Here is a 144,179-nt window from a genome sequence, read left to right as displayed (position 1 = left end):
TGATGTTGGGGGATGGTTTTTTAGGGGTTATTAGGATAGGGGCTTATGGTAAGGTTTACGTTTTTTTTCTCCATCAACTTCTATGGGAATGTGAAGATGCGAGGTCATTTGCTAGAGTAGGGTGTTAGGGTTTTCCCACTTTTTTGTTTCCATTGATTTTTATGGGGCAACATATGCACACAAAAACTCTGCTTGGTATTTTTGCACTTTTCGGGTTACCGCTAGCAGACTTTTTTTAAACTTGTAATACCAACAGAACCCAAGAAGCACAAAAAGCCTAATATATATTTTTCACTATCCATGGGCTTTGCTGTTAATTGATTCACACATACGGCACCTCTTTCCTGGTCTTGTTTTAAATACAAACTTGCCTGTAAAATAAAAATAAAACCTAAGCTAGCTACAATGTAACTATTATTTATATTGTAGCTATCTTAGGGTTTATTTTATAGGTAAGTATTTATTTTTAAATAGGAATAATTTAGTTAATGATAGGAATTTTATTTAGATTTATTTAAATTATATTTTTAGGGGGTGTTAGGGTTAGACTTAGATTTAGGGGTTAATACATTTAATATAGTGGCGGCGACGTTGGGGACAGCAGATTAGGGGTTAATAAATATAGGTAGGTTGCGGCGACATTGGGGGAGGGAGATTAGGGGTTAAAAAATATAATGTAGGTGTCGGCGACGTTGGGGACAGCAGATTAGGGGTTAATAAGTATAATGTAGGTGACGGCGATGTTGGGAGCGGCAGATTAGGGGTTAATAAATATACTGTAGGTGGCGCGATGTTGGGGGTGGCAGATTAAGGGTTAATAAGTGTAAGATAAGGGGTGTTTAGACTCGGGGTTCATGTTAGGGTGGTAGGTGTAAACATAAAATGTTTTTCCCCATAGGAATCAATGGGGCTGCGTTGCTGAGCTTTACGCTGCTTTTTGGCAGGTGTTAGACTTTTTCTCAGCCAGCTCCCCATTGATGTCTATGGGGAAATCGTGCACGAGCACGTAGGACCAGCTTACCGCTGACTTAAGCAGCGCTGGTATGGAGCACAATTTTGCTCTACGCTCACTTCTTGCCTTTGAAAGCCGGGTTTGTAAAAACCTGTAATACCAGCGCTGCAGGTAAGTGAGCGGTGAGAAAAAACTGCACTGTAGCACCGCACAGCTCATAACGCAAAACTCGTAAACTAGGCGTAAGATAGCTACAATATAACTAATAGTTACATTGTAGCTATCTTAGGTTTTATTTTTATTTCACAGGCAAGTTTGCATTTATTTTAACTAGGTAGAATAGTTACTAAATAGTTATAAACTATTTACTAACTACCGAGCTAAAATAAATACAAATTTACCTGTGAAATAAAACCTAACCTGTCTTACACTAACACTTAACCTTACACTACAATTAAATAAATTACATTAGTTAAATACAATTAACCAAATTACAAAAAAAAAACACCCCACTAAATTACACAAAATAAAAAAAGAAATTATCAGATATTTAAATTAATTACACCTAATCTAATGGCCCTATCAAAATAAAAAAGCCCCCCCAAAATAAAAAAAAAACCATATCCTAAACTAAACTACCAATAGCCTTTAAAAGGGCCTTTGCTGGGCATTGCCCCAAAGAAATCAGCTCTTTTACCTGTAAAAGTAAATACAAACAACCCCACAACAGTAAAACCCACCACCCACACAACCAACCCCCCAAATAAAATCCTATCTAAAAAACCTAAGCTCCCCATTGCCCTGAAAACAGCCAATAGAATGCAAGCTCAATCCTATTGACTGATTGGATCAGCCAATAGGAATGAAGCTCAATCCTATTGGCTGATTGCATCAGCCAATAGGATTTTTTCACCTTTAATTCCGATTGACTGATTCTATCAGCCAATCGGAATTCAAGGGACGCCATCTTGGATGACGTCATTTAAAGGAGAATTCATTGTTCAAGAAGACGTCAATTGAAGAGGATGCTCCATGCCGGATGTCTTGAAGATGGACCCACGCCGGATGGATGAAGATAGAAGAGGCCGTCTGGATGAAGACTTCTGCCCGGTTGAATGAAGACTTCTGCCCGGTTGGATGAAGACTTCTGCCGCTTCATTGAGGACTTCTGCCGGCTTCGTTGAGGATGAATGTCGGGTCTTCAAAAACTGTTAATGGATCTTCAGGGGTTAGTGTTATGCTTTTTAAGTGTTTATTGGGTGGGTTTATTTTTTTTATTAGGGCTTGGGCACTTGAAAAAGAGCTAAATGCCCTTTTAAGAGCAATGCCCATCCAAATGCCCAAATGCATCCAAATGTCCGGAGCGGCAGATTAGGGGTTAATAATTTTATTATAGTGTTTGCAATGCGGGAAGGGCCTCGGTTTAGGGGTTAATAGGTAGTTTATGGGTGTTAGTGTACTTTTTAGCACTTTAGTTATGAGTTTTATGTTACAGCTTTGTAGCGTAAAACTCATAACTACTGACTTTCAGTTTACGTTATGGATCTGGAAGTTTTAGGGTGTACCGCTCACTTTTTGGCCTCCCAGGCAGACTCGTAATACCAGCGCAAAGGAAGTCCCATTGAAAAAGGACTTTTTGAAAGCTGCAGTAGTTATGTTGCGCTACGGCCAAAAAGTGTGCGGTGCCCCTAAACTTGCAAGACTCATAATACCAGCGGTAGTGAAAAAGAGCCTTAACGCTGCTTTTTCACTCATACCGCAAAACTCGTAATCTAGCCGAATGTATTTGTTATTTATTCATTACAATCTTTGTCTTACAATACTAGGGAAGGGAAAGCCTGCAAACAAGCTATCCATTCTGGACCCTCTTAGTTCCTTGAACTAAAAACCACCAGTCACTGCTACACCTGAGCTCCTTACACCAGAGATAGTTTATCCAAGCATGACAGGTGATAACCATAATCACAATAATAACCTGCAAATAAGAAGAGAGTGATTTCCTCTTTCATATAAGGGAGTCTCATGCCCTTCTAATTAAATAGAGATATGTGTTTTAAAAAATTCCCTGTTCCCAAACACTAGAAATTACCTGTTTCTATTGAGGCATCATAGAGGAACAAGTGCCCTCTCATTTGAAGTTCAAAAATTCCCTCTTTCAAATTTGAATTAGGGGAGGAAATAGGGGCTTTATAAGAACACTTCTCCCTCAGGTAAACAGAACACTTTAAGCTCTCCTGCAGATTGTTTTGCCATTTTTACAGTGATCATCTGCATCTTGGGGTCTGGGGCTTTTAAAGCCTTCTTCCCCTACATGAACCAAAAAAGAACTTTCTGCGCTAAGATCCCCTGACAAATGTGATAAACAGAAAATATAAAATAGACAATATACATATACATAGGAAAAATGCAAATGTTATAAACAAATAAACCAGTGAATGGTAACTCATAAATGTAACAATAACAAAGAACTCCTAATGAAGTCCGGTGTGTTGTTCACCACAAAAGTTCAATGGTGGTGTAAGGAAGGTAAATAGAATAAAACAGCGTCTCTCACAATAAGATGGAGCCTGAATCGGCTTTAGGATTGTCCCAACCTGCAAATGAATAATTGATTCCAACAGTGAATCCGTTCTCTGCGTGAACCTCCAGGTCTCTAAGTTAAGACACAGGGCCACAGACTCACTAACAAGGAAATCTCTGAGTTGTTTTCATCCTTTGCACCCACAAAGCATTGCAGAGGACAAGAATGTGTCATCCTACCTACTGTACCAGTTAGTAAATCACTTTGCATCACAGTACAGACAATTTTAAACACAGTTACTTAAAAAAAGAAGAGAAAAGAGAAAACAACAATGCCCTCTTCAAAGTTACTAAAGATCATAATAGTTTTGTTAGTCTGAACAAGCAGTATATTAAGTGTTCTCTAAAGAAATTATAGATACCAAAAAAACAGAAACGGAAGCATTATCCTGTCAAGTATCGTACATATTTGGACTTAATCAATCAAAGCAAGCTATAATCAACAGCTTGAATCTTAGATCTTTGCAGAATTTCTAAGCAGCTCCAAACTGTAGATCACAATAAACATATGCACTTCTTCTTTTGTTAAAATCCCTGTTAACTCTGCCAATCTAGACATTGCTATTCTTTTATTCTTTGCATACAAGTTACGCTAACACATTCAAACAAGTATTGAGTCCAAGCTGACAGGTAATATGATTTAAATCTAAATAAAACTATTATGCAGTGAGCAATTATTTCTCTGTTTGAACTTTCCAAGTATAACTTTTTCAAAAATTATTCAATCTTAATGGGTTTTTTTTTAAATATATTTTAAGGGCCATAAATTATGTCTTAATCCTTTTATGTAGATTTAGGATTATATTCATATAAAATGTATAAATGATGGTGCCATGCTGGTGAATAATAGAAATAAAACAACAGAACTTGCCATATTAAGTACCCCAGATGCTTTGGAAATAAAAGTTAGATGTCTCGTTGGATACAGTTCAATAAAATACACTGAAAATTCAATCTTGCGATGTATAAATAATGTTGCTATTTCATTAAAAAGGAAGCCAGAATTAACAGGTATTAGGCAGAATTTTGAGAGTGTAGCAGCAGGAATATTTGATTCACACCGAGTCATCACAAAGACTATGTCAAAATAATGAGGCTGATGTCCCTACGGCCTCTTTATATTGTTTCTGTCATGACAGGTATAAAAAGAAAATGCCTTCTGTGAATTAAATTCATAATCTTTTTAAAATTACTTCTGGTTTGCTCTATTTGTAGTCTCCACAGGAGTAATTTATTTCCTTTTAGCCAGAGTTAATAAAGAGACCTACAAGTGAAAATTATTGTTCTAAAAAGCCACAGAGGTTGCAAACTGATAATCTCCTTTAACATTTTTTTTTTAATTTTCTTGACTTTACTGTAGTTCACTGTATTTGCAGGGGAAACTGACAGGTTGTAAACAAAGCTGACCCATACTTTTTTGAGTTGTTTTATAAGAAATCTCAAGTAAGATTATATACTGATGCTTATATTATGTTCCATACAGAGAGAATGACAGAATAATGTAAGATGTCTCAAATTGATCACCCCCATTCCAATATGCCATGTGAAAAAGTAATTTTCAACACATATAATATCTGCTATTGATTGGAAATGTGACCATTTCAATTGTTTAAACTCCCCAAATAATAAAAACAATAATTCCAAGTCATCTGCATATCCTCTCATCTTACTGAGTAAATGCACTAATGTGTGCACGCTAATGCCGATATTATCATAGGCTTTTCAATGATCTTTTCAGAGTTTTTATGAGCATTTTGTGCATTGTTAAATGCATACAAATCCCAAGGGAATGTACATTATTATCAAAAATTTATACAATGTGGTATCCTTTATAAGAACTGATTTTTATTTTTATAATTTTAAATAATACACACTACGGGTAAAGTTTTTATCAGATACACATACACATATATTTATAGACAGATATATAGAAATTCATCCAATCTAACATATAAACAGAAGACAAGTCCACTTATGTTTTTTAGCCAGTTTTAAAGGGATATGAAACCCAAATTACATATGTGGCGTCGGCGCAAAACCCGTTGTCGCCAATTTTCAGACTAATTGATCGATCACATATACGGCGCAGCATACAAGTTGAGCGTGTTTATTTTACCCGTCACCCACAGTTTTTTCTCCTATTAACTAACATAGAACCGGTGTCGCAAGTCGGTATCACATATTCAGCGCAAGGTCTTACGCTCGCAGAATGGAGACATTTTGATCTAATTCCACCTCACCACACATAAGCAGGCTCAGCAAGTCTTGCGCTGACTATGAAAGTATTGTAATTCCCAGGAAGCCTTAACAAACACCTAACGCATGCGCAATATCCACCTCTAAACCACCATCCCCTCACATCGCAATAACTAATAAAAGTATTAACCCCCACATCGCAAAGTACCTAATTACACTATTAACTTCTAATCTGTCAACCCCCCACAATGCAAAGTACCTAATAAACATATTAACCCCTAAACCATGATCCCCTACATTGCAAACAACTAATTACCTATTAACCCCTAAACCTCCAACCCCCCACATCACAAACAACTAATTAACCTTTTAAACCTTAACCTGCCAACCCCCACATCACAAACAACTAATTAACCTATTAACCCTAAAACTGCCAACCCCCACATTGCAAACAACTAATTAACTTATTAACTCCTAAACCGCCAACCCCCCACATCGCAAACAACTAATTAACATATTAACACCTAAACCGCAAACCCCCAACGTCGCCAACAACTAATTAACCTATTAATACCTAAACCGCCAACCACCCACATTGCAAAGTATTAATGTAATAACTAAGCCCCCTAACCTAACACCCCCTAAGTTAACCCCAATTAAAATACACTAACATAAAATAACAAAATACTATCTACCTTAAAATATAAATAAAAATTACCAAAAATAAAAAAATCCTAACTTTACATTAAAAAATAAAATCCTAACATTACAGTAAAATTAAAAATTAAAACATTACATTAACCCTTTAAGAACCGGGCATTTCAGACAAAAAGTTCCCCAAAAGACCAGAGCTTTTTTAGCATTTTTGCCATCACTACCTTTAAACAGAAATAGAGCTTTTTTTTTGTAAATTTACCTATCAAAATTATATACATATATATTTTTAGAAGACAACCTAAAGTTTTGATCTAGGCCGATTTTGATATATTTCACGCCACCATTTCACCGCCAAATGCGATCAAATAAAAATAAATTGTTAACATTTTCACAATTTTAGGTTTCTCATTAAAATTATTTGCAAACAGCTTGTGCAATCATGTCACAAATGGTTGTAATTGCTTCTCTGGGATCCCCTTTGTTAAGAAATAGCAGACATATGGCTTTGGCATTGCTTTTTGTTAATTAGAAGGCCGCTAAATGCCGCTGCGCACCACACTAGTATTATACCCAGCAGTGAAGGGTTTAAGGTAGCTTGTAGGCTTAATTTTAGCTTCAGTGTATAAATTACCCTCCCACCTGACATATCCCACCACCTAATCCCTCCCTAATCCCTGTCAAACAGCTCTCTTCCCTCCCCCACCCCACAATGGCCACCCCCATCTTAAGTACTGGCAGAAAGTCTGCCAGTACTAAAATAAAAGGCTTTTTTTAAATATAATTTTTATATTTTCTGCAGTGTAGGATCCCCCCTCAACTTCCCTGATCCCCCAAACAGCTCTCTAAACCTCCCCCCTCTACCTGTTTGCCACCATCTTAGGTACTGACAGCTGTCTGCCAGTACCCAGTTTGTAAATAAGGCTCATTTAAAAAAAAAAATATATATATATATATATCAATTATTTCTGTATTTTAGTTTCCCCCCTCAATACCCTCTCCTCTCCCCCTCCCGGATTGATTTCCCACCCTCTTATCCCATCCCTCAGTATTATAACCAGATTCCCCCTCTCCCTCCTCCCCACTCCCTCCTTCCACTTTCCTGCCACCCTCAGTGGTTTTTTTGTAGCCTAACAATTTTGGGGAGTTGGGTGGGTTGTAATATTAGGGGGTACTATGTATTTTTTTGGAAAAAGAGATGGTATTTTTAGGGCAATGCCCTACAAAAGGCTCTTTTAAGGGCTATCGTTAGTTCATTGTTAGATTAGGGTTTTTTTTTTATTTTGGGGTGGCTTTTTTTTTAAGGGAGTATTAGGGGCGCGATCCGATGTAGGTCGTAGTTTTCAGCGCAAGCAAGAGAACACGTGCTTCCCGTAATTTCACCTCGCAACTCGACCTATCCAATATACTGCGCCATCAGATGCTAAACTGGCGTAAGTAGGAAAAAACGGCGATCAACTAAAATGTGCGCAAATACACATTTTAGTCGTCACAATTACTTACACCAGTATTTGGTTCACGTAAAGTCTCAATAAAGTGAAGTTTTATGCAAATTAGGCTATGAATCGTAAAATACAATGGCCAGTTCTAAAAGATGTGACACGTAATTACGCCATTCAAAATTCATACATAAACCCATGCGCAGCGGCCATTTTCTTTAGTGTGTTTGGTTGGTTCTTGGAGCTACAGCACACTACAGTGAGTAGAGATTAGTGGTAAGAGTAGTGAGAGAGGAGCATTTCATTAAGTTAGTTAGGTCGGATTGTTGGATTGTTAAGCCTGTACATTTACTTACACTTTTTTTAACATATTGCACACATTTTGCATACACACATATACAAAATACACAACACTTTTTTTTTTCTAACACCTCACACATTTTATTTATCTTTTACAGTGTGATAGGCTGAGTGTTTGGTTGTGATTGTGTGTGATTGAAGTGGGAGTGAGTGTGAGTGTGTGAGTGTGTGTAGTTTGAGGATGACAGGGAGAGATAGGACGGGGGGGAGGAGGGAAGGTGAGTTGCAGGGAGAGGATTATGGACAGGAGGAGCAGCAGGGTCCCCGTCAGGGAGTGAGTGGAGTGGGGAGAGGGAGACTTAGAAGGGAGGATGGGAGTGGGGTTGCCCCAAGGCCAGGCACACTCAGAAGAGGGACAGAGGGTGCACATGGGGATAGAAGGGGGGAGGAGGGAGAGGATAGGGAGGAACCCACACCAGGGACATCCCAGGGAGGGAGCCAGGTGGCCCAGGATGAGGAGCGCATGAGGTGCCCCAACTTCTCTTTTGCCGAAAACCTTGCGCTAGTCCAGGCCATCATGGAGAACCACACTGTCCTCTTTGGCCAAGAGAAGGGCAAAGGAGTTGCCCGAAGGCGTAAAGATGCATGGCTGAGGGTCGAGGAGGCAGTCAACAGCGTGGCCCAGCAGAGGAGGAATGTGGATGGGCTCAAGAAAAGGTGGAATGACTGCAAGAGGCGGGTGAAGGAGAAAATGGGCCAAGAAGCCATGCACCAGAGGGGAACAGGCGGTGGTCCTCCCCAGGAGGCGGAATATAATGAGTGGCAAGAGATCATTTGCAGGTCCCGGAGCGTCACAGCAGTCCGTGGACTTCCAGGGGCTCGTGACTCAGGGACTGCAACATCAGCACAGCATGCTGGTGAGTAACATCCCACACACCAGTATTATATGTATTTGAGATATTACATCCTTTAATGTCACACATTCATGTACACAATGCGGAGCATGGTATTTGGCCTACTAACAAAAACATCTACAATTAGATTTCACATTAAAGGGACATTAAACCAAAGCTTTTTATGTCATTATTCCGATAGATAATACAGTTTTAAACAACATCCCAATTTACTTCTATTATCTAATTTGCTTCATTATTTTGTTATTCTTTGTTTATTAAATATCAATGCACATGGGTGAGCCAATCACATGAGGCATTGATGTGCAGCCACCAATCAGCAGCTTCTGAGCCTATCTAGATATGCTTTTCAGCTAAGAATATCAAGAGAATGAAGCAAATTAGGTAATGGAAGTAAATTACAAAGTTGTTTAAAATTGTTTGCTCTAGCTGAATCATGAAAGAATAAAAATGGGTTTAATGTCCATTTAATGCTACTTAACACATTTAAATTCCTGATATGAGGTGGAATAGTTAAATACTAACATGTCTCGTAGTAATACAGGCCACAAGCCATAAGTAGAGTTTTCAGTAAATGGACACTATAGCCATCACAATACTTTTAGCTCAAGAAAGCACGTTATGTGCCTACATCAGGCTAAAGGAAATTGTGTGACCATAGTGTCACTTAAAGAACACATTTTCTCCATCACTGACATGTACACTGAACTATTGTATGAAACACATACATGTATACTTTGCATATTAAAATCCCTCATTTCACAAATCACAATGTGAACATGCATGTTATAGAGTTTGACATGAGAATGAGTATAGGCCCTAGCATGTATCAATGTACATTGTATGCCCACATGGATATATATATATATATGATTGTACTAATACCCCTCATCATTTGACTCCTCCACAGCACCTCCTGTCACCAGGGTGCAAACGGGCATGCATCCACCGCAACCACTAGGCCAGAGAATGGCTCCAGCACAACCACCAGGCGAGAGAATGGCTCCAGCACAACCACCAGGCCAGAGAATGCCTCCACCACAACCACCAGGCCAGAGAATCCCTCAACAGTATGCTGCCAGGCATGAGGTGGGTTGGATTGCCTCTGTTGAGGACCCATACGTCATGCCACCAAGTTTTGAAGAGGAGCCCTGGCCGGAGGACTATTCTTTTGGTTATGATGGGCAGCCAAGGCATCCCCAAAGGGTAGATGTCTTTACCCCCCCTCCCAATATCAGGCCAGTCAGGACTTTTACCACCAGGACATACAAACTGGTCAGGCTGAGTGGTCGCACACAAGTCGTCAATGGGACTACCAGTCCACCCGGAGAGCTCCACCATCCACTTCCCTTGGAAGAGCTCCAGCATATGAAGAGGAGCATATAGCTGTGGTAGTTCCTCCTGAGGCACCAGCTTTTGTAGTTCCTCCTGAGGCACCAGCTGTCATTGTTCATCCTGAGGTACCAGCTGTCGTTGTTCACCCTGAGGCACCAGCTGTGGTTGTTCACCCTGAGGCACCAGCTGTGGTTGTTCATCCTAAGTCACCAGCTGTCATTGTTCATCCTGAGGCATCAGCTGTCATTGTCCATCCTGAGGCACCAGCTGTCATTGTTCATCCTGAGGCACCAGCTGTCATTGTTCCTCCTGAAGAAACAGCTGTCATTGTTCCAGATGCAACAGCAGCTAGAGGTGAACCTGCACCTATAATCCCTGCTGGTGAACAGCCTTTAGATCCTCTGACTTCTGCCCTGGGCATTGAATACATTGCCCTCCAGAAGAGGCTCACATCAACTTGCGAGAGAATGCAGAGAGACCAACGCATGTTTTACAGGAGCCAACAGACTTTACTCCAGCATTCCATTGAACTGCAATGGGACATGGCAGCATCTTTAAGTGGTATAGGCCAGAACCAATCTCAGATGATGAGAGTTATTTCGGACATGCAGATGCAGACTGACAACAGATGGCGGGAACAAAACCAACTGTTGGGTGTGTTGGTGGAGCATTTCACACACCAGCAGGACACTGCCTCTAGCCTCTCATCTGTGGCCAGCACTCCTGCAGAATCCTCTGAATCCACACAATCCAGGAGAGGCAGGAGAGCCACTCCAGGCACCTCAGCCCCCTCATCTAAGAAGCCTAAAAAAAAAAAATATTGTTATATTTCATCCTAAATCTTGTCCTCTGTTATTTACCATATAATTGTCATCCACATCCATGTGAGGGGTGTTTTAGTACACTAATATTGCTGAAAAATATAATAAGGCCTGTGTAGAAATGGCCCACAAAAAGGTAATATCCACATGTTTATGACATATTCATGTTCTCTAAACCACATCACATAGTTGTGTATGAAGGGTACATATAGGGATATTCACTTTTAAGATGTAAATCAAGGTTTCTCACATCCAATAGAAATTGACCCATGTGCAGGGATAGGCATGAGTCAAGGCTGTGGCGGACATTTTCTAAGGTAAAGACTTTTAGTGAAGGACACCTTGCCTATCTCTGCACATGGGTATATATATCTAAATAATAATGTTTTTACAGAAGGTGTGAACATAAGGTATAAACATCCATTTTCATTCCTCAAAATGATATTCAATAAATCATAGTGACCAAAACATGAATTGAACTAATGATATATGTTCAGTAATTAGGGTGGTTAAGGGAATGGTGGTGGCATGTAGTAGTTTCACTTACATGAAGTGGAAATCCGCAGTATGTAATTCGATAACCAGCTGCAGCAGGGGCAGCACCATCACCATGGACCTCAGCAGCAACTATAGAATCAGCATGTGTAGACGGAACAACAGGGGATTGTAGGGCTTCCAGCACCCCTTGTGCCCCATGATGACCCCTTGTGCCCCTTGATGCACCCCTTTGTGATTGGTTTGACAAACTTGCAGGGGCAGGAATAATAAATGCTTTGAAGAGGTTAACTATTTGTGATCAAGCTGCTGATATGTATGTTGTTAAGCATGCACTTGTTAGGCCTTCAGAGAGTTACGTTGGTTTCTAAGTCAGTGCAAGGGTTGCTGCGCCTTCAATTTGTGGCGAGATCAGAATGGAGTAGATTTTCTGAAATCTGCACGCGTAAGTCCTTACGCCGTATATTGGATACCAAACTGCCCGTGTTTTGTATGTCAGTCTATGGGCCAAAAAACGACGGGCGAAGGCAAAAATATACGCGCGTAACTTCTAAGTTACGCCGTATATAGGATACAAAACCCGCGCAAATTTTGGCGTCGCCGACTTCTGCGAGTGACGCTGTACATCGGATCGAGGCCTAGATTAGGAATAACTTTTTTATTTTGGATAATTTAGTTTGTTATTTCCTGTAATGTTATCTTTTTTATTTTTTGTGATCTTATGTTTTTCTATTTTAATGTAATCTTATGTTTTTTATTTTACTGTAATCTTAGTTTTTTTTATTTTACTGTAATGTTAGGATTTTTTATTTTCATGTAATGTAAGAATTTTTATTTTGAGTAATGTTAGTTTTTTTAAGTAATTTATGTTTTTATTTTTGGTCATTTATAACACATTTTTAAGATAGATAGTATTTTGTTATTTTATGTTACTGTATTTTAATTGGGTTTAAGTTAGGGGGTGTTAGGTTAGGGGGCTTTCGTAATTAGTTTAATACATTGCATTGTGGGGGGTGGCAGTTTTTGGGTTAATAGGTTAATTAGTTGTTTGTGTTGTGGGGGTTGGCAGATTAGGGGTTAATAGTGTAATTATGTAGATTGTGATATAGGGTGATGGCGGATTAAGAGTTAATAGTGTAATTATGTAGATTGCGATGTGGGGGGTTGGCAAATTAGATATTAATAGGTTCATTAGGTAGTTTGCATGGTGGGGGGGTTTGCGGATTAGGGGTTAATAACTTTTAATAGTAGTTGCGATGTGGGGGGTGGCTGATATAGGGGTTTTGACATTCCGGTTTAATTATTTTTAGACAAGTTAGATTTTATGTGGAATTTCAAATTTTATTTTTGTAAAATTATGTCCTGGCAGATCATATGTCCCGGGAGTTCATATACTGCCCTTACCCCTCAACCTCCCTGATCCCCCAAAACAGCTCTCTAAACCTCCCCCCTCTACCTATTTGCCGCCATCTTAGGTACTAGCAGCTGTCTGCCAGCACCCAATTTGTAAATAAGGCTCATTTAAACAAACAAAAATACAATTTTTTTCTGTATTTTAGTTTCTCCCCTCAATACCCTACCCCCTCCCCCTCCTGGATCGATTTCCCACCCTCTTATCCCATCCCTCAGTATTATAACCAGATTCCCCCTCTCCCTCCACCCTACTCCCTCCTTCCCCTTTCCTGCCGCTCTCAGTGTTTTTGTTTTTTTGCAGCCTAACAATTTTGGGGGGGGGGGGGGTTGGGTGGGTTGGGGGTTGTAATTTTAGGGGTTACTTTGTATTTTTTTGGAAAAAAAGATGATATTTTTAGGGCAATGTCCTACAAAAGGCCCTTTTAAGGGATATCAGTAGTTTATTGTTAGATTAGTTTTTTTTTTATTTTGGGGGGGGGGGGGGGTTTAAGGGAGTATTAGATTAGGAATAACTTTTTTATTTTGGATAATTTACGGCTAGATTACGAGTCTTGCGCTGTGAGTAAAAAAGCCACGTTGAGGCTCATAATGCTGCTTTTTTTTTTACTACTGCTGCTATTACGAGTCTTGCAGATTTAGGGGCACCTCACACTTTTTTGGCCATACCGCAAATCAATTTACGCAAATTGCATATAGTCTTTGTTCTATGGGACTTCCATAGCACTGGTATTACAAGCTTGTGCTGGAAGGCCAAAAAGTGAGCGGTACACCCTATCCCATCAAGATTCGTAACGCATTCTAAAGTCAGTAGTTATGAGTTATACACTACAAAGCTGTAGCATAAAACTCATAACATAAGTGCTAAAAAGTACACTAACACCCATAAACTACCGATTAACCCCTAAACCGAGGCCATCCCGCATCACAAACTATAATAAAATGATTAACCCTTAATCTGCCGCTCCCGACATCGCCGCCACAATAATAAACATATTAACCCCTAAACCGCGTACTCCGCAAACATTAGTTAAATATTATTAACCCCTAATATGCTGTCCCTAACATCGCCGCCACCTATCTACATTTATTAACCCCTAATCTGCTGTCCCAACGTTGCCGCCACTATGCTAAATTTGTTCAGCCCTAAACCTAAATCTGACCCTAACACCCCCTAACTTAAATATAATTAAAATAAATCTAAATCAAACCTACTACTAATAACTAAATAATTCCTATTTAAAAATAAATACTTACCTGTAAAATAAACCCTAAGCTAGCTACAATATAACTAATAGTTACATTGTAGCTAGTTTAGGGTTTATTTTTATTTTACAGGCAAGTTTGTATTTATTTTAACTCGGTAGAATAGTTACTAAATAGTTAACTAGCTAAAATAAATACAAATTTACCTGTAAAATAAAACCTAACCTAAGTTACACTAACACCTAACACTACACTACAATTAAATAACTTACCTAAATTAAATACAATTAAATACATTAAATACAATTACCTAAATTACAAAAAGCAAACAAACACTAAATTACAGAAAATAATAAACAAATTACAAGATATTTAAACTAATTACACCTAATCTAATAGCCCTTTCAAAATAAAAAAAGCCCAGGGGGCGGAGCTAGCCTTCTTTGAGAAAAGACGGGTTTTATAATAGCTCCTGCATATAGCCATATTATACTTTTTTCCCACTGAGATTTCTACCAAAATATATACTGCAGTGTTGGTCACAGACTGCAGGGCTTGAACATAGGGATTGAACTTTTGAGTAATCTTGATGAGCAGGAACCTCGATATAGCACTCCTTCATGAAGCGGGCCTGGCCAGCTACGGCATCAAATGACCATTGCAGACATAATCCTCTTATTCAGCTGAACGCTTGCATACAAACTTCATTATGAAGTAGACTAACCAGATAGAATTGCTTATCATGAAGCTGGAACAGCAGATGCACAGACATTTTGTAGATCTTATACATACAATCAGAAACCCATGTTGGAATGGAGATCTCAGCACGCCCAAAATGGTGGAGAGAGCGATCGCCACTTTACATGTTACGCTGTCACAGACTGATGCAGGTATCCTTTCTCCCACAGAGTTTTTTATTGCAAAACGGAGAGATAGAAATCGAGCTGCAAACTACGCCATCTAAGAGAAAACTTGGAAAGCTATGTCTTACAGCTGAATCTGACACAGTGACACAGTGGTGCAGGCCTCACACTGACTCTTTTTTGGCCGACATTAAGGATAGTGCACTTGACCTCCTGATATATCGTAGCAACATAACTAAAGCAAGGAAGGTTGATAGTCAGATCATCACAGCACAGAGAAAGCAAGAGGATTCCCAACATCATTTTCGAAGCCACAAAAGACAAAGGGTGATTGAACGGATGAAGCGATACCATCACCCTAAACTCAACTCTTATTTCCACAGCTACGTGTTCAGTGCCATAAGAGCAGGGATCGGGTAGTGTTACTTTTGTTATGGATTTTACCTACAAACATAAATGCCAGGATGACATATATATATTTCCATAGGCAGGCATGCATTGATGATGACTTTTAAGTCTGATGCAAGAATATATGTATATACTGCTTAATAACTGGACTGCAGCCTCATTGAAATCTGTTTTGTTTATTTATGTTTTGTATGCTGGTAGTCTCTTCCCACTTAATTTTGCAATCCCTCTGTCTTACTTGTACAGATACTAGCACGTTTACATGTCTATCCCTAACTACCATATAGCTCAATAGGTATCTACTAGAGAAGCCCAACAGGTTATAATCCATGCACCTAGGCCTGCGGATAATCTAGAATGCCTGCGGATAATCTAGAATGCCATTTACCCTACTGTTTTGTATATTTGATGTGCTACTGTATATTTCACCATATAGCTTTATTTGTATCTACTAGAGGAATCTAACGGCTAGATTTAGAGTTAGGCGGCCAAAGGGGTGCGTTAGCTACGCGTGCTTTTTTTCCCCCGCACCTTTTAAATACCGCTGGTATTTAGAGTTCACAGAATGGCTGGGTTTTCAGTGCGTTAGGCTCCAAAAAGGGAGTGTAGAGCATAATTTAACGCCACTGCAACTCTAAATTCCAGCGGTGCTTACAGACGCGGCCAGCTTCAAAAACGTGCTCGTGCACGATTCCCCCATAGAAAACAATGTGGCCATTTGAGCTGAAAAAAAACCTAACACTTGCAAAAAAGCAGCGTTCAGCGCCTAACGCAGCCCCATTGTTTTCTATGGGGAAACACTTCCTAAGTCTGCACCTAACACCCTAACATGAACCCCGAGTCTAAACACCCCTAACCTTACACTTATTAACCACTAATCTGCCGCCCCCGCTATCGCTGACACCTGCATATTTTTTTTAACCCCTAATCTGCCGCTCCGTAAACCGCCGCTACCTACATTATCCCTGTGTACCCCTAATCTGCTGCCCCTAACACCGCCAACCCCTATATTATATTTATTAACCCCTAATCTGCCCCCCAAAACGTCGCCTCCACCTGCCTACACTTATTAACCCCTAATCTGCCGAGCGGACCGCACCGCTACTATAATAAAGTTATTAACCCCTAATCCGCCTCACTCCCGCCTCAATAACCCTATAATAAATAGTATTAACCCCTAATCTGCCCTCCCTAACATCGCCGACACCTAACTTCAATTATTAACCCCTAATCTGCCGACCGAATCTCGCCGCTACTGTAATAAATGGATTAACCCCTAAAGCTAAGTCTAACCCTAACACTAACACCCCCCTAAGTTAAATATAATTTTTATCTAACTAAATAAATTAACTCTTATTAAATAAATTATTCCTATTTAAAGCTAAATACTTACCTGTAAAATAAACCCTAATATAGCTACAATATAAATTATAATTATATTATAGCTATTTTAGGATTAATATTTATTTTACAGGCAACTTTGTATTTATTTTAACCAGGTACAATAGCTATTAAATAGTTAATAACTATTTAATAGCTACCTAGTTAAAATAATTACAAAATTACCTGTAAAATAAATCCTAACCTAAGTTACAATTAAACCTAACACTACACTATCAATAAATTAATTAAATAAAATACCTACAAATAAATACAATTAAATAAACTAACTAAAGTACAAAAAATAAAAAAAGAACTAAGTTACAAAAAATAAAAAATATTTACAAACATTAGAAAAATATTACAATTTTAAACTAATTACACCTACTCTAAGCCCCCTAATAAAATAACAAAACCCCCCCAAAATAAAAAAATGCCCTACCCTATTCTAAATTAAAAAAGTTCAAAGCTCTTTTACCTTACCAGCCCTGAAAAGGGCCCTTTGCGGGGCATGCCCCAAAGAATTCAGCTCTTTTGCATGGAAAAAAAAACACATACAATACCCCCCCCAACATTACAACCCACCACCCACATACCCCTAATCTAACCCAAACCCCCCTTAAATAAACCTAACACTAAGATCTCCCTACCTTGTCTCCCTACCTTGTCTTCACCTCACCGGGTCCCGATCTGTCCAGAAGAGGGTCCGAAGTCTTGATCCAAGCCCAAGCGGGGGGCTGAAGAGTGACGTCCATCCTCGGGCTGAAGTCTGGATCCAAGCGGCGGCTGAAGAAATCCATCATCGGGCTGAAGTCGGAAGTCCATCATCGGGATGAAGTCTTCTATTAAGCTGCATCTTCAATCTTCTTTGTTCCAGAGCGGAGCGGAGCCATCTTCTTCCAAGCCGACGCGGAGCATCCTCTTCAACCGACGCCTACTCGCCGAATGACGGTTCCTTTAAATGACGTCATCCAATATGGCGTCCCTCAAATTCCGATTGGCTGATAGGATTCTATCAGCCAATCGGAATTAAGGTAGGAATATTCTGATTGGCTGATGGAATCCAATCAGCCAATCAGATTGAGCTCGCATTCTATTGGCTGATCAGAACAGCCAATAGAATGCGAGCTCAATCTGATTGGCTGATCCAATCAGCCAATCGGATCGAACTTGAATCTGATTGGCTGAGTCCATCAGCCAATCAGAATATTCCTACCTTAATTCCGATTGGCTGATAGAATCCTATCAGCCAATCGGAATTCAAGGGACGCCATCTTGGATGACGTCATTTAAAGGAACCGTCATTCGGCGAGTAGGCGTCGGTTGAAGAGGATGTTCCGCGTCAACTTGGAAGAAGATGGCTCCGCTCCGGAACAAAGAAGATTGAAGATGAGGCTTGATAGAAGACTTCATCCCGATGATGGACTTCCGACTTCAGCCCGATGATGGAGTTCTTCAGCCGCCGCTTGGATCAAGTCTTCGGACCCTCTTCTGGACCGATCGCTGAACCCGGTGAGGTGAAGACAAGGTAGAGAGATCTTCAGGGGCTTAGTGTTAGGTTTATTTAAGGGGGTTTGGGTTAGATTAGGGGTATGTGGGTGGTGGTTTGTAATGTTGGGGGGTGGTATTGTATAGGTTTTTTTTTACAGGCAAAAGAGCTTTGAACTTTTTTAATTTAGAATAGGGTAGGGCATTTTTTTATTTTGGGGGCTTTGTTATTTTATTAGGGGGCTTAGAGTAGGTGTAATTAGTTTAAAATTGTTGTAATATTTTTCTAATGTTTGTAAATATTTTTTTATTTTTTGTAACTTAGTTCTTTTTTACTTTTTTGTACTTTAGTTAGTTTATTTAATTGTATTTATTTGTAGGTATTTTATTTAATTAATTTATTGATAGTGTAGTGTTAGGTTTAATTGTAGATAATTGTAGGTATTGTATTTAATTAATTTATTGATTGTGTAGTGTTAGGTTTAATTGTAACTTAGGTTAGGATTTATTTTACAGGTATTTTTGTAATTATTTTAACTAGGTAACTATTAAATAGTTCTTAACTATTTAATAGCTATTGTACCTGGTTAAAATAAATACAAATTTGCCTGTAAAATAAATATTAATCCTAAAATAGCTACAATATAATTATAATTTATATTGTAGCTATATTAGAGTTTATTTTACAGGTAAGTATTTAGCTTTAAATAGGAATAATTTATTTAATAAGAGTTAATTTATTTCGTTAGAATAAAATTATATTTAACTTTAGGGGGGTGTTAGGGTTAGGGTTAGAATTAGCTTTAGGGGTTAAAAAATTTATTAGAGTAGCGATGAGCTCCGATCGGCAGATTAGGGGTTAATAAGTGTAGGCAGGTGGAGGCGACGGTGAGGGGGGCAGATTAGGGGTTAATAAATATAATATAGGGGTCGGCGGTGTTAGGGGCAGCAGATTAGGGGTTCATAGGGATAACGTAGGTGGCAGCGGCATGCGGTCGGCAGATTAGGGGTTAAAAAAATTTAATAGAGTGGCGGCGATGTGGGGGGACCTCGGTTTAGGGGTACATTGGTAGTTTATGAGTGTTAGTGTACTTTAGAGCACAGTAGTTAAGAGCTTTATGAACCGGCGTTAGCTCATAAAGCTCTTAACTCCTGACTTTTTTCTGCGGCTGGAGTTTTGTCGTTAGATTTCTAATGCTCACTTCAGCCAAAACTCTAAATACCGATTCTATCAGCCAATCGGAATTAAGGTAGAAATATTCTGATTGGCTGATGGAATCCAATCAGCCAATCAGATTGAGCTCGCATTCTATTGGCTGATCGGAACAGCCAATAGAATGCGAGCTCAATCTGATTGGCTGATCCAATCAGCCAATCGGATCGAACTTGAATCTGATTGGCTGAGTCCATCAGCCAATCAGAATATTCCTACCTTAATTCCGATTGGCTGATAGAATCCTATCAGCCAATCGGAATTCAAGGGACGCCATCTTGGATGACGTCATTTAAAGGAACCGTCATTCGGCGAGTAGGCGTCGGTTGAAGAGGATGTTCCACGTCAACTTGGAAGAAGATGGCTCCGCTCCGCTCCGGAACAAAGAAGATTGAAGATGAGGCTTGATAGAAGACTTCATCCCGATGATGGACTTCCGACTTCAGCCCGATGATGGAGTTCTTCAGCCGCCGCTTGGATCAAGTCTTCGGACCCTCTTCTGGACCGATCGCTGAACCCGGTGAGGTGAAGACAAGGTAGAGAGATCTTCAGGGGCTTAGTGTTAGGTTTATTTAAGGGGGTTTGGGTTAGATTAGGGGTATGTGGGTGGTGGGTTGTAATGTTGGGGGGTGGTATTGTATAGGTTTTTTTTTTACAGGCAAAAGAGCTTTGAACTTTTTTAATTTAGAATAGGGTAGGGCATTTTTTTATTTTGGGGGCTTTGTTATTTTATTAGGGGGCTTAGAGTAGGTGTAATTAGTTTAAAATTGTTGTAATATTTTTCTAATGTTTGTAAATATTTTTTTATTTTTTGTAACTTAGTTCTTTTTTACTTTTTTGTACTTTAGTTAGTTTATTTAATTGTATTTATTTGTAGGTATTTTATTTAATTAATTTATTGATAGTGTAGTGTTAGGTTTAATTGTAGATAATTGTAGGTATTGTATTTAATTAATTTATTGATTGTGTAGTGTTAGGTTTAATTGTAACTTAGGTTAGGATTTATTTTACAGGTATTTTTGTAATTATTTTAACTAGGTAACTATTAAATAGTTCTTAACTATTTAATAGCTATTGTACCTGGTTAAAATAAATACAAATTTGCCTGTAAAATAAATATTAATCCTAAAATAGCTACAATATAATTATAATTTATATTGTAGCTATATTAGAGTTTATTTTACAGGTAAGTATTTAGCTTTAAATAGGAATAATTTATTTAATAAGAGTTAATTTATTTCGTTAGAATAAAATTATATTTAACTTTAGGGGGGTGTTAGGGTTAGGGTTAGAATTAGCTTTAGGGGTTAAAAAATTTATTAGAGTAGCGATGAGCTCCGATCGGCAGATTAGGGGTTAATAAGTGTAGGCAGGTGGAGGCGACGGTGAGGGGGGCAGATTAGGGGTTAATAAATATAATATAGGGGTCGGCGGTGTTAGGGGCAGCAGATTAGGGGTTCATAGGGATAACGTAGGTGGCAGCGGCGTGCGGTCGGCAGATTAGGGGTTAAAAAAATTTAATAGAGTGGCGGCGATGTGGGGGGACCTCGGTTTAGGGGTACATTGGTAGTTTATGGGTGTTAGTGTACTTTAGAGCACAGTAGTTAAGAGCTTTATGAACCGGCGTTAGCTCATAAAGCTCTTAACTCCTGACTTTTTTCTGCGGCTGGAGTTTTGTCGTTAGATTTCTAATGCTCACTTCAGCCAAAACTCTAAATACCGGCATTAGAAAGATCCCATTGAAAAGATAGGATACGCAATTGACGTAAGGGGATCTGCGGTATGGAAAAGTCGCGGCTGGAAAGTGAGCGTTAGACCCTTTAATGACTGGCTACAAATACCAGAGGGCGGTAAAAACCAGCGTTAGGAGCCTCTAACGCTGGTTTTGACGGCTACCGCCCAACTCTAAATCTAGGCCTAACAGTTTATAACCCATGCACCTAGGTCTGCCGATAATCTAGAAAGCCACCTACCATTTGGATTTGTGTATTTGATGCTGTGTTGCTATATATTTTATCCATTAGATGTTATATTATTTTATAATTTGAAAACATCCATTTGTATTTCTGAGGTGTGTTTCTTATGACGTTATTGAAGGTTCTAACCTCCTTTTGAAATATTTTTTGTGATATGTTTGTTTTTATTCCATCAGACTTTACATTCTAACCCTATTATCAACCACTGCATTACCGTTGCTCTCTAATACATATGTCACAGTAGCTGACTACACATATAGTATATATATCTGAGAGACGCTTTAGTTAACGTTACATGTCACATATAAACAGGGGTTCTTTGATCACCTCATCAATCTTAATCACCTTCATGAGTATCCACATAAGGTGAGTGTTTATCTCTATTTAATCTACTACCCCATATAGATTTCGGGGGAGATGCTGCCAGTGGCCGTGGCAGCATAACCTGTAGCATGTGCTGAATATGTTATATCTATAACACAATGATGGGGTACGTTTTACATCTACCTGTAGCGAGGTCTTGATGATGCCCTGATAATAGTTAGAATCCTCTGTTCTGAACTCCTTTTAAGCTTATCTTATATAAGGAGCCACCCTTTGCTACTGCATCATTTTCTAAGTTTATATGTATGTTTATAGCTATCTCGGATTAATTACTTCATCTCCCCTCAAGTATTGCTGTAGTCTAGGACCTATATTACTACCTTACAAATATTGTATACATGCTCCCACCTCGCAATTACAATAACATGTTTGGTGTTGTGAAATTGGCTTCTGTTATATGCTGCACTATATATATATATTACTATTTTTCTATATCACTCAGATTATGGGCCACTCATCTTTTTAGCAAGTATCACTATATACAGGTGCGCGTTAAATACTACAGGTACTATACATATGTTATGCCTAATTCAAACCATTATCATTAGCCAAATTTATGTTATATATACTACAATCACCAGGTTTGACCATTTATTGATCCATACCCGAGACTTCTTCACTAGATATATAGGTTAATATTTCTGTTTCATCAGTGAGACCCTTGCCCCCCCTGGGCTAGTTCAACGTTGTTAAAGTGATATTTTATACTGGTAGCTAGCCTAGTGGTTCATTTTCCAGCTTTCGAAGAGTTACTGATTACAGCACTGTTGCTACTCACTCTCCATGTTAGAGTTCTTTACACTACTAAGTTTAGTGGCCCTGTAGTTTTTGCAAATCCAGCATCCTAACTAGCTCCGCCCTCCCCTATTTTCTCCCTTTTAACTAGGAACAGCTCTTTGCCCGCTGAATTCCCCCCCCCTTATATATATATTTTGAACTCTCAATTCATCATAAGGTCCTTAAGGGCCCTTCCTTGTGACTACCATATATGCTCTAATTCCATAACCATATGATCCATGAGTGGTCAGCTTAGTAGTCACCCCAATAAGCTATGATTATTATAAAATGGAGGATTCAGAAGCTCATGTCACCCACTATTCTAATCTATAACTTTAATATACCTTGTTAAAGCATTTTTTTTGTTTCTGTGACTAAAAGTTGTAGTACCAATGACTGTCTGTTGTACTTTTTGAAAATCCTCAATAAAAAAAAAAATTTAAAAAAATAAAAAAAGACATCCAAAAAAAAAACCTAGCCCCTTAAAGGGGCCTTTTGCGGGGCATTGCCCCAAAGAAATCAGCTCTTTTACCTGTAAAAAAAATACAAACAACCCCCCAACAGTAAAACCCATCACCCACGCAACCAACCCCCCAAATAAAACCCTAACTAAAACAACCTAAGCTCCCCATTGCCCTGAAAAGGGCATTTGGATGGGCATTGCCCTTAAAAGGGCATTTAGCTCGATTGCGGCCCAAAGCCCTAACCTGAAAATAAAACCCACCCAATAAACACAACTAACAAACCAACTGCGCTAACCGACAATTACAATAATAGGCTTCAATCAAATTAAATGTTTAAGACACTCTTGCTGTTATGTTGCAAGATATTATACATACAAATTCTGTTAAACAATCATTGTCTTAATACCACATAAAAGATTTAGTAGCCTTGAGATAAAAAATAATTATTATATTCACAATTCTGTCAGGTAGATATATATGTTATTAAGGGAGGATTATCCCAATAATATTATACTGACCATAAATCACCTTTGTGACTCAAAGAGTATGGTAGATCTATTTAATGAAAGAAACCCTTTGCTTCTACTGGATACGAAATCTCTCCTGTGTTCACACGATCGTGGTGCTGCTTCACAATTCACTAAACACTAAGAAATGTTCAGCCAACAATGACACTGGAAACAGAAGAACAGAAAAAGCTCAACCACGACTCAAGGTAAAATGTTTAATATCTTCACTCTGAGCATGTAATAAGTTGCACTTACAAAAATTTTAAAATAATGACGCCTTTGTAACAACACACAGTCTGTGGTTTCCGGTTTTCAAACAGCTGATCCTGCTTCCATCTCTGTGTACCTATAAGGGTGCCAGACCTAATTTTCCCATTAGGCTGTGTATCTCGCGAAGTAAACAGAACAGCACATACGTCAGACCCCAATCGGTAAGTCTTTAAAGTGTCTTTAAATCCAAAAGAGTAGCCCCAGATTGCAAATCAGATCACAAACAGCAGAATTGACGCTTTTAGTAAATATAAAGTGTATTTAAAACCAGATCCACCATGCACTTTATATCCCAAACAGTGGCCTTGATGTTTTCAGCAGCATAAAAAGACTATACATCCAAAGATAGTAAAGATTCACACTATGGAGGTATTACAACTTTCAAGATAGGTTGGAAATATTAGTAAAGGTCCTTTTGTTATGAAAATCTGTTAGCAGACTCAGGTGCAGTTGGTTTTCATGCAGATTTCTTACAACACCAGGCAGCAAACACAATTAATTAATTAACACAGCACCACCCGGTGACCCAATAAACCTTTAAAAAAAAACTAACAATAACCCCCTGAAGATCCGACATCCATCCTCAACGAAGCCGGGAGAAGTCCTCATCGAAGCAGCAAGAAGTCCTCAATGAAGCCGGGAGAAGTCTTCATCCAAGCCGGGAGAAGTGGTCCCCCAGATGGACAGAAGTCTTCATCCAGACAGCATCTTCTATCTTCATCCATCCGGCGCGGAGCGGCTCCATCTTCAAGACATCCAGCATGGAGCATCCTCTTCCAACAAAGTTTTCTTCCAGAATGAATATCTCTTTAAGTGATGTCATCTAAGATGGCTTCCCTTAGATTCCGATTGGCTGATAGAATTCCATCAGCCAATCGGAATTAAGGTTGAAAAAATCCTATTGGCTGATGCAATCAGCCAATAGGATTGAGCTTCAATCCTATTGGCTGATCCAATCAGCCAATAGGATTGAGCTGACATTCTATTGGCTGATTGGAACAGCCAATAGAATGCCAGCTCAATCCTATTGTCTGATTGCAATAGAATTCTATCAGCCAATCGGAATCTAAGGGACGCCATCTTGGATGATGTCACCTAAAGAGATATTCATTCTGGAAGAAGACTTCATTGGAAGAGGATGCTCCGCACCGGATGTCTTGAAGATGGAGCTGCTCCGAGCCGGATGGATGAAGATAGAAGATGCCGTCTGGATGAAGACTTCTGCCTGTCTGGAGGACCACTTCTCCCGGCTTGGATGAAGACTTCTCCCGGCTTTGTTGAGGACTTCTTGTCGCTTCGATGAGGACTTCTTCCGGCTTCGTTGAGAATGGATGTCGGATCTTCAAAACTGTAAGTGGATCTTCAGGGGTTAGTGTTAGGTTTTTTTAAGGGTTTATTGGGTGGGTTTAATTTTTAGGTTAGGGCTTTGGGCCACAATAGATCTAAATGCCCTTTTAAGGGCAATGCCCATCCAAATGCCCTTTTCAGGACAATGGGGAGCTTAGGTTTTTTTTTGTGAGGATTTTATTTGGGGGGTTGGTTGTGTGGGTGGTGGGTTTTACTGTTGGGTGGGTTGTTTGTATTTTTTTCCGGTAAAAGAGATGATTTATTTGGGGCAAAGCCCCGCAAAAGGCCCTTTTAAGACTATTGGTAGTTTAGTTTAAGCTAGAGTTTTTTTTATTTTTTTTGGGGGGGGGTTTATTTTGATAGGGCTATTAGATTAGGTGTAATTAGTTTAAATATCTGGTAATTTGTTTTTTATTTTGTGTAATTTAGTGGGTATTTTTTGTAATTTAGGTAATTGTATTTAATTTATTTAATTGTATTTAATTTAGGTAAGTTATTTAATTGTAGTTTAGTGTTAGGTGTTAGTGTAACTTAGGTTAGGTTTTATTTTACAGGTAAATTGGTATTTTAGCTAGGTAGTAAGTAAAAAGTTAATAACTATTTAGTAACTATTCTACCTAGTTAAAATAAATACAAACTTGCCTATAAAAAATAAATAAACTCTAAGCTAGCTACAATGTAAGTATTAGTTGTATTGAAGCTAGCTTAGGGTTTATTTTACAGGTAAGTATTTATTTTTAAAAAGGAATTATTTAGTTATTAATAGTAGGTTTGATTTAGATTTATTTTAATTATATTTAAGTTAGGGGGTGTTAGGGTTAGGGTTAGACTTAGATTTAGGGGTTAATAAATTTAGTATAGTGGCGACGACGTTGGGGGCGGCAGATTAGGGGTTAATACTATTTAACTAGCGCTTGTGAGGCGGGAGTGCGGCGGTTAAGGGGTTAATATGTTTATTATAGTGGTGGTGATGACCGGAGTGGCAGATTAGGGGTTAATAAATCTAATTTCGGTGTCTGCGATGTCGGGGGCGACAGATTAAGGCTTAATAAGTGTAAGATTAGGGGTGTTTAGACTCGGGTTCATGTTAGGGTTTTAGGTGTAAACATACATTTTCTTTCCCCATAGGAATCAATGGGGCTGCGTTACTGAGTTTTCCGCTGCTTTTTTGCAGTTGTTAGACTTTTTCTCAGCCGGCACTCCCCATTGATGTTTATGGGGAAATCGTGCACGAGCACGTATAACCAGCTCTCCGCTCACTTAAGCAGCGCTGGTAATGGAGTGCAGTGTGGAGCGCAATTTTGCTCTACGCTCACTTCTTGCCTGTTAACACTGGGTTGATAAACATCTGTAATACCAGCGCTGTAGGAAAGTGAGCGGTGAGAATAAACTGCAAGTTAGAACCGCACCCCTGTTACCGCACAACTCGTAATCTAGGCTTTAGTGTTTGTTATTTTTTGTAACTTAGTTGTTAGTTTTTTGTAACTTTGTAATTTTTAATTGTAGATTTAAATTATTTGAGTAGGGTTAGTTAGTTTAATGTAATTTAGCATAACAGTTAGGGTAGATTAATTATTAGTTGAAAATAGTTTAATGTCATTTTAGTATAATAGTTACGGTGGATTAATTAATAGTTTAATATAGTTGAATATAGTTTAATATAATTTTAGTATAATAGTTAGGGTAGGTTAATTAATAGTTTAATATAGTTTAATTTAATTGTACAGGTAATTTTAAATTTATTATAAGATAGGGATGAGTTAATATTTAATATAAAGTTAGCAGGTTGTTAGGTTTAGGGGTAAATAGGTTTAGTAAGTGCGAGTGATGTGGGAGGCCAGGAGTTTAGGGGTTGATCACTATATTTAGTTGCGGTGGGCTCTGGGAGCGACGGGATAGGGGTTAATAACATTATGTAGGTGGCGGCGGTGTCGTGGCAGCAGATTAGGGGTTAATAAGTATAATGTAGGTGGCGGAGGTGGCGGGCAGCAGATTAGGGGTTAATAACATTAAGTATGGCGCGGCAGATTAAGGGTTGTTTAGACTCGGGGCTTATGTTAGGGTGTTAGGTGTAAACATAACTTTTATTCTCCCATAGGAATCAATGGGATATCGGGCAGCAGCGAACATAAGCTTTCGCTACTTTCAGACTCCCATTGATTCCTATGACATCCACCGCCTCCTGGGCGGTGGATTGAAAAGCAGGTATGCTGGGCGTACCTGGTAGCTATTTGTTAACCAGCAAAAGTAGTCAGATAGTGCCGAATTTGTATTCGGAACATCTGTAGTGACATAAGCATCGATCTGTGTCGGACTGAGACCGGCGGATCGTATGTTACATCACAGATTTCTACTTTTGCCAATCTGTAGGGTTTGATAACTAAGGGGAATCAGGCTCTCCACAATTACGCTGCCGAATTTCAGCGTATTTGCGGTTGACGGCTTGATAAGTAGGCCTCAAAGTGTTGGGTTTTTTCAGCTAGCTCCCAGTAGTGCATTGCTGCTCCTGCTCTTGATATATGGATAGGAACTTGAAGCTTAAAATGCTTGATGATGAAATGTGAGTATCTTTATCTAATATTCCATCAAATATTCAGAAACTGTGTTCATCCTATAAACCTCATACATCCCATTAAAATAGTAAGTAGTTATTGGTGTTATAAACATTTTTTTAATTCTTGCACATACAGTACATACTGTTACTTGTAAATACATTTCGTTATTATATCATTTATGTATGCATCTGGTTAGTTAAAAACCTCCTGTTTTCTAGTACAACGGAATTACTGTGTCACAAAGTGATGTACTGTAGGTCTAAAACTGTGTCACCAACATGAAAAGTTTGGAAAGCTCTGATCTAAATCATGAAATATATATATTTTTTTTTAATTTCCCTTTACTCTCAGTACCAGTGATGCCCATTTTTAGCCTGAACACAGTAAAAAGGATCATTCAAAGTTCACAGTAGTCTGTGTCTGGTTTGGTTTCTGGCATTTTCATAATCAAGAGATTAACCAATCAGAAGTGTCTAAAGGGCACAGTTTTGACATTGATCCCACGTCAATCATCTTTAGTTAATTATTTATCAAATTAAGATGTGTTAAAAAAGAAATATGAAGGGTGAGGGCAAGGGGGATAGGGATTTTTTTGTTTAGCTTCTGGAATTTTTACCCTGTACATCATGTTATTGCATGCTTTCTAGGGGAACTTTCAGAAGTGCCATACAACGCTCAGCCAAGCATAAGGGATGTTTTTATCTGTGGTCGTCTGGCATCTAATTTATTCATGCTTACTGAACATTGCTTTATAAAGAAAAACCATCACTGTCATCTGTATAATAGGGTTATTAAAATAAACATTCTAATATGACCAAATGAAAGGTAAAATTAGCCACAAATGTCAAATTGACAGGTGCAGTGTCAGGAATAAATTAACATAATACTTCATGATACAGAGACAAATTTATCAATGCTTTTTCACAATACACACAATGTTTCAATGTTCAGGCAGATGGTAAAAAGCCCATCATTATGTCTCAAGACTGACATAAAGAAAATCATAATGTTAAGGGATACTAATATGTACAAAAGGGTTTTTATGTGGATTTTGATTTTTTTCCCCTACGTTATTGATATTAGTCAATGGAAGGCAGGAGTTACAATAAATGGACAGCAATACATTTAGTAAGAACAAAAATTACATATTAGATAAGATTCCTTTAAACTGCCATTGATAAGGTAAGTATATAGAGCTCCCATTTAGAGATACATTTAATAGTTCTTTTGATTGGATCTTCAAAGTTATCCCATTGTTCCCTAGTTGCTTTATAGTTAATTGTATAATTATGGAGAAAATCGGGTTCTGTCTAGAGACCCAGTACTTTTGAGAAATTAAATAAAATGACCCAGTACTTTTGAGAAATTAAATAAAATGATCCTGTTAGGCTCCAGCTGTATACACTATCCAACAACATTTTGTAACCAGTTCTCTAACATACCCCATAATTTAGGTAGATAAGAACATTTCCATAATACATGCACAATATCTGGGTCATATTGTCTACATTCTACACATAATGTAAGTGTTGTGCAATCATTTTGTTTGAGCCTCTTTCAAGTCTATATCTAATGTGGCCTCTCTAGTCTAACGAATACTACTCCTAATCAACTGTGCTTTGATAGATGTGCCAAGTATCTTAGACCAAGCTACAGTAGGTTCCTCCAAGAGTGGCCCATAAAAAAGATTGTATAAGAGTTGTGTATAAAGGTGAAATGGACCGTATACTATTTTTAAATAATGTGACCTAGCTATATATATGCAAAACCTACTGATCTCAATATAATTCTTATGGGTCTGTTGTTTAAGAAGCTGTTGAACATAGTGTCTAGCCTGCAAATAGGCAAAATGATGTGTGTTCAGAATCAAATATATTTCCAGTAAATGTTGAAAGTATGAATTCCTGTCTTATGCTCTATTAGTATTGGACATACTGTGCACAATCCTTTCTTCTTCCAAATAATAAAGGCGGGGGGGGTAGTGAAACCATCCATGAACACAGGATTTACCTGTAAAGGCCAAAAGTTTTGTGTATGAGTTGTTAATCAGTAGTCATTTACAGATCAATCTCCATACTCTCATGGGTTGACTAATGGAAAGCAATGCAGATATTAAATTCTAAATTTTATGCAGAGGCAAATGAGGAAGCATGCCTAATGACAAGGGTCTAACAATCTCTCCTTCCAAATCTATGTTAGAAAAATAACTTCCAGGGGAGAACCCATCTAAAATTATCTCCCCATAGTTAACCCAGCTATATGATTCAAGATTAGGCAGACCTAGCCCTCGACCAGTTACTGGAAAAACAAATTTGTTTAGTCTATATTTTTATTTTTTTCTATATAAAGCTCAATATAGTTGTATTAAGGAGTTTCAAGTCACAATTTTTTTAACAGAAGGGGTAACATTTGAAAAACATAAAGGAGCTTGGAGAACAAGACTATTTTAAAGAGATTAACCCTACCCATGATAGACAATGGCAACAATGATCAATTTTAAAGGGTGTCTGATACAATTTTAATAGTCGGTATGATGTTTAGATCATACCATAGATTAGGGTTTCTAGAGTGTAATGCCTCAATATTCAAAATGATCTGAAATTACTTTAAATTTTAGGTCAGGGCATAAAACAGGCAGTGTTTTTGTAAACCACAAGATTTCTAACTTTATAATGGTATTTTATCAAGACTTGTTAAGGTGGGTTATTGTGTCAAGCTCTCTGGTTTCCCTCCTAATCTGTGAAGCCATTTAGTCAAATGTGGGCAGCCAGAATTTGGAAGATCAAGCAGCCTGGAAAAGTTTTTTTCAGCAAACTCCTGCAGAGCAGAATTGAGGATTGAGTCTGGCCGGCCCAAAACTATAAGATTATTTCTGTGTGACCTGTTCTAAAGGTCATCAATCTTGGAAACAGGAATAGAGTTTTGTTTCTGCATTTTTTCTTACAGTGGAGGAAGTTTCTCTTTGTCCATCCTCTACATCTGAGACACGTTGTTTCACATGGGACAGCCTCACTGAGAATTGCGTGAACTCGGAAGTGAGTCAACTTCAGTCTGTATTTGTTCAATGTTTGGAAGAAATTAAGCAGACAACTGGTAAACAATGAGATGGACCTCTAAGGAGAGACCTTGCAGGGCTTCCCCCTGCTCAGTTGGAGCAGCATTTACATATTAACATAGAAGATGAGCCCCCAAGTTCAACCTATACAAATCTTAATTTACATAGTAGATGAGGCCTTCAAGTTCAACCTATACAAATCTTAGTTTATTCACAATAAAAGCTCCTGTTTCATCTTAAATTAATCTCATTAAAAGGTGACCAATTTAACACCAGCAATCATATCCCTGAATTCTGTTTCTAGCCAGAAATGCATCTAAATCATTTAAATGTATAAAAGGTACTTCCTTGTAGACCTCAGTCTTAGGGCTGTCACTAAATGAGTGTTTAGCAACAGATGTACAGTATATGTATGATTCTCGCAAAAGAGGATAGAAAAGAGATGCTGTAAGAATTATTTTTAATATGACTTCATATGCCTTGGTTAGACAAAAAAAAAACCCTAACTATAGACAAATATTCAATCAGATTAAATTAATACTCATATTTGTCAAATATTAGTTGACCTAAATCATTTATTAATCACAACAAGATTAATACATACCTTGAGATCTGAAGGCAGAAGATAACAATAGCCTCATACAAATGTAAAGCTTATATACAAATTTTAAGCCAATGAAATTAAAGCATACCATAAATGAAAAGGCTATCTTTGTATATTTTAACTTCCTTAAAATACTTTATAATGTTGGCTGACATATAGAAAAAACTATTTTAACTTGTTCATACTCAGTGCATTAGAGTGTTAATAATAATATGTGTCTAGCTAGCAGTATAGGTGTTTTGATTGACAACAGCAACTGAATGTACATGTCACAGTTCTAAATACATTGTCCTTAAAACAGCATTTAACCCATTACTAACTAAGCTCTGACTAATCCTATCTAAGTTAATTTCATTTATAACTCTTTATTCTATATTCTATATTGTATTTTATATCTAATTTTTTTATCTATGAAGAACATATTTAATGTGTAATTCTTCTTTGAAATTGTATATTTATTCTAATCATGATTTTATAATTTACTCTAACCATGATTTTATAACTCCACAAAGAGTTCCACAGTTTAATTGCTTTACAGTGAAATTTTTTTTTACATTGCTGGCAATTAAATCTCCTTCCCTCCAGCCTTAAATTGTGACCTCTTGTCATAAACAAGTAAAAAACACACAAATAAGGGGAGTCCCTTATAAATAAGGGTAAATGGTATATTGTGTTAGATAAGAAAGGTTTATTATGTGTTCAATACATGGACATTCACATAAAACACATATAAAATACAAGGAAATGATCTTGGGTACCTTTTCCATACCAGGAAATTAAATAGTATTGTGCCGGCACTATAAGTTCAAAGAATAGTCCTAGTAACACAGGAAAAATTTCATGGAGAAAAGTTGATATCCCAAAAATCCATAGACGATAAAATTCAGTGGAGATAGGTCCAAAAAATATTCTCTCTAAATAGGTACCTAAATGGAAAAAAGCAAAAAAACACAAAATGGTGCAACACTGTAGATATAAACATATAATACTGGGGATAAAAGTACTCACCAGATGAATCAAACAGCCTACACGTTTTTACCTATATTGGTCTTTCTCAAGGCTTGATGTATGGGCTTTGAATATATCTATATAAAGTAATCATGTAACCTCTCAAGCACCTTTATTTCTAGATAGAAATGACCTAGTTTGACTAACCTCTTCTCATAGCTTAAATTCTCAATTCCTTTTATTAGTTTTGTGGCCCTTCTATGAACTTTTTCAAAGTCTACAATGTCATTTTTAGAGATTGGTCCCCAGAACTGCACTCCATACTCAAGGTTAGGTCTTACCAGGGATTTATATAGTGACAGAATTATGCTTTCCTCCCTTGCATTAATGCCTCTTTTAATACATGCTAGTATCTTATTAGCCTTAGAAGCCACTGCCCCTGCATTCTGCTCCCATTTTTATCTTATTATCTATAAGTATTCCCAAATCCATTTCCTCCCCTGTTTTGCTAAGTCTAGTCCCATTTAAATAATAGGTTTGCCTGTTTATTTTTACTTTCAAAATGTATAACCTTACATTTTCCAGTACTAAATCTAATTTTTCCATTTATCTGCCTGTTCTTCTTATTTTTGTAAATCCCCTTGTAAATCAATTTCATTCTGCACTGACCTAATGACCTTACACAACTTTGTATCATCTACAAAAACAAAGGAGTTGCTATTTAATCCTTGCTTGAAGTCAACAATAAAAATATTAAAAAGAACAGGGCCCAGTACTGATCCCTGAAGACTCCACTGATTAACTTTGTCCATTCTGAATATGACCTGTTTATCACTACTTATTTCTCCCTGTCTTTTATGCAGTTATTTATACATGAGCTAAAATGTCCAGCTATTTCTAGTCCCTAATCTTGCTTGTTCACTACCGCTGCTATTACGAGTCTAGTAGGTTTAGCTGTACCGCACACTTTTTTGGCTGTCACGCAACGTAACTACCGCACCTTTCAAAAAGTCCTTTATTCAATGGGACTTCCATAGCGCCATTATTAAGAGTTTGCCTGTCTGGCCAAAAAGTGAGCGGTACAGCCCATACCTAAAAGATCTGTACCATCAACTGAAAGTCAGTAGTTATGGGTTTTGAGCTTCAATCCTATTGGCTGATCCAATCAGCCAATAGGATTGAGCTCACATTCTATTGGCTGATTGGAACAGCCAATAGAATGCAAGCTCAATCCCATTGGCTGATTGGCAAAACTGCATGCCTCCATTTGCTTGATGAGTGGTATGGGAGGGAGCATAAACCAGGATGGGTTAAACTTTTCATAGTTTCAGGGGGAAAAAAAGAGAAAAAAGTTCTCCAGTGGTATTCACAGGGTCACTAGTCAGCATTAGAGATCATGCAGCATGGTTAATAATCCACTTTTGCAAAAAAAGTATTATCATGAAGGGTTTACACTGTCCACAGCAACCACAATACAGTAAGAAAAATCACAAAGTGTGCTTGTAAGTTACTAAAAAAGATAGGACGCCATAAATATTGACTTATACACACTAGGAGCTGAGTTTTCTTTGCATGTTTTGCATTGTTCTCCTGGAGCTTACAAACTATCCCTTGCTCTGAGAAGTATGGTATCCAGTTGACTTTGCAGCATTCAAATAAAAAAAAAATATATAATATGTAATGCAGCTAAAAAGCATGAAGGAAATGCACCTTCCGCCACCACTTGCGAAACTGTACTCACAGTACTAGCAGGCTAGCAAGTGGATGTAATTCACTTTTCTTGGACTCTGGTGTAGACTGGAGATGGATCTGTGCTCTTTATCCTCACCATTTACCTTTTGGTGGGGAAGTGGATGGCAAAGCTCCCACCCCGAGTTATGCTGGAGATCCCATGTCAAGGCAGTTTTATATGGGTTCGGTTCTGGTGATAGCCTAAGCCGAGATAAGTACTCCACAGGAATGCAGCTCCTCTGTTCTGCAGCTTCCCTGCCAACCCGCCAAACCCAAATTTCGTGGATTTTTATTTTTAATACATGCTGAGGATAGTATCACCCGACGTTCCTGCATATTAAGCTGACAAAAGAAGGCAAGTAATGCTAGTTTCCATGAAAAAAAACATTATTTATTATAAAATAATGTGTGGTATAGTGCACCTCCTTGCACTATTTTCAATCTTACACTTTCTGACTTGGGACATGCTCTCCACCCCTTACACCTAATGCCGACGCATAACTGATATCGGCCAGGAAACAGGGGGGTGGAATTGCATGTTATATTTAGTCTGTACATTGGGTTGTAATGATGTTTATTACAGAGGATTTTCCTCTTACCTTATTTTATTGTAACTAGTGATTAAACACAATTACATAATCACAAAGTGTACATTGTTTATTCAATTACTGTATACCTTATACATTATAGGGAAGAGTGCTATCTTTAAACCCCTACTTGGGCCTTCTTACCCAATCCTTGTTTGCTATTAATATAAAATACATCACATAATGGGAAAGATTACAAGTGGCGCGTTATGATTTTTCTGAGAGCGATGTGGTCTTTTCGCAAACAATTCCCTTTGTGCAGGTATTACAAGTCTTGAAAAATCGTGATTGCGCGCGCATTCGCCTTTTACGCAACATTGCTTTCCACGCTGGAAGAGCTGTAGTTAACAGCTTTGTGCAAAAAGTAAATTTCACAAAACGCTTAAAAAATACATTACAAAGTACAGTTACACTCATGATAACACTGTCTAATAAAAAATATTTTAAAAAAATATTGCACACAAAGTTTATAAGGGATCAAAGATACGAGATCACGGGTGTTAGAAAAAAAAAGCTGATGCAGGGATTTTACATACATATACAAACATGGATGTATATGTATCAACATATGTTTAACTAGGGAGATAATGAAAATATTTTACATTACGATCTTATGCACATTAAATAATATCTCAGATGTATTTTCAAAGAGATTGTCGCATATAGATCTCGAGATATCTAGACATATATTTATTCATATGTATATATCACAATAAATAGATATATCAGACCAAAAATCATCACATATATAGAGAAATATTTATTTAGAATTAAATAGAATATATTCTGTTGCGAAAACTTTTTCGTAATATGAAATATTCACATTTTCACGTACACTTTTCATCATGGGCTTTGCGCAACATATTAGGGTTTTTGTGGGTTATTTTTTTTATTTTTCTTCTCCATTGATTTATATGGGAAATACATGAACGCACACGCAATTTTGCAGTTTGCATTACGCTGTTTAACGCAAAATAAGTTATTTTGCATCTTATAATAGCTGCCCAACCTCAAATGTGAAAAAGTCATAACGTTTTCAAATTTTTTTTGCAACTGATTTTCCCCACAACCTGTAATCTTGCCCAATGTGTATGACAATCCATTAATCTTTTCTGGGCTAAAAAAAAAAAATGTGACCTGGATTTGCGTGGATATTACCAGTTTAAATTAAGAAGTTGTGCACAAGAGCAACAGACTCAGCCTTGCTAACTTCAGGACTTAGAATATTGTGATTGCACTATCTCCCCTGCAAATATTTTTTTTTTTAAATATATTTCTATGTACAGTATATCTGTATATTGTTTTCAAAAATATACATCTATCACTATATATCTTTATGAATATATACAGATGGACAGTGGCGGCTTGTGGGTTATTCAAATGGGGGTTCACAATACATAAATTATAATATATATAACTTTTAGGTAAATAGTTTTGCTGTTATAAAATATATAACTTTTAGGCAAGTAGTTTTGCTGTTATAAAATATATAACTTTTAGGCAAGTAGTTTTGCTGTTATAAAATATATAACTTTTAGGCAAGTAGTTTTGCTGCTATAAAATATATAACTTGTAGCTAAGTAGTTTTGCTATTATAATATATATAACTTTTAGGTAAATAGTTTTTCTGTTATAAAATATATAACTTTTAGGCAAGTAGTTTTGCTGTTATAAAATATATAACTTTTAGGCAAGTAGTTTTGCTGTTATAAAATATATAACTTTTAGGCAAGTAGTTTTGCTGTTATAAAATATATAACTTTTAGGTGTACTTTAAAATAACTGTGTTAACCAGCTAAATAAAGGAGCTCCTCTCAGCAGCTATCCCTCCAGTCCCACCATCCAACAACAAAGAGTGTACAAAAAGGCTTCCTTCTTGCACTGCAGCAGTTAAATATATCAATCAGTTGTAAACTAAATAATAATAATATAAAGTTAAATATAGGAGTCAGTGGGGACAAAATAAAAAGTTAAAATATGCAGGTTTACTGCCTATCTGCAGCAAACTGCTTTCTTTTTTAAAAAAAAAACAAAAAACTTTTTAATTGTTTTAACAACTTTAAAACTCTTTGCAATCTGCTAATAATTCTAAACTAAAATACTTTTAACTAGTATAATTACAGCAGGCAGCAGCCGTGACAGCCGTCAACGGTCAAGAAGTAATTAAGACTAGTCTGCTGCTCAGCCTCTCACTCTCTGTCTAAAATGTATATGCTGTTAAAGTAACTGTTTATAAACAAAACAATATTCTTCAGACCACTTCACTCCCTATTCTACTGTCTCTCTGCTCTACGGTCAATTTCTGTTCTAACTTCTACCACGCCACTAACTTGGTCACTGACTAACTGCACAAAATAAATGAGTTCCTCTCAGCTCAACGGATATCTCCGCAATGAGTTTTTGTGCCGTTGAGGGGGAGGAGCCTTGTAAAGCGCCATCACATGACTGAAGTGATGACATATCCAGACTGTTAGCACCACCTCACTCGCACAGGCTGAACTGTGCGATTAAGCCAGTATAGGGATGGGTTGGAGGCTGGGAGCAGGATGCAGACAAATGTAATAGAGGAGTATATGAGAGACATGTAGACTCTACAGTGCGATTAAATATAAAAAAAAAAAGTTAAAATGTTTTTTTTTTTTTTTTAAAGTTTGGCTTTTAATTTTTTGGGGTAGAAATTAAATATAATTTTTCCAATAGGGGGGCAATTGGAAAAATTATATTTTATTCAGAATTTTTTCCTTTCTTTCTTCTTTTGGCTGGGGGTTCACTTGCGGCTGTACGCGTATGGAGGAGCCTCCACTGCAGATAGACATATATTATATATATATATATCTATCTTATTGCTAATAACCATTGCAATAGCTATTCTTCATACTTGCATGTAACTCACTATCTATCTTATTGCTAATAACCATTGCAATAGCTATTCTTCATACTTGAATGTAATTCTTTGTAATTGTTGCTATACTGCCATTATTGTTGTTCCTGAAATCTTTACAAAGCACTTATCACTACTTAGATCCCTAAAAATTTACCTGTCCGATAATTATCCCTTGTATTGACTTGGGTACCGTGTACAGCTTGGGTGTAGCAGTGTACTAGGTGTCTTTGGATTGTATTTTTGCCAATATTATGATTATGATGTGCACATCTTCAGGGTTTTAATTGGCCACATGTACTATATTGTTTGTTCAACATACTTTACTTTGTGTTGCTAACATATACCCAAGGCCAGCACACAACTGGCCTATTGCTATGTTTAGACAGTTAGGATTTACTTCTTTCTGTACTATTAATAAATTATTTTTTGTTCTCAGTGATTGTACTGGTCAGAGATTCATTCCAATTGTTTAATTTAGCTACACTTTTGAGCTATTTTTTATAAAAAAAGAGTGCTTGATTCCCTATCTATACAGGGCCTTAAGAAATTTTTGATGGTCCTTGTTCTCCTCTTGTAGTTTGTTGAAGAATATTTTTTTATAGGGTCTGCACCACATTAAAATTATAATCTAGCATAACATTAATGTTTTCTAAAGTTTGATAAAATTGTTTTTGGAAAAAGACACATTTATAGTAGCCATTTGTCCTGTACCCTTTTTGTTTTTTTATAAATAACAATACCTAGTATACTGGGTGTATACCCCTCACTAGGTCTAACTTTCAGGATTAGGCCGTTGTGTCATAAATTCTATGTTTCTCTGATCTGTCCAAATCTAAGAGGGCAATATGGCGTTCACTCTGTCTGATGAAACTTGGGAAGCAGAACTTTCTGCTACATTCTCTATGAGTAACACTGTGGAGAGCAAGAATGGTGAAGGAGAGACTATCAATATTTTTGGGGCCTTTAAAAACTATAAACAACTGGTAATGAAACAGATTAGATTGAGAGCTGAATCATCTAGTCTGGAAAATTACATTCAGAATGAAATAATACCAAGGGGCTTGAGATTGAAGCTAGATCCTGGAACCAACTTACGCAGTGATGAGGGTGGTGAGGCATTCTTAGAGGACTGGAATACCAGCCTGTCAGAATGCTCAATAATTTTGATGAAAAAAATGGTCAAGAGAAATAAAGAAAGACTTGAGAAAACGAAACTAGAGGTAGATGAGGCCCTTGTCATTGTTAATAATTTTGAGCAAAATTCAAATTTTGAAAAGCTCAATAGTGAAATGAAGGAACAGATTGCAAGATTGCAGTCTGAGATTAAGTTAAGAAAAGGTAGAAAACTGGTTAGGGACCAGGAAGACTATAAGAAAAAACAGGTTTACAGTTATAGACATATACGTGGTTCATATCATTCTGGGACTGACTGTTCAGATGCAGAATCTGACAATAGGATGTCAAAAAAACGAGACGCGCCCCCTGGCCCATCCACCCCACAAGAAGGAGGAGGGGGGGCAGGAAGAGATGGAATAGGGACAGGTACAAATACTGGAGGAAGACGATATCCTTACCGCCAGTCCAGGGACAGAGAATTCAGCAGGAGTTCGGAGAGGCAGCAGAATTACAGACCAAGGGGTCGGAGGGGCAGAAGACCCTACTAGACGCACCCCCTTCATCTGATAACCTGCAGGTGATTAACCTGTCCTCTTTTCGCCTCAACAATTGCCATCTCAGTGTGCTAAAGCATGGCTTGTCATTTTGTCCATCTAATGGATTTGACAAGTTTACTTTTCTAAAAGATCTTCACAGATTTGCTAGAAAAGTAGTTCTTTCTCAAATGTTTAAAAATAGATCTAAGAATATAATTGAGGATCTGAGCTTGACCACTGAGGATAGGCTGGCGCTACAGGACCTTAATGAATTATATCAGGAATCGACCTCTGACGAAGATTCTTTTCTAGCGTCAGAGATAGATTTACCATTTAAATTATCTTCTCATTTTAAGAAAAGATCCACTTATATGCCACAACTTTCTCTCCTGCAGTTAGCTTATTTGTTAAACTGGTTGAAAGGGAGATACAGGAACTACCACTGAGTGGCATTGTTGATGACAACTTGACCAAGAAAGAACGAAAAGCTCTGAAAGAGTTAAAAACGGCCCCCAACGTTGTGTACAAATCAGCGGATAAGGGGGGCAATGTCGTTCTATGGGATGAAACTATGTATTGCAAGGAGGTAATGAGACAATTGTCAGATAAAGATCAATATCTGAAACTTGACTTCAACCCTCTGCCTACCTTGCAATCAAAACTTTTCACAATTTTGAACGATGCCAGAAATGATGGGACAATTACTAATACAGAATTTGGGTATTTGATGGTAGACAATCCAGTTATGCCTATATTTTACTGTATACCTAAGATTCATAAGAACATTAAGAATCCGCCTCGACGTCCCATCATTTCTGGCATCGGGAGTCTGGTTGAACATGTAGGTCACTTTATTGATCATGCTCTGCGTCCTTTTTTGGTGACTTTACCGTCATTTGTTCTTGACACAACTGACTTTTTGAAAAAAATCAATGGGATGCCAGTTGACAAAGAATCTTATACCAGTATCCCACATGATACTGGTATAAAAGCCTGTGAAAGTTTCCTGTCAAGCAGAGGTACAAAATTTTCCAAACATACTGAGCTCATTGTTGACCTTCTAAGATTCATTCTCAATAACAATGTTTTCATGTTTAATAACAGAATTTACAAACAATTGAGAGGAACAGCCATGGGGGCCACATGTGCCCCCACATACGCCTGTTTACATTTAGGCAAATGGGAGATGGATTCAGTTTATCAACATGATTTGTTCACTAAACATGTCAATTTCTGGCTGAGATATGTGGACAATGTATTCCTCATTTGGGAGGGTGATCAAGTGGAATTATTGCAGTTTGTCAATAGTTTGAACCAAAATTATCTAAATATACGACTTACTATGCACTTTAGTAAATCTGAGATCTTGACATTAAGGTCAAAAATGTGAACAATATGTTGGTCACTGAAAATTTTAGAAAGGCTACGGCTACTAATAGCCTGTTAATGGCAAGCAGTCACCATCCCCGACACCTTATAGGAGGAATTCCTAAAGGACAATTTCTTTGGCTACGCCGCAATTGCTCGTCGAAAGAGAAATTTGAGGAACATGGAAAGCTCATGCAAGATAGGTTTCTTGAATGTGGCTATTCACGGCGTAAGATTAAAAAAGCTATGATTCACGCAAGAAAAATTGATAGAGATGATCTCCTGTTCAAGAGGACTAAACAAACAAAGTCAGTAATACGATTAACCACGACTTAAAATTGTCATTGGCAAACCATTAAGTCAGTTCTTAATAAGCATTGGCCAATCCTTTTAAGTGATGGCAATATTGCTGAAGAAGTTGGGACTTATCCCAGCCTTACAGCAAAAAGAGCAAAAAATCTCAAAGATGACCTGGTCTCGAGCCAATTTAAACCCACAGAAAAAGAAGGAAATTGGCTTAAGAAGCATATATATTTATTTATATATAGAAGTATATATTTGAAAAAATAAAAAAACATTTTCTTCTGAAAACAAAGGAATGTGAAGTATTTCTATTCAAAACACATTAAAACATATTAAAATTGTTTAAAAATTATAATGCCTGTTTCAAGTTATTTGACTGAAAAGGGTTTAAAAGTGTGTGTGTATACGTCAATATATGTATATATCCACAAATAACAATAATTAGATACTTGTATTGCGCACAACCTCAAACTTAATCATTTTGCAGCACTAATAAAAGGTATTATTATTATTTGTGCCTGTACTTATCCTGAAAAAGATCTGCTTAAGAACTTACAGGCCTCATGGTTATATCTTTGCTTCAAAATTTAACAGAATATCCTTTAGGGTTTGGGATAAATCCCCCCCCCCCCCCCGCTGAACTGTGAGAGTGTAAAGCTGACGTGGATAACCTGGGCCTTTGTGGTCATTTACCGAAACTAGATGGTAACAGAACTGCTTCTGCTTTTCAGTCAGACGTACATTACCTATATTCTGGATAAACTGTCCTATTTTGTTCAGAAGAAATAGTACTTTTTCAGGACGCTTCAATTATGTATTAATAATGTACTCTGACCTACATTTCATATGTGCATGTTAATTGTTGTAAGACCTGGCAGGGATTAAGCTGCTTTGGGAATCCCGTTTTTAATAATGTGTATCCAGCTGCAGTCTCCTTGTGCATGATTGTATGATTGTATAGAGAGTGTACCGCAGTAATAAGAACCTTATTTCGCTAGTCTACAGACAAGTCCAAACTGAGTGTGGTATTCTTGAAGTGGTCTTATACTCACTACTAAAAACAAAGGGCTCCTCGTTTAATATCTGTGGACATATTGTTAAAAAATTGTGGTCCCCCTCTCGATGTATATGCTTAAATGTTGTATAAATCTTAGGGCTGACTGGATAAGCTTAAATGTCTACCCTCTCCCCAAAATCTATACTGGGCTGTATCAAGACTGATTTAGTCAGGTAGGCTAGGTTACATAAGGCCGAATAGATCTTAAGAAGTAAATAGTCAGATTGGGCTTGGACCCCTTAAGGACCTGGCTGAGTTCAGTACTCCTGTTTGTGCTCTGCAAAGCCTTATATATGGATAGAACTATCTGGGCAGTATAATTGTTGCATAGCCTCATAAGACTCAAGATCTTCTGGAAAGCGTCCAATTTTCTTGTTGCTCTCTTTTTTCTTCCTTTCTTTTTTCTTCTCTCCATAAGCATATTGTGATAATTTTTCTTGGTATTTGCTGTTACATGTTAGTACACAGAATCTAAAGTTGTAGTGTGTCAACTTATATAAATGTATACACTGGAGTAAGCTTTTTTTTAGTAATTAGACAAATTGTATTTACAATTTTTTTCCTTTCTCTTTTTATTTGTTAGGTGGTTATTATAAAGTTAAGTCAGATAGTAGTGTTAGATTTTTTCAGGCCATATAGGCCTGTCCGAATAAACTCATACACAGAACGTACTGGGATAAGGGTATTTAATTATTTGACTCAATATATATTTGGGCTTAGGGGGTTGTAGAAGTAGGGTAAGTTGAAATTTTGAGAAAAGAATTATCCACGTTAAGACACTTATAGGAAACAGAAAAAGTATTAACTGTACAGACGTTGTTTGTTTACGTGGTGAGAATTGCACAGCTGAGCTTTTTTTTTTTTTTTTTAAAGATTGTTATTTATCACATATGGAGAAATTTGTTCATTCTGGTAAAGCTAAATCGCCAGTAATGGCACCTAAAAAAGATAAAAAGGGTAAAATAAGCACTGCTTTGCAGGAGAGTATTGTGGAAGAAATCAGTGTTGCTAAGATGGATATAGATTCTCAAGCTTTGGTTAAAGCCATTTATGACGCAATGACTCCACAATTTGACCAGATACGACAGGATATGCTTTCACTTACAAATGAGATTCACTCCTTTAATAACAGGATTGAAGCAGCTGAATTACGTATATCAGATATTGAAGATAGAATGCACACAGCTGAACAGGACACAAGTTTTTATAGGACTTCTTTAAAAAAACTACAGGATAGGATAGATGACTTGGAGGATAGAACTAGGAGGAATAACCTCAGAATTATTGGCGTACCAGAAACAATAGAGTATACAGATCTAAAAAAGTTTATACTGGAAAAACTCCCCCGGCTTTTAGAGTTGCCGGGCCCAAAACACCAGCTGACAGTTGAAAGAATCCACAGAATAGGACAGGAGAGACTTAGGCCAGATGGTAGTAAGATCGCTAGACCTATAATCACCAAAATGCTCAATTTCCAAGACAAAGTTGATCTACTAAATGCATATCGTAAAAAGAAAGAGGTAATGTTAGAAGGAGGTAAACTACTTCTCTTTCAGGATTATTCAATAGAAACTACTAACTGCCGCAAGGTGATGGCCCCTCTCTGTACGCAAATTATTAAGAAAGGATATGAAGCCTTTCTTTTATACCCTGCTAGGATTAAGATACTTAAAGATAACACCTGGCACATATTAAACACACAACAGGAAGCATATAAGTTCTTAGATGAACATGAATAAGAAGTGTATAATGTTCCTAAGCTGCAGTAGGCCATAGTGCTTATTATAATAATGGAATATATATTAGGTGAAGGTTTTAAGTTGGTTTGTGTTCTTTGGTTTTTTTTGGGTTTTTTTCTCTCCTTCTTTGTTCTCCCCTCCCCCCCCCCGGCGGCCTCCTTGAGCTGGTATATGCACCGCGTTAGATTGGTAACAGAACTCCTAGTGGTTATTTTGCTCTGCCAGTATGACAGATAAAGTTAATATCGATCTAATATCGTGGAACGTTAGAGGTATCACCTCCCCAATTATTATTGCCTCAACAGGCATTACTAGGAAACGCGGGGTAGCAATCCTCCTGCATAAAAATTTTGAGTATAAGATTATACAGTCCGAGATAGATGTTGATGGCAGGTTTATAATTGTGCAGATGGTCATAAGAGGCCAAAATTATGTTTTATGCAATGTGTACGGACCCAATAATCATATACGTGATTTCTGGGATAGATTACAGGGCAAATTATCGCAGTTTATAGAAAGCAAGTTGATAGTAGCGAGCGACTTTAATTTGATTGCTCAATACTCCTTAGACAGATGGCCTTATAAAAGGAAGGCGGCAAGTAGAGAGAAACAGGATATTATCCTATTTTGAAAGTTTAGAAATGCCTTAAACTTAAAGGATGTGTGGCGTATGCAAAATCCTGAGATAAAGGGCTATACTTGTAAATCAAATACGTTTAAAACGCTTTCGCTTATAGACTATATTTTGATCAATGAAAGATTAATGGGGGTAGCAGTAGCAGACATAAGTGATATTATCATTTCAGACCATGCCCCAATCTCGCTTACGTTACCAGTGGCCGGTTCCTCGAAAAGAAATCCCTCCTACCCTTTTCCAAAATACCTGTACTCGAATAGTAAATTCAAGAATTGGCTGATTGATGCCTGGAAGAAATTTGAATATAATAATGCTATGTCTGTCTCCAGTCCGGAGACATATTGGGAGGCCTCTAAGGCGGTTGGTTATACATGGAGAAGTAAAAGCCTATTTACATAAAGTCTGGAAAAAAAAAACAGATTCGGGATGTTCAGCTCTCAAATCAGCTATCTAATGCTTATAGTGTGTATATACAAGAGGCATCCTCAACCAATTGGCAAAAATATTTACAAACTAAAAAAGAAAGAGAGATCTTTCTTCAACAAAAAGCGGCAAGTGATCTTACTCGGGACAATGCACAGATGTATAAATATGGGGGTAAGATAGGGAAGAACTTAGCTAATTTAGTGAGACAAAATCGTGGCTCCAATTATATCTCTGTGATAGCGACCAAGGATAGAAGGCTCACTAATTCTAACTCTATTAGTGCTGAATTTCTCGAATACTTTAAACAGATCTTTCTCTCGAGAGAGATACTAATGAAGCCAACAAAACAGCTTTTTGGAACACTTGCAAGTTACCCTGTCTAGATGCTGAGGCCGGTAAGGCCATGCAGGAGCCAATCAATAAAGAAGAAATTAGTCAGGCAATCAACAAGTGTAGTCTTAATAAAGAGGCGGGCCCCTGATACATTGCCAACAGAATATTACAAAATCCTGTTAGACCAAGTGATAGATCCCTTATATGATTTATTCAATGCGTATTTCGTTCAGGATCACCCAATATCGGTCAATTTCAGTGCTTCATTAATTGTTTTAGTTCCGAAAAAGGGTAAGAATGTCAAAAAAGTAGATTCATATCATCCTATTTCGTTGCTGAATACAGACTATAAGCTCCTAACAAGTATTTTGGCAACTAGACTTCAGAAAGTTCTTCCCAGCCTAATTCACCTGGATCAAACAGGCTTTTTAAAAGGTAGATCATCATTCTTAAATCTGAGGAAATTATTGCTGACGGTGGAGTATTATAATACAAGAAAGAAATTAAATAAAATGGATTCAGAGGATAAGGCAATTATTGCGTTAGATGCCGAAAAAGCCTTTGACTCTATTAGCTGGGCGCATTTAGCTTTTACGCTAGAACAATTTGGCTTTAAAGGCCCCTTTCTATCTTTTATTCAGGCCTTATACAATAAATCGAGATCTGCACTAATAGTTAACGGAGTATGCACAGAGTTTTTCCAATTATTTCGAGGCACGCGTCAAGGTTGCCCGTTGTCCCCGCTCTTGTTCAACCTTTGCATTGAGCCTCTAGCAATTGCCCTACGTAAGGCCATCAGGGGGATAAAAGTGGGGAATTCAGTGACTCAAATTTCTCTCTACGCGGACAACCTACTTGTTTTTCTTTCTAATACGGGGGAAAATGTGCCGGTATTATTGAATTTGCTTGAAACGTTCGGATCCTTTTCAGGATATGCAATCAATTCCAAAAAATCAGAAATTTATGGCTAAATCAAACTAGAGACTCATATTCGGCATCAGTATTTAAAGAAGTTAAAAATATAAAATATCTAGGAATATTTGTGTCAACTTGCCCTGAGGAATGGTATAAGGCAAATTTTTCTGGAGTAATTAAGAAAATCATACAGGATATGTTAAAATGGGCACTTTTCCCTCTAACACTTGCGGCCAAAATAAATTTAATTAAAATTATTGCGTTACCTAAATTGTTATATGTGATGCAAAATATCCCACTTTTTCTACAAAAAGGGGATATAAAACAGTTAAACACTGCTTTCGGACGCTTTTTATGGGGCAATACCAAACCAAAGCTTTTGTTAAAAAGACTTAGCCAGTCAAAAGAGCAGGCCGGGTTAAGTTTCAATATAAAAGTATAAATTTGCATGTTTGATATAGATTGTCCCAGACTGGTTAACGGATAAATGGGCATTAGCTCTTCAGAATATAGAATTTGATTTTTTTCAGACCCTATTCTCTTAAGGCACTTGTTCATATGCACCAAAAAGTCTGGCCTCCAATGCTTAAAAAAATGTACACCTTTAAAAAACCCATAATAGCGTGGCAAAAATTTTGCCGGGTTCAGAATATCAATTACCAGTGCTCCAAATTTCTGCCTATACAAAACAATCTGACATTTCCTGTGGGGACCAATTCGGAAATCTTTAAAAGATGGAAATTTAAGGGACTTGAGTTCTTTTATCAATGTATTGACATGGACAAGAATGTTATTCATTCCTTTAGTACTTTAAAGGAAAAATTTGATCTCCCCAACAGAGATATGTTTGGCTTCTTTCAAATCAGACATTTTCTGAATGCACAGTCACTAAAAGACTATCATAAGAATTGGGAAAGAGTTTATGCTGGCGCAGGTATTTTCCTTAATAGTAAAGTCTCTATTTCACAATGGTATAATCTGCTATTAACTAAAGAAGGACACATGGCCATGGAACGTTTGCGAGAAAAATGGTCTTCTGATATCCCTATCATAGAAATTAAGACAATTGAAAAAAGTGTTTCTAGAACATGGGCAGCTACTCCGCAGCTTTCCTGGCGGGAATCCCATATAAGTTTAATTAACAGAGTATACATTATTCCAGAGGATTTAGGCAGATGGAACAAGGCTCAAGTCTACGAATGTGCTCGGTGCAGATGCCCTAACGCCAATTTGATTCACTGTATTTGGGCGTGTCCCAAGGTAAATCAATTTTGGCACAAAGTAACATATTGGATCTCCAAAGTATTAAAGCATGAAGTGGCGTTGGACAAGGTTGAAATTGTCTTTCTGAAAAAATATAATGATAGGGGAGAGAACACTGACTTCATTAACTTTATAATATTGTGTGTGAGAAATGTCATATTCTCCTCATGGATATCCAATAAGAAACCAGCGTTATCAGCGCTCCTTAATATGTTAGATAATAAATTAATACTGGAACAATATGAAACTCCAACAGGCTCAGAAAATAAGATTAAATGTTTTTTTAACAAGTGGAGCAATTATATATTTGCAAATCCAATAGAGCTGCAAAGGAGACTTATTTCACCCTTTAAGAACTCTGTATGGATTCAAAATGCTGTTTTGAGAGGGGAAATCAGTGGAGTAATTTTGGATAATGTCTGATATTGCAGGTTCAAGGGGCATCCGTGGGTGGGGGGGGGGTTCTTCTTTTTCTTTTTTTCTTTTTTTTTATTCTTTGTTTTTTTTTTTTCTTATTTTGTTTTGTGTTCTCTTATTATGTTGTCTTTCTGACTGGCTCAGTTTTGATATTTTTTAGGTATTTTCTCAAGATATTAGTCTGGGCTAGTTTTGCTTCTGTGTATATGTTTACCATGCAATTTGAAATGTGTATTGTCTTTGTATTTTCTTTTGACATGATCGATGATTGAATACACTGATACTCTGTATGTTTGTATAAAATAATAAACATATTTAAAAAAAAAAAAAAAAGAAATATATGTAAAAAAGGAGGCATATACTAGCAAACATATGTGCAATGTACTTGTGGTATATAACAATACAAATAAAGAAAAAAGGGGTAGGACATAAGAAAGCCTATGACATTAACACACAACTTTTATTGCAAGTGTTCAAAATAGACAAAAAAAAGGACACATTGGCTCCAAGAATCAATACAGTGCCAGGGGTAACACTATCTATAAGGTAAACAAGATCAGCACATGTATAGACATAAATACATATACACATATTTAGACATATATATATATATATATATATATATATATATACACACACACAAAGTATGACAACTTAAATCAGCACATAAAATGCAAAACTGTTTTTTTTTGTTTTTTACATATTTGTGAACATTCTATCTGGAATAATTCTTTAAGGTTGTGCATGTGCAATACACTCTCAAATAGCCAAGGATTACATTTTATAAACAGTATATCTATCTATCTATCTATCTATCTATCTATCTATCTATATCAATCTTTCTATATCTATCTGTCTATCTATCTAGTCATTAAACTTATTTTCATTGACATACATACGTATATGCATTTAATAGACGTATACATTATATCTATAGAGCAAATGAGATCGGCAAGAAACACAAGAGCTGCGATCAACGTTAAATTCCGCAATTTTTAAGTTGCGATCAGACTTATTTTTTCGCACCTGCTCGACCCAACCATTTTTTTCCAGCTAATATAACCTTGTTCTTCATAAAATACACTATGATCGAAAGTTATGAAGTGGAGAACCAATTTGTTTGCCAAAAAGTTTGTGACAACTCTGACTATTTTGCTCTGCCAGCATTTAGGTGGCAAATACAATAAAAATCTATGGGGTATGATTCTGACACCAGGGTGAATGCTATAAATAAGCTGGTGGACACTTTTCAACCTCAGTTATTGTGAGTAGTGAACAATGGAGACACTCTTACTTTAATTAATCGTTTGTCTACTTTGATTAAAAGGAAGAAGAAAGGCTATACAGGCAGCTGAGGAAAATAATGATAGGAGAAGAAGAAGTGCCTACTTGTGTGGGTCTGGATGCCCTTTCTAACCGTAATGTTGTACAGAGATTCTGAATGGACAGGCAAGCTATTATAAATCTATATAACAAAATCTCGAAAAACACCTTCGGCACCACCCACGGGCCATACCTAGACTAGTAAACCGTTTGGTCGCATTGCAGTTTTTTTGCAACAAGGTCCTTCCAGGCTGTCTCAAGCATTGTTGTCAGCAATGTGTATTTCCACATTATGTGACCCTTGACCCCATAAGAGTGGCAAACCATAAAGTCCATCTTCTATAGGATGGCCGGAATGCCCAATATACTCGGCTGGATTGATTGTACTCATGTGGGAGTCAGAATGGCATGTGAACGGGAAGAGGTATATAGAAATAGGAAAATGTTATTCCCTCAATGTCCAAATGGTGTGTGCCATTGGCTCATCATCATATACAATTTAAAAGCCCTAGTAATAGGCCTTATATGAAATCGTGCTAATTGCATTGTATGTTCAGTAGTGCTGTTTTAAAAAGGTAAATTGATTATCAGATCCCTATTCTAAAATGTCTTATGGCATTGGCTCAACTTATCATATGTAATGTAGATGGCATTACAATATGATGTTAATGCTATTTTTTTTAAACAAGCTTTTGAAAAGTCATTGTTATGTGTACAATAAAAAGTAGCAATTTTTCCACCAACAGTCTGGTGTCTACAATATCAGCATTCATAACAATGAGAACATTATTATTTTGGTTAATTAACGGCTAGATTTAGAGTTTTGTCGGTAAGGACCCGCGTAGCTAACGCCGGCTTTTTCTGGCCGCACCATAAAAATAACTCTGGTATTGTGAGTCCACAGAATCGATGCGTTAGGCTCCAAAAAAGGAGCATAGAGCATTTTTAACGCCACTCCAACTCTCGATACCAGATTTGCTTACGGACGCGGCCAGCCTCAAAAACGTGCTCGTACACGATTCCCCCATAGGAAACAATGGGACTGTTTGAGCTGAAAAAAAACCTAACACCTGCAAAAAAGCCGCGTTCAGCCCCATTGTTTGCTATGCGTAAACACTTCCTAAGTCTGCACCTAACACCCTAACATGTACCCCGAGTCTAAACACCCCTAACCTTATACTTATTAACCCCTAATCTGCCGCCCCCGCTATCGCCGAACCCAGCATATTATATTTAACTCCTAATCTGCCGCTCCGTAAACCGCCGCTACTTACATTATCTTTATGTACCCCTAATCTGCTGCCCCTAACACCGCCGACCCCTATATTATATTTATTAACCCCTAATCTGCCTCCCACAATGTCGCCTCCACCTGCCTACACTTATTAACCCCTAATCTGCCGAGCGGACCGCACCGCTACTATAATAAAGTTATTAACCCCTAATCCGCCTCACTAACCCTATAATAAATAGTATTAACCCCTAATCTGCCCTCCCTAACATCGCTGACACCTAACTTCAAACATTAACCCCTAATCTGCCGACCGGAGCTCACCGCTATTCTAATAAATGTATTAACCCCTAAAGCTAAGTCTAACCCTAACACTAACACCCCCCTAAATTAAATATAATTTTAATCTAACGAAATAAATTAACTCTTATTAAATAAATTATTCCTATTTAAAGCTAAATACTTACCTGTAAAATAAACCCTAATATAGCTACAATATAAATTATAATTACATTGTAGCTATTTTAGGATTAATATTTATTTTACAGGCAACTTTGTAATTATTTTAACCAGGTACAATAGCTATTAAATAGTTAAGAACTATTTAATAGTTACCTAGTTAAAATAATTACAAAATTACCTGTAAAATAAATCCTAACCTAAGTTACAATTAAACCTAACACTATACTATCATTAAATTAATTAAATAGAATACCTACAATAACCTACAATTAAACCTAACACTACACTATCAATACATTAATTAAATACAATATCTACAAATAACTACAATGAAATAAACTAACTAAAGTACAAAAAATAAAAAAGAACTAAGTTACAAAAAATAAAAAAATATTTACAAACATAAGAAAAATATTACAACAATTTTAAACTAATTACACCTACTCTAAGCCCCCTAATAAAATAACAAAGCCCCCCAAAATAAAAAATGCCCTAACCTATTCTAAATTACTAAAGTTAAAAGCTCTTTTACCTTACCAGCCCTGAACAAGGCCCTTTGCGGGGCATACCCCAAGAAGTTCAGCTCTTTTGCCTGTAAAAAAAAACATACAATACCCCCCCCCAACATTACAACCCACCACCCACATACCCCTAATCTAACCCAAACCCCCCTTAAATAAACCTAACACTAAGCCCCTGAAGATCTTCCTACCTTGTCTTCACCATACCAGGTTCACCGATCGGTCCAGAAGAGCTCCTCCGATGTCCTGATCCAAGCCCAAGCGGGGGGCTGAAGATGTCCATGATCCGGTAGAAGTCTTCATCCAAGCGGGGCAGAAGAGGTCTTCCATCCGATTGAAGTCTTCATCCAAGCGGGGCAGAAGAGGTCTTCCATCCGATTGAAGTCTTCATCCAGGCGGCATCTTCTATCGACATCCATCTGGAGCGGAGCGGCAGCATCCTGAAGACCTCCGACGCGGAACATCCATCCTGGCCGACGACTGAACGACGAATGACGGTTCCTTTAAATGACGTCATCCAAGATGGCGTCCCTCGAATTCCGATTGGCTGATAGGATTCTATCAGCCAATTGGAATTAAGGTAGAAATATTCTGACTGGCTGATGGAATCAGCCAATCAGAATCAAGTTCAATCCGATTGGCTGATCCAATCAGCCAATCAGATTGAGCTCGCATTCTATTGGCTGTTCCGATCAGCCAATAGAATGCGAGCTCAATCTGATTGGCTGATTGGATCAGCCAATCGGATTGAACTTGATTCTGATTGGCTGATTCCATCAGCCAATCAGAATATTCCTACCTTAATTCCGATTGGCTGATAGAATCCTATCAGCCAATCGGAATTCGAGGGACGCCATCTTGGATGACGTCATTTAAAGGAACCGTCATTCGTCGTTCAGTCGTCGGCCAGGATGGATGTTCCGCGTCGGAGGTCTTCAGGATGCTGCCGCTCCGCTCCAGATGGATGTCGATAGAAGATGCCGCCTGGATGAAGACTTCAATCGGATGGAAGACCTCTTCTACCCCGCTTGGATGAAGACTTCAATCGGATGGAAGACCTCTTCTGCCCCGCTTGGATGAAGACTTCTACTGGATCATGGACATCTTCAGCCCCCCGCTTGGGCTAGGATCAGGACATCGGAGGAGCTCTTCTGGACCGATCGGTGAACCTGGTATGGTGAAGACAAGGTAGGAAGATCTTCAGGGGCTTAGTGTTAGGTTTATTTAAGGGGGGTTTGGGTTAGATTAGGGGTATGTGGGTGGTGGGTACTTTTAAGAGGTAAAACTGACATGTTTTTGTTTTTTAAGCTTGGCTCTTTTCTATTTTCTTCAAACAGATATTAGCTTAATAAAATTTATGTCTTAAACCATGTGTCAGGTATTAATAGAGAATAAGAGAATACAAGAATACAAGAAGATGGAAAAGGAGAGGGAGAAGAGAAAAAAAGGGGGAAGGGGATCAGATTGTGTCAGGTCAACAGCCCCTTTAATGATTGTATATGTAGAGTTTTATTTATTAAAGGTGTTTCCTTTCCAGATGGCCAGCATCATTTCATGGGTGTCAATTTGGTGTATTTTGTGGTAATTAAATCTTTCTAAGAGTAATAAATCATCATTGGCTCAACTTATCATATGTAATGTAGATGGCATTACAATATGATGTTAATGCTATTTTTTTTTTTAAACAAGCTTTATTGAAAAGTCATTGTTATGTGTACAATAAAAAGAAACAATTTTTCCACCAACAGTCTGGTGTCTACAATATCAGCATTCGTAACAATGAGAACGTTATTATTTTGGTTAATTAAGAAACTTAATATTATAATATATTCTCAAACTTTTCGAACAAACAAACTGGTACTTTTAAGAGGTAAAACGGACATGTTTTTGTTTTTAAGCTTGGCTCTTTTCTATTTTCTTTAAACAGATATTAGTTTAATAAAATTTAGGTCTTAAACCATGTGTCAGGTATTAATAGAGAATAAGAGAATACAAGAATACAAGAAGATGGAAAAGGAGAGGGAAAAGAGAAAAAAAGGGGGAAGGGGATCAGATTGTGTCAGGTCAACAGCCCCTTTAATGATTGTATATGTAGAGTTTTATTTATTAAAGGTGGTTCCTTTCCAGATGGCCAGCATCATTTCATGGGTGTCAATTTGGTGTATTTTGTATTTTGATCCGGTAGAAGTCTTCATCCAAGCGGGGCAGAAGAGGTCTTCCATCCGATTGAAGTCTTCATCCAGGCGGCATCTTCTATCGACATCCATCTGGAGCGGAGCGGCAGCATCCTGAAGACCTCCGACGCGGAACATCCATCCTGGCCGACGACTGAACGACGAATGACGGTTCCTTTAAATGACGACATCCAAGATGGCGTCCCTCGAATTCCGATTGGCTGATAGGATTCTATCAGCCAATCGGAATTAAGGTAGGAATATTCTGATTGGCTGATGGAATCAGCCAATCAGAATCAAGTTCAATCCGATTGGCTGATCCAATCAGCCAATCAGATTGAGCTCGCATTCTATTGGCTGTTCCGATCAGCCAATAGAATGTGAGCTCAATCTGATTGGCTGATTGGATCAGCCAATCGGATTGAACTTGATTCTGATTGGCTGATTCCATCAGCCAATCAGAATATTCCTACCTTAATTCCGATTGGCTGATAGAATCCTATCAGACAATCGGAATTTGAGGGACGCCATCTTGGATGACGTCATTTAAAGGAACCGTCATTCGTCGTTCAGTCGTCGGCCAGGATGGATGTTCCGCGTTGGAGGTCTTCAGGATGCTGCCGCTCCGCTCCAGATGGATGTCGATAGAAGATGCCACCTGGATGAAGACTTCAATCGGATGGAAGACCTCTTCTGCCCCGCTTGGATGAAGACTTCAATCGGATGGAAGACCTCTTCTGCCCCGCTTGGATGAAGACTTCTACTGGATCATGGACATCTTCAGCCCCCCGCTTGGGCTAGGATCAGGACATCGGAGGAGCTCTTCTGGACCGATCGGTGAACCTGGTATGGTGAAGACAAGGTAGGAAGATCTTCAGGGGCTTAGTGTTAGGTTTATTTAAGGGGGGTTTGGGTTAGATTAGGGGTATGTGGGTGGTGGGTTGTAATGTTGGGGGGGGTATTGTATGTGTTTTTTACAGGCAAAAGAGCTGAACTTCTTGGGGCATGCCCCGCAAAGGGCCCTGTTCAGGGCTGGTAAGGTAAAAGAGCTTTTAACTTTAGTAATTTAGAATAGGGTAGGGCATTTTTTATTTTGGGGGGCTTTGTTATTTTATTAGGGGGCTTAGAGTAGGTGTAATTAGTTTAAAATTGTTGTAATATTTTTCTTATGTTTGTAAATATTTTTTTATTTTTTGTAACTTAGTTCTTTTTTATTTTTTGTACTTTAGTTAGTTTATTTCATTGTAGTTATTTGTAGATATTGTATTTAATTAATGTATTGATAGTGTAGTGTTAGGTTTAATTGTAGGTAATTGTAGGTATTTTATTTAATTAATTTAATGATAGTATAGTGTTAGGTTTAATTGTAACTTAGGATTAATATTTATTTTACAGGTAATTTTGTAATTATTTTAACTAGGTAACTATTAAATAGTTCTTAACTATTTAATAGCTATTGTACCTGGTTAAAATAATTACAAAGTTGCCTGTAAAATAAATATTAATCCTAAAATAGCTACAATGTAATTATAATTTATATTGTAGCTATATTAGGGTTTATTTTACAGGTAAGTATTTAGCTTTAAATAGGAATAATTTATTTAATAAGAGTTAATTTATTTTGTTAGATTAAAATTATATTTAATTTAGGGGGGTGTTAGTGTTAGGGTTAGACTTAGCTTTAGGGGTTAATACATTTATTAGAATAGTGGTGAGCTCCGGTCGGCAGATTAGGGGTTAATAATTGAAGTTAGGTGTCGGCGATGTTAGGGAGGGCAGATTAGGGGTTAATACTATTTATTATAGGGTTAGTGAGGCGGATTAGGGGTTAATAACTTTATTATAGTAGCGGTGCGGTACGCTCGGCAAATTAGGGGTTAATAAGTGTAGGCAGGTGGAGGCGACGTTGAGGGGGGCAGATTAGGGGTTAATAAATATAATATAGGGGTCGGCGGTGTTAGGGGCAGCAGATTAGGGGTACATAGCTATAATGTAGGTGGCAGCGCTTTGCGGTCGGCAGATTAGGGGTTAATTATTGTAGGTAGCTGGCGGCGACGTTGTGGGGGGCAGATTAGGGGTTAATAAATATGATAAAGGGGTCGGCGGTGTTAGGGGCAGCAGATTAGGGGTACATAAGTATAACGTAGGTGGCGGTCGGCAGATTAGGGGTTAAAAAAATTTAATCGAGTGTCGGCGATGTTGGGGGGGGGCTCGGTTTAGGGGTTCATAGGTAGTTTATGGGTGTTAGTGTACTTTAGAGTACAGTAGTTAAGAGCTTTATGAACCGGCGTTAGCCAAGAAAGCTCTTAACTACTGACTTTTCTCTGCGGCTGGAGTCTTGTCGTTAGATTTCTAACGCTCACTTCAGACACGACTCTAAATACCGGAGTTAGAAAGATCCCATTGAAAAGATAGGATACGCAAATGACTTAAGGGGATCTGCGGTATGGAAAAGTTGCGGCTGAAAAGCGAGCGTTAGACCCTTTTTTGAGTGACTCCAAATACCGGAGTTAGCCTAAAACCAGCATTAGGAGCCTCTAACGCTGGTTTTCACGGCTAACGCCAAACTCCAAATCTAGGCCTAAGAAACTTAATATTATAACATATTCTCAAACTGTTCGAACAAACAAACTGGTACTTTTAAGAGGTAAAACTGACATGTTTTTGTTTTTTAAGCTTGGCTCTTTTCTATTTTCTTTAAACAGATATTAGCTTAATAAAATTTATGTCTTAAACCATGTGTCAGGTATTAATAGAGAATAAGAGAATACAAGAATACAAGAAGATGGAAAAGGAGAGGGAGAAGAGAAAAAAAGGGGGAAGGGGATCAGATTGTGTCAGGTCAACAGCCCCTTTAATGATTGTATATGTAGAGTTTTATTTATTAAAGGTGTTTCCTTTCCAGATGGCCAGCATCATTTCATGGGTGTCAATTTGGTGTATTTTGTGGTAATTAAATCTTTCTAAGAGTAATAAATCATCATTGGCTCAACTTATCATATGTAATGTAGATGGCATTACAATATGATGTTAATGCTATTTTTTTTTTTTAAACAAGCTTTATTGAAAAGTCATTGTTATGTGTACAATAAAAAGAAACAATTTTTCCACCAACAGTCTGGTGTCTACAATATCAGCATTCTTAACAATGAGAACGTTATTATTTTGGTTAATTAAGAAACTTAATATTATAATATATTCTTAAACTTTTCGAACAAACAAACTGGTACTTTTAAGAGGTAAAACAGACATGTTTTTGTTTTTAAGCTTGGCTCTTTTCTATTTTCTTTAAACAAATATTAGTTTAATAAAATTTAGGTCTTAAACCATGTGTCAGGTATTAATAGAGAATAAGAGAATACAAGAAGATGGAAAAGGAGAGGGAAAAGAGAAAAAAAGGGGGAAGGGGATCAGATTGTGTCAGGTCAACAGCCCCTTTAATGATTGTATATGTAGAGTTTTATTTATTAAAGGTGGTTCCTTTCCAGATGGCCAGCATCATTTCATGGGTGTCAATTTGGTGTATTTTGTGGTAATGATATCTTTCTAAGAGTAATAAATCATCAACTGAGGACATCCATTCCTCAGTAGTTGGTACTTATTTTGCCTTCCATTTTTTGGGAATGAGCTTTTTAGCTCCTGTAATAATTATCAAGAGAAGGCCTCGTATGTGTGTTTCTTTGAATCTAGGAAGATAGAGGAAGAGTATTGTTTCAGGTGAGTTTGGTATTATAATTTGTAGTTTGTCAGAAATTAGGCCAATCAACTCCGTCCAAAAACCCTGAAGCCTTGGACACGACCACCAAATGTGGATAAGCAAGCCAAGCTCACCACAGCCTTTCCAACATAAAGGACTTGCTGTTGGGAAATATCTATGTAGTCTTACAGGAGTAAGATACAACTTGCTTGTGAGTTTGAGCTGTATTTCTTGGACAGTGGCTGATATTAAAGAGCATTTTGCTAGTGCAAATGATTTAAGTCAAGCCACACTGGCTATATCATTATTAAGATCTCTGTGTTTGGAGGTAGAAGTAGTATCTTGTAAACACGAGAGATCAGCTGTTTCGTAGGGTTAGTTGATGTGCATAAAAGTTCAAATAAAGTGAGCTCTCTTGTGAAGTTATCTTTGTTTGTGTGATGTGCTAGGTAATGAGATAGCTGGTTGTATCGCATCCAAGAAGAGAAGATGTCCCCGTATATTTCTGTCATATGTTGTTGTGTGCATATTCGCCCATTTTCAATCGCATAATGCAGTGTACCTGTCCTTAAGCTATAGGGTTTGCTCATACGTGTTCCCAGCCAATATATGGTAATGTAAGGTTTATCCAATAAAGGAACACAATTACAGATACTGGCCTAGATTTGGAGTTCGGCGGTAGCCGTCAAAACCAGCGTTAGAGGCTCCTAACGCTGGTTTTGGCCGCCCGCTGGTATTTGGAGTCAGTGATTAAAGGGTCTAACGCTCACTTTTCAGCCGCGACTTTTCCATACCGCAGATCCCCCTACGCCATTTGCGTAGCCTATCTTTTCAATGGGATCTTTCTAACGCTGGTATTTAGAGTCGTTTCTGAAGTGAGCGTTAGAGCTCTAACGACAAAATTCCAGCCGCCTGAAAATAGCAGGAGTTAAGAGCTTTCTGGCTAACGCCGGTTCATAAAGCTCTTAACTACTGTACCCTAAAGTACACTAACACCCATAAACTACCTATGTACCCCTAAACCGAGCTCCCCCCACATCGCCGCCACTCGATTAAAATTTTTAACCCCTAATCTGCCGACCGCCACCTACGTTATACTTATGTACCCCTAATCTGCTGCCCCTAACCCCGCCGACCCCTGTATTACATTTATTAACCCCTAACCTGCCCCCCACAACATCGCCGCCAGCTACTTAAAATAATTAACCCCTAATCTTCCGACCGCAAAGCGCCGCCACCTATGTTATCCCTATGTACCCCTAATCTGCTACCCCTAACACCGCCGACCCCTATATTATATTTATTAACCCCTAATCTGCCCCCCTCAACGTCGCCGACACCTGCCTACACTTATTAACCCCTAATCTGCCGAGCGGACCTGAGCGCTACTATAATAAAGTTATTAACCCCTAACCCGCCTCACTAACCCTATCATAAATAGTATTAACCCCTAATCTGCTCTCCCTAACATCGCCGACACCTACCTTCAATTATTAACCCCTAATCTGACGACCGGAGCTCACCGCTATTCTAATAAATTGATTAACCCCTAAAGCTAAGTCTAACCCTAAAACTAACACCCCCCTAACTTAAATATAATTTACATCTAACGAAATTAATTAACTCTTATTAAATAACTTATTCCTATTTAAAGCTAAATACTTACCTGTAAAATAAATCCTAATATAGCTACAATATAAAATATAATTATATTATAGCTATTTTAGGATTAATATTTATTTTACAGGCAACTTTTTAATTATTTTAACCAGGTACAATAGCTATTAAATAGTTAAGAACTATTTAATAGTTACCTAGTTAAAATAATAACAAATTTACCTGTAAAATAAATCCTAACCTAAGATATAATTAAACCTAACACTACCCTATCAATAAATTAATTAAATAAACTACCTACAATTACCTACAATTAACCTAACACTACACTATCAATAAATTAATTAAACACAATTCCTACAAATAAATGCAATTAAATAAACTAGCTAAAGTACAAAAAATAAAAAAGAACTAAGTTACAAAAAATAATAAAATATTTACAAACATAAGAAAAATATTACAACAATTTTAAACTAATTACACCTACTCTAAGCCCCCTAATAAAATAACAAAGCCCCCCAAAATAAAAAATTCCCTACCCTATTCTAAATTAAAAAAGTTACAAGCTCTTTTACCTTACCAGCCCTGAACAGGGCCCTTTGCGGGGCATGCCCCAAGGATTTCAGCTCTTTTGACTGTAAAAAAAAACATACCATACCCCCCCCCCAACATTACAACCCACCACCCACATACCCCTAATCTAACCCAAACCCCCCTTAAATAAACCTAACACTAAGCCCCTGAAGATCTTCCTACCTTGTCTTCACCATACCAGGTTCACCGATCCGTCCTGGCTCCAACATCTTCATCCAACCCAAGCGGGGGTTGGCGATCCATCATCCGGTGCTGAAGAGGTCCAGAAGAGGCTCCAAAGTCTTCCTCCTATCCGGCAAGAAGAGGACATCCGGACCGGCAAACATCTTCTCCAAGCGGCATCTTCAATCTTCTTCCATCCGGTGCGGAGCGGGTCCATCTTGAAGCAGGCGACGCGGATCCATCCTCTTCTTCCGTTGTCTCCCGACGAATGACGGTTCCTTTAAGGGACGTCATCCAAGATGGCGTCCCTCGAATTCCGATTGGCTGATAGGATTCTATCAGCCAATCGGAATTAAGGTAGGAATATTCTGATTGGCTGATGGAATCAGCCAATCAGAATCAAGTTCAATCCGATTGGCTGATCCAATCAGCCAATCAGATTGAGCTCGCATTCTATTGGCTGTTCCGATCAGCCAATAGAATGTTAGAGTGTTAGGTGCAGACGTAGGAAGTGTTTCCCCATAGGAAACAATGGGGCTGCGTTAGGAGCTGAACGCTGCTTTTTTGCAGGTGTTAGTTTTTTTTTCAGCTCAAACAGCCCCATTGTTTCCTATGGGGGAATCGTGCACGAGCACGTTTTTGAGGCCGGCCGCGTCCGTAAGCAACTCTGGTATCGAGAGTTGCATTTGCGGTAAAAATGCTCTACGCTCCTTTTTTGGAGCCTAACGCAGCATTTGATTAAACTCTCGATACCAGAGTTAAATTTATGGTGCGGCCAGAAAAAAGCCAGCGGAGCGTTAACAGCCCTTTTACCGCCGAACTCCAAATCTAGGCCACTGTTTGTAATATTATGTAAGGCAATATATAACGAAAGCAAGTTAAGGATGAATTATAATATGTATGTCTCACTGCTGGTAATGAATACCCAATAACTGTAAGGCAATCTGATCCAGCAGTGAATTTATCTAGAATGATTGTGAAATAAAACCAAACTTAATATGGTTTAATAAAGAGTTAAATAAGAATGTGCAGCAAAATTATTATGTAGCAGGAAAAAGGTCTAATCATCAGAATTGAGAGGCAAGAGGAAATGCAGTATTGATAACTTTTGAGGAGTTCAATATTGCAGAGGTAACTTCGATAACCACAATTGTTATAATTAGAAGGCAGAGACAAGATTATTAAAACTACGAAATAGCAAAATAAGAATATGAATGTTATTCCCCAGCTAAGTATGGTACTTCCAGAGATTAGTCACATTTACTACCTTATCCCATAGAGAGTTCTCCCTTTTGCCTGTCAGCAATGCGGTTTAGTGCTGAGCTGAGATGCTGAGTAGTGTAAACAGGAAGTTCCGGTTTCAGTCCGGTGGAATTCTGGGAGCTGTAGTTCAATTGCAGAAAAGAATAATAATAACGAAAAAACGGGTAAACACTTGCTGAAGAAATAATAAAGTTAGTTAAAGCTTGCCAGGTCAGTATACTTATAGTTGTTAGATGGAGGATGACTGGAAGGAATCCTGTCCTGGGAAGGAGAGCTGAGAATGGTGCAGCTTACTCGAGCAGCGATGAAAGTTTCACCTTGCAGGTATGAGAATGAGGCTTGGTACTCAGGTGTTCAAAGGAACGGATTAGAATAACTAAGCAATGATGCTTAGTTGTTCTAACTATTTAAAGGGGAAGTACCCAATCAGAAGAAAGAATGAATTAAAGGCACAGTAACCCTTACAGGACCCCCTGCTCAAGGACGCTGTTCCACAGCGGTAGGACGAGGTCTGTCGGGGTGACGGCGATGAAATGAGGAAATTAACCTGGGAGCATTGACACTGGATGCAGGTTCCCAAGAATCCTCATCAGAAGAGAAATTCTTCCAGTGAATAAGATATTGTAGGGCACCCTGGCGTAGCCTAGAGTCCAGAATGGACTGGACTTCGAATTCATCCGGATCAAGGAGAATTGGAGGAGGAGGTTGTAGAATGTTGGATACTCTCTGCTCCTTGTAAGGCTTCAAAAGTGACACATGTATTGTTGGGTGAATGCGGAGAGTATTAGGAAGTTCAAGAGTGACAGCGTTCTGATTTACTATTCCTTTTATGCGATAGGGTCCGATGAAAAGACTTGCCAACTTTTTACTGGGTAGTTGTAATTTTAAGTTTTTTGTGGACAACCAAACCTTTTCTCCAATAGAATAATTTGGTGGGGGTCTTCTGCGTAAATCATAGAACTTCTTTTGTGTAGCTTGTGAGTTCTCAATATTTTGACGAATGAAGTTGAAATTATCAACGAGTGAATTGTGTAACTCATCCACCAAAGGAAAATTTAAATCGTCATTTGAATCCAGAAGAAAGGTCGGATGGTATCCATAATTAGCAAAAAAAGGTGTAAGTTTTGTTGAGGAATTTACAGAATTATTATATGCGAACTCAGCAGTGGATATGAAGTCAATCCAGTTGTTTTGATGGAAAGAACAAAAACATCTTATGTATTGTTCCAACCACTGATTCACACGTTCTGCCTGACCATTGGTTTGTGGATGGAATGATGTAGAGAATCTATGATCTATTTGAGTGAGATCACATAATTTCGACCAGAACCTAGAGGTAAACTGCGTGCCTCTATCTGTTGTGAGGATGGAAGGAATTCCGTGTAATTTTACGATGTTGTCTAAAAACAGCTGTGATGTTTCTGCCGAGGTTGGCAATTTGTGATAAGGTAGGAAATGAGCCATTTTCGTGAAAATGTCAACCACCACAAAAATTGTAGTTTGATTTTTTGATGGAGGTAAATCAACGATGAAGTCCATTGAAAGATGTTGCCATGGTTTTGTGGGTATAGGAAGGGACATGAGTAATCCATAGGGAGGTTTTCTCTCCGGTTTGGACGTGTTGCATATGATGCAAGTTTGAATGTGTTGTTGAACACTCTCTCTCATCTTTGGCCACCAAAATGACCTCTTAAGTAAGTCAAGGGTGCGTTGAATTCCTGGATGTCCAGAGAGGGGAGTATCGTGGTGGTTTTGTAGAAGTGTTTGTCTTAATGAAACGGGTACATAGATCCTACCTTTGTGATAATAAATTCCGGATTTGTTTAGATAAGTAGAATGATCTTGATCGGTTTCTTGACTGGTATGCCTTTTTAGATCTGATATAAAGGTGTTAGTGAGACCAATGAAATGATGTTTGGGTATGATCTCAGTAGGATGGTCTTGGGGATCAGGTTTTTGAGGTAACCTTGAGAGAGCATCTGCTTTACCGTTCTTATTTGCTGGTCTGTAAATAATGTTGAAAGAGAATCTAGAAAAATAGAGGCTCCATCGAACTTGTCTTGCAGATAAAGTTTTGTTTGACTGTAAATATTGGAGATTTTTATGGTCGGTATAAATTTTGATAGGATGTTTTGTACCTTCCAGTAGATGTCTCCAGTATTCAAGAGCCTGTTTTATAGCGAGAAGTTCTTTGTCTCCGATAGGATAATTCCTCTCTGCTGGAGTCATAACTTTGGAATAATAAGAGATGGGGTGAATTGGACTATTTAGATCCATTTGTTGAGATAACACAGCCCCAATTGCGAAGTCTGAGGAATCGACTTCTAAGATATAATAGAAAGAAGGATTTGGAAATGTCAGAATGGGTGCAGTAGTAAAAAGATTTTTCAAAGTTGTAAAAGCTACCTCAGCTTCTGGAGTCCATTGAAATGGAATAGATATACTGGTTAATTTTGTCAGTGGTTTTGCAACTTTAGAGAAATCTCTAATAAATTTTCTGTAATAGTTTGAGAACCCTAAGAACCTCTGTAGGTCCTTCCTTGTCTTAGGTATCTCCCAATTTGACACAGCCTCGACCTTTTCTTGTTGCATTTCTATGCCAGTTGGGGATAAATTGTAACCCAGAAAAGTTACTTTGTCAGTATGGAAAAGACATTTTTCGGGTTTCGCATATAGTTTATGTAATCTTAAACGTCGGAGTACTTCTGTCACATGTTCTACGTGGTCAGTATAATTCTTTGAATAGATTAAAATGTCATCCAGGTATATAACAACACTAGTATCCAGAAGATCGTGGAAAATGTCATTAATAAAGTGCTGAAAGGTGGCAGGGGCATTACATAACCGAACGGCATAACGAGGTATTCGTATAAGCCGTATCGGGTCCTGAATGCCGTTAGCCACTCATGTCCTTCTTTAATCCTGATGAGGTTGTAGGCTCCTCTCAAATCCAATTTGGTGTATATGGTGGCTTCTGACAGGCGCTCAATGAGCTCTGGTATGAGTGGTAGGGGATAACGATTTTTGATTGTTACTTTGTTTAGTTGTCGATAGTCGATAATGGGTCTGATAGTGGAATCTTTATTACGCACAAAGAAAATGCCAGCTCCTGCTGGTGAAGTTGATGGTCTGATAAACCCTTTCCTGATGTTTTCTTCAAGGTAAGCCTTAAGATGTTCAAGTTCCGGCTGACTGAGAGGATAAAGGTGACCAAATGGAATGGATGCTCCGGGTTGTAGATCGATGGGACAGTCATACTGTCTGTGGGGTGGTAGGTTTTCAGCTTCTGTCTTGCTGAAAACATCCTGGAATGTTGAATACTCCAGCGGAATCGGAAAATCCGTTGAATCACTTTTTAGACAATTTTGAATATTTAAACAATGATTGCTACAGAAATGTGAGTTAAACTTAATATGTGCAGGTGACCATTGTATTACTGGATTATGTGTTTGTAACCAATTAATACCTAATACTACAGGATAGTTAGGAGAGGGTAAAACATCAAATGAAATGAGTTCACTATGACCTAATGAGGTCATGTGAATAGGTATAGTTTGATGAGTAACAGGACCTGTAGTTATGGGTGAACCATCAATCACACAGACAAAGATAGGTTTTGTTTTGCGAATAAGGGGGATTTTATTGGATTTAACAATTTGTAAATCTATAAAGTTGCCATAGGCTCCTGAATCTATAATCCCATCAATCGTCAGATGTCTTTGACAAAGGCTCCCTGGAGAGATGAAACGCGTAGAAAACCACACCACAACCTGTTTGAAAAGATTTATTTGGCTCCCAGGACCGTCTAAACCAGCTCAGGGGGAATAACCACAAAACAGCACTGAGTAGACGGTAGGAGTGAAGAGTGAATGAAGGAGAAAGAAAACTGTAAGTGTGCACACTTAGGAGACACATTGTGATTTAAAGTAACGCTGAAACACAGGCGAGTGTTTATACCTGCCTCCTCCCACACCGGAACTCCGGACAGTAAGATTGGGGAGAGAACCAGCTGTAGTAGCAGCCTGAAAAGAGCCCAGGAAACAGCTGTCTAGTGGCTCATATAAGACAATTCCAACACATCTATGAACGAACTTTATGCCTGAACACTAGGATTTGGCTGATAGATTAAAGAGCCGAATGCAACAGACTGCATTTACCAGTGTATGACACCATAGTCTGCTAAAGCAAGTGTGACAGTAATTTAAGTACTAAGAGACATTAGCCTTATGTAGGAAAATTCCACTTTTTTTCCCTGTGGTTTATGCTTAAAACTACGAGATCTTTTACACTTATATTGATGTTATGATGATGTTATGATGATGTTATGGTAATTGAATGTCCAATCCATGCAATATATGACCAAAGGCTTGTTTTTATAATTAACAGTTGAGTGATATTAACCATCTAGTGTTATTAACCATTTAGGTTTTAGAAGTGAACACCGGTGTTTTTAGAAAAAGATTGATTGCATTTTTAGATCTATTATTGAATGTATTGTTTGAAATAGGAATTTAATCCTCTAAATGAATTGAACCCTTCAAATAGATTGTACTTGAGAAATACTATTGTATATTTTTTTAACTAATTAATAAATCAATGTGGACTTTGCTTTAAACTAACGATTGTAGTAATTTGCTTTATTATAATTATCCACATTCAGATACACATAGTGTTTACTAATCAATCAGACAGCCGTAATTGGCGCCACTTCCAATCAGTATTTTTTGTGAAACCTAAATCAATTGCATATGTGGTGATAGATGCAATCAGGAAGTTGGCTTATCTGAGATTATCCTATCTCCAGCTCACATCACTCTTTGTTTCTTAAACTTAATATGTGCAGGTGACCATTGTATTACTGGATTATGTGTTTGTAACCAATTAATACCTAATACTACAGGATAGTTAGGAGAGGGTAAAACATCAAATGAAATGAGTTCACTATGACCTAATGAGGTCATGTGAATAGGTATAGTTTGATGAGTAACAGGACCTGTAGTTATGGGTGAACCATCAATCACACAGACAAAGATAGGTTTTGTTTTGCGAATAAGGGGGATTTTATTGGATTTAACAATTTGTAAATCTATAAAGTTGCCATAGGCTCCTGAATCTATAATCCCATCAATCGTCAGATGTCTTTGATCCCACTGTAGAGAGAGTGACAGAGTGAAATAGGCTGAGTTAAGTACATTCAGAATTGTAGAAGTAGTAGAAACAGACTTACTGCGTTTGTTCTTTTGAAGGACAGGGCAGTCTTGAACGGTATGTTGAGGGTTTGCACAGTACATGCATAAGGATTTTATCCTACGTCTAAGTCTTTCTTCCGGTGTGAGCGGTCCTCGGGCTATACCTATCTCCATAGGTTGTTCAGCCACTTTTGAGGTTGTAGGTATATCTCGTGAGCTTTGTCCTGAAAACATTTTAGGACGAACATCTGAATTAAATCGTTCAGCACGTCTTTCACGTAGTCTGCGATCTAACAGTGTGGCCGTTCTCATTAATGCTTCACGAGTCTTAGGCAATTCGACTCTGGCAAGCTCATCTTTGAGACTATCAGCAAGACCCAGTCTGAATTGGTTGCACAGTGCAACTTGGCTCCATTGGGAGTCAGAAGCGTATAACTTAAAGTCAGCGACATAGTCCTCGACTGGCCTTTTACCCTGTTTAAGATTCCTCATAGAGGATTCTGCAGTTAATTGCACATCTTTGTCCTGATATAGGTTATCAAGTGCATCAAAGAATTCCTCTAGTGACCCCAGTAGTGGATCTTCTGTCTCACACAGGTTATCCGCCCATGAGCGGGGTTCACCTTTCATAAATGATATGATACTCAGAACCTTGACCCTCTCAGTTGGGTATGTTCTGGGTTTTAGTTGAAACAAAAGTTGACAGGAATTTTTAAACTGTCTATAGAATTTACGGTTACCAGAAAAAGGTTCAGGTAACATAACTTGGGGTTCTGGGTTATGCTCCTGAGGTGTGGGTCTAAGGCTTAATGAATCTCTTATAATAGCCCTTAGTGATTGATTCTCAAGTTGCACATCATGGACTGCTTGTGCAAGTTGATCAACTTTCTGAGACAAGTTATACACAATTTGTGGAATATCTGTTGGTTCCAATTCCATTTTTTGGGCTTAGTTATTATGTAAGGTTTATCCAATAAAGGAACACAATTACAGATACTGTTTGTAATATTATGTAAGGCAATATATAACGAAAGCAAGTTAAGGATGAATTATAATATGTATGTCTCACTGCTGGTAATGAATACCCAATAACTGTAAGGCAATCTGATCCAGCAGTGAATTTATCTAGAATGATTGTGAAATAAAACCAAACTTAATATGGTTTAATAAAGAGTTAAATAAGAATGTGCAGCAAAATTATTATGTAGCAGGAAAAAGGTCTAATCATCAGAATTTAGAGGCAAGAGGAAATGCAGTATTGATAACTTTTGAGGAGTTCAATATTGCAGAGGTAACTTCGATAACCACAATTGTTATAATTAGAAGGCAGAGACAAGATTATTAAAACTACGAAATAGCAAAATAAGAATATGAATGTTATTCCCCAGCTAAGTATGGTACTTCCAGAGATTAGTCACATTTACTACCTTATCCCATAGAGAGTTCTCCCTTTTGCCTGTCAGCAATGCGGTTTAGTGCTGAGCTGAGATGCTGAGTAGTGTAAACAGGAAGTTCCGGTTTCAGTCCGGTGGAATTCTGGGAGCTGTAGTTCAATTGCAGAAAAGAATAATAATAACGAAAAAACGGGTAAACACTTGCTGAAGAAATAATAAAGTTAGTTAAAGCTTGCCAGGTCAGTATACTTATAGTTGTTAGATGGAGGATGACTGGAAGGAATCCTGTCCTGGGAAGGAGAGCTGAGAATGGTGCAGCTTACTCGAGCAGCGATGAAAGTTTCACCTTGCAGGTATGAGAATGAGGCTTGGTACTCAGGTGTTCAAAGGAACGGATTAGAATAACTAAGCAATGATGCTTAGTTGTTCTAACTATTTAAAGGGGAAGTACCCAATCAGAAGAAAGAACAAATTAAAGGCACAGTAACCCTTACAGGTAATTTGGCATTTTCTATGATGGGTAGTTGTGGTGATTGTTTAGGAGATATGTGTGTGCTTGTGGCTATCAATTTATCCCATTCATGTAAGATTTCTAAGGACATGTGGTATTTTTGGAGTGTTTTGGGGTGGAATCCATGCCAGTGTGCCCACATTATGTAAGTTGAGTATTTGGCCATCTAGACGGACCCATGCTTTGTGTGTCATGTTGTGTGACCATTCAATTAGTCTTTGTAATAATATTGCGCACCTGTAACTAGCTAAGTCTGGGAATCCTAGCCCTCCTCTGTCTCTGGGAAGATGCATTGTTTTTCTGGGGACCCTTGGTTTTATTCCCGTCCATACAAAGATGAGGCAAGAAGTCTCTTAGAAGGGGGATTGGGACCGTTTGAAAAATATACAGAATATGTAGCAGAATGTTCATTTTTATCACTCCAATTTTTCCAAGCCACAAAAGTGGTTTATTTTTCCATGAGGAGAGGTCTCTAATTATCTACCCTTTAATTTTAGGTAATTGTTTTTTTTCTTGTGGGTGTGCAGAGAGGTAAATGCCCAAATATTTTAACTCTTGTGTGGCTATAGTGACTTTGTAGTTTGTCTGTATTTGTTGTATATGTTCACTGGGTGCACTGATATTAAGGAGCTCAGATTTTGTAGATTTAGATAAAAGTTAGAAAGTAAGCCTTATGTTTCTATTTCCTTGAGGAGTTCTGTGATGGAGGTGTCTATATTTGTAAGAGTGTAAAGTATATTGTCTTCATAAAGTGCTTGTTTATGCTATACGTCTCCGATTCTGCCCCCCACGATTTTAGAATTATTCCTAACTTTATGCGCCAACAATTCTATTGAGAGGGTAAATAGCAGGAGAGACAGGGGACATCCCTGTCTAGTGCCATCCATTATGTAAAATGTGTCAGAAAGAGTTCCATTTACTCTAACCCTGGAATTTGGAGCCGAATACAAAGCAAATGTCATATTTATAAAAGACTCGCCAAAGTTCGTAGCCTTCATGACTTGACGCAGAAAAAGCCAGTCGATGCGATCGAAGCCCTTCTCCGCATCCGTCAAAAAGAGGGCCATCTGCACTTTCTTGGCCTCTCTGCCTGGAATAAAGCCCACCTGGTCAGTTGAGATTAAGTTTGGGAGGTGTTTATTTAGGCGTTTTGCCAGCACCTTGGCTAAAATTTTGACATCTGTGTTTAACAGTGATATGGGTCTAAAATTTTCAGGGCTGTTGGTTTTGTTCCAGGTTTGGGGATGATTGCAATATGTGCTTCCAACATTGAGTTAGAGAGATGGGAATTATTGCTCAAGTTGTTATAAAGTTGGAGCAGTAAGGGGGCTAAAGACTTAATGAATGTTTTATAATATCTTGGGTTAAACCCATCTGGGCCAGGACTTTTCCCATTTGATAAGTCTTTAATCGCTTGGGTTAGTAGTATTCGCGCCTTATGCTTAAGGAACTCTCCTCGCATCACACATTTGTGTGCCTCACACATATTCGTCAGTGATGTGTGAGTGGGGTCATTATGAGAGAGGTAGTCATCAAAGGATTTTTGCAATTCTATCTTTATAAGAGGTTTATCTAATAGTGAGTCATCAAGTCTCCATATGTATGTTGTAGGGGGTACATCAGGCCATTGAACTGCACAAGTAACAGGGGCGTGGTCAGACCATGTGATCGGGCCAATACTACATGAATTAACCATATCTAGACCCACTGTATCTTTAAATATATAATCAATTTGTGAATATTTGTTGTGAGGAGGTGAATAATAAGTGAAATTTTTGCATGTTGGATTCATTGTTCTCCAAACATCATGTAATACAATATCTGAAAAAGTTGTTTTAACAGATTTAATTGTTCTGTTTGGGATCTTTGCCGCGCCATTAGAAGTATCTACTCGGGCATCTAAAGGCAAGTTAAGATCACCAGCAAGAAATACTGAGCCCTTCACATGATCTAACAATGTTTTTGAAATTCGCTTTATGAACTGATGCTGGTCAGTGTTTGGGGTGTAGATCATTGCTAATGTTATGGGGTGGTCATAGAGTGTACCCGTTAAAACAAGGTATCTCCCTTCTGGGTCTTTTTCTATATGTGCTGTCTTTAGAGGAACCGACTGATGTATGAGTATTCCCACCCTGCATTTTTTGGATGCCCCAGAGGCAAAGTATGCCGTGGGATACTGTGTATTTTACCATTTTGGTTCCCTCCCCTTTGAAAAGTGCATTTCTTGGAGAAATATAATGTTGCTGTGTAAATATTTGAGATCTCGAAAGGCAAAGGACCTCTTACCTGGATTGTTAAGGCCTTTTGCATTGATAGTGGTGAAGGTCAGACCGTGCGTTCCAAACTTGCTGGCACATCTGTCCATTCTGAGGGGGAGAAAAAAAAGGGGGGGAAGATAGAGAAGGGAGGAAGATAAGTAGTAAGGTTATAAGCTTAAGGTATGAAGAGAGGACAAGGAATAGATTTATTAGGTAGTGTGAATAAAGAGGAAGTTTAACGTGTATGAGATTTTAGTAAATAAATTGCCTGACACACAGAGCAGGTAACAAATATAACGTTAGACTGTAGGTTATCTCTATTAATGCAACAGTCAAAAATGTGTCTAAGTGTAAGACAACTGTTTAACAATAAACAAATTCAGTAGGGGTAGTAACCTTTAAGCAAGTACAACTTGGTGAAATATAATACATCCAAGAGATGTGGTTTCAAAAACTTGGGTGTTAATGTAGATATGGCGTATGGAAGGATTTTTACGGGGCGGGGGGGTGAGGGGAAGGGGGAAAAGGGTTGGGGTAGAAAAATTATTGTGTTTTCTGTTCACAATGTCTATTGACTCTTGTCCTTAACAGTATAACAGGCTTGACACCACCCAATGAGATTTACTAGTCCCTGGTAGTGAGGTCATGGTTGGGATATGTGGTCAGGGCTAGTACTATAATTTACTTAGATTACGAGTTTTGAGCGCTATAGGGAAAGAACCCCCTAGCGCTGCCATTACAAGTTTAAAAAAACCTGACTTGTGCGAGCGATATGGCTGCGTTGAGCTCCATACCGCACCAAAAACAAGCAGTGATTTGACGTGCTCATGCACGCTTTCCCCATAGACATCAATGGGGAGAGCCGGCAAAAAAAGTCTAACACCTGCGATCGCGGAAACAAAAGCTCCATAATGCAGCCCCATTGATGTCTATCGGGAAAAAGAAAATACAGTTTAAAACTAACACCCTAACATAAACCCTGTGTCTAAACACCCCTAATCTGCTGCCCCTGACATCGCCGATGCCTGCCTACAGTTATTAACCCCTAATATGCTGCTCCCGATATCGCCACCACCTAAATTAAATTATTAACCCCTAATGTGCCGCTCCCGATATCGCTGCCACTATACTAAAGTTATAACCCCTATTCTGCCGCTCTCCAACATTGCCACAACTAAATAAAGTTATTAACCCCTAAACCGCCAGCCCCCACATCGCAACAACCTAAATTAAACTAACCCCTAACGTAACCCTAAAGTAACCCTAACCCTAACACACCCTAACTTTAACATAATTAAAATAGAGCTAAATTAAACGTACAATTATTAACTAAATAAACATATTAACCCCTAAACTGCCAGCCCCCACATCTCAACAACCTAAATTAAACTATATTAACGATTAAACCTATCCCTAACCCTAACGTAACCCTAATCCTAACCCTAACCCTAAACCTAACCCTAACACCCGTAAGTTTAGCATAATGAAATTAGATCTAAATTAAATTTACAATTATTAACTAAATAATTCCTATTTAAAACAAAATACTTACCTGTAAAATAAAACCTAAGATAGCTACAATATAACAAATTGTTACATTGTAGCTAGCTTAGGTTTTATTTTTATTTCACAGGTAAATTTATTTTAGCTAGGTAGACTAGTTAGTAAATAGTTATTAACTATTTACTAACTACCTAGCTAAAATAAATACAAACTTACCTGTGAAATAAAACCTAACCTGCCTTAAACTAACACAAACCCCCACCCCCAAAACTACCAAGGGCCCTTAAAAGGGTATTTTGGGTGGCCTTTAAAAGGGCCTTTTGTAGGGCATTGCCCTAAGTTAAACAGCTCTTTTGCTAAAAAAAAAAAACACCTCCTAAAAATATACATTACACAAAATAGCAAACAAATTATTCCAATTCTAATACCCATAAAAAACACCCCAAAACAAAAAACCTAATCTAGAATAAACTACCAATGGCACTTAAAGAAATCAGCTCTGTTTATGAAATAAAATGAAAAATACCCACTAACATTACAAACCCCCACCCTCTCAAACCCACAAAATAAAAAAAAAAACTATCTAAAAAAAACCTAAGCTACCCATTGCCCTGAAAAGGGCATTTGTAAGGGCATTTAGCTCTTTTACTGCCCAGACCCTAAACTAAAAACAAAACACTAAAAAAAAACCTTAAAAAAGCCTAACACTAACCCCCTGACAATCCACATACAGTTTTTGAAGCCCCGCTTGAAAGATCTTCATCCCGGAGTTGAAGTCCTGATCCAGGCTGAAATCAGCAAAATGGAATTAGAGCTGCTAAAATCTTATTGGCTGTTCAAATCAGCCAATAGGATTTAAGCAGCTTTCATATGTATTGTGTATCCTGAGAAACGAATTTCCATATGTTGTGTGCGACCTACATATAGAGCAGGTGGTCGGTTTATTGCCGGTCTAAATGTTCCCTTTCTTGCCGGTGTCACTTTATGACTCTAAGCACCACCAGGATTCCAACCATCGGGCTCTGGTCTATATAAACTCAGCGTGACCCCAAGCTGCCTTTTTGGTAAGATATGGGTATGTTTTTATCACTGGCTAGTCTAATAGCTGTTAGATGCAGCGTTCGCTATATTTGAGCTGCGTAGGTGGGAACAGAAATGGCGCTGTTCTCAGAGGTACATTTTTTGCGGTCTGCTGGCAGCGGTTACTTTGATTAGTGTTCTGTGCACTTTGTGTCCGGCTAGTTTGTTTAGTGGGCACAACGTGCTTGGGTGATGTTTTTGCTGTATTTTTATAGTAACCCTTGTCGTTATCCTGCCGTTATCCTGCCTCCACTCTGAACTGTGATCAGCTGCTGTACCTGCTCGAAGCAATGAGTTTCCGAGCTTCTCAGTATTACACTGCTTACTTGGTGACAAGCAGACTACACACTCACCGCTCAGCACAGAAGGCCCAATGTAAAAGGCCTGAAGATGGCCTCTCCATTATTGCGTAATTCTTTTCCAGCTGTGCGGTCTTTCTAAAGTGGGCCTCCATTCTTTTATGTTTGCTCCGGTATCAGGATAGCTTCCGAATTTGTTACTCCATCAGGATAGGTAAAAAAGGGCTATAGATGTGCCATAATATTCAGTTGTACTGCTTTAGGGACTAGGAGCTCCTTTAGAACACTGCCATCTGCCTGCATGGCCAAGCTCCACCCTCCGTTATTGCTATTTTATTCTCTCTAAAATTGAAATGTCATATCTAATTGCAAATATTTTTTTTCTAATGTTTAATATAGGCGACACTGGTTATTTCAGCAGAGAATGGCTTTTCACTCCCTACAATAATCCCATAAAGTAAAATTCAGTGAGGAACATTGAAGCACCAGAAGAATTGACCACTCTTGGGGTGTGATGCAGTATGCTCCTGCAAAAGTAGCAAAAATGATTCTTGTTTGCTGCATACTGCATAATATAGTTATTCACAGAGGATTTCATCTGGAAGAAAAAGATTTTGTTATGGAGGACTTCCTGGAAGTAATTGGCAAAGAGGCACCTTGTAGACAGGCCATTACAGTCAATTACTTTGTTGCAGTAAATTATTACAATGACTAATTACTTTTTACAGAATTATTTTCTAATTTTCTGCATTCGAAATTTGCTATTTTCAATAGTTTGTTATTGTTTTTTTTTTAAATTACGTAATTTAATTCACTGTTAGAACCTGCAACCTATATAGATAGCATTGGGCCCAATCTTGTAGACTTATGTATGAGTCATCACCCTCGTCGAAAATGATATTCTTTAAAGAGGATGAGATAAGGTGGTCATCTGCAGATGAATATACATTTTTGATTAGGCAGCCCCCTGGGGGATCGAAACTGAATGGATTAGATTTGCAAAAAATAAAAAAAATATTTGGTGTATGAAACCATTTATTTGACTAACATATTAAAATTAATTAATCAAAGCAGTATAAACACAAGTATAAACATTTAAAACTTTCAATTAATTATATACACAATTTAATTGTTATTTATTAATACAAAGGTATGAAAGTTTAGATTTTATTAACAAAATAAACTATATACAATTAACAAATTTAAATACAAAAAAAATAAAAAACTGCATCAAACATATAAAACAACAGAAATCTAGGGTTACTAAATTCTAATTAAAATAATTTTAAAGCTATAGCATTGGCTATTTGTTAACATGTTTATCACTGGATTTGTATATGCATCTGTTATGAATATGTTAACATAATTGAAGCTAAAATCAATTAATATCAACTTAAACTCATAACATCTAAATTTCAGCTCAACATTTGTACTTTGATACCTAATTAATGGTTTCTATGTCACGTCATTATTATATGTTACTGATTATATAAAGACTGTTGGTGATTATATGACATGTTCATTACACCTGTGCTCTCAGAATCTGATTGGATAGGATAGCCTTTAAATAAGTGCTTCAGTATAGGGTTTGTTATGCCTGAGGAAACCGCGTAACTGCTGAGAAATGCGTTGCATATCTGGGAGTACAGACTGTGTATCCCCACCAGCTTTTAACACTGAATTGTTTGAATTTTATATGGTTTTAATACATCAGTTTTTAAACTACAACAGTGTTTACAAGCCCTAATTGCCAGGTGCACATATGTGTTGGGCCTATTGTTTGGTTCATCACTGTGAGTGTGTTTGAGCTGTCCCTGGACTACGTGCAGCTGTCGGGAGGAGGTGAGCTGACACACCTATATACTGCCAGCCTGCTTCTACTAGCACATAAGGGTGCTCTATGGAAATGTGAGTACCCTGTGTTTGACATTTTCTATATGATTTGTATAATTAGTGACTGTTTTATTCCACTACGTTTGTGTAAAGAGGAATGCAGCCACTGTGATCCTGAAATTGCTACAGGAAATGTAACCCATGATGAATTGACATTACATGGGAGTCCAGGAGCTTTAACCCCTGATGAACTGACAATATATTGGAGTTCAGTATATCCTGTGACTAGGGTTATTGTTGTGTATCATTATCTGTATATACTTTGTTTCACCTTGTATGTTTTATGTATCCAATAGTTAAACGCCCCCTATAGTTCTTGTTGAATTACAATGCGAACACGCTGGTATTACGAGTGGAATGCAAATATCGCGCTTGCAAAAGCACAATTTTTGTCTCCACTCATAATCTGGCCCATAATAACTACTAACTAGAACCTAAATGCTTTAATAATAACTATCTACATACACTATCAACAAAATGTTTACTAACTACATTATACTCTTCTTTTTTTGGTTTTGTTAATGCACTGTTTCAGATAAGAAGAAAGAAAATATTACGTGTGACCCCCCTCCACGTTATGTTGAATTTAACACCTTGCAGTAATGCTACCTCTCCTTGCCAGTGAGATTGTTAGAAAGGGAACTGTCTCCACAGCCTGGAGGTGCCAGCAGATTAAAAATTCTGCAAACACATCAAGGTTTAAAACGCAGTCACATGTTACTCCATTGTTGTAAGAATCTTATTTTACATAAAATTATAATGCTTCACATTAGCTAATTACAGAAACTGAAACCCCTGTTCCGCAAGCACAACATAAAAGAAGGTTTAGGAACATCAGTGTTCTCTCTTTACCTGAAAGTATTATTTTTAATATAAATTTTACAGTTGATTGCATAAATCAATGTTTTAATAAAATGATATACATTAGAGTTATTTAATTTTATAGGCAGTGAACAGTCTGCACAGCCATCATCCAGTTACCCAAGGACTAATAACAGAAATATGATGTGTCATCCCCTGAAGGTATTAAAGTATTAAAATTATATATTTTTTTTCATAGACCAAGGGTGCTTCTAAAAAAAAACATGTTCACAGCTGAATATATGTATATTTTCTGAATGTCATATAGGGATTAAACAGCCAAATCAGACGAGAACTAGCCAAATTAACAAGCCAAATTATAAGAACTAACGTGATATGTGTTGTGTCTTCCACTTAAGATATTTTCTAAAAGTGTAAATATAATAATTTCATTGCTATGAAACCTTCCATAACATTTTTACATAGTTACATAGTAGATGAGGTTGAAAAAAAACCCCAGTAGTTCATCAAGTTCAACCTATACAAATATTAATATATTTACAATAAAGCTCCAGTTGAGCTTAAATTAATACCATTAAAAAAGGTGACCCATTTAACACAAACAATTAGAGCCCTGAATTCTGTTTCTAGCCAGAAATGTATACAAACCCTTTTTAAATGTATCTAAGGTATTAGCATTTACTACCTCCTTAGGTAATGAGTTCCACAATTTGATAGCTCTTACAGTGAAAAAACGTTTATGTTGCAGGAGATTAAGGGGCATATTTATCAAGCTTCGTACAGAGCTTGATGCCCCGTGTTTCCGTCGAGCCTTCAGAACTGCTGGTGCAATGATAAATGCTGACAATCATAAATATGCCCCTAAATCTCCTTTCCTCCAGTCTTAATTCGTGAACTCTTGTCACAAACAGTTTTCTTGAAATAAACAGAGCTTCTGCCATCTCTGTATATGGGCCTTGAATATATTTATATAAAGTAATTATGTCACCTCTCAAACACCTTTTTCTAGAGAAAACAGACCCAGTTTGGATAACCTCTCCTCATAAGTCATAACTTAAATTGCCGCCCATCTTCTCAAAAATTGCCCTATTCTTTTCTCGGATGCAAGAGATAAATGAAAGGTCTCATAAATAATTTGAAGTTGGATCTCCTTCACAATTGAAGAGAAACTAGGGATCCTCTTGGATCTCCAGTTTCTTAAAATAAGGTGTTTAACCTTCATTATAACCGTATTTAAAGTTATTATCAATGGATTGGACTTAGAGCCAGTGACCAGAAAAACAATCTCCTCTAGAGATAACACAAATGTTGTTGAATGTGTTATATTAAACCAATACAAAACCTTTTTCCATAGTTGATTAATTACCAGAACATATGGAACAAATCAGCATCTCTGTTAACACATCGAGGACAGAAAGCCGCATTCAGAGAAAATTTTGAGCGGAGTATAATAGAAGTCATTGATCACTTTCATGTTTGACTCCTTTCAACTAACAGCAATTTGACAATAAGATAGACTATGAACGCTATTGCTATTTAATCCTTGCTCCAAGTCATTGATAAACATATTAAAAAGAACAGGACCAATACTAATACCTGTGGGACTCCATTGATTATCTTTGTCAATCTGAGTATGATCCATTTACTACTACTTATTGTTCTTTGTCTTTTATCCAGTTATTTATTCATGAGCTAACATTTTCAACTATTACCAGTCCCTTCATTTTGTACATTAAACTCTCATGTGGCACTGTATCAAGCTTCTTTGCAAAATCCAAGGATATCACATAAACTAATTCCCCTTTATCTATATTTTTACTTACTTCCTCGTAGAATCTAATTAGATTAGTTTGACATGATCTATTTCTCATAAAACCATGATGGTTTGAACTCATAATCTTGTTTACGAAAATATACTCATCAATATAATCCTTTATAATCCCTTCAAGTATCTTCCCCACTGTTGATGTCAGACAAACTGGTCTATAGCTTCCTGGATCAGCCCTGTTTCCCTTTTTTAAAAGTGCAACCAATTTAGCTTTACACCAGTCCTGGGGTACTATGCCTGAGGATAATCAGTCTTGAAAAATTAAGAGTAGAGGTTTGTCTATAACAGTGATTTTAATGTACCTATATTGTCCTTCTTAGATTTTATTTTGCCATTTATGTACATAAAAAAACCTTTTAGGGTTTGACTTAGAATCCTTTGCAACTAATCTTTCATTTCCAATTTTTGCTAATTTAATTGCTTTTTTGCATGCTTTGTTACATTCCTTATATAGTTGGTGTGTTGATTATGTACTATTTTCTTTGCATAGTTTAAATGCCCTATTTTTTTTCCAAATTTCTCTTAACACATTTTTATTTAGCCACATAGGCTTGAATTTATTTATTTTTCTTTTCTAACCATGTTGTATGTGTTTATATGCATATTTATTTAACAAAGTTTAAAATGTTATCCATTTATCCTATGTATTTATGTTATTTAACGATTTCTTTAAATCATTGAAATTTGCTTTCTTAAAATTAAGTCTTAGTTGAGCCCTTGTAACACTGCTTCTGGAAAGTGATTTTAAATGTGACCATGTTATGATCACTGTACCCATATGTTCTTTGACTTCTATGTTTGATATTAAAAATATATCTCCTATAGCTGTATTACTAGTTTCATTGGCCCAATTTATGTAAGGGTAGTTAAAAATATCCCATAATTACAGCACTTGAATTATTATCAGTCTTTCCTATTTGCATAGGTAGTTGAGTTTCCTTCATGTCTGTAATGTTGGGGGGCCTTGTAGCATGTTACTAGTAACAATTTTTAGGATCTTTTTACCCTTTCCTTATTTTAACCCACAGGGTTTCTACATTATCACCTGTATCATGCTAACTATCTTCCCTTATTGTAGGTTTAATGTCAGGTTTAATATACAATTCCTACACCCCTTTTATTACTCCTGTCCCTCCTAAATAAAGTATAACCCTCTAAGTTAAATGCCCAGTCATGTGAATTATACAATCAAGTTTCAGTTATATTGATAATATCATAGTCCTCTTCTGCAACTAAGAGCTCCAGTTCCCCCATTTTACCCATCATGCTTCTTGCATTTGCTATCATACATTACATTTTCATGTGCTTTCTGCTCCTTCTTGGTACACTTTCTAATGTGACATTTCCTAAGTGTACCATTCTGTCATCCCTTCCTTGAGATATTCTAGGTGTAACATATTCACAGACTGATTTGCCTGTTCTATTATGCTTGGACTGATCCTCCCCCTTTGCCTAGTATAAAAGATTGTCTATGAGTGCTACCATCCTCTCTCCCAACACAATCCATCCTTACTGTAAAAATTGTACCCAAGTTTAAAGTCAGCCCAGTGTTCTAAAAAGTTAAACCCCTCATTTTTGCACTATGTTTTTTTTTTACCAGGAATTAACTGACCTTAACTCCTTCTGCCTTACTGGGTTGGCACATAGAGCTGGTAATATTTCTAAAAATATTAACTTGGAGGTCCTTGCTTTAAGCTTGATACCTAAATCCCTAAAGTATTTTTTTAGGACACCCCATCTCCCACTGATTCCTTCTTTAGTGCTAATATGAACGATAACCGCAAGATCAGACCCAGACCCATATGCCTCTAACAATCTATCAATACACTCCACAATATGCCTAACATGAGCCCCTGGAAGACAGCAACTGTTCTATTTAAGGGGTCTGGATGAAAAATTACCCTATCAACTTTCCTAATAATAGAGTCTCCTTCAATCAACATCTGGCTCCGGTCCAGACTTGTATGCCCCTGTTTCATGACTGAAGGAGTGTTCATTATAGTATACCCAGCTTCCATGACTGAAGGACTGCTCACTATTGGATGTTCCTCTTCCATTACACTATACTAGGCAAAACAGCCCTCTCTTACATTGCCACACCTGAACTGATATCCCCAACATCTTCACTCAATCTGGCAAATCTGTTAGGGTATACCAGCTCAGAACTGGCCTGTCTCTTCCGCTTACTTTTACTTCCCCTTCTAACTGTGATCCAGCTACTTCACCATCTAAATCATCTCCATTCCCGCTTGTAGAATCATTAACAACCTACTCAGTCATATCCATTTCCTTTTCAAGTTTCTGAGAATCACGCAGTGTTGCAATTCATTCCTCAAAAACTCTAATAGGAGTTTCAAAGAGATAATATGCTCACACTTGCCACAGCCATATAATCCTTAAAGTGGCTTCTGCCGTGATGCAAACATATGGCAAGCTGTACATCGAATGAGATTTTCACAAATTCTTACTTAAAAGGTTTATCTTAAAAATATAAAAGATTAAGATTTACCCTTATTTTTCTTTTCTATCCATGTTGTATGTGTTTATATGCATATTTATTTAACAAAGTTTAAAATGTTATCCATTTATCCTATGTATTTATGTTATTTAACGATTTCCTTAAATCATTGAAATTTGCTTTCTTAAAATTAAAAGTCTTAGTTGAGCCCATGTAACACTGCTTCTGGAAAGTGATTTTAAATGTGACCATGTTATAATCACTGTACCCATATGGTCTTTTTTCCTATGTTTGATATTATATCTGTATCGCTTGATAGTACTAAATCCATTATAGCTTTATTCCTAGTTGGCTCCTCTATGAATTGTGACACAAAGTTATCCCTGAAAACATTTAAAAATATATCTCTTTTTGCTGTATTACTAGTTTCATTGGCCCAATTTATGTAGGGGTAGTTAAAAAATATCCCATAATGGGCGGAGCCAACTACCGCAGGAGTAGGACGCATATCTTAAGAGCTCTTACAATATACCAGGATTCTAATTGATTATATTACTGATAAGGCTCATCTGTGTCCTTATTTTGGAGGCTAATACTGGAAAACACCTTCTGGGTTCTACTGGAGGACATTGTAGCGCCAAGAGTTGACATTTCCCTTTTAATTCCTGCTCTCTACCTCTCATGGCGACACCGAGGGCCTGAAAGCATGGCTGCGCTTTTTTTAACCCAGCTAACGAATCTACTAGATCGGCACCATGTCTCATTGCTAGAGGTAGTGGATGAGGCTTTTGGTCCTCCCGCTAGTCACATAACAGATGCCTACGAGGAGCAACACGCAACAGGCGCACTCAGCACATAGCAGTCGCCATCTTTGTGCGCACCGAGATTTCCCTCATGGCCCTGCGGCGAAAAAGAGCTTGAGAGACAAGACGCTGCCAACAAGATGGATTTCAGCTTTGCGCTACAGAACTTGCAGCTGGTTAAGCCTCACAGGGACTTAGTAGCGACACTGGTGAGAGATACTCATCGCTGCGTGGCCCCCACCTATTACCTAGCCTGCCAGCACCTCTTCACGCTACAAGTTACAGGCCGCACTGCTGGCCTACAGTTGCAGGCTCCTGAAATGGACACGCTGCGAACCTGTGGAGTTTGCCGTCTCTGTTACTGCTGCTCCTACGTCTCTGGGCTGGAGCTGCAGTGGGACCCTGTAAGCCATGTAAGGTCACCAGTGTATGTATCCAGAGTCGGGGTCGGCTAAGAGACTTAGAATTCCGGACATGAGGCTTCTAGCCTACTATAAGTTGTCTGTTAATTACTCTATTTAACCCCTTATTGGTGTTTGGACCTGAATATATTTACTAACTGCACAGTTGGCGATATTACTTTTGTTTATCAATATACTATATCTGCTCCCTATCAGAAGCTCACTTTACTTAGTTAGTACAGCTCTCAAGACGGACATAAGTTAATGGAGGCCTGCGCCCTTCTGTTTGTCTCATAAGTTGGACTCTTGCATTACAGACTTGGGACTACTCATATTATTATACTAAGGATATACCTCTTGATTCCAACGTGACTAGGCATCCTTATCAAAGTTTCCCTCTAACTAGTTCAGTCATACTTTTTATATACTACCTAGATTGTTTATGGGATGATGGTAATGTTTATATACTATGTTCAATCATATATGGGCTCCTTATTGTCTGCATTCACTACAAATTTAACTGAATTTCAATGTTTCACTGCATAGTTTTTCTACATTTGCAGGCTCTCATGCTGTGCGTTTGCTCATTTTACCTAAGAGTGGATGGTGTGTGTAACTTCTCGCCGCCAGCGGCCGAGGCGGTGGGATGTTGTTTTCATCAAATAGATAGCCTCACAGAATAGTCCTGAACATAGCCTTGTAGTACAATGCCGTCTGCAGCACAGAAGCAATGTTCTAGCTCTGCTCTGTGTACTAAGACTGCAGTTTTGTCCCTAACAATATTCCTACAGCTGACATATGATCTGGACAAACTCAGATGATCTTGAGACCACTTATGTTAGAATATATCTTTAGGAGTGCTTTAATCACACGGCTGAATATAGCCTTTTCTATGCTCTGTTCCCAGCTCCCCTAGGTTACCATACCTCCTAGTGCAGGCTGGTCCTGCAATCGCATCTAGCTACACAATGTCACACCTCTATATTTAATGTGTGTACATTATGGCTCTCCCTAATGGCTCCATATTAAATCCCTAGGCTTTGGTATCTGGAATATAGCTTTTATTTATGCCCGTTTAGTTCTCCCCATGGATATAAAGCTTTATTTTCTCGCAAATATTAATATTCTCCTCACTAGGATGCAGTGCTTTATTATTTTATTTCATTTTCCTTAATTCAGGGTCTTTGTCATAATCATTGCAGGTATGGCTATTAATGTGTATATCTTATTTAACATAAGTCCATTTACTGTATTTAACTAACCACCTCCCCCCCCACTATTATCCTCCTGGAATGTACCTCCCTGCATGGGAGATTTCACTACGCGGTTCATCTTGTACATACCGCACCTTAGAAATTTTACCAATCTTACATTTCATATCGCATTATATAATTGGAAATGACATTTTTCGAAACATATCTAGATAATTTACTATATCAATAGGACCATCTAAAGTATATAGCGTATGAGTAATAGGATAAATGAGGTTTCAGACTTTAGTCCAGTACTTCTTCCTATATGACTCCTGTTTTTCTACATGGCAACCATTTTATTGTGAAGTATTATATCTATGTTATTTTTGGCTCAACACCTTGCATTAGTTGTATTGTTTTCTCCATGACCTCAAAGTACCCACTGTATGTGTAACAATGAAAATGAGGTTCCAATATTCAGTTCAATATTGTTTTCAATGTGAATCTTGCTCGTCTGCATGGAAACTGTTTTATTGTGATGTTTTATATCTATATTATTTCTGGATTATCATCAAGCATAAGTTGTATTGATTTTCTCCACAACCTCAATAAAAATAAAAAAAATAAAAAATAAAAAAATATCCCATAATTACAGCACTTATTATCAGTCTTTCCTATTTGCATAAGTAGTTGAGTTTCCTTCATGTCAGTAATGTTGGGGGGCTTGTAGCATGTTGCTAGTAACAATTTTTAGGATCTTTTTACCCTTTCCTTATTTTAACCCACAGGGTTTCTACATTATCAGCTGTATCATCCTAACTATCTTCCCTTATTGTAGGTTTAATGTCAGGTTTAATATACAATTCCTACACCGCTTTTATTACTCCTGACCCTCCTAAATAAAGTATAACCCTCTAAGTTAAATGCCCAGTCATGTGAATTATACAATCAGGTTTCAGTTATATTGATAATATCATAGTCCTCTTCTGCAACTAAGAGCTCCAGTTCCCCCATTTTACCCATCATGCTTCTTGCATTTGCCTTCATACATTACATTTTCATGTGCTTTCTGCTCCTTCTTGGTACGCTTTCCTTCAAACTTTCTAATGTGACATTTCCTAAGTGTACCATTCTGTCATCCCTTCCTTGAGATATTCTAGGTGTGACATATTCACAGACTGATTTGCCTGTTCTATTATGCTTGGACTGATCCTCCCCCTTTGCCTAGTATAAAAGATTGTCTACGTGTGCTACCATCCTCTCTCCCAACACAATCCATCCTTACTGTCAAAATTGTACCCAAGTTTAAAGTCAGCCCAGTGTTCTAAAAAGTTAAACCCCTCATTTTTGCACTATGTTTTTTTTCCAGGAATTAACTGACCTTAACTCCTTCTGCCTTACTGGGTTGGCACATAGAGCTGGTAATATTTCTAAAAATATTAACTTGGAGGTCCTTGCTTTAAGCTTGATACCTAAATCCCTAAAGTATTTTTTTAGGACACCCCATCTCCCTCTGATTCCTTCTTTAGTGCTAATATGCACGATAACCACAAGATCAGACCCAGACCCAGATCCCTCTAACAATCTATCAATACACTCCACAATATGCCAAACATAAGTGCCTGGAAGACAGCAAATTGTTCTATTTAAGGGATCTGGATGAAAAATTACCCTATTAACTTTCCTAATAATAGAGTCTCCTTCAATCAACATCTGCCTCAGGCCCAGACTTGTATGCCCCTATTTCATGACTGAAGAACTGTTCACTATAGTATACCCAGCTTCCATGACTGAAGGACTGCTCACTATAGGATGTTCCTCTTCCATTACAGTATACTAGGCAAAACAGCCCTCTCTGACATTGCCACCCCTGAACTGATATCCCCAAAATCTTCACTCAGTCTGGCAAATCTGTTAGGGTATACCAGCTCAGAACTGGCCTGTCTCTTCCGCTTACTTTTACTTCCCCTTCTAACTGTGATCCAGCTACTTCACCATCTAAATCATCTCCATTCCCACTTGTAGAATCATTAACAACCTACTCAGTCATATCCATTTCCTTTTCAAGTTTCTGAGAATCACGCAGTGTTGCAATTCATTCCTCAAAAACTCTAATAGGAGTTTCAAAGAGATAATATGCTCACACTTGCCACAGCCATATGATCCTTAAAGTGGCTTCTCCCGTGATGCAAACATATGGCAAGCTGTACATTGAATGAGATTTTCACAAATTCTTACTTAAAAGGTTTATCTTAAAAATATAAAAGATTAAGATAGTGCTGGGGAGATAGTGCTGCCACCAACAGTGATGGAAAAATTAGAAACTGGAGTAGAGTTAGAGGGGGGAATTAGAAGTAGTTCGGTCTTGGACATGTTTATACTTAGGTGGTGAGAGGCCATCCAGGAGGAAATGCCAGATAAGCAGTCACTGATGTGAGAATTGACAGAAGGAGAGAGTGCAGGGGTGGAAAGGTTGATCTGGGTATCGTCAGCGTAGAGATGATATCTGAAGCCATAGCTGTTGATAAGTTTACCCAGTGAAGAAATGTAAATAGAGAAGAGTAGAGGACCCAGGACAGAGCCTTGCGGTACTCCAACAGACAGAGGCAAAAGAGAGGAGGAGTCACCAGCAGAAGAGATGGAGAAGGATCTGTTAGAGAGATAAGAGTGAATCAAGGAGAGGGCAGTGTCACAGACCCCCAAGAGAGTTGAGAGTCTGTAGGAGAAGGGGATGGTCAACAGTGTCAAAAGCAGCAGAGAGGTTCAGTAAGATGAGTATAGAGTAGTAGCCTTTGTTTTTAGCAGAAAGGAGATCTTTAGTAACCTTGGTGAGGGCAGTCTCAGTTGAGTGTTGGGGACAGAAGCCAGATTGAAGGGGGTCGAGCAATGAGTTGGAGGACAGGAATTGGGTTAGGCGATTGAAAACTTGTTTTTCAAGTAATTTTGAAGCTAGCGGGAGCAGTGATTTGGGGCGGTAGTTTGAAGGGGAGTTAGGGTCAAGGGAGTGTTTTTTGAGGATAGAGGTGACGTTTGCATGTTTGAAGGAGGCAGGGAATGAGCCGGTAGAAAGGGATAGGTTGAATATGTGAGTAAGAGTCAGAGTGAGGGTGGGAGACAGAGGCGGAATTAGATGTGAAGGAATAGGGTCAAGTGGGCAGGTAGTGAGATGAGATGAAGACAAAAGGGAAGCCACTTCTCTCTCAGTGGTTGGGAGGAGGGTGCAGAGAGTGGCAGAGGAGATCAGATTATATCTACAAGCTACAAACATTTTATTTTGTTGTGGCTTCAAAGCACAAAATACAAATTCATATAAAAACCGTAAAAATTTCTTACATTATATACTCTGCTGCTGATTAAATTATAAGGAATTGTAAACACATTAAGTGAACCAAATATTATAGTATACTTTCCCTTTACGAGTCTGCACTGAATCATTAAAAAGCTCCATCAAAGAAGGGAGATAAGTGGCCAGTTTACATACAAGGTCCTCACACATGTCAAATGTATATTCATATAACAGGGTCGAGTATGACAAAATGTAGAATGTGTATTAAAGTAAATATCTATTTTTGGTTTACTGTCCCTTTAAATGTATATTACCTTTCACGGGGTATACACTCATCTATTTAAATATATTATCATATTTAGACATGACTGCATATTTATTTTTAAAAATTAACATTGCATATTTACTATTAGAATTAGTGGGTATTACATGCATTCATCAATGAGAAGAGCAATATTGTAAAAGTAAATATGTCAACTATTTAGTTTCCCTTAATCACTTGTAATGGCTATTTCATTTGTAATGAAAGGGACATGCAGCTCAAAGTTAATCTTTCATGATACTTCACACTATTGCATATCTGCTCCTTAACAATATAGACACCATGAAAAATAAAATTATATGTGAAAAATTCAGACAAATACATGCTATATTTGATTTTTATAAATAAGGACCAGAAACGTTTAATTTCAATTAAAAAAAAATGTCCCTTTATTTTCTCAAAGTAACGTCCATTATAAATACGAAGAACGCATTTCACCATTATTGAAATATAGCATGGTAAACTAATCTTTCAACAAGAGATTCGCATTTATGAAAAGGCGAATATAATTTCACACTGTCACTTAGCACACAATCGATGTGCATTGTTGGGATTGTAAATACATTTAAAAGAGCACTGTCAATACTTCACAATGAGTCATGATATTTATTTAATAAACAATGAATACATACAATATTAACATTATTTAATCTAAAATATTTTTAAACATTTTTAAAATAACTTCAACAATGTTACACATCTATTGATCAATGTTAAAAATCGAAAAGTGTCATAAACATTTACTAATGTGACTGGATTATATTTACTATCGTGATTAAAAATAAAATCTAGTTCAAATGTCAACAAAATATATGAATATTTAACAGATTCCGTATATTATATATGCGTCACATATACGCATTCCATTCTCATAAATTCTAAAGAAAAGTCTACATGTTAAATGTATTAACAACACCCCCAGGAGGTAGGTGTATGGAAGTTATAAATATATGAAATCATGAACCCTTAAGTAATGGCCAATCAAAGTTCATCACACAAACATGACTTGAGTCAGTATGGCCTCACAGACATGCTAACAAAATAAAAGTATTTTATTCAATCAGATGTACAGATACCATGTCCCATGGTGTATCTCATGTTTACTTCCCCATATAAAAGTCCATTACTCGTTGCCATTTTTGTCAGTTCTCTAATGCCTGTAGCCAGGATGTCTCCCACTGCACTGGTGTACATGGTCAAGGAGTTTTAGTCACAGCTGTTTGGGGCTCAGAAGAGGTTGATGACTGGGGCAGTCAAAAGGGCCCTCTGGGTGTCTGTCGCCCTTTCTGTGAATGTGGTGGCTGACATCCAGAGGAGCCCGGAGCAAATGATCTGGAGATTCAGGGATATGAGGTTGTGGCTCTGGAATAAAGTCTGCCTCATGAGGGAGTGGACTAGTTCCCGTTGGCCCACCCCCACAGAAACTTGTCCTACAATCTCATGAGGTGGCTTTATGCACCCACCTCAATCTCCATTTCCCCCGGAGATTTGCTGCCCCTTGGTCCTCGGCCCCCTACCAGTCCCCAGCTGCTGGTCCTGAAACTCCCGACCCAGAGGCCAGTGCAGCTCCAAACAGTGACCTGGGAGAAGGTACTACAGAGGCTGAACCAGGTAAAGATCAGACTTCATATAATATTTTAATATTTGAGTATATATTTAAGTAATGTGTATATAGTCATATATTCAATCCATATAGATCTCACAACAGACGTTACCTATGATGGTAGACATCTGAATTTAGATTCATCAGACATCAAATAGGAATGATGTTTTTTCTTTTGATCTCCCGAATATGCGTCACGGAGCTAAAATGAAATTATGTAACTGAGAAATCCATATACTCCGCCATTTCATACATTGAATATTGATTCATACAAAACTTAGAAATATTAATTTGTATAATTAATCTTTACAATGATCCTATAGGGATATTGTGATACACACACTTGTAAATATATTTAAAAGCTTTAAAAATTATACTCATCATACTACTAGATCCAAATCAATTCATCATCATAGATGCGCAATTACGCTTTTAATTATTGCACAATGATCATGGAAGATATAATTGCGCAGAGACGTGAACATGTGTTTGCTGTAATAGTGGCATTACTTTAGTTGGTCAAATGTATACATTAATAAGTATAAATGTTAAGAATACAGTATCCTGATTTTCAATATTCTAAATTACAAAAGCTATACTAGCAATATAAAATTAAATATATACACATCAATGTATAACAATTGATGACAATGCAAGAATACATAAAATTGCACAAAGGGACAGTCAACAACGTTAAGCTTTAAAATAAACATACATGATCTCATTATTTATAAATACATTTTAAAAAAAAACAATGAACTCACATGAAGAATTAAAATATGATTAACTTTGTCAATTTTAAAAAAAAATGTATGATTATTAGTGTCAAAGTTATGGTTTGTATTAATGATATCCAATCTTGATTGAATATTTTACAAATATGGATGTTGGTGCTGGACCCTAAAGCTCATGTTTGTCCCAGTCTGGAATGTGTCATAATACTTCACTTTTGGCTTACAAATTTGGACATAACATTGCCTAATACATTCACATTAATATATATTAACATGGATCCTCTAATTAGATTTCAAGTGTATTTAAAAAGAAGAATCACAATTCAGAGATCAAATTCCATTGTAATCAAAATCAAAATGTATTAGTATTCAAAGATATTCCTCAGAATCTTGCTATCTTTATTTGAATGTAATCTTTGGGTCTTGCCCATTTTGGATTCAGCACCTGGGTAACACATTTTTACACATGTGCAGAATATATAAATTTCCATCTCATATGCTTTGATATTTTATTCTTATCATTAAGAGAGAAGGATGATTAAATATTCATGATGATGGAAGGAAATTATATAATTGATTGAAATCGCATGCTCTATCCGATTCATTACATCAACATATGGAATAGACTATTCCTTTAGAGTGACATTCTCAAATATTGATATAGAATTTATCTAAAGATACAAAATATAATTATTAATCATTACACTGTTTTGGTGAAACAATACTGTGATTTAAATCACATCTTTCACTCTCGGATTAGCTTTATATATAAGCATATTCTAACAGCACCATGATGACATAGTTTAAAATATATCTTATGTCTTGCATTGTGATCAATATGTGTTGTGTCAGAAACCAGAATACTGTATATTGCACAAATGTATATGTGCCACATGTATTATGCTCTAGTTGTCACCAGTTGTTTTTCAAAGTGTTAATTGTCTGTCTGGATTTATTTTTAAACAGGGACCAATAGTTATTAATAGATATGTCATAGATTAATATGATCAGAATTGTATGTCTAATATTTTAAGAAATAGGACATATGTGAAAGACATAATTTTCTTTCCACTCACCTTGACGAACTAATTAATTTAATTTTGATATTAGTGGTCTAGTCTTCACATTTTGAAAGATATTATTTTAAATAGTTTAGAATAAATTTATTTTATAATACCGAATATGTATATTTAAAGCTGATGTACAAATTGTGTCTCATAATATTTATTTATATCATTAATAGTTAATTTGACAAGCCCAGAGGGATCCAGCATCAATGCAGACCTGCCTTTGCTGGATGATGGTAAGTCCATTTACTCATTCATACGTCATTAAAGGTGTCTTTTGCAAAAAATATTCTGATCATGATTATGACGGTGTTCCATTTGAATAAAACTTAATGTACTCCTCTAATTATATATCTATTTATTGTATTATTTTAATATTAAGATCTCAAAGCTTCTTAGTCTACACCTTTGTGCTTCAGAACATGGCTAGCACATGTTGATATTTTGTATATATGTAGACAACAATCATCAAGCGATACACACATGATAACTATTAAATGTTCTGTGTACTATGCTTTTTTCCAGATTTTCAAAATACAGACAATCACATTTATTTATCAATCATCGATAATTATATATTTTATTTCAATTGCATGCTCCATCGAAATTATGAAATTCATAACTTTGGTTCAGTATCTCTTTAATGCAATATTGATGTGTGTCCTTGAGCACCAGTTATACACATGTTATAATATTTGATTTTAACATGTAAACAACATATTATGTTTTACAGATATGGATGTTATATGTGCTATGGAGGAGAATGTGGCTGCATTGGAGTCTGATGGTACGTCAAATATATATAACAACATGTATATAACATGTATTGTTTCAAAATCATGCTATTGAATAAAACTAAAGTCTACAGTTTGGTCCATTTAAAAATGTATTATTCCATTATTTTTTTAAATACACTACTGCCCCATATCATGCAGCATGAACATAGAAATTAAGAATTTATTTGCTTATTTATGTATAAATTGTCATGAATGACATCATGATGTCACATGCATATTTCATCCAATCACCCAATAATCATCTTATAAATGTACAGACAGTCATTGCTATTCATCTGAGTGCCTAGATGCAGACTTTCTCATTATGTGATCATTGTTCTGAGCTTCTCAGCCGCTTCTAAGTATACATGAAATATAATCAGGTTGAAATTCATTGATTTAATTTCATGATGTATGATATGTAAAGGGATTTGCAAATGATTTATGTATAGACTGTACATTTCACTCAAACATTCCTGTAACCTAAAAAGTTAAATTCTGAATGTGTATATTAATATTTGGATGAAATACATTTATTCCTAATGTAAAAGATATATTCACAAAACATACTCTGTAACAGTAATGTCAGATAGATACCATTCTATTCTTAATATTTAATATGAACGGTAGTATCTGCCGTGTATATATTCTGAATAGTAATTGATTGAACCATAAAGCTTAAAATAATTATGTTTAAGATTACAAAGGCAATCATCTTAATCTATATGGTTATCAGTGATTGCCTTGTTTCAAAGGCTATGTGGAGTGGCCATTTATATTTGATCACATTACACACTCCCATATCATCCAATTGGTGGAGTCCGCAAAGTCAATCCACGGGCATGTGTCACCATCAAATGCATACATGCATACTGATATATTATCAAAAAGAGAAATATCATATTGTAAAAACAGAAAGATTAGCACATAATGTTGACATTGAAATATATGATTTTTACAGTATTGATCAAACGTTCCATGAAAAATACCAGTGAGCAATCAGAGTTTCAAGGATCAATTAAAGATTATTATAAATTAAACTTGCTTCTAATCAATCAATATCTTCAAACATAGTGATTATTGTGACTTTGTATACATATTTTATGAGAAAATGAATACAGATTTAAAATGATGGTGAATATTATTTTTTTTCAATATAATAATATATTTTCATATAATATATGTATTTAGAAAATTGTATTATATATTTCAGGTGGAGCTTCCACTTTTGGGCATCACCCTCCCTGAAAGGATTGTGATGCAGTATGTCACCTTGTCAGATGGCTCAAAAGGGGCTATGCTGGCCTTTGTTTACCCTTGTCAACTCCCTGAAAGGACTGTGATGCACTATGTCACCTTGTCAGATGGCTCCAAAGGGGCTATGCTGGCCTTTGTTTACCCTTGTCAACTCTCTGAAAGGACTGTGATGCACTATGTCACCTTGTCAGATGGCTCCAAAGGGGCTATGCTGGCCTTTGTTTACCCTTGTCAACTCTCTGAAAGGACTGTGATGCACTATGTCACCTTGTCAGATGGCTCCAATGGTACTATGCTGACCTTTGTTTACCGTTTTCATCTCCCTGAAAGGACTGGGATGCACTGTCACCTTGTCAGATGGCTCCAAAGGGGCTGTGTTATCATTCTGACTTATTTGTCCTATTATCCTATTTATTTATGTTTTATGACCTTCATAAATCATATTTATCATAATAAAAAGAATAATTTAATTCAAATGTTATATTTCTTCTTTATTTATTAATGTCATTTGTAATAAAAGTTATTTTATGTTTATAATACTTAAGTGATGCTGACCACAATACTTAATTTATGGATATGCATTCATATTGTCCTTACATCTTATTGTAGTAGTATAACATAATAAATCACTGTGTGTAATGCACACATTTTAGATGATTAAGCTCTTTCTATTATTTTTGATTATATTTAATTATCAAACAATATTGCTATAGGAAACATATAATGTATAAACAATACACATTTCTGTGATGTATATAGTAGCATTATTTCTATGTTAAATCCTGCTGCTTCCTAAATATTTCCTAATCTTCCTATTCTTATTAAATATATATTTTTTTTACCAATCATGGATTATATTTCAAATATCAGAGTATTATGTCATCTAGCTTTATATTATGTGAAGCTGTGCAAAGGTGTTAAATCCATCATTTGATTGGATTACGTTGCTTCGCAATATTGGATCCGCCATGTTGTGTAAAACGCCACATGCAAAGGTGTTAAATTCGTCATTTGATTGGATTATGTTGCTCCGCAATATTGAATGTGCCATGTTGCGTAAAACGTCACATGCAAAGGTGTTAAATCCATCATTTGATTGGATTACGTAGCTCTGCGATATTGGATGCAAAATGTTTGTGAATGAGAACACGTTTAAAACTATGATTTTCTCGGTTTATGGATTGTGTCAATCATGTACATTGTTGAAACATAGATGATAAAGTTTAAAGAACTATCTATTGATGGCTGTCTCATGAAAGAAATGAATGAAGGCAATGTGTTGTTGATCCCGATTATATTTTGAGGCAAATGCTAATCCATGATTGTTCATCGATTAATATACTCAATCTTGTTTAATATGTCTGTCAACAATATTTGCACATTAAGAAATAATTAATGTGTTGTGTTTAATTGTCTACATTGAAAATTCCTAAACATGCACATTTATATTTGAAGTCATGTCTCAATATGCATTCACCTATATCATGATATATACAGTATATATGAGATGTATACTTTTTAAAGATGTTATGTCCTGAAATGTTCAATATCATGTCATGTATCCATTCTACATTGTTGTTCTCCAAATATAGTACTTTGAGCATGAATTTTAAATGTAACTCTTAAAGGGACATGAAACCCTAAATGTATCTTTCATTATTTATGTTGAACATACAGTTTTAACCCGGTTCCAATTCTCTTCTATTCTCAAATGTGCTTCAGTCTCTTGGTATAATGTGTTGAAGGAGCATCAATACACTACTAGTTTTTAAGTTAACACATGGGTGAGGCAATGACAATCGGTAGATATATGCAGCCACCAATCAGCAGATCAAAGATATGTTCTTTCCTAGATAAACCTTTCAGCAAAGGATAACAAGATAATGAATCAAAGAATATGAGTAAACGTGAATGTTGTTTAAAATGTTATGCTCTGTCAAAATCATGTAAGCAAATTTTCTGCTTTCATGCAGCTTTTAAATGAAATATATATTCGAGATAAGTAAAACACTTTAAGCTAGCTTGAAAAATATACACTTTATTTAAAGTATTCAATGTTGTCAACACATCAAGAGAAATATTGCATACAGGCTTATTATAAACTACCAATATTTGCTTGATTTAACAAGCACATGTAGATATGCCAATAAACCATGATAATTAGTATATGTTAGCATATAGTCTTGTTTAAGCTATGTTGTTTGCATCAACACAGTGATATGCCATCATGTATAATTGTAATGGTCATTGTTTTGTATTAGGAGAACAGGTGTGGACATCACAAAAACCAATCAATCTAATCAACAAGGACAGCATGTGATGATGTTGTCTCAACACACTTGTAAAACACACTCTGCAATCAATCTGCCTCCATGGACCTGGGCCCATAGATGCAGATTGAATACAGAGTGTGCTCAACAAGTGTAAGAACACAACATCATCACATACTTATCCTTTATAAATTAACTTTAAATTAAAAACAATAATATATAAACATAATTACTTTTTCCTCCTTCCCTTCTTCCCACAAGTCTCTGGGAAGGCCAAATGCCCCCTCTGACGTGTCCTCATTGGAGATGGTTGTATAAAAAGGGGAGGAGGAGTACTGTGAGTGACTGGGGATTGACCAGGCAGAGTAGGAGGTGGAGGAGGCACAGGAGCTGATGGTCCAGGAGTTGATGGTCCAGGCTCTTGTGATCTTCCCATTTCTGAATACAGTCTTCTTGGCAACTCCTGGAGGACCGGCAATATATTATTTAGAACATTTAACATATTTGTTTGTCCTTCGATCAGGTAGTTCACTGCGTTGGTCATAAACTCTCTGTGTGCCTGTTGTGCCCCCCGGGAGTTCTGCATTTCCTCCAGGAAAGCCCTCATTAGCTCCACCTCTGGGATTTAGGGGGGATGTTCTCCTCAGGGGGAGCTGCTGCACAGGGGGCTGCTGCTGCACGGGGGGCTGCTGCTGCATGGGGGGGGGGGGGGGCTGGTGCGGGACTGGTGCATAGGTCATGGCACCAAAACAACTGCAGGGTCACTTCTGGCATCAAGGTTACAAAAAGTTCCACCTTTAGCAAAGGTAACATAGTTGGCAATGTTAATAGAAGAGGTCCACTGGTTCTGTGCGCTGAATCCTCTTCTGATAATGAGATGCACACAGAACGCACTGCAATAGAAACAGTGTTAAGCTTACTCTCTTTCGCACAGCCTTGAACTCTAGCAGCACTTAAAGCTCCCTTCATAGCACAACCCTGAATCCTTAATCTTTCTCCAGCCTTCAGATTAGTGTGGCCCGTAACAATGCTTAGGTAAGGACCTAGAGGCCTGACACAGTCAAACTCAGTGTAAAAAGCAGCAAACCTCTTTCCTGCTGAAGCACACATCATCTTAGTATCAGATGGAGTGCTGTTGTTTCGATGTAAGAAACAAGAATCAATGGCTGAGAGGCTCAGCTCACCACAAGCTTTTACTGATGCGCTGAACCTTAACAAAGTGTTTTAATAGAGCTCAGGGGTAAGATAACAATGAGACTAAACTTAGTAGCTGAACTTTATCTAATACTTTAACCAGCCCTACATAACAAACAACAATTAAGTACTAGAAAGTAACTAAGTTTATAAATTCTACTATCAAAGAAAGATTATACCTTGTATAAGTTGATCTCACTATCCAGATGAATTCAACTTGTGTAAATTACTTAATGCAGATATTCTGATAGAAGAGGTATCCAATGTAAAGGTAATCTATTTCAGATAGTCCAGGTCATAGCCTCACAGGGAACAACAGAACACATATTTTAACAAAAACAGAGAACACATACAAGCTAAAGTAATATACTCAGTCAGCCCATACAAAGGGTTAATACAGAAGTGTAGTCAGGGAAAGCAGTAATCAAACCAGAATATCCAAGTAGTAATTGCCAGAGCAGAGGTAAAATCAATACACAAGCAACCACATGCTAGAAACATAGAGCTAATATAGACTACTGCAGCAGTAACATAAATCACTCTTTTAGCCAAGTGCCGGTTATGACACTCATCTTAAGATTGGCAGTGTATTGCAACTCTAATTGGGACTTTAAAGTAATTGTAAATGTTGGCTATTGCATCCACAATATCTATAATTATTAATAAAAAAGGGGCACTTTCATTTATAAAAATAATTGAAGACACAATGTTTAAGATCACTGAATGGAATATATTTTAAGAATGAAGCGTCTGTAATTATTTTTATAAATGAAAGTGCCCCTCTTTTTATGAATATTTATAGATAGTGTGGATTCAATAGTCAAAGTTTACTATGGAACCAAGTGGGCAGTGGAAACTGTTCGTTCACTGCCAGCATTAACTATTGCACCAGGATTTTCTTGATAAGTGCCACCCCCGCAGAGACTCTCAATCACCCTGAACAAAATAATATGAGGTAGTTTAATTCTGGCTCCTCAGAGGTGGTTATAAAAATGGTTATAAAGCAGCATTCTTATGACCGCAGCTTCTTATCTTTTGATAAACAGACTCACAATAGCACGCCTTCTCTGCAAGGGCTCCAATACCCTCTCCGCTTCTTGATAAGCGGAAAACTATCGGCTAGATTTGGAGTTTTGTCGGTAACGACCCGAAAAACTAACGCCGGCTTTTTCTGGCTGCACCATAAAAATAACTCTGGTATTGAGAGTCCACAGAATGGCTGTGTTAGGCTCCAAAAAAGGAGCGTAGAGCATTTTTAACGCAGCTTCAACTCTCGATACCAGATTTGCTTACGCAAGCGGCCAGCCTCAAAAACGTGCTCGTGCACGATTCCCCCATAGGAAACAATGGAGCTGTTTGAGCTGAAAAAAACAAACACCTGCAAAAAAGCCGCGTTCAGCTCCTAACGCAGCCCCATTGTTTGCTATGCGGTAACCCTTCCTACGTCTGCACTTAACACTCTAACATGTACCCCGAGTCTAAACACCCCTAACCTTACACTTATTAACCCCTAATCTGCCGCCCCCGCATTCGCTGACCCCTGCATATTATTATTAACCCCTAATCTGCCGCTCCGTAAACCGCCGCTACTTACATTATCCCTATGTACCCCTAATCTGCTTCCCTAACATCGCCGACCCCTATATTATATTTATTAACCCCTAATCTGCCCCCCACAACGTCGCCTCCACCTGCCTACACTTATTAACCCCTAATCTGCCGAGCGGACCTGATCGCTACTATAATAAAGTTATTAACCCCTAATCCGCCTCACTAACCCTATAATAAATAGTATTAACCCCTAATCTGCCCTCCCTAACATCGCCGACACCTAACTTCAATTATTAACCCCTAATCTGCCGACTGGAGCTCACCGCTACTCTAATAAATGTATTAACCCCTAAAGCTAAGTCTAACCCTAACACTAACACCCCCCTAAATTAAATATAATTTACATCTAACGAAATTAATTAACTCTTATTAAATAAATTATTCCTATTTAAAGCTAAATACTTACCTGTAAAATAAATCCTAATATAGCTACAATATAAATTATAATTATATTATAGCTATTTTAGGATTAATATTTATTTTACAGGTAACTTTGTATTTATTTTAACCAGGTACAATAGCTATTAAATAGTTAAGAACTATTTAATAGCTAAAATAGTTAAAATAATTACAAAATTACCTGTAAAATAAATACTAACCTAAGTTACAATTAAACCTAACACTACACTATCAATAAATTAATTAAATAAACTACCAACAATTACCTACAATTAACCTAACACTACACTATCAATAAATTAATTAAATACAATTCCTACAAATAAATACAATTAAATAAACTAGCTAAAGTACAAAAAATAAAAAAGAACTAAGTTACAAAAAATAAAAAAATATTTACAAACATAAGAAAAATATTACAACAATTTTAAACTAATTACACCTACTCTAAGCCCCCTAATAAAATAACAAAGCCCCCCAAAATAAAAAAATGCCCTACCCTATTCTAAATTAATAAAGTTCAAAGCTCTTTAACCTTACCAGCCCTGAACAGGGCCCTTTGTGGGGCATGCCCCAAGAAGTTCAGCTCTTTTGCCTGTAAAAAAAAACATACAATACCCCCCCCAACATTACAACCCACCACCCACATACCCCTAATCTAACCCAAACCCCCCTTAAATAAACCTAACACTAAGCCCCTGAAGATCTTCCTACCTTATCTTCACCCTGCCAGGTTCACCGATCCGTCCTGAAGAGCTCCTCCGATGTCCTGATCCAAGCCCAAGTGAGGGGCTGAAGAGGTCCATGATCCGGCTGAAGTCTTCATCCAAGCGGGAGCTGAAGAGGTCCATGATCCGGATGAAGTCTTCATCCAAGCGGGAGCTGAAGAGGTCCATGATCCGGATGAAGTCTTCTATCAACGGCATCTTCAATCTTCTTTCTTCCGGATCCATCTTGCAGACCTCCGACGCGGAACATCCTCTTCTCCCGACGCCTACTAGCCGAATGACGGTTCCTTTAAGGGACGTCATCCAAGATGGCGTCCCTCAAATTCCGATTGGCTGATAGGATTCTATCAGCCAATCGGAATTAAGGTAGGAATATTCTGATTGGCTGATGGAATCAGCCAATCAGAATCAAGTTCAATCCGATTGGCTGATCCAATCAGCCAATCAGATTGAGCTCGCATTCTATTGGCTGTTCCGATCAGCCAATAGAATGCAAGCTCAATCTGATTGGCTGATTGGATCAGCCAATCGAATTGAACTTGATTCTGATTGGCTGATTCCATCAGCCAATCAGAATATTCCTACCTTAATTCCGATTGGCTGATAGAATCCTATCAGCCAATCGGAATTCGAGGGACGCCATCTTGGATGACGTCCCTTAAAGGAACCGTCATTCGGCTAGTAGGCGTCGGGAGAAGAGGATGTTCCGCTTCGGAGGTCTGCAAGATGGATCCGGAAGAAAGAAGATTGAAGATGCCGTTGATAGAAGACTTCATCCGGATCATGGACCTCTTCAGCTCCCGCTTGGATGAAGACTTCATCCGGATCATGGACCTCTTCAGCTCCCGCTTGGATGAAGACTTCAGCCGGATCATGGACCTCTTCAGCCCCCCGCTTGGGCTTGGATCAGGACATCGGAGGAGCTCTTCAGGACGGATCGGTGAACCTGGCAGGGTGAAGATAAGGTAGGAAGATCTTCAGGCGCTTAGTGTTAGGTTTATTTAAGGGGGGTTTGGGTTAGATTAGGGGTATGTGGGTGGTGGGTTGTAATGTTGGGGGGGTATTGTATGTTTTTTTTTACAGGCAAAAGAGCTGAATTCTTTGGGGCATGCCCCGCAAAGGGCCCTGTTCAGGGCTGGTAAGGTTAAAGAGCTTTGAACTTTAGTAATTTAGAATAGGGTAGGGCATTTTTTTATTTTGGGGGGCTTTGTTATTTTATTAGGGGGCTTAGAGTAGGTGTAATTAGTTTAAAATTGTTGTAATATTTTTCTTATGTTTGTAAATATTTTTTTATTTTTTGTAACTTAGTTCTTTTTTATATTTTGTACTTTAGCTAGTTTATTTAATTGTATTTATTTGTAGGAATTGTATTTAATTAATTTATTGATAGTGTAGTGTTAGGTTAATTGTAGGTAATTGTAGGTAGTTTATTTAATTAATTTATTGATAGTGTAGTGTTAGGTTTAATTGTAACTTAGGTTAGTATTTATTTTACAGGTAATTTTGTAATTATTTTAACTATTTTAGCTATTAAATAGTTCTTTACTATTTAATAGCTATTGTACCTGGTTAAAATAAATACAAAGTTACCTGTAAAATAAATATTAATCCTAAAATAGCTATTATATAATTATAATTTATATTGTAGCTATATTAGGATTTATTTTACAGGTAAGTATTTAGCTTTAAATAGGAATAATTTATTTAATAAGAGTTAATTAATTTCGTTAGATGTAAATTATATTTAACTTAGGGGGGTGTTAGTGTTAGGGTTAGACTTAGCTTTAGGGGTTAATACATTTATTAGAGTAGCGGTGAGCTCCAGTCGGCAGATTAGGGGTTAATAATTGAAGTTAGGTGTCGGCGATGTTAGGGAGGGCAGATTAGGGGTTAATACTATTTATTATAGGGTTAGTGAGGCGGATTAGGGGTTAATAAGTGTAGGCAGATGGAGGCGACGTTGAGGGGGGCAGATTAGGGGTTAATAAATATAATACAGGAGTCGGCGGTGTTAGGGGGAGCAGATTAGGGGTACATAAGGATAACGTAGGTGGCGGCGCTTTGCGGTCAGCAGATTAGGGGTTAATAAGTGTAGGCAGATGGAGGCGACGTTGAGGGGGGCAGATTAGGGGTTAATAAATATAATATAGGGGTCGGCGGTGTTAGGGGCAGCAGATTAGGGGTACATAAGGATAACGTAGGTGGCGGCGCTTTGCGGTCGGCAGATTAGGGGTTAATAAGTGTAGGCAGATGGATGCGACGTTGAGGGGGGCAGATTAGGGGTTAATAAATATAATACAGGGGTCGGCGGTGTTAGGGGGAGCAGATTAGGGGTACATAAGGATAACGTAGGTGGCGGTCGGCAGATTAGGGGTTAAAAAAATTTATTCGAGTGTCGGCGATGTGGGGGGACCTTGGTTTAGGGGTACATAGGTAGTTTATGGGTGTTAGTGTACTTTAGAGTACAGTAGTTAAGAGCTTTAGAAACCGGCGTTAGCCCAGAAAGCTCTTAACTACTTTTTTCCTGCGGCTGGAGTTTTGTCGTTAGATGTCTAACGCTCACTTCAGAAACGACTCTAAATACCGGAGTTAGAAAAATCCCATTGAAAAGATAGGATACGCAATTGACGTAAGGGGATCTGCGGTATGGAAAAGTCGCGGCTGAAAAGTGAGCGTTAGACCCTATTTTGAGTGACTCCAAATACCGGCGGTAGCCTAAAACCAGCGTCAGGAGCCTCTAACGCTGGTTTTCACGGCTAACGCCAAACTCCAAATCTAGGTCTATGTGTTTAACCCCTTTGTGGTGATTAAAAAAAGAGTTATTTGCAAGCAATAGTGCAATAATAAAATATTCTAGCACAGTTATATATATATCACAGTTCTATATGTATCACTCAAAATCATCTACCAGTTTTAAACATTTCTCAATATTGCATCTCCCTTTAGAAATACATAGGTAATAGTATTTGGAATACATCACGGAATGCTGTCAGAAATCTTACCAACCATTCCCAGAGCTTGCTCATTTTTGCCAAATGACTGTAATTTCAGCGCCAAAAAAAATCACTGTATTAACATACAATGCATTTACATATTTACAGAATCAAATATGTGTAAAGCTAATGATATTAATACAAAACAATGCAATTTACACAAAATCTATAGACACATGAATGTTTATAAATTATTTTCACAGCTAATACAATTTAACAGTTACTAAAAAAAGTCATAATTGAACCCTTCATTATTTTTTAAGACAATGTGCTAATTAAGTGCCCTGTTCTGTTGTAAATCAAGCAATAAATTATAACTGATAAAATAAATAAATAAATAAATAACATGCATGCTTGTAATGTACACATCACCTTCAAACATCATGTATTCATTATAAACCCTAGAGAGTAGATTTCATTATGATTTCATTATATATATTAAATCTTATCATCTCATTACCACTGAGACCATCTGTGCTTCCTGAGCTAATAGAACACGAGCCGTGATGGCTGATTAGTAATTGACTGCTAAATATGTTGGTATTTTATGTTACGTCCTGGCTTTGTGATATGTTTGCACATATTTATGTGACTTATTTCCGCAAATTGAAAGTTGTTAATGATTACAATGATGTTTTTTTTCTCTGTACAGTCTCTTGTTTCACTCATCTAATTACTAATGACTTTTTTTTAATCTTTCTCAGTTTAATAAGAATCTAAAATAAACATGTACAGCAGATTCATTATTATGTGCTGCATAATCTTAGTAGAGATGGTTTGACATTGTAATGTAGAGTTACACAGTTTTATAGTCAGAAGAAGTGCAAAGCAGAAAGGTCTTCTCTTTTGACAAGCTTTTAATCATTTATTACTGCAGCTGTAAATCAGTTCTATGTGTAGCAATTAGGTTTGTTATGCATAACAGCCATAGCTAATTACTGCTGGTTAACACTAATCTTAGCTCTGCTCCACATATTTATTGCCCTTTAGAGAAATGCACATATTGTTCTAAGTTAAGTAAGTTTGTAACTTTACCTTAATTAGGCTGAAATTTAATTTACTAGTTTTTGTAAAGTGGAAATGTTGCATTTGGGGGTTCTGTGTTTTTAAAAGAACATTTAAAACTAGGACACAATTGAATTCAAAATACTTTTGGAATTATTATTAGATTTTTGCATTTGTGCACTCGGGTGCTAACAAATGCAGAAGAAGGGGGACGTAAGCCGAATTCTGCTCTTTTCGGAGCTGGATTTAATGTTGTGAAATTGCAGCACTGTAAGATCTGTGCAAATCCATATCTCAGTGTTGCGCTTTCTCAAGATTAAAACCGGCTCCGAAAAGAGACGAATGTGGTCTTCTAATTATTATTATTATTATTATTGTAATTATGCTATGCACTGTCACAGTAAAAGCATAGGGATTTTAAGCTAATTATCTATCAATCTAACTATTCGTGGTGGCTGAAAAACAAATCATGTTTTATTTTTCAGTTTACACAATGAAGTTTTCTTACAATAATTAAATAAACATACTTTGCCTCTGAGAACAAAATTGTAGAAAAAATACAGCTAGGGGCTAGACTACAAATGGCACAAGTGGCCCGCTATTGTTAGCCCACGTATTACAAGATGAAAGTAAACTAATTTGCTCAAGCGCAATCGGTTTTTACATGTGTTGGATTAGCGCTACTGAAGGCCTTGCATAAAGGGTTAGGGTTAAAATAAAAGTTGTAGGCGATATATCCACTCCACCTCCCTACAGAGTAACTGTTTTTTATTGTCGCCCCCTCTTGGATGGCGTTTAATCTGATCTATGGGCATACACCCCAGGTCAGCCACACCATGGTTAGCTTCCAAATAATGTAAGGCAACTGGGTGGTCACTTTTTTTTATTTTTTAAGGCCTGTCGAATTGTAGATTTAGGATTTACAATTCTATCCTTTCGGGGGCACTCCGTTTTACCAACATACATTAACCCACATGGGCATTTAATTATATAAACAACCATTTCAGATGAACAAGTTAACCTGTGTTTTAAGTGCATCATCTTCCCAGGATGTGGGTGTCCAAATGATTCCCCTGAAATCAGACTATTCCAAGTGACACATCTGTCAGACCTATAACAACCAACTTTAGTATCCCAGGACTTATGTATATAACTGCCAATCGGTTCACTCTTGACTAACAGGTCCTTAAAGTTTCTGACCCTTTTGAAACCCACAAGTGGTCGTTGACCTAACTTTTTATTGAGTAATGGGTCACTCTGTAGTAGGTGCCAATTCTTGTGAATTGCCTTTTTCATATTTAAAGACCTTAGATTGTATCTAGGTGAGAAAACACATGAGGGAGGTCCATCATTGGGATTAGTGCCACAGGGTTCTTGTGTAATAATCACCTTAGCCCTATTGAGACACGCCTGCTGGTACCCTCTAGCCAAAAATGTATCCATCATTTCTATTTCTCTAAATTCTCTTACTACAGGGTCTGAAACAATTCTTTTAACCCTATGTAGTTGGCTAATAGGCCAACAGTTAACCAGTCCCCTGGGATGGAAACTGGATGCCAGCAACAGAGTGTTTCTATCTGTCTAATTAGAGTATAAGTCTGTGACTAAGCTGATTGGAACAGCCAATAGAATGCGAGCTCAATCCTATTGGCTGATTGCATCAGTCAGTAGGATTTTTCCTACCTTATTTCCGATTGGCTGATATAATTCTATCAGCCAATCGGAATTAAAGGGACGCCATCTTGGATGAGTCATTTAAAGGACCATTCATTCAGTCGTTGGATGTCGTTAGAAGAGGATGCTCCGCGTCGGATGTCTTGAAGATAGAAGATGCCGCCTGGATGAAGACTTCTGCCCGTCTTTAGAACCCCTTCTGCCCGGCTTGGATGAAGACTTCTGCCCATCTGGAGGACCACTTCGCCTGGCTTCGTTGAGGACTTTGGCCCGGTTGGGTGAAAACATCTCAAGGTAGGGTGATCTTCAAGGGGTTAGTGTTAGGTTTTATTAAGGGGGGGATTTGGGTGGGTTTTAGAGTAGGGTTAGGTGTGTGGGTTTTAATGTTGGGGGGTATTGTACTTGTTTTTCAGGTAAAAGATCTGATTACTTTGGGGCAATGCCCTGCAAAAGGCCCTTTTAAGGGCTATTCGTAATTTAGTATAGGGTAGGGCTTTTTATTATTTTGGGGGGCTTTTTTTATTAGGGGGATTAGATTAGGTGTAATTAGTTTTAAAAAAAATGTAATTATTTTATTATTTTCTGTAATTTAGTGTTTGTTTGTTTTTTGTACTTTATATAATTGTTTTTAATTGTATTTAATTGTATTTAGTTTAGGTAATTTATTTAATTATAGTGTAGTGTTAGGTGTTAGTGTAACTTAGGCTAGGTTTTATTTTACAGGTACGTTTGTATTTATTTTAGCTAGGTAGTTATTAAAAAGTTAATAACTATTTAATAACTATTGTACATAGTTAAAATAAATACAAACTTGCTTGTAAAATAAAAATAAACCCTAAGATAGCTACAATGTAACTAATAGTTTTATTGTAGCTAGCTTAGGGTTTATTTTATAGGTAAGTATTTAGTTTTAAATAGGAATAATTTATTTAATGATAGGAATATTTATTTAGATGTATTTTAATTATATTTACGTTAGGGGGTGTTAGGGTTAGGGTTAGACTTAGGTTTAGGGGTTAATAAATTTAATATAGTGGCGGCAGTGTATGGGGGGCAGATAAGGGGTTAATAAACATAATGTAGGTGGCGGCGGTGTAGGGGACAGAAGATTAAGGGTTAATAAGTATTATGTAGGTGGCGGTGGTGTCGGGGGGGCAGATTAGGGGTTAATAAATATAATGTAGGTGGCGGTGGGCTCCAGGAGCGGCGGTTTAGGGGTTAAACACTTTATTTAGTTGTGGCGAGGTCCGGGAACGGCGGTATAGGGGTTAATAAGTATAATGTAGGTGGCTGCGGTGTAGGGGGGGCAGATTAGGGGTGTTTAGACTCGGGGTACATGTTAGGGTGTTAGGTGTACACGTTCCCATAGGAAAACCAGGTACGCTGGGCCGGAATAGTGACAAGCGTACCTGGTAGGAATTTGATAACTTCCAAAAGTAGTCAGGTAGTGCCGAACTTGCGATCGGAACATCTGTAGTGATGTAAGCATCGATCTGTGTCGGACTGAGTCCGGCGGATCGTATGTTACGTCACTAAATTCTACTTTTGCCGGTTTGTAGGGTTTGATAACCAAGGCGAATCAGGCTCGCCACAAATAAGCTGCGGAATTCCAGCATATCTGCGATTGACGACTTGATAAATAGAGGCCAAAGATTCGCTTCACTATGAATGCAAGTTATTCTCATCTAAATTACTTAGATGTTATGATTATCAAACAGAATGACAGCTTAGTCACAGACTTATACTCTAAGGAGACAGATAGAAACACTCTGTTACTGGCATCCAGTTTCCATCCTAGGGGACTTATCAACAGTTTGCCTATTAGATAACTATATATGGTTAAAATATTTTTTTCAGACCCTGTAGTAAGATAATTAAGATAAAGAGAAATGATGGATACATTTTTGGCTAGAGAGTACCAGCAGGCGTGTCTCAATAGGGCTAAGGTGATTATTACACAAGAACCCTGTGGCACTAATCCCAATGATGGACCACCCTTATGTGTTTTCTCACCTAGATACAATCTACAGTCTTTAAATATGAAAAAGGTAATTCACAAGAAAAGTTAGGTCAATGTCCACTTGTGGGTTTCAAAAGGGGCAGAAACCTTAAGGACCTGTTGGTCAAGAGTGACCCGATTGGCAGTTACAGTATATACATAAGTCTTGGGATACTAAAGTAGGTTGTTATAGGTCTGACGGATGAGTCACTTGCAATAGTTTGATTTTAGGGGAATCATTTGGACATCCATGTACTGGGAAGATGATGCACTTAAAGCACAGGTTAACTTGTTCATCTGAAATGGTTGTATATATAATTAAGTGTCCTAAAGGACAGAATTGCAAATCATAAATCTACAATAAGACAGGCCTTAAAAAATAAAAAAGTGACCACTCGGTTGCCTTACATTTTTTGGAAGCTAACCATGGTGTGGCTGACCTGAGGTGTATGCCCATAGATCAGATTAAACACCATCCAAGAGGGATATATACAAAAGACCAGGTGAGTCTCTAGGCACCATATGATGAAAAACAAGCTTTATTTGGAAACATAGAAAATATATATTGAAAAACACTTAAAACAAAATATAATCCATAAGAACAGTTGGAGCTGTACTGTCTTACGCCTTTCAGCTAAGCTGTAGCCTTACTCATAGACACAATAATGCACCTGAGCTCTGGGCTTAAATAACCCAGTGTTCAGTGCATTAATTAGCTCCAGCTGTTAGCAATGAGGGAATATAGAACAATTGTTTGTTCCACGTTTTAGAATGGATACGTCATAACTGAAGTAGATGAGTGAGTACCCAGTTATAATATTTACATATATACAATTCAATAATGGAAAGTGATGTTAGATGATGAAAGTAATAACCCAGCATGGGGTAAGTAGATGAAATATATTACATGTCGACTTTTCCTCAAGGCTGCAGTAGTGACACAGTGTATAATCTCTGTAAACGTATATGTCCTATATCTTATGCAAATATCTCTAGATGCGCATCAATTGTGTATTTCGAACTCTAAAACAATGTATGTAGACATAAATCATGGGTATATTAAATATCTTCACTATATCTAATACAGATGCCTCTGAATGTACATCAATTGTATCATTGTAATTTCAGATTCTTAAGCAATGTATACATCCGCATATAGAGAAAGAGGAAAGTATACATATATATGCACATGAACGGTATATGTTCCTTATGGAAATCAATTTTTAGATAGTATGCATAGAGAAAATGGATATATATACATGTATGTGTCATAATATTAATTAATATTAATCGTATATTGGGGTTAATATGAGGGTCCCTATAGTCAAACTTGATTTATTTACAATGTTGTTTTATTTGTATTCTAACTCCCTCTTTAATGGGGTGCTTTTTATGACTTAAATTCAGACAGAGAAATTAATATTTAACAGATATCTTAAGTGTATCATTTTTTTGCTGCCAAAAACTTATGACATCACCCTCAATGTTAAAACCCTCCGGTCTGCAGCTTTTTAATTGAAAGATCCAGTAAGCTTCTTGGTAGAGAAGTTTACTGTTGGTATCTCCCCCTCTATCTGGGGTTCTGACTTGCTCAATGATCTGCCACTGAAAACTGCTAACATTCTTGCCATGATAGTGAATGAAATGTCTCGCTAGATCTGAGCACTCAATACCATTATCTATATTATTGAGATGTTCTCGGATGCGAGCACGTGCTTCTCTAGAAGAGCATCCTACATACTGTTTATTACATGTTGTAATAGGTAACATTGTGTGTGCAACAATTAGTACAATTTTTGGTAAACTTTCTGTGTAACCTTTGATTGAAAGCTTTTTGATGGATACGTTTTTGGCTAGAGGGTACCAGCAGGCATGTCTCAATAGGGCTAAGGTGATTATTACACAAGAACCCTGTGGCACTAATCCCAATGATGGACCTCCCTCATGTGTTTTCTCACCTAGATACAATCTACAGTCTTTAAATATGAAACAGGTAATTCACAAGAAAAGTTAGGTCAATGTCCACTTGTGGGTTTCAAAAGGGGCAGAAACCTTAAGGACCTGTTGGTCAAGAGTGACCCGATTGGCAGTTATATACATAAGTCTTGGAATACTAAAGTTGGTTGTTATATGTCTGACGGATGTGTCACTTGCAATAGTTTGATTTTAGGGGAATCATTTGGACACCCACGTACTGGGAAGATGATGTACTTAAAGCACAGGTTAACTTGTTCATCTGAAATGGTTGTATATATAATAAGTGCCCATGTGGGTTAATGTATGTTGGTAAAATGGAGCGCCCCCTAAAGGACAGAATTGCAAATCATAAATCTACAATCAGACAGGGCTAAAAAAATAAAAAAGTGACCACCCGGTTGCCTTACATTTTTTGGAAGCTAACCATGGTGTGGCTGACCTGAGGTGTATGCCCATAGATCAGATTAAACACCATCCAAGAGAGGGCTACACTAAAAAACAGTTACTCTGTAGGGAGGAGGAGTGGATATATTGCCTACAAATAATGGCCCCATGGGGGTTAAATAAACAAGTAAAGTTATCATGTTTTCTCTCTGAGAGATAGAGATTCACTGTTACACTATATTTTTGCTGTATTTGAATTGAGACTAAATATGTATGCTGAGGAGCATAGTACTGAGTAAATAATATTTTCAATGCTTGTGCCACTTCCATCTATATTATGTTTATGTTTAGACTTTTGCAATAGATTTGTATTCCGTAAGTGTCTGTCACGCTCTGATCCGGCTCTAGATACATCTTTTGGTAAAAATAATAATGTTTTAATTTTTTTAATTTTTTAGTTGCAAGTATATTTTTCTTTTGCTGCAGGTAGTGTTCACTTTTTTCTGCTTGCTGGTTGTCAGGGCGATAGTTACGCCTTGCTGCTCTGATTGGCTTGTTGTTTGGCCTGGGGGCCTTAAAGTCTTTCGTTAATGAAGTATGTGATAGCCGGACCCGGATCAGGTACAACATCACTTCCGGTTTGATTTTATTATTATTATCAGGTATTTGTAGAGCGCCAACAGATTCCGCAGCGCTGTAAACATAGTCGGTGTACAGGATAACTTTTGTAGGGGTCAAGTGGGTAGAGGGCCCTGCCGAGAGTTTCACTGTTGTAGTCGGCTCTTATGAAGCGATCTGTAAGCAGCTGGGCCCATAGGCTTACAATCTGAGGGGTTCAAGGGGAAAGCAATGGCGTTAGGGAAGGTTAGTGTTGGTTGTATGCATCCCTGAATAGTAGAGTTTTTAGGGAGTGCTTTTGTAATAGATTTGTATTCCGTAAGTGTCTGTCACGCTCTGATCCGGCTCTAGATACATCTTTTGGTAAAAATAATAATGTTTTAATTTTTTTAATTTTTTAGTTGCAAGTATATTTTTCTTTTTGCTGCAGGTAGTGTTCACTTTTTTCTGCTTGCTGGTTGTCAGGGCGATAGTTACGCCTTGCTGCTCTGATTGGCTTGTTGTTTGCCCTGGGGGCCTTAAAGTCTTTGGCTAATGAAGGGGAAGTATGTGATAGCCGTACCTGGATCAGGTATGACATCACTTCCGGTTTGATGATTTGTTCTGTGTTTCCATGTGTGACATCATAAATATGTGAGTAGAACTTTTTGTGATTACCTGTGTACTGTTTTGACACATTTGTACCCTTGACAAAGGTCCAATGTGAGGACTGAATCGTTGGGAATATCGGATTGTACCGGATAATAAAGAATTTATTCAAATTAAGCAAGAGTGCCTGGTTTGCTGTATAGTGTGTCTATTTCTATCGACTGAGCATCTGCGGATTTGCACAGCAAAGGATTGCAGTGGTTTGATTTATATATATATATATATATATATATATATATATATAATATAGGTATATTTAGTTTTTAAAACATCTATAATATTTTTTAATAATTATTATTAATATTTTATGGCCCATATAAACCACATGACCAGAGAGCTGCAGCCACATCAGTAGGAAATGACTCCTTAACATAGGCAGACATTGGGAAGGCAGACATCGGTATTTGGGAGCCCCGGGAGTGGCGCATACGGTAAGTGCCTGATAGTACCCCCTCCTTAGGAGTAATCTCCAGGGATGACTGAAAACTAGATGCTTTGGATGCTTCCTTTTAAAGTCTCTGATATGTGCAGGAGCATGCACTTCAGATGCTAGTACCCTACTTCTCTCATCAGATCCCTATCCCTTCCAATGGATGAGGTATTCAAGTCTCCCTCTGCAAAGTCTGGCATTCAGAATTTCTTCTACCTCATATTCTTCTGATCCTTCTACCATGACAGGTCTGGTACAGCAAGTTTGAGAAGAGAGACATGAGAAAGTAGATGGATGCGATAGGATGAGGGCAACTGAAGATAGATTGCATTATTTTCTCAATGTTGAAAGTTTCAATAAATGGGGGACCTAATTTCTTAAAAGGAAGAGTAAGTCAAAGATGAGCAGTGGATAAATATACTTTGTCTCCAACTTGATAAGCAGGAGTAGGACATCTCTTCTTGTCAGCATAATGTTTATATTGTTGTTGGGCCTCCGAAAATAATTTCTTAATTAAGGTATTGTGGACCTCCTGTAGACATTGTAATAGCAAACACAGGTAAACCAACTGCAAATGTCAAATTACGAAATGGGGGACGATTAAGCAATTTCAAAATGGAATGTTCTATGAAAACAAACCCAAATAGCAAAAATAGAAAGTTAAAAAAGGTGCGCTAAAAAACAGCTAAAATCGTCTTTTCATACTTTGAGATGATTTTAGCTGTTTTTAGCGCACCTCCTGTAGACATTGATCAGAAACAGGAACTGATCTTTGGAGAGATGAACCAGGTAACATAGTTGGATGATACCCATAGGTACACAGGAAAGGAGACATGGATGTAGATTTCTAAAATTGATTATTATAAGCAAATCAGTCAAAGCAAGGTATTCAGCACAGTCATCTTGTAAAGTGGTAGTACAACATCTGAGATATTACTCCAATGTCAGATTTGTGTGCTCAGTTTGGCCATCTGTTTGGTGATGAAAGATGCAGAGAGGACCCATTGGATGTGCAGTCCTTTGCAAAAGGCTGTCCAAAATTTGGACGTAAATTGAGGACCTCTATCAGACACTATGGTTTACAGTAAGCCATGCATCACTGTGTCTCATCAACATAGGGTACACCCTTGGTGGCAACAAAATGGTCCATTTTAGAAAAACAATCTACTACCACTAAAACTAAAGTATGGTCTTGAGCAGGGGGGTAAATCAACTATAAAGTCCATGGCTATTTCAGGCCATGGGCTGCTTGGATACAGGAAGTGCTTGTAAGAAACCTTAAAGTGGTTGACGTGAGTCTTTGTTAACTATGCACACAGGACAAGACTGTACATAATATTTTATATCCTTTTGCATGTCTGGCCACCAGAATTGTCGTCTAATAACTCTTGCATTTTATGCATCCCCCATGTCCTCCCAGAGGGGTGTAATGGAAAAAATGAAGGACCTCAGGGACTACAGAGGATGCCACTAAAACCTTGTTGTCCTGAATCTGAAACTCCCTGAACTGAATATTTTCTGTGGAACTGGAGGCATCTTATGTGGTTACAGTCTTTTAAATAATACTTTCCCAAAAAGAAGTGTTGTTTGCTAGGATATGTCCATGTTGGAGAATAGTAGTGGGCTCTAATTCTTTTCTCTTAATTTCTCCAATACATGATAGGGCATCCGCTTTGCTGTTCTTTGCTCCTGGATGAAATGTGTTGAAGAAATGGAAGTGGCTAAAGAAGAGGGCCCACCGTGCCTGTCTGGCTTTGAGTCTGCGAGCCAAGCACAAGTATTCCAAATTTCTGTTGTCCATGAAAACAGTAATGGGATGATCAGCCCCCTCCAGTAGATGTCTCCACTCCTCAAATGCTGTTTTTATGGCAAGTAGTCCTCTGTCACCCACGTAATAGTTTACGCTGGAAACAAAAAGGCTAAAGACAAAAAGGCTATAGGGTGGAGGTAATCCTAGCTATTTGAACTAACAAGCAGCAACTTCAACAAGGAAGGACTTTCTTTGGTTCAGGTAAGATCAGGCTAGGTGAGGAGGTGAAAAGTTGCTTTAGGTTATCAAAAGTTTGTTGAGCTTTATCAGATCAGCTAAATGTGTTGGTCTTCTTAGTGAGGGCTGTAATAGGTTCAATAACATAAGAGAAGTTCCTAATAAACTTTCTGTGTAAAAGTTTTCCCACAAAGCATTAATTGTTTTATTTCTGTCTTGAGTGGGCCAGTTTATTATAGCTTAAATTTTCTTGGAATCCATACAAATCCAGGTGCTAATATGAAGGTTAGGAATTCTATTGAATCAGTGTTAAAGATACATTTCTCCAGTTTAGCATATAGACAGTCTTAAGCGAGATTGCACAGTCCTTAGCCTCTATTTACCAAGGTCTGGCGGACCTGATCCGACAGTGCGGATCAGGTCTGCCAGACCTCGCTGAGTACGGAGAGCAATACGCTCTCTGTATTCAGCATTGCACCAGCAGCTCACAAGAGCTGCTTGTGCAACGCCGCCCCCTGCAGACTCGCGGCCAATGGGCCGCCAGCAGGGGGTGTCAATCAACCCGATCGTGCTCAGAGCACAGAAGACTCGCCAGAAACACGGGCCGTCAAGCTCCTTTCGGAGCTTTATAGATAGGCCCCCTTATATGATCATAGTGTTGCTGTACAAAAGAGGAGTAAATGAGTATGTTATCCAAGTAGGCTACTACATAAATGTCCAAGATATCACAAAAACTTAATTTACAAACAGCTGAAAGGTAGCAGGGGTGTTGCACAGACCAAAGGGCATCACAGTGTACTCATAGTGCCAATAACAGGAACAAAAAACTATTTCCCACTCATCTCCTTTACGTATTCTCACAAGAGTGTAGGCACCTCTTAAATCAATTTCATTGAAGATAACTACTAATCTCAGTTGATCCATTAGTTCTGGAATAAGCAGTAGAGGGTATGTATTATGTACAGTGATAACATTAAGGTTACTGTAATCTATGTATGGATGAAGTCCTCCATCTGTTTTACTGACAAAAATATATACCAGCCCCAGCAGGTGACTCGGACGGTTTAATAATTTTTTTTTGCAGATCTCCTTCAATATATTCTTTTAATACTTTTAACTGTGGCTCTGATAGTGGTTAGATGCGGCTGAATGGAATAGGAGAGCCAGGGTGGAGATCAATTGGGTAATCATATTCCCTATGAGGAGGGAGAGTATCAGCTCCTTTCTTTTCAAAGACATCTTGAAAATCTTAATACATCTCTGGTGTTTGAACAAGAGGTTTTACTGGAGTCTCAGGTTTGAGAGCATCATCAATGTGGGACTTTAGACAGTGATGAAAACAAAACTGGGACTTAACGTGCACAGATTCAGTTTCACAGTCAATAAATGGATTATGGCTTTATAACTAGGGGAAGCCAAGCACTAAAGGTAACACTGGTGGCTTCAGAGAGGGCACCCTGGACACATCCCATTTGCATGGGTTCTTCAGTAGAGACATCTGGTGAAGGTGGAGGCAGAGAGCGAACAAACCGTTTGCAAGGAGGACTATAAGAAGCAGCCTTTTCCATGCTCCTCTCCCCCAAGGTGGCAGTTAATATGAGTCAACAGAGAGGTAAGGCTTTCTAGTGTTTTAGAGACCCCTACTCATGCCAGGTCCTCTTTCAAAATATTGATACAGGGGGTCAGCTTTATTCCATGCAGTTAATGTGGCAAGGTGATGAAACTCATTTATATATTCTTCCATATCCCTTCTACCCTGTTTAAGAGCTTGCTTGTTAGCTTGTGCAGTTAAAGTCTTGTAGGGGGTCTTCATATTGTGGCTCAAGTATTTGCAAGAATTGATCCCAAGACTCAAGTATATGACTGTGAGTGACAAGGGTGATCCCGTAACTGTGGTTTACCAGAAAGAAGTGAAATAAAAGTTCAGACTTGTATAGAGTCTGGGTAGTAAGTTCTAGGTTGCAAATAAAACAAAAGTCCAGAATTGGGACCAATCCCCATTACATTTCGCAGATAAAGAAACTCTTGGTTTAGGCGGATTGTTGACAGCAGATTCTGATACAGGTGCACTTTATTTTATTGGTGATGGAGGGATAGGACCTTGCATGTGTCTTTCGGTTTGCTGTGTCAGGCTGTTCTGATTCTCTTGTAAGGCATGCACAGATTGAGTTACTGCATTTACTTGCTGTGTTAAAGCTTCTACTATTCCTGTGAGTTGCATCTTGTGGCTGGGTTATTCTGTGATGGGGTTAGGGTGGGTGGAACTCAGAATGCAAGAACACATGAATACACAGAACAATGAAAGTATTTTAAAAGCTTTACTGAATGATAAGCAAATATCACAAAAATATGTCCAGTGCAAAACACTAAAGTCCAATACAAAGATCAGAATACTTAGGTAAGTTGCAGTAACAAAGTCCAATGGACAATGGTGCTTGAATTGTGAAGTAGAGGAAAGCTGTCACTGATTTAGCAGGCACTGGATTCTCAGCAGGCACAAAATACCCAGTGGGTACTGTTGGTGAGACTGTCACAGGGTACCAAGTGGGTAACAGTAGACACAGCTGACTTGAAGAACGTTGTCACTGGTATAGAAGACACAGGATTCTCAGCAGGCTCAGGATACCCAGCGTGTACTGTTGGTGAGACTGTCACAGGATACCAGATAGATACAGCAGGCACAGCTGGTGTGAGGAAGGATGTCAGTGGAATACTAGACACTATACCACGCAGGTACTGATGGTGAGACTGTCACAAGATATCAGTTAGGTATAGCAGGCACAGCTTTAAGAACAAGGTGAGCATACAAAGGTATCATGCAAGTTTGTTTGGCTTTAAGTATGTTTGGTCTCATCTTTGGAACAAGGTGAGCATCAACAGGTATCAGGTAAGTATGATTGGGTCTCTGGAACAAGGTGAGCATACACATGTATCAGGAAGGTATACTTAGTCTTAGGAACAAAGTTACACAGCATACACAGGTATCAAGTAAGTGCGCATTGGCTGTCAGGAACCAGGAACAATGCAGAGAAGTCAATAACTCAGTCCAGAGTGATGGGCTGAGAGTACTTTTATAGGAACTCCCAAACCTAAGTCCCCCAGATGGGAGTTCTGGTAGTTAGGACATGGCCCCTTTAAACCTAGGCAGCTTGTGGTCACACACGCCTAGAGAGCTGGAACAGCAGCTATAGGGGGGGGACTCCTCCACATGGGACAAAGAGGTTGGGAAGACAGACATCATTGTCTCCCCACATAGAGCACCGGGAGCAGCACATACGGTAAGCGTCTGACAGAAAATGTTAATGTAAAATATATACCTATAAAATACACCTGTACGTGAAGAACATTGGAATGTGAATTATTAACTCCTGTCAGATTAGCTCACAAGCAATAAGCATTAGATTTTTTACTTTTGCGCTCTCCAATGAAGTCTATTGGGAGAAAAAGTAAGCTTGGTCACTATATGGGTATGTATGGGTGTTAGTTTTTTCAGTTTGCACGCTCTATTGAGGTCTATGGGGGAATACATGAATGCAATTGCGACTTGGCAAAGTCTATCTTTTCATCTGGTTTCACTCGCTTGCAAACTTTTTACTTTCAACTTATAATACGAGCACAAAAAAGCAGGTTAGAATATCACGCGATAACCTATTCCTCCAAAGAAGTCAATGGAGCAAAAAAAGTAGGGGTAAGAACCAACACGCCACTCACACGCTAACCAGAACGCATATTCTCAAGTGCGCTGACATAAAAATATGAATATTTCACATAGAAGAAGATGTTCTATTTATTCTTAAATATATATTTTTAAATATATCTGATAGTATTTTGGTACAATATATATCTATACCTATATGATTATTATTATAGATATATACATATACAGTACATATATAATCAGCAAAAAACAGATACACACATACTGTATATACACATACTGTATTTATAAATACATAGAACGTATTCTGGTATGTGCAAACCATTGGAATGGGAAATATTTATAGTAAATACATAGTTAAACCCTTTATTAAATCTGATTATTGTATAAATATGTTTTTACATGTTTTCATCTACTTGACTACAAAGGGCTCCAATTCACTTCTATATATGCCTATATATGTATACATATGTATTTATGTGGTTATATGTGTATATATGTTTGTAAATACATATATACACATATAAATACATATATATATATGCATCTATATACTGTATATATATATATATATATATATATATATATATATATATATATATATATATATATATATATATATATTATTATTTATTTTTATTTTTTTCAAGCAAAAGATTGCACTTACAGGACTTTTTTTTTTTCATTTCAATTTTTTTTATTTATAACAATAAGGTTTACAACATTTCGAGGTTACAGAAGTATAGCAGTCAATAACCATACAATGTGAGATTAACAGTTTTATGAATACAATTACAATCATGGTCACAATAATAATTAAACTAGCTCCTTCTCTTAAAAGGCCTCAACCAATTATTCTGCTGTATAAACATATTCTTCTCAAATGAATTTAATAGCGTAGTAATCTTCTAGTCTATTGATTTTATAGTAATGGTATTTTTCTAGGGACAACACTAACTTTACACCTTCCCTCCAATCCTTCACTGAGGGTACTAAGTCTTTTTTCCATAGTCTGGGGATCAGCTGTTTAGCACAGTTTAACATTATGTGTAATAATGTGGACCTCAGTTTGCATTTTACTTTGACCGTTTTATGGAACAAACAGGTCCAGGGATCCACGGGTAGAGTGATTTGGATTGCTTTGTTTATCTCCCTAGTTATGTCTTGCCAGTATTCCCCTATCTTGGGGCAGCTCCACCAGATATGTGTAAGTGAGCCTACTTGACCACACCCTCTCCAGCAATTGGGGTTTGTTATTGGATAAATTTGTGCTAATCTCTGGGGTGTGTAATACCATCTACTAAGTAATTTCATATTTGTTTCACGGAATCTCATCGAGGATGTTGAGGAATTCATCTTAGAGATGATATTTATCCATTCTTTTTCAGAAAGTTTAGAGTGTAATTCTTCCTCCGATTTTTGTGTATATGTGGGGAGCCCTCGGGATATTCCCTGCGTTATTAATTTATATGTGGTGGATAAGTGTCCCCTGGGTATCACTGTTGTGTAACATAACGACCCAAACGGTGTTAATGTTCTGCTGATTTTAGCTTTTTCCGGGTGTGAAGTAATTGAGTGGGCTAGCTGATGGTACTTAAACCATTGATTAAAGTGTGTATTGCCTAGGTTAAGTAATTGTGGTTGTGTGCGTAGTCTCCCGTTGTCTAGTATTGCGTGGAAAGGGATTAGTGTGTGTATAGAATGTGTCAGGCCTAGGTTGGTGTTTTCCTCGCCTTCGAAGATGCGATTTGCTAGGATTGGCGTTAGTGGGGAAGGGTTAGATGAAAGAGTGGGGTCCTTCTTAAGCCCTTTATCCCATTGTTTGAGAGTTTTGGCAGTAAGCCAGGAAGGTGTAAGCACTGCCTTCCGTTGTGGTCCTAACAACCAACACATGTTTCCAAGGTTGGCAATATTTGCCATTTCCCTTTCCACAACCACCCATTCCTTATCAGTTTCATCCCTACACCAATTAATAATGCGCGTCAAGTGTACTGCAAACTTATATGTCATTAAGTTTGGGACCCCCAGGACACCTTTCTCTTTGGGCAAATACATCATCTTCATTGACACTCTAGTCATGTGTTTGGCCCAGATAAAGGCATTGATAGTGTTTTGTAAGGACTGCATGTATTGGTCAGGTATGGGGATAGGTATGGCCTGTAACAGATACAGTATCTTTGGGAGTATCATCATTTTTATGGCACTGATTCGGCCCAACCAAGACATTGATTTATAAGTCCAGTCCTGAAGTTCCTGTTTAACTCTTTGGTGTAATGGCAAGAAGTTCAGGGGAAACAATTTGTCTTTATCTCTGGGTATTTGTATTCCAAGGTATTTAATAGAAGTGGTGTTGTGTCTGTAGGAGAATGTTTGTTCTATTTGCTGTATGGTATTTTGAGTGTTGTTAAGACTGAGGAATTCCGACTTAGATTCATTAACTTGGAAGTATGATACATCACTGTACCTGGAAAATTCTGTGGATAGGGCCGTCAAGGATTGTAGTGGATCAGTAAGGGTTAGCATAACATCGTCCGCATAAAGTGCCATTTTATATTCCTTATTGTGTATAGTAATGCCCGAGATGTCAGGATTTTGTCTTATATTTGTCGCTAATGCTTCCATCGCCATTACAAATAATATAGGTGATAGCGGGCATCCCTGGCGTGTACCATTTGTGATTTTGATTGGTGGAGATAATGAGTTATTCAAACGTATTTTAGCTGAGGGGTATCTATATAAAGCAAAAATCTTTTCAATTATAAGTGTGCCAAAACCAAATTTATACAAAACCGCCCTTAAAAAGTCCCAGTTTAGCCTATCAAAGGCTTTTTCAGCGTCCACGGATAAAAATATTGTTGGTATTTCCATCTTGGAGGCATAGTCAATAATATTAATTATTTTAGTCGTATTATCACTAGCCTCTCGTTTCAGTATGAAGCCTGTCTGATTGGTGTTGATTATTAAGGGGAGTATCTTGTTGAGTCATGCAGCTATTATTTTTGCGAATAGTTTTATATCTACGTTAAGTAGCGATATTGGCCTGAAATTGGCCGGGGTAGTGGGGGGTTTCCCAGGCTTGGGAAGCACTGTTATGTGCGCTTCTACCATATATTTAGGGAAAGGGTTATCTTTACTTATGTTATTGAAGAGATATAAGAGATGTGGGGTCAGAATTTCTTGAAAGGTTTGGTAATAACGAGCTGAAAACCTATCAGGACCTGGGCTCTTCCCCCCTTTCAGGTTTTTGATGGCTCGGAGTAATTCTGTTTTAGAGATGGGAGTGTCTAACTCTGTTTTCTGTTCATCATTTAGCGTTGGGAGATTAGTGTTTTCTAGATATGTGGATATACTGGCTCCAGGATCTGTTTGGGAGATTGGGTTATTTAAGTTGTACAATTCATCATAGTATTCCTTAAATTGTGTGATAATTGCCGGAGTAGTATGGATTTTGTGTGTCTTGAAGATGTGCAGTTCATGTATATGGGATTTTAGTTTATTGACCTTCAGGTATCTTGCTAACATTTTCCCTGCCCTGTTGCCCTCATAGAAAAATCTTTGCTTATATTTTTGGGCATTGGTCTGCTGCTCCTGGGCAAGAAGTTCCCTGAGCTGGTATCTACACTCCTGCAGTCTGCTAAGAATGTGGGTGTCTGTGGGTTTTCTCTTATGTTGTATTTCCAAGTTCGAAAGTTGTGTAGTGAGATCAGTGTATCGGTACCTTTCTATTTTCTGTTTCTGAGCTTTATATTTTTTAAATTCTCCTCTCATATAGCATTTATGTGTTTCCCATATGATTATGTCATCTGTCTCTGTAGTTTTATTAATTTCAAAGAACTCTTTAAGTGAATTGGCTAGTCTCTCCTTTCCGTCTTCAGAGTCTAGTAGGGAATCATCTAGTTTCCATTGAAACTCAGAGTTCCTAGTGTTGGGCCATTGTAATTGTATAAGCATTGCAGAATGGTCAGACCATGCGGTCGGTTTTATCATGGAATTTTTGGAGTATGGTAGGCCTTATTGGTTAATGAAAAAGTAATCTAAACGGGTATAGGTTTTAAAAGGGGTCGAAAAGAAAGTATAATCTCGCATCTCCCCATTGAAATACCGCCAAGAATCGAAAAGGTTGTGTTCTCTTAACATTTTCCAAAGAAAACGAGTAGTTTTAAGGGACGCCCCCGATTTGGGGTTTGAGCTATCTATTTGGGGTTGTATAGGGAAATTAAAATCCCCTCCCAATATAAGGACTCCTCTAGAAAAGTCCAGTATTCTCTGAAACATCATCTTAAAAAAGACTGTTTGTTTATTATTTGGCGCATATATATTTATGAGGGTCACTGGGCTTCCGTATAGTAGCCCAAAAATCCCTAAGAACCTACCCTCTCTATCCTTAGATGTCTGAATATGCTAAAAAAGCAGTATTCTTGTCGATAAGGATACTAACTCCTCTTTTCTTTTGCGTGAATGAGTTATGGTATTGTTGTGCATAATGTTGACCGTGATACTTAGGTTCCCTATGTTTTTTGTAATGTGTTTCCTGCAGGAAGAGGATATTTGCTTTGCACTTATGTAAATCTGCTAGTGCTGTTGCTCGCTTTTGGGGTGAATTAAATCCTTTTACATTCTGGGATATAATATTTTAATTATGTGCCATAAGAGTTGTCAGGGGTATAATGGAGAATTGTAGGCCTATATGTAGTATTTAGTCGTCTGAGTCTACATAATATTGTGTAAACCTGATTAACTTTATAACAGTGACTCTCTGATCTCAGTGACCATGGGAATGTTATGTCAGGGCCTGACCCGCAGCTGTACATCATAGGTATACCTTTTAAAACTTGGAAATTAATTGAACAGTATGTAACCTCGACATTAACAGTACAAACTATAAACATAACATAAAACACATCAGTAAATGAATCTCCAAAAAACATTTTCTAGACGTCAAAATTAGAAAGTAACTGATTGCGAGGGCGGAGCTAGCCAGCAAGCAGGAAAGAAGCACTTAGCTGGAGCTCTGGGCTAAGAGAATAAAAATAATTGTTTTCAAAGTTCTTTAGACCCAAATAGCAGTGTACATTTGGTCCTGTGTGCTTCCAAATACTACTGAGAGGCAGCAGGACAAATTTCAGGCGTTTTTAAGCCATTTTCGAGTGATCCGATTTTCAGGACCAGGCCAAAATCAGGAAAGGCTGGGGATGCGGCCTACCCCGGACCGGAGACAGAACAGCAAAGGGCCAAATTCATCATATATAAACTCCTAACCATCCGACCTCTCAGACTACACAGATCTGACCCTTGGCTCAGATGCAGCAAGCCAAAATTAAGCTTTAAAAGGTGAGCAGCTTACCGGAAGGTTTTTCATCAGAGGAGGTGAGGGAGGCCTCAGGAGTCATTGCTGGGAAGTGAAGACTGAGAAGATCAGACAAAAAGAAGGTGAAAAGAGCTTCTGGAAATCACATATATGCTCTGGAGACTACATCAGGGACCAACAACATAAGGGTGAGTGGCGGGAAAATCGCCATTTCTTTTTTCTTCTCTCTGATACATCATCACTATTAAGACTGAACTGTACATCCACTCAATATATCAATCTTTCACAAAATTTTACATTGAGAGTGAGTGGGCATTATAAACTGGCTCATTTTCTACAATATAAAGAGAAGATATTGGGGGAAATTCCCAGAGCATATAACATCTAAAAGCTGCAGACTGATTAACTATATGCCTAACTAGGCAATGAGCATGAGAAGTCACTAATAACAGATTCAGGGCTCTTAACTTAAGTAGTTCTAAGTTTGCCACAGCAGGTAACATCTCACATCTCACTAACCTGACTCTGCACCTTATCAAGGCGAGAGTGGGACACTTTTAGCGAGAATATCTGTGGTAAAAGCTGTCACGTGGACACTAGAACGTAAGGCCCTGGGATACTAAAAAATACCTTCAGCACTTTAGAAAAAGATTTAAACTCTGCAATGTTTGGTTAAGCTTATAAAAATTCAACCTGGAGTAGTCTTACAGAGACAATGAAGTTATAATCTGTTAAAATGCTGCCCAGCAACTAACTTATGTTTTTGTAAAACGGATGGAGGAGGAAAGGGAGGCGAGGTGAGCAAAAGAAAATACAGGGGTCGTGTTTTCAATATATCTGTAGCCCAGATTAACTCTATAACATATTTTCTGAAAGAAGTCACTCTCCAAGATGAAGAGCAGGAACCAAACAGTAAAGGACTGCTTATCTAAGTCGCAGCTTAAACTTAAACTCATAGATAAAGCGGCCTCTCCAACAAAGCTACCTACTGAAGTAGAATCAACAGAAGAGGATAGCCAAATAGGAAAAGATATTCCAAACAATGAACTGTTAACCCAGATCAAATCCTTCTTCCATGAAGAGTTGAAAACAGCAATACATGACCTCAAAAAGGACATAAGAGAAATAGGGGGAAGGACAACAGAATTGGAAAACAAAATTGATGATATCACGGAAGAGATTCCCCAAATCAAACACACCCTGTTAGACCATGCTATATATATCAAAAAGCTTGAAGAGCAGGTGGAAGACTTAGAAAACAGATCTAGAAGATCAAACCTGAGAATCAGAAACCTCCCAGAAGATTACAAAAATCTCCAAGCGGATGTTACGGAAATATTCCACCAACTAATTCCAGATACAGAAATCAACATGCTGCTCTTCGATAGAATCCACAGAGCTCTCACCAGACCCTCCCAATCCAAAACCAGAGACATTATAGTTAAACTACATTATTATCATGTCAAGGAGATGATTTTGCAGGCAGCAAGACAAGCTAAGTCGATCACCTATGAGGGACACAATATCCAAATATATACGGATCTATCTCCCATAACACTGAGAAAAAGACGTGAAATGAAACCGATTGTAGAAGCACTTAACAAAGAGAAAATAAGATACCGCTGGAACTTTCCCTTCAAGTTGATCTTTACTCACCAGAATACCTTGTATTCTTGCTCGTCACTAGAGGAGGGACAAATGACACTCAACAAACTGGATATAACAATGGAAGAACCCACAACGCAGTCCACACAGCAGACAGCGAGAAGACCACCCCAGAGAGAATGGACTATGGTCACTAAAAAAGGTAACCCAAAAAAATCAAGACCAACTACACCCTCCAATGAAGACCAGAACTCCAACAGCGAGGAGAATCCTCCTGTCCATTGAAGAAGACATCCTTATGGAGTCAGGATGAGAAGATCATTAAGAGTAACTTTACCTCACACAGTTGGACTAGGTATATGGTATAATTGAAGGAGACAGTCCACGAATGGTAATTGAAAAGTGTATTGTCTCTCTCTCCTTTCTTTTTTCCTTTTTCTCTTACTTTCTCAACTTATCTCTATCCTTCATTCTCCTTTTGCTGGTATGTTCTCTCCCTCAAGGTATAATATCTGATTACATCCTTATGGAACTAGGGTGAGAAGATCCATAAGAGTTTGAACATTACCTCACACAGTTGGACTGGATATAAGGTATAATGGAAAGATACATTAGTACACGAGTTGTAATGGAAAATTGTATTGCCCCTCTCTTCTTCTTTTCTTTTTCTCTTACTTTTCATACCGATCTCTATCCTTCACTCTCTTTTTTGCTGATATGTTTTCTCCCTCAAGGTATAATGTCAGATTATAGAAAATAAGAAAGTTATAACATGACTATTCCAGAGTTGAATACTGACCAGAAGGTCAAAAATTTCGCAGGTGCAGTTTGTGGCACCCAGTTTGAATGTTATATTTAACTGTTTTATGTTTTATTGTTCAGTTCTAAAGGTTCAGGCACAACAGTCACGAAAAACAGGTTCATTAAGACACTCCAAATATGAAGGTATCCTCCTAGTGTGCAAAGGTCCCACATCTCCGGCCCGTACAGGCTACAGGTACCAAGGTTTCCTAGATGTTATTCAGCTTAAAAATAAAAAGTTACCATGCAGATTAAGATACTCTCACATAATGCCAGGGGCCTTAATTCCAATATAAAAAGAAAGAAAGCCATTATAGAGTATAAAGCTCAAAAAGCTAGCATAGTGATGATTCAGGAGACCCACTTCACCTCCACCACAACACCCAAATTTTGGGATAAACTTTTCCCTATTAAATATCATGCTATCAATAAAAAGAAAAAATGTGGTGTTTCTATACTCCTACATGCCTCTCTTAACTTTAAGGAGGAAGAAATAATCACTGATAAGGAGGGGAGATACCTCATAGTAAGGGGATTGATACACAATACACCAATTCTGTTAGTGAACATTTATGCTCCTAATGATCACCAAGGGCCATTTTTCACCAAAATAAGTAAGCTGCTAATATCCTGGAAAAGACACAAAATAATCATGGGGGGCGACTTTAATATGACTTTAGACGATAAATTAGACAGGACAACAACGGACCCACAAAAGAATAGAAGAAAGACCCCAGACCAGCAAATCTTAAGAGATTTATTATTAGACCACAACTTACTAGACAGCTGGAGAGCAGTAAATAGAGGAGCCAAAGAATACACCTACTATTCATCAGTACATGGCACACGCTCTAGAATCGACTTAATTTTAATAAGCCAAATCATACTCCCTCTAGTTACAGAGGCTACTATAAGCAGCTGCGTATGGTCAGACCATGACATGATGACATTAGATCTAGAAGGAGTGTTAAATCCAGGCAGAATAAGATCCTGGACCCTACACCCCAAAGTACTTCAAAATGAAGTCTTTAAACAACAAATTGAGAAGCACATCGATGAATTCATGAGAATAAATTAGGGTTCCACAGCTAATCCAAACATAATTTGGAGTGCTCTGAAAGCTTCGATTAGGGGTTTGATTATAGCTGAATCCTCTAAAGTTAAAAAACAATATAACTCCACATTAGAAAAATTGAGGAAGGAGATTTCCACGATTCGAGAACAAATAATGAGAAATTCTAAGGGAGGGCTAACTAAATTATTAAAAAAGAAAAGTGAGGAACTTAACCTAATGCTTGATAAAGAGGCAATCTCCTCCTTCAAAGCAGTCGATACAAGATACTACACATATGGTAATAAACCTGACAAATTATTAGCAAATAAATTAAAAGATATGACCAGAGCCTCCACCATCCCACAAATACAATTAACAAATGGATCAGTAACCAATGATCCCCTGCAGATAGCTAATGAGTTTGCCAACTACTACAACTCACTCTATAACTTGCCACAACCCAATATTGCAGTAGATAAAGAAAAAGAATTAGATAGGTTCCTGGAGAGTAGCTCACTAAAAAAAATCCCCCAAGAGGATCTAGATCTGCTTAATGCACCTATAACAATTCAGGAGATAAACCAAGCCATTAAAGGATTAAAGAGAAATAAAGCCCCGGGTCCGGACGGGTTCCCAGGCTCTTTTTATAAAGATCTTCAAAAATCGGTGGTACCACATCTAGTAACTATTTTTAATAATATTTTGCAAGGTACAGACATACCACAAGATATATTGACTGCGAGGGTGACAATTATCTCAAAGCCGGGGAAATGCAAACAATATTGTCAAAATTATAGGCCAATTTCACTAATAAATCAGGACCTCAAACTTTTCACCAAAATTTTGGCAAATCGATTGGCTACCCCCATCACAAATTTAATAAATACTGACCAAGTGGGATTCATAGCTCAAAGAGAAGCCCCAGACAATGTAAGAAAGATCATAGACTTGATAAATTTTGCGACAAATAAAGGAATGCCTTCTCTGCTCCTTACTCTGGATGCGGAGAAGGCATTTGACAGGATCAATTGGGATTACATGCTAGCAGTCCTAAATAAGGTAGGAATCAAGGGTCCATTTTATATGGGGTTAAAAAATTTGTACTCTACGCCGGATGCGTTTATCAGACTCTCGGGATATCAATCGAAGCAAATCAAGATCAGGAATGGGACCAGACAGGGCTGCCCACTATCACCGTTGTTGTTTGCATTATGTATTGAACCACTAGCACAGAAAATTAGAGACAACCCCAATATAACAGGAATCAAAGTAGATGAAAATGAATACAAAATATCACTGTTTGCGGATGATGTCATCCTCGCAGTCACTAAGCCCCTACTTTCCCTACCAGTAATATACTCAGAGATAGGTAAGTTTGGTTCACTATCAGGATACAAGGTGAATGAAGGTAAATGTGAGGCCTTAGATATTCATTTACCTAATCACACGAAAAAATTACTGGAGATTAATTTTATCTTCTCTTGGGCAAAGACATCCATCAAGTATCTGGGTATTTTCCTTTCACGAAATGTGCATAATCTATACAAAGAAAATTACACAGGTATATTTAAACAGGTTAAAGCTTTGTTGACCAACTGGGCCAAATACAAACTCTCATTATATGGAAGGATTATGTCCATCAAAATGACGATACTGCCCAAGATCCTCTATCTATTTCGCTCTCTCCCAATAAATGTACCGATTTCAGAACTACAAATAATGCAAAAGGAAATTCTTAAATTTATATGGCAAGGGAAAAGGGCAAGAATTAATAAGGACACGTTGACCAGACATAAATCGGGGGGGGGGGGGGACTTCCAGACTTAATATCTTATTATTATGCAGCTAGAATGGCCCAAACCATCCAATGGCATAGAACGACTAAGACTCCACAATGGGTTCAGTTAGAATCTGATATCATGGAAATAGGCAGATTAGATAGATTACTATGGGCAGACAAACAAGACAGACCTCAAATCCTACGACAGTATGTAGCAATACACCACACCATTATTCTATGGGACAAACTGAACAGAACCTTTTCAATTATCAATAACCGCTCTCAAGCGACACCCTTGATACCCATCAAGTTCATAACAAATTCACAAATGCAGGGAAAATGGGAAAATAAAGGCCTATATCGCATAGCAGATACACTTATCAATGGTAGGATACTGTCTTTTAAACAATATGAAGAACTGGGGGAACCTGATAGAAATCTCTGGTTTCACTACCTACAACTCAAATCCAGGGTACAAGAGATATTAGGAAACACAAAGAAAGAACATAACACTATATACGAGTCACTGTGCTTAACTAAAGAATATAAGAGGGGTATGGTTACCTTACTATATCCACTTTTCAACATCAAAGAGAAGGATAAAAAAAACAATAGCATGATAAAATGGGAACAGGACTTAGGTAGATCTTGGTCAGTCGAAACCTGGGCAGAGAATATCCAGAGAGGTCTTAAATTCTCCCCTAATGCTACATTAAAAGAAAATTACCTCAAGGTAATACATAGGTGGTACATTTATCCCAATAGGTGGGCTAAAGCTGAGGACCGTGAACACCGTAAATGCTACAGAGGGTGCGACGAAGCAGGGACATATCTACATATGTGGTGGCATTGTAGTAAGGTTAGGAGAATATGGGATCGCACCTCACACTATTTAAGCTTAATACTTGAAACTGATATAGCCCTTTCTCCAGAGCAGGCCCTTCTACATTTTCCATTAGAAGGGCATCTAAAGAGGCACTCCAAGTTAGTTAACATGATATGTACTGTTACACGTATGTGCATAGCGAAGTTCTGGAAGATAGATGTTCCTACCTTTGAGTATATTGAAAAGAGAATAGAATACCACTATAATATGTCAAATGCCACGGCAGAACTCCTAAATACTAGGGACCGCTTCATTGAAATGTGGGAACCATATATTATGTATGTGAAAGGGACTAGAAGGGTAAGAAGGATTGACACGTAGAAAATCAACGTTGAAGGTGATAATATATAAGAGTGTTTCTTTCTGTTGTAGATAAGATATTATGTTTATTACGATGACAAAGTTATTCGGAGTAAAATACCGACAAATATATGATGAATGTGACTCTTGAACAGACTGAACCTGTAATGTTACTTGTTTGAAGTTTATTTGTAAAATGATATTTTGATTTGAAAATTAATAAAAATATTTAAACAAAAAAAAAATTAGAAAGTAACTGATTTGATGCTTAGGGGTCATATATGGGGTGACCTTAGAATGATAGTATCACTTACATCTAGGCAATTAAATTGAGACATTATAACTTAAAAAGGCAAGAATAAAAGTGAGACCGGACTCCTGCATTCCCTATCATTACCAACTAGAGATAAAACCTAGGATTTATCTTGATATTAAGGTAGCAAAAAGAAACATGAATCATGAATTATCATATAGTTACGGATCTTCAGGCTCCGATGCAGAATTGTCTTCATCCGTGGCAGCTTGATTCGTGGTTTTAGTAAGTCTCTGTTCTCTTAATACCCCAAAGGGGTTGGGTATTACTTTCCCTTTTTTCTTTTGTGTAGGGACTATATCCCATGATTGTCCTTTTGGTTTCCTTTGGGCTTTTGTCCCTTCTTTACTTGGACTTGCATGCGGTATAGACATCACAGGTGGTTCTAAGTCCAGTATTCTGCAGAACTGTTCCACTTCCAATGGATAAGAACAAAAGACTCTTTTATTGTTGTGAAGAACCAGTAGCTGGAAAGGGAATCCCCATCTGTATGTGGATTTTTTTATTTCTCAAGAGTGTGGTTAGGGGTGATAGTTCCTTTCTTCTCTGCAGTGTCCTCACTGCCAAATCAGCGTAGAATTGTATAACGACCCCTCTGAACCGAACTGGTTGTTTCTTTCTAGAGGCTGCCAAATTGTTTTCTTTCTCCAAAAAAACTTTAAATTTTATTATGATGTCCCTGGGGGGTGCAGTATCTGGGGGTTTCGGCCTGAGGGCTCTGTGAGCCCGAACCCATTGTATGTTCACAGCATTGGAATCATTTAACAAGTGTGTGAACAAAGTGGTTAAATATACTGGGAGATCTTTTGGAAGAACTGATTCAGGGACCCCTCTTAATCTTATATTTTTCCTTCGGCCCCTGTTCTCAAGGTACTCGAGTTTGTCTTGTAGGGATGTTATCAGTTCTGTCTGCCATCCTACTGTATCTTGTATAGCTGTAAGATCCTCTCTCATGATATCTCCCTGGTCTTCTATTGCTTCTATCCTGAAGCCTAGGGTATGCATATCTTGCTTAATCTCCTGCAACTCTTCCCTTATTCAGGTTCTGACCACCTTAGCAATATCTTGTGTTGATGCAAGAGAGGATAAAATGTGCAATGGAATTGAGGTCTGGCTAGTGTCCATTGTTTCTGTAGCGTGAGGAGGGGGATCACTTGGTGAAGGTGGTGTGCAACGTATAGTTTGGCGTTTTTGTGTCTGCTGTTCAGAGGCAGTGAAGAATGCACAGACAGATTGACTTTTATTCAAGGGGGTGCGAGAGTTTTTTGCAAGTTTAATGCCTTTTTTGTAGCCATACTGAGATTTGTCACTGCGATGTCCCCAAAACAAATATTAAGTGAGCACAGAAAAGGCCCAGTTTAAGCAAACAGTCTTGTTAATCACACCAATTATGCTGACTTTGTTTATGTGCAGATGTGAATCTCTTCCTATCAGCTGTATTCCTTCACCTTAAAACGAGTGCTGTTTTACCCCCGCTCCACTCAAAACTATGCTTTTTTAATTGCTTTTAATAGGCCTCAGCTCTATGTACTTGCTGCGCCTCCAGCCCCGTCTCTCCAATATGGCCGGTGTTGAATTGCGAGGTGTGGTCCCTCTAGTCTTACCCCCACCTTAGGAAATTGCCCCTGCAAGCTCCAATGCTCACCACGTAAAGGACAATCCTCTCCGCTATTCTGTTCCTCCTTGCCGCTCTGTCGTGACTGGTGTGGCGTAGCTTCTAAACTTGCTGCCTCACTGCATGCCCGCTGCTGTGATCTTTTACAGCCTGCTCTTTCAGGTTATACGTAGCGGATTAGAACGTGATGGGCATTATAAGAGTCCTTGAGGTGTCCGGTGCACAATCCCCTCACTTGTGCCTCCCTATGCCTTCATTAGACCCATCTGGGTCTCTTTATCTCCGGTCCCCTTTACAGAGCTCAGGGCTTAAGCAGCCATCTTAGCTGCGGCCGGCTCCGCCGCCTCCTCACAGGACTTTTTATGCAAATAATCAATGTACTTTAATGAAACGTTTTCAGGGATATTATCCCCTTAATCAGCATCCCCAAAAACGTTTCATTAAAGTACATTGATTATTTGCATCTTTTCCTCGAATATTGCTTTCTATAGTTGCACCAGGGAAGCACTAAACCAGTGGGAGATAGCAAATAAGGTAAACCCATACCTTTCCTCACGCCCCTCCTCCTTCACCTCTTTAATCCATAACTCCGAATTTTCCTTGACTGATTTAGGAATACAGTTCATCAATAATGACCTATCCAAAGATATAGCTATTCATCAACTTTCAGATGAAGAAAACATATACTCACATGAAAAATTGCAGGACTTGGGGTTTGAGTGGGCCCACAACTGGTTTAACTTCAGGAGAGTCCACCAATACATTACAACCCACAAAAATAGATGTAATCTGCTAAGGTCTTTGACAACCCTAGAAAAGTTATTCACATCTAAAAGTCAAATGAAACATACATTATCCAAACTATTTAATATACTAACTCAACCTCCCCTGGGCAATCTGACACAATCCATAGAGTCCTGGGAGAGGGAACTGGGGGTTATTATCCTCCCCCAGACAGCTGCCACTATATTCAAAAACACCAAATCGTCCTCCGCCTCAGCATCTATAGTGGAACTAAATGATAAAATACTCCATAATTGGTATCTCACCCCTAGGCGCCTACAGTATATAAATTCTTCCCCTCGAGTAGAAATTGATGTTGGCGCTGTGGCCATGTGGGTAGTGGGATGGGACACATGTGGTGGTGGTGCAACACTATAAACCAATTTTGGAGAGACATAATAGGAGAGATAGAAGAGGCCCTCCAGGTGCTTATCCCTTTAGACCCTCTAATATTTTTACTCAACAAACACCTAAAACTCCCATCGAAAGCACAGCAGCAGTATATTATTTAGAATATTAACGAACAGTGCTAAGACGCTGGTTGCTAAAAACTGGAAATCTGCTGCCCCCCCCCCCCCCCCCCACCATACTCATGTGGAGACAAAAAGCCACGGACCTCATAGAACTCAAGGAATATAGATCATATAGGACAGACACTAGGGACTCTTACATCTAAGCACAAACCATCTGGGAACTATACACGATGCACAAATAGGAAATCTGACAGCAAACCTCTGGACACCTAATTCAGACCGATAAATAGAATAGCCAATACTGACTCGGATATCAATTATGGCAACTGATAGCAACCACTATGTACATCGAATTAAGGTGAAGCTGAAACATTAAATTGATTATCTTAGCAATATTGTAGCTTAAATACTTAAATGAACCTCAAAAATTGAGAACAGATGTTAACATGTAAATGATATGTACTACTTTTTGCTTTTGTTATGTAAGTGTTTATTTGTTTCTAAATTACTGTGATTTATAAAATTTCTCAATAAAAAAATTTGGAATAAAAAGTAGAATATATCACTGACAAGCAATGATATAGGCCTCTATGTATGAAGCCGTCTACTTAGCTGCATTCGCCGGCCCAATACGCTCGCCTAAGCTCGCCTACCATCGCCGCCGTGGACCTGAATACGTTCGCCAAAGTTATCAAAAAATCTGTCAAGAAGCCGCACACCAAGTACGGGGCGATGAGCAGCGGACTGTTGTTAACTAACAGTCATCGATCTCGCTGCTCATCGGCTTCTTTGCATCTTTTTTGATAGCCTGTCACTAAGCACCCACACTAAACTACACTGTTTAACCCCCTAAACCGCCGCTCCCGGAGCCCCCCGCACCTAAATAAAGTTATTACCCCCTAAACCGCCGCTCCTGGACCCCGCCACAACTATAATAAATATATTAACCCCTAAACCGCCGCCCCCGGACCCCTCCCCCACCTACATTATACCTATTAACCCCTATCCTGCCCCCCACTACACCGCTGCCACCTATATTCAACTTATTAACCTCTATCCTGCGGATCCTGGACCCTGCCACAACTAAATAAATTGTTTAACCCCTAAACCGCCACACCCGGAGCCCACCGCCACCTATATTAAACTTATTAACCCCTATCCTGCCCCCCACACTACACCGCCGCAAACTACATTAAACTCATTAACCCCTAAACCGCCGCTCCCAGACCTCGCCACAATTAAATTAAATGTTTAACCCCTAAACCGCCGCTCCAGGACCCCGCCGCCACCTATATTAAACTTATTAACCCCTAAACCTAAGTCTAACACTAACACCCCCTTAACTTTAATATTATTTTAATAAATCTAAATAAAACTTACTCGTATTAACTAAATTATTCCTATTTAAAACGAAATACTTACCTATAAAATAAACCCTAAGATAGCTACAATATAACTAATAATTACATTGTAGCTATTTTAGGATTTATTTTTATTTTACAGGCAACTTTGTATTTATTTTAACTAGGTACAATAGCTATTAAATAGTTAATAACTATTTAATAGCTACCTAGTTAAAATAATTACAAAATTAATCCTAACCTAAGTTACAATTAAACCTAACACTACACTATCATTAAATACATTTCCTACAATTACCTAAAATTAAATTAAATTAAATTAAATAAACTATAGTACAAAAACCCCCCACCAAATTACAGAAAATAAAAAAGAATTACAAGAAGTTTAAACTAATTACACCTAATCTAAGCCCCCTAATAAAATAATAAAGCCCCCAAAATAAAAAAATGCCCTATACTATTCTAAATGAACAAGTAACCAGCTCTTTTACCAGCCCCAAAGTAATCTGCTCTTTTACCTGAAAATAAAAATACAACCTCCCCCCAACATTAAAACCCACCACCCACATACCCCTACTCTAACCCACCTAATCCCCCCTTAAAAAAAACTAACACTAACCCCCTGAAGATCTCCCTACCTTGAGCCGTCTTCACCCAGCCGAGCCGAATTCTTCATCCAATCCGGGCAATGTGGTCCTCCATCCGGTAGAAGTCTTCATCCAAGCGGCAAAGAAGAGGTCCTCCATCCGGGCGATGTCTTCCTCCAAGCGGCATCTTCTATCTTCTTTCTTCCGGCTCCATCTTCAGACCGCCGACGCGGAACATCCACGATGGACTAACGACGAATGACGGTTCCTTTAAGGGACATCATCCAAGATGGCATCCCTCGAATTCCAATTGGATGATAGGATTCTATCAGCCAATCGCAATTAAGGTAGGAAAAATCTGATTGGCTGATTCAAGCACATATATAAGTGACTCTATCTGGACCAGGCTCACTGTCTCAAAAAAAAGATAAGATAATGTGCCCTATAAGCAGCTAACCAAAGATCGACCACAAGATCGGAATAATCTTTCCCAAGATATTCCTAAAACAAAAGTAATACTGTATATACAAGAAACTGGAAGCTGGGGGGCGGAGTAATTTCAAGGACTGTTCCAGCTTAAATATTTGTCCCTTAATGAAGATTGCTTAACACAAATGATTTGCACATCTAGTACTACTATTGTGAGCCCCGCCAAAGTGACAGAATCTCAAGACTCTAGTGGGTAACTTGCTGGTAAGAGGCTCTGAAGTCAGCCATCTTGGGCCTATCACTACTGCGTTCTTGGCGCCTACTACCATCTCTCGATATGACAACACCGGAGCAAATTATGGAGGAGATCCATCTTTTTCTAGACGGGTGCTGCAGCATGTTTGAGTGCTTACCCAAACTGGCGCTCCGGCAGGTAGATGACAAGACTCTGGATCATCCTAATCACATGCCCATCTGCATGGCCATGCCGGGGGGGGCGGCGCTTTGGGGCCCCGGAGTCCCTCGCCTCCTGAACATACCGTTTTGGAAGTGGAGAATAGAACTGCCCTCACCGGCCTGTCACCGGGCACGCTAAAGAGCTTCAGCCTCATGCGACAACAAGCACCTCTCACTGAATCCAGTAGTCGCATGCGGGCCCTAGGGCCCTCAGCTAAAGCAACCCAAGACGGCTTTTACCTCACATCCATAGTAACCTTCTCATCGCAAGACTGCTTTGCTCGGATCTGCTCGAGAGCAGCAGCCCACAATATAGTGGCCCAGAGATCTGTGGATTTATACCGCCACTGCTCCAGCAAAGCTCAGTCGACCCTTCACACCTGCGGACTGCAGCGGTCAAGCATCCCAGGCAGGCTGCATAGGTTGGGCATTGGCTAGAACAATATGAACAGCTTAAAAGGGTTCAATACTAGGAGCGGTTGGAACCTTTCCTATGCACCCATAACCTCTCAAAAGTTGAGGACTAATATTGCGCCCCCTTACTATTTAGATCTAGCAATGAAGGCCTAATGGTCTGAAGTTTTAGGCTTATAACTGTATTGGGGACTGACTGTCCGTTTTATCTACATCATTAGTCCAAGGCTTGGCTTATTCTACGTTGTTTTATTTATTTATATTTCTTGTCCTACTCAAAACGCTAGTACTATAGTTATTTTAATACTGTTTGTTGTTCATTTTGTGATGGGTTGATTTGCAAACGTGCTTTATACATATCCTTAGACTTTATACTTTTTCACTGCCCCATCTTTATCTTGAGGGAACTTGCATGAAACTAATGTGGAGCTAAATCCATAACTCACTCCATGAACAGAATGTTTGTATTATAGTTAATTGACCACCATTGTGTTTATACCTTACATGCTAAGTGGCATGCTTATGGCAGCTTTATATGCTTAGAGAGGTCTTGTAATGCCGCATTGTAACCATTTCAGGCTGCTTGTTATTTATCTTATGCTGCAAGGATGTTATCTATCTGCAATGTACCCACAATAGCAGACCACACATATAGAATTTTCCTGTGCCCATAAGTTTATGTATGTGGTTTAGTTACCTTCTCCACTTTATAAGATACTGATATTTACCAGCTGACTACTCACAATAGTAACTTGAAGAATTTGAGGACCGCATGACCTTAGCCAGACCCATGGTTGCGTATAGCTCCAGCTAATTTTGCTCAATTTAATTCCTAGATTTAGCAAGGCGACCTCTGTTTGGTGACACTACCCCTTAGTACAATACACCTGTCTGCTTGCGGCTGGAGCAGACACACAAGCCTTTAAGGTGTTTTTCTTCCCCTGTTGTGTAAATCCCTTATAGAGTTCCCCTGGTCTCCAAGGAGTCACTTCTAGCTAAAGGGTGTATGAGTAGCCAAGCAATACTCTACTCTACAATATTTTAACTGTTATGTATAGTTGTATCATATTCTGTTACTTGATGGTCTGCTAAGACCGTCGTGCTATCTGATGTTACTGATATTACCCGTGGCTATTGGTTCGTTTTATATTGGCCAATATGGTTATCTCTTCTACTTAGCATAAATCATATTTCACATTACTTATCATTTTTAGATTGCAACCAATTTTGATTGCTGGAGCGTTGTTATAAAGTGAGATAATACCCATGTGCCTAATGTGGGCTGGTCCCACGATACTACCACAACTTAGAATCTCCCAACACATAATAAGCAGATGGAGAAGTATGACACATCTCTTCACTAATGTCCTAGACTTTGGGGGTCACATTATGCCATATAAATCTCCAATCCAATACCTACCCAATTTCCATAGGCCTAGATTTAGAGTTTGGCGGTAGCCGCCAAAACCAGCGTTAGAGGCTCCTAACGCTGGTTTTAGGCTACCGCCGGTATTTGGAGTCAGTCAGGAAAGGGTCTAACGCTCACTTTGCAGCCGCAACTTTTCCATACCGCAGATCCCCTTACGTCAATTGCGTATCCTATCTTTTCAATGGGATTTTTCTAACTCCGGTATTTAGAGTCGTGGCTGAAGTGAGCGTTAGAAATCTAACAACAAAACTCCAGCCGCAGAAAAAAGTCAGTAGTTAAGAGCTTTCTGGGCTAACGCCGGTTTATAAAGCTCTTAACTACTGTGCTCTAAAGTACACTAACACCCATAAACTACCTATGTACCCCTAAACTGAGGTCCCCCCACATCGCCGCCACTCGATTACATTTTTTAACCCCTAATCAGCCGACCGCCACCTACGTTATACTTATGTACCCCTAATCTGCTGCCCCTAACACCGCCGACCCCTATATTATATTTATTAACCCCTAACCTGCCCCCCACAACGTCGCCGCCAGCTACCTACAATAATTAACCCCTAATCTGCCGACCGCAAAGCGCTGCCAGCTACATTATAGCTATGTACCCCTATTCTGCTGCCCCTAACACCGCCAACCCCTATATTATATTTATTAACCCCTAATCTGCCCCCCTCAACGTCGCCTCCACCTGCTTACACTTATTAACCCCTAATCTGCCGAGCGGATCTCACCGCTACTATAGTAAAGTTATTAACCCCTAATCCGCCTCACTCCCGCCTCAATAACCCTATAATAAATAGTATTAACCCCTAATCTGCCCTCCCTAACATCGCCGACACCTAACTTCAAGTATTAACCCCTAATCTGCCGATCGGAGCTCACCGCTACTCTAATAAATTTTTTAACCCCTAAAGCTAATTTTAACCCTAACACCCCCCTAAGTTAAATATAATTTTATTCTAACTAAATAAATTAACTCTTATTAAATAAATTATTCCTATTTAAATCTAAATACTTACCTGTAAAATAAACCCTTATATAGCTACAATATAAATTATAATTATATTATAGCTATTTTAGGATTAATATTTATTTTACAGGCAACTTTGTATTTATTTTAACCAGGTACAATAGCTATTAAATAGTTAAGAAATATTTAATAGCTAAAATAGTTAAAATAATTACAAAATTACCTGTAAAATAAATCCTAACCTAAGTTACAATTAAACCTAACACTACACTATCAATAAATTAATTAAATACAATATCTACAATTATCTACAATTAAACCTAACACTACACTATCAATAAATTATTTAAATACAATATCTACGATTATCTACAATTAAACCTAACCTGGTCCTCGGAAGTCTTGATCCAAGCCTCGGAAGTGTTGATCCAAGCCCAAGCGGGGGGCTGAAGAGTGACGTCCATCCTCGTGCTGAAGTCTGGATCCAAGCAGCGGCTGAAGAAATCCATCATCGGGCCGAAGTCGGAAGTCCATCATCGGGATGAAGTCTTCTATCAAGCCGCATCTTCAATCTTCTTTCTTCTGGAGCGGAGCGGAGCCATCTTCTTCCAAGCCGACGCGGAACATCCTCTTCAACCGACGCCTACTAGCCGAATGACGGTTCCTTTAAATGACGTCATCCAAGATGACGTCCCTCGAATTCCGATTGGCTGATAGGATTCTATCTGTTCTGATCAGCCAATAGAATGCAAGCTCAATCTGATTGGCTGATCGGATCGGCCAATCGGATTGAACTTGATTCAGAATATTCCTACCTTAATTCCGATTGGCTGATAGAATAGAATTCTGTGAAACGCGCGTCAGGGGTCCAGCAGGAGCAGCTCTGTCTCTCCTGTCTGCCGTTTTTAAAGTGCTTACCTAAGTTACAAATAGAATTTATGCCTCAATAACTATATATAATCTTGGTACCCACCAACTCATAGTTAATACTTAAAAGTAATTCAGCCCTCGGATTGTAAGGGCTTAGCTTACTTAAGATATTTGGATGGTGGGTCCAGATATATCATTACTAGTAAAAATTTGAGCGCAATAGTACTGAATGATTAACTGGGTTTAAGTGATTTTAACATTTTTTCTGCTACTGAGTGAATGTATGTTCCAAATTTAAGTAATAAAGATTTAAAGTATGAATGATATGGAACCCTTTTATTAGAAAAATTTAAGCAATTCTTCAAATCTATCATATATATTGGAGTTTAAAATTACTGTACTTTGTGGAATTCTTTGCTACAAACTATATTGTAATTCCTGTACAATTAGTTTATCTAGTTGTTTTGTTCTATTTTCTTAGAATCCACATCAGACACCAATCCCTGGGAGTGTAAATCAATAATATGATGTATTAATTGTAAGATACATTTTGATATATATATATAAGGATAAGTGTCTGTTACTACTTAACTCCATAGTCCCCCAATCCTACATATTCTAAAATGTTCCATATAGACTATGTAGATATATGCAAATATGGACGCACTAAGGACTTTCAACTTGTTTAACCTGATAGCCTTAACGACATAGTTGGGTAGATTTGTTTTATAAGTTTTAGCTGCTTGTGTAGTTTGGCCCTCTACTGTACACTGTTGCTGTTATTAAGCTTTTTATGTTTTTGGTAGTTACCTTACAATTATGTGTAATGCCAATATACTTTTCTTTAGCTATCATATAAGGCTATAGCATAGTTCCATAAAACTATAAGCATTCATATCTTTTAAAAAAACAAAACGTAACTATATATCAGTCATAGGTTCATAGTTGCAAGAACAAATATTTTATTTCTGTTCATTAATGTTCTTGCCCTGTTATCTTATTAGGCATTAGGGCATCTGTTAAAATTAAACACAGTCCTTAGATAAGTATTTTATAAACACATGTATTTTTGCAACGTTCTAGGTACCTCCTGTTATTGAGAACTGTATGTTACATAAACTTGAATATATCCATCGCTTTATCAGACGGATAGATGGTACTTATGAATAGTTATATTTTCTTAGGGAGCCATTGCCCATCAGACACTATAGTTAGCCGTGGTTTCCTTTGCCCGCGGCCGGGGCGGGGGAATACGCAACAGGTAATAGTCGCCTTCAGATTGGTGGGTACATGCCACATTCTGACAAAGTTAATCCTTCAACTAGTTTGCCTCTTTGTCTGAGATGTGTATACAAGGGCTACTACCACATGGGGGCAACGTGTGAGTCTTTAATGGATAGGGTGCTCTATATACAGTTGCTTATTGCCATTTGCTCTGTAGGCATGTGTTCCTTGCTGATTTTCATATACTTATCTATAACTATTGTGAACCACAGCACAATTCGCATAACTTGTTGTCAGTATTACATAAAAATTTTACATACCTCATGACCATAGTTACCTTAAGTTATAAGTTGTACAGATGTATTATCTATATATAATCCTCCAGCCCTGATTCTTTCTTCTTTTTATATATAGACTATATTCTTATATAATATCCTGAGGGGCTATACATTTTGCTTTAGGCCCAGGGGCATAGGGCCCGTGCTCCTGGATTGGCGCTAAAATGTTGATTACTTACTCACAAGTGAGTTCAAAAGGCGCCTATATAATAGATGTTATATCTCGGTTGCTCTATGCTAATATAAAGCGAGGTTTTCTTTATATCTTTTTAATTATTACTTGCACTAAGCTGAGAATACAGGTCACTCCCATGTTACTGGTAGGTACTATTTGTTTAATTTTACCTTATATTCTGTCTGGCTCCGTATTTCCCCCCCCCCCCTAGGGGTTTTCCCTTAGGTCAAGTTTACTAATGTGAACTAAGGAACGTAGATTCCATCGCATTTTTCCTACCTTCTTTTAGATATTGGATACGAAATAACGGCCTATAAGACTCCCCTTCCCATAAAAGAATTTACTTGTTATTACGCATAGTCTGGATAGATTATTTACGAGACGATATTTTATACACATATATGTTTTCAAAGATATATTCTGACCTATTAGAGTTGTTCCAAATGTAACTCATTTACAGAGTATTATACACAGAGATGTTTAGATTGAATTGAGTTAATAGCCTGGTTATATATTTGCATTGTTTATGATGTTATGTATAAGTATTGTATATTTATGTTTTTACTTGATCTGGATAGACTATTTGTAAAAACTGTACTTTATGCACATATATGTCTCAAAAGGTATATACTGACTTATTAGAGCTGCTCCAAATGTTACTCCTTTATACTGTATTATATACAGCAATGTTTATATTGACTTAAGTTAATAGTCTTGTTATATACTTGTATTGTTTATAATGATGTGTATAAGTATTATCAGTAATTGACCCAAGGGCTTAATTGAGGCCCTATATGCTAATTCGAAAATCTGAGGTTACTTTTTTGGTTCTAATGATTACTTAAGTAGATTGCCAATATTAACATTTTCTTTGACTCTAGATATTTACTTGTTTGTCTTTGTCTATGCTAAATCATATTGTGATAATGTTTACTTTATATGCGGTACAATATCCTACTTCTGTTTGTCCTTACGGGTTGAGGACCTGTATAAGTGTTTATTTTGTACTGCTCTATATATTACCTCAATAAAAATTATTAAAAAAAAAAAAAAAAAAAAAAGCAAGTGTATAATAAAAGCAATTCTTTATTTTAAAAGCAATGCGTTTCTCAATCTCTATAGGGCTGTTTCCTCAGGCTATTCTATACAACATTAAAATATACACTTGCTATTTAAAAGATATCTAAACCTCTAATTAATTAATTAATTAATTAATTAATTAATAAATACCATCTGCATGTGAAGCTTCATTTAATTGGTTGCCATGGTAGCAAAGCATAAATAGCAAAAGGTGTATAATCAATAAAGTGGTTACGTTTGTAGGTGGACCTTAATTCAATTTGTCGTGAGTGAGCTCGTCTCAGGCGCAGTAATAAAGAGGTCCAGACCAGATATTTATCAAACAAGGGCTCCCCTCAGGAGAGGTAGTCTTTATTACACTGTTGCAACAGTGTCCCAGCACAAAAAACAGCAACGCAAGACTAACACATTTTCATATACATGCATTTTTATACTATTACAGTTCCTTACAAAGCAGAGAGCTAATTGGCTGATAATGATTGGCCAATAAATCTCACATGATTAGTGGTTACTAGGAAAGGGGAAAAAAAAACAGGTCCTCTATGTTAAAATTTGGGAGATATGTTTTCTTGGAATGTGACCAGAGGCTAGCTGGCTAATTGGATTGAGAAGTTGATACTGCACAGAGAAGCCTTGGATTTTACCTTGAGTTTCAGATATTTAGAAAACTTTGAATGGGAGAAGCCATAACTTTAAGATGTACTGATATATACTTTTTAGGCTAAAAGCAAGTTGTTAAAGATACATCACTTATTAGGTCAGGAGTGAATTGCTGGAAAATACAGAAGTAATATATCTGCAGTTTCAGAGAAGAGTTCAGTAAAAGAAAAGGAAAAGTTTGGTTAAATATAAAATAATGAAAATAGAATAAGCAGCTCATAACATTCCCCCCTTTGATCGCAAACGTCAAAGTGCTGCGATCACAAAAACTCAATGGGACTCATGGCGGTTTGACAATTACAATCACAATGCTATTCGTACATGGGTGCTCGCGTCCAAGATGGTTCACAGGACTACAAGAGGGTAAGCAAAAACAAGGTAGGAGTGAAGTTATTAGGTAGTAGGCAATTCCGCTATTACCGGACGCTAGTCGCCATCGGGTGGAGTAGACAACTACCTAAACATTCCTATGCTGTATTTGTGTGTGTGTGGCATGACATATGTGTGTGGCATGACATAGTGCAGAAACATCCCCTCCCATATTTATTAACAACAATTAACAATCCCCATCATTCTTGCAGAGTTGATGGCGAATAGTGGGTTGTCAGGCAGTATCATGGCATGTTTGGGAGGTGAAGGAATTCTGCACCTGTGAAGGAAATATAGAGAGTGTAAGTATAAGGTAATGCAATATGAAAGCAAAATAAAACAATACAGAAAGACAATGAAGAAATAGAAACCACCAGGGAGGGAAAAAGGAGTGGGTTATGGGTATACAGGCTACGACCGGGGTGGCCATCAAGGTAGATGATGGTCCATGGTCTCTCCGTGGCCAGTTTCCCAATGTAGGAAAGTTCTAGACGATCCTAGGGACGTAGTGCATCCTGCATAGGGATAAGACAGGGAATTTTAGGGCACAGCTGGTGGGTAGGCAATAACATTGTAAGATCAAGAGGTCAAAAGAGACATAGAGTAGAAGAGAAGTAGGTGAACTCAGAAGAAATCAGGGTCAAGAGAGATCTCAACATGGTGGGGAGATTCAAAACGGATAGAGGGAAACAAGTATTTGGGAGAAGAATGAGACACAGTGAAAACATTCTTGCATGTAGAGATTAAACCAGGTACACATTGTATACATCAACACATCAGGATAAGGCATACTATAATAACAATGCCATACAGAAAAAGGTAGCGTAACCATCCCAAATTAGGTAGCCAATCAAAGAGATGGTTAAAAATACCTCCAAGGCCAAATTTGTCATCAATCACATCTTGGACATCCTGGGATAGGGACCTAATAACTGTGAGATGGTGACTCAAATTAAGTGATTGATCAGTAACATAGGTACAACATTCTTTTCTCACAAGACTACACCCCCCCCTCCCCTCCCCTCCTTGGGAAGCCAGGAGGTAATCAAGGGCCATCCTATTCTGCAATGCTAGTTGTCTAAGCTGCTTCAACTCTTGGGCCACACTCTGAACAACTCCTGCACTCTCATTCATGAAGGTCTGTAGTGTCACAGATAACATGATGATGTCCTGATGATTCAGGTAGACACCAACGGCCGGGAGGATAGCTCGACCAGTTGAATCTCCAGCATACTGTTGGACAAGGGCGGCAGCAAGCTTCCAGATTCACGTTTATTGCGAATTGGGCCCAAGGGCAGCGTGGGGACAACACAGATGGCTGGGGTTACCACACCCAGGAAGCAGATGGCTGTAGAGTTACCAGGGAGGACTGACACCGCTGTCTGTCCACATATCAATACAACCCAGGGGGTGGTCTGCTGAGGAAAGATTGTACAAGGGATGGGGAAACAAAAGTACAATTGGGGCCCTGGAGGAAACAAAAAAGTGCAGTGAGATTATAATTCACAGTTAGGATCATACCAGAGGAATTTACCAGCTGGAAATGAGTGCCATTACTGGAGATTACATACTCACATAGGGAGGCACCCAACCGCACCGTACCTTGGCCAATTTCCCTGCAGATAGTACCATATGAGGTGCCTCCCAAAGAATACGCAACAGGTAATAGTCGCCTTCAGATTGGTGGGTACATGCCACATTCTGACAAAGTTAATCCTTCAACTAGTTTGCCTCTTTGTCTGAGATGTGTATACAAGGGCTACTACCACATGGGGGCAACGTGTGAGTCTTTAATGGATAGGGTGCTCTATATACAGTTGCTTATTGCCATTTGCTCTGTAGGCATGTGTTCCTTGCTGATTTTCATATACTTATCTATAACTATTGTGAACCACAGCACAATTCGCATAACTTGTTGTCAGTATTACATAAAAATTTTACATACCTCATGACCATAGTTACCTTAAGTTATAAGTTGTACAGATGTATTATCTATATATAATCCTCCAGCCCTGATTCTTTCTTCTTTTTATATATAGACTATATTCTTATATAATATCCTGAGGGGCTATACATTTTGCTTTAGGCCCAGGGGCATAGGGCCCGTGCTCCTGGATTGGCGCTAAAATGTTGATTACTTACTCACAAGTGAGTTCAAAAGGCGCCTATATAATAGATGTTATATCTCGGTTGCTCTATGCTAATATAAAGCGAGGTTTTCTTTATATCTTTTTAATTATTACTTGCACTAAGCTGAGAATACAGGTCACTCCCATGTTACTGGTAGGTACTATTTGTTTAATTTTACCTTATATTCTGTCTGGCTCCGTATTTCCCCCCCCCCAGGGGTTTTCCCTTAGGTTAAGTTTACTAATGTGAACTAAGGAACGTAGATTCCATCGCATTTTTCCTACCGTCTATTAGATATTGGATACGAAATAACGGCCTATAAGACTCCCCTTCCCATAAAAGAATTTACTTGTTATTACGCATAGTCTGGATAGATTATTTACGAGACGATATTTTATACACATATATGTTTTCAAAGATATATTCTGACCTATTAGAGTTGTTCCAAATGTAACTCATTTACAGAGTATTATACACAGAGATGTTTAGATTGAATTGAGTTAATAGCCTGGTTATATATTTGCATTGTTTATGATGTTATGTATAAGTATTGTATATTTATGTTTTTACTTGATCTGGATAGACTATTTGTAAAAACTGTACTTTATGCACATATATGTCTCAAAAGGTATATACTGACTTATTAGAGCTGCTCCAAATGTTACTCCTTTATACTGTATTATATACAGCAATGTTTATATTGACTTAAGTTAATAGTCTTGTTATATACTTGTATTGTTTATAATGATGTGTATAAGTATTATCAGTAATTGACCCAAGGGCTTAATTGAGGCCCTATATGCTAATTCGAAAATCTGAGGTTACTTTTTTGGTTCTAATGATCACTTAAGTAGATTGCCAATATTAACATTTTCTTTGACTCTAGATATTTACTTGTTTGTCTTTGTCTATGCTAAATCATATTGTGATAATGTTTACTTTATATGCGGTACAATATCCTACTTCTGTTTGTCCTTACGGGTTGAGGACCTGTATAAGTGTTTATTTTGTACTGCTCTATATATTACCTCAATAAAAATTATTTAAAAAAAAAAAAAAAAAAAAAAGCAAGTGTATAATAAAAGCAATTCTTTATTTTAAAAGCAATGCGTTTCTCAATCTCTATAGGGCTGTTTCCTCAGGCTATTCTATACAACATTAAAATATACACTTGCTATTTAAAAGATATCTAAACCTCTAATTAATTAATTAATTAATTAATAAATACCATCTGCATGTGAAGCTTCATTTAATTGGTTGCCATGGTAGCAAAGCATAAATAGCAAAAGGTGTATAATCAATAAAGTGGTTACGTTTGTAGGTGGACCTTAATTCAATTTGTCGTGAGTGAGCTCGTCTCAGGTGCAGTAATAAAGAGGTCCAGACCAGATATTTATCAAACAAGGGCTCACCTCAGGAGAGGTAGTCTTTATTACACTGTTGCAACAGTGTCCAAGCACAAAAAACAGCAACGCAAGACTAACACATTTTCATATACATGCATTTTTATACTATTACAGTTCCTTACAAAGCAGAGAGCTAATTGGCTGATAATGATTGGCCAATAAATCTCACATGATTAGTGGTTACTAGGAAAGGGGAAAAAAAAACAGGTCCT

Source organism: Bombina bombina, chromosome 2 (genome assembly GCF_027579735.1).
Source record: "Bombina bombina isolate aBomBom1 chromosome 2, aBomBom1.pri, whole genome shotgun sequence".
Taxonomy (NCBI): domain Eukaryota; kingdom Metazoa; phylum Chordata; class Amphibia; order Anura; family Bombinatoridae; genus Bombina; species Bombina bombina.
The sequence above is the reverse complement of the archived record's forward strand: the minus strand, read 5'-3'. Positions refer to the sequence as shown.